The sequence below is a fragment of the Scyliorhinus canicula genome, chromosome 11 (assembly GCF_902713615.1).
Source record: "Scyliorhinus canicula chromosome 11, sScyCan1.1, whole genome shotgun sequence".
Lineage (NCBI taxonomy): Eukaryota > Metazoa > Chordata > Chondrichthyes > Carcharhiniformes > Scyliorhinidae > Scyliorhinus > Scyliorhinus canicula.
The window spans coordinates 109286707-109430885 of record NC_052156.1 but is presented as its reverse complement, the minus strand read 5'-3'; the positions used below and the strand labels follow the sequence as shown (position 1 = coordinate 109430885).

The window sequence follows — 144179 nt, the reverse complement described above, 5'->3', positions numbered from 1 at the left end:
CGGGCGGATTGGGAGCTGGTGGTAAGCAGACTTCAGATCCACCGTTGAGAAAATGCGGTACTGGGCGATCTGATTCACCATGTCTGCAATCCTGGGGAGGGGGTACGCATCGAGGAGCGTGAACCGATTAATGGTTTGGCTATAGTCCACTACCATTCGGAATATTTCCCCGGTCTTGACGACCACCACCTGAGCTCTCCAGGGGCTGTTACTGGCCTCTATGATCCCCTCACGTAGGAGCCTATGGACCTCGGTTCTGATAAACACCCTGTCCTGCAGGCTGTACCACCTGCTGCGAGTGGCTACGGGTTTGCAGTCCGGAGTGAGATTAGCAAAGAGTGGAGGGGGGGTTGATTTTTAGCGTCGCTAGACTGCAGATAGTGAGTGGGGGTAGGGGCCCGCCGAAGCTGAGTGTGAGGCTTTTGAGGTTGCACTGGAAGTCGAGTCCCAGTAAGAGTGGGGCGCAGAGTTTGGGGAGTACATATAGCCGGAAGTTCGAGTAGCTGGCGCCTTAAATCATTAGGGTCGCGACGGTGCACCCTTGGAGGTGAACAGAGCGTGAGCCCGAAGCGAGGGAGATAGTTTGCATCTTACCAGATCTGGGTGTACAAAGCTCTCGGTGCTCCTGGAGTCGAAGAGGCACGGTGTACTGTACACGTTGATTTTAACGGTCATCATTGAGTTGCGGAGGTGTTTCGGGCGCGACTGGTCCAACGTGATTGCGCTGAGTTGCGGGTAGTCGGCGGCTCGATCAGCTGTGCTGGAGTGGCCCCGTGATGACTGTCCGCTGAGGTCGTAGTCTTCGAGGTGAGTTTCAGAGGTTGAAGAGGATGGATACCAAGATGGCCGCCCCTGTGGATCGCACGTGGTGGGCGGCGAGGAAGATGGCGCCCAAGATGGCGGCCCCCATGAGTCGCACGTGGCCGGCCGCGTGGAGGAGGGTTGCCAAGATGGCGGCCCCCATGAGTCGCACGTGTCGGGTGGGGGTGGAGTCGCATACAGGTTGCAGCATTTCGGGGCCTGCAGGCCTGCAAGTTTGGGAAGCGAGTGCTCTGGGCTGCGGGAGAGTTTGGAGAGGGGGATTTCTTCATCAGGCAGACCCGGGCATTGTGTCCTTTGCGACCGCAGCTGTTGCAGGTAGCGTTGCGGGCCGGGCAGTGCTGCCGTGGGTGTTGGGACTGCCCACAAAAATGGCACACTGGGGCTGCGTAGTGGGTGGGTGGCCACGCGGCGCAAGCCTGGGGCAGTCGCTGGTCGGGGGCCCAGGATGGGGTCGCTTGGTCCGCGGGGAACAAGGTGAGGCTGCGGAATGAGACCTCCATAGTTGTAGCTAACTCTACAGTGTCCTCCAAGTTCTGGGCCCCTTTTTCAAGCAACCGCTGGCGCACATAGTTTGACCTGAGCCCTGCCACGTACACATCTCGGACAGCGAGCTCCATATGCTGGGCGGCTGATACAGCTTGATAATTGCAGTCCCGAGCTAAGGCTTTTAAATTGCGCAGGAATTCATCCAGCAACTCCGCAGGGCGCTGGCGGCGGGTCGTAAAAATGTGGCACGCGTAGACCTCGTTGATGGGCCTCACGTACATTCGATCGAGCATGGACAGGGCCTTTGTATACGAGGAAGTACTATTAAGTTGAGTAGAGATACGGTGGCTCACCCTTACGTGTAGGCTGAGTTTCTGCCCCTCCGTAGTTTCTGAAGTGCTTGATTCAGCCAGGTAGGCCTTGAAACATCTGAGCCAGTGTAGAAAGATTTCTTTCACCTCTGCAGCCTGCGGGTCGAGTACTAGTTGGTCAGGTCTAAGAGCTGATTCCATAGTCATTTTCTTCAAGTTTCCAAAGACTATTAAATTGATGAAACCATCAATTCACAAGACACGTGATTGGAAGTGAACAGTGGTTTTAATAGTCTTACAACTGAGCCTGCCTGCAACGAGATGAACTGGCAGCAGGCTCACGACTGCAGATCTTTATACTTCCGGTTAGTGGGAGGAGCCATGGGCGGAGCCAAGTGTTGAGCCCAGTACAAACTCCTCATCTCCCTCTATGGGCAGAGCCGTGCAACGGCTCGTATACAGAGCCCACAAGGACACAATACATATGATACAACACAGTGTGAATTACTAGGTTTATAACTCACCACACATCCTGCTGGCTTTCTCCCCCGGCCCTACACAGTTCCCACCGCCTTTCCCGTGGACACAAGCCCAAATTCCATCTGGAGTTTCTGGCCGGGATTCTCTCTTCCGGGGACTGAGTCCCCACACCGATGGGAAAACCGGCGCCAAAGACTCCAGCGTCAACGGGCCCCCAAGGTGAGCAATTCTCACCTGTCTCGGGGGCTAGGTGGACGCCAGAGGTGTTGGCGCCGCTCCAGCCGGTGCCGAAGGGACTGCGCAAGTTTGCGCATGCATGGAACGGCCGTCGTGATCACGCACATGTGCGGAACCGCCCGCGTGATTCCCCCGCACCGCGTGGTCCCCCGCACCCCCCCCCCCCCCCCCCCCGAGGACCGCCCACGCCAGGACCGCCCACGCCAACTTACCTGCCAGGTCCCACGGTGTGGGACCATACGTAACCCATGCCGGCTGGACTGGCCAAAAATGGACGGCCGCTCGGCCCATCGGGGCTTGGAGAATCAGCAGAGGGGCCTCTGCCAACGGCCCGCCACTGGCGTGGCAGGAATCCCGCCCCCACCCGAAAAATAAAATGGCGCTGGAGAATATGCCCCCCCCCCCCCCCACCCCCGGGATTCTTCGACCCGGCGGGGGTTCAGAGAATCCCGCCCTCTGCCTCTCCCTCAACAGAGCCTCCTCAGGCACTTCCAAGTACCTCCAGTCAACCCTCAGAATGGCCTCCACCAACCTCAACTTCTCAGCCCGCTCCACACTCTCCTTGTGTTCCCGGATTGAGATAAATAACCCCCTTACCCACGCCTTTAGTACCTCCCACAACATGGAGGCTGAAACCTACCCCTCATCTTAGTTTGCTCCACATAGTTCAGGTAGGAAGTCAATCCAGGACTACACCCAGTGGACATGAGAGAAGTATGATAGTTCCTTCGCACTTGGCCTCTCAAATCGACACAGATCTGACATCTTCAGGGCCCTGGGAGATGACTGGTCCAGCCTTGTGTCCAGCGATGCATTAAAATGCCCCCCCTCCCCTTAATCATCCGATGCTTGCTCTGGTCCGGATTTATTATCAAACCCCGCCTCTAAAACTCCACTTCATCTCAATCTGGGGCATACACATTCACCAGCACCACAGGCGCCCCCTGTACCCTCCCACTCACCATCACAAATCAACCCCATGGATCTGTCACCATGGTCCCCACCTCAAAAGCCACCCTCTTATTGATCAACACTGCCACCCTTACCACGTCTCCATATCCAACTACAAATCGAATACCTGCGCCACCCAGCCCTTCCTCAACCTCGTCTGGTCCCCCACCTTCAAAGACATCTCCTGAAGAAACACCACTTCCGCCTTCAAACTCCAATTATTTATTTTTTTCCAATTAAGGGGCAATTTAGTGTAGTCAATCCATCTACCCTGCACATCTTTGGGTTCTGGGGGTGAGACCCACACTGACACAGGGAGAGTGTGCAAACTCCACACGGACAGTGACCCAGGGCCGGGACCGAACTGTGCCACCGTGCCACCTTCAGACTCCTTGGCTGTACAGAAATGCGAGACCTCTTAATCAGCCGATTCCGAATGTTCCACATAATCAACCGGGTCGGGGGAGCTTGCTCCCGATCAGCCATAGCCCCTCATTAGCCAACTTCCCCAGGTCCACACCTCACTCGCATTCTGGATCTCTCCAAGATGTCCGCACCATCTCCCCTTAACCAACTGTGCCACACCAATTCCGCCCACATCAGCATTCCCCTTCCCAAACCTCCACCACCCCATAAACAAAGAAACAAAAAGCCAGCCCACCGACTCCCCGCCCACTCCCCTCCAATGCACCGTCCATGGACCGTCCTCCTACTGCACTCCCCTTAACTAGCCTACCTGCTAGCATGGTAGATCCCACTCGAGGCAACCGCCTACCCTTCCTCCCTACCACCCCAATTCCCCAAAAACAGTTGAACTGGCTTATCCAATCCACACCCACACGTAGTAAATACAACATACACACCCAAATTCCCTGTACTGGCATCTCCAAAGTTCAGTCTCCTCACAAGCCTTCCAGTCCATGGTCTCAGAAAATTATTCGCCTCCTCCGTTGCATCAAAATAAAACTCTTAATTCTGGCGTGACCCCCCAGATGAGCAAGATACTGCAGCCCGAAATTCAGTCCTTTCTTGCAGAGGGCTGCTTTGACCCTGCTGAACCCAGACCGTCGCTTGGCCAACTCCTCACCCAAGTCCCGGTAGGTACACACCACGTTTCCTTCCCAGCTACATTCTCTTATCTCCTTCTCCTTCCGCAGAATCTTCTCTTTGTCCAGAAAATGATGCAACTGCACCACCATCGCCCTCGGCTGCTCCCCTGCCTTCGGCCTCCTCCTCAATGCCCTGTGCCCGCGATCCACCTCGGGGGGACGGTCAGAGATCCCCACCCCCGCCAGATTCTCAAACATATTCACCAAAGACTTTGTGGCCTTCGTTCCTTCAATCCTTTCAGGCAGCCCCACAAATCAGAGATACTGCCTCCTGGAAAGATTCTCCAGTCCTTCACCTTCTCACTCAGCCACTGCTGGCCATCTGTCACGAGCACCATCTCTGCCTCCAACGAGACCAACCGATCCTCATAATCCACCATCGACTACACCTCCACCTTCTGGAGTGATGAACTCTGCGCCTCCAGCCTTTGCTACACTCTCTCACTGGCCGCTCTGATCGGCTCCACCACCTTAGCCAGGTCCTCCAAGGTCTCTTGCCTCTGCTGTTGGAACTTGGCTTCAGAAACTCCACCAATTCCTCAGTCGACCACTGGGCAGGTGGCGCCGCCCCAGAGCTCTCCGCCATCTTTCCCTCTGACTCACTTCCGCAGTCCTCCCAGCCTGCTGCTGTTTGCTCATTACCCCTTTGTTTCGATAAGCCCCACCGGACGAGAATTCCGATCTCTCACTGTTCATGCACTTTGCACTGGCAAACATCCCCTATATTGGGTGAAAAGGACCAAACAATTCAACCTCGTGCGGGTGCCACCAAATGTGCAACCAATTATTGGCTGCCACAGGAAGTCTAGTTACTCTGTTCAATATGCCAGCTGAGAAGCACGTCTGGCAATGCAGAACTTTATCAGTACTGCACTGAGCATGAGCACAAACTAGTGTGTGATCTCAAGCAGAAAATGCTGGATAAACATGTCGGGCAGCATCTGCGGGAGAGAAACAGCTGGGGGGGGTGAGATCTTAGGGTGTCGATAGCGCACCCCTCCACCACGTGTTTCCCGGCAGCGTGGGGTGGAATCAACGGGAAATTCTATTGACAGCAGCAGGACCAGAACATCCCACCGCCTACTAATAGTGAGGCATCTCCCAAACGGAAAACAGACCAAGGGGAGGCCAGAGAATCGCGCCCAACATTTCGAGACCATTCTGCAGAACATCTGGGCTGCGCTTTGCATCCAAAACCATCTGACTCTGGGATGACAGTGCTACCAGATGACCCGAGGCTAAATTATTTTGACATTTCTTTTCATTGAAAAACAATTGTCCAGGGGAGAACCCCAATATCCCATAGTAAAACCTCCCATGTTGTCCTCCTGCAAACAGCAAAATGTTCAAGTTAATCTACTCTGTGTTCTGTCAACCGACTGACTATTGCAGTTAGATCAGTCACGCAAAGTGAATTTAGGCTCCGGATTATGAGGAAGTAAGAATGCTGAGGGAGATGACCGGAGGTGGTTATATCCCAGAAAGAAAGCATAGCTCCGAGCGATAGATTGAGGCTTTAGGGATTTGGAGGACTTCATAAGTGGCAGGGAAGGAAAAACCAAGCCGCAAGATTAGGGGTGGAGGGGATTGACCGATCACAGCAGCGAGAAGAGGCCTGTGGCCCACAGAAGGACAATTGTAGGCTTCCTTCAGGAGCTGCGGGAAATCATTCCCACTCCTCTTGGTCCACAAAGGCTGCAGCATAAAATCTCCTGGAGATGGCAGCTCCTGACTTTATTTCGCTGCCTGTTTCCTGAGCACTGGGAATCTAGAGCTGTTAAGTGCATACTGCAAATTTGATTTAAATGGTATGATGAAGTTGCCCCCTCTCCAAGACAGGATACACACACACAGTCCACTGTTTTGTATAAAATGGTGGAAGGCAGGTATTTGGCAGGTTAGTAATGTGTTCCCTGAGTTTTTCATTTCTAACCATACCGCCCTGTCCCTCTCAACCTCATGGTCCCTGTTTCAATCACAACACTGGGAGCACGTATCCAGTCTCAGAACGTTCTGAATGAAATCACTTCTGATTTCCTTTCCTCTGTACCCTGTCCTAAATCTCTTACTCCATCCACAAGCCTTAAGCATTCACTCTTCCATCCTCAACACACAGTAGCAGCAGTATGCACCATCTACAAGACGCACTGCAGCAACTCACCAAGGCTTCTTCAACAGCGTCTTCCAAACACATGACCTCGAACACCTAGAAGGACAATGGCAGAAGCTGAATGGGAACAACACCTCCATGCCACACATCAACCTGACTTGTAACTATGGGATATAAGTTCCTCAGAGTGGCAATCAATGTTGGACTGACACTCAATACCCACTCAACTGCGCCAAATTCCATCCATGCCTGTCTCGCCTGACCTTCCTGGCTCAGGCCAGATGGGATTCAGGCAGCGCCGCGCGTCCCCGAGATCCCCTGTCGGAGTGGAGGAGGACATGACCCCTTTTAGGCCACTAGCTGTGTAAGTTTAAATGTCCTATTGGAATAACAGGGAGGAGAAGGCAAATGTCTAAGGTAAGTGGATGATATTTGGGAAGTTGGTGGGGGGGGTTCGGATATGAGGGGTAGCTGGGGGTTTGGACATTGCGTGGGGTGGAGGCCAGATATGAAGGTGTGGAGGAAGCAGAAATCGGAGGAATGGATGGAGGGGTCGGACATCAGCATGGGGGTGGGTTGGATATTAGGGGATCTTGGGAGATCGGACATCAGGGGGTCGGTCCTCAGTGGGGACAGATGGTGGGGTCGTACATCGATCGTACACCGGAAGACAGACATTGGAGGGGACTGGATACGGGAAGGTGGTGGTGTCAGGCAAAGGGGAGTGGACACGAGGGTGTGGGGTGGGTTGGACATTGGGAAATGTTTGGGGAGGTCGGACATCGCGGGGGAGGGGGGGCGATCGGGTTGGGCCAGTGATGGGGTGGGGTGGTCAAGTCAGGTCGCGAGGGATCTAGTCAGGTTGAGATGTGGTCAGGTCCTGGGTGGGTGGGGGGTGGAATCTAACCAGGATGGTCAGAGAATGCTGTCCAACAAGCTGGTGGGGGGCCAGTGGTGGGGATATCGTAGGGTATTGCTTAGTTAGGGGAGGAATGAGGAGGTCCCCTGTTGGGTCAAGAGTGTGGGGCATCCTGTGCAGGAATCTATCTGACTATTTAAAATTATTACACTGAAGTTAGAAGTGGTTTTATTTCTTCTAACTCTTTCAAAGTACCTATTAGCATAACACTGGCAAAACCATCCAAAGTTTGCAATTTAAATCAGTTTGCCAGATGGTTCCCAGTACAGCGCAACTGTCCAGAGGTAGTTAGCGCTTTTGGACAATTGGCGGGTAAACCCCTACCTGGGAACTTCCCTGGGGTATTCCTAGGCGCATCTTTGGTGTACCCCCAAATCTGACACTGGGGAGCCAGGAAGTTAAGGGCCTATATCACCATTCCTTCACTATTGCGGAGTCAAACTCCCGGGTATCCATTCCGAACAGCACTCTGGGTGTACCAAACCATAAGAATTACCATTCAAGAAATCCACTCACCACCACCTTCTCAGTTCCTATTAGAGATGGGCGATAAATGCTCGCCCAGCCAGTGGTGCCAATAGCCCATGAAAGAATAAAAGAATAATTAATTTTAGGATTAAAGTCAGGAAAAATATAGTGACCTTGGAGAGAGCACAGGAAAGAATCACCAGAATGACACCAAGGCATTCAAAAGATACCATTGCAATGCTTTATGCTTATACAGTTTTGACTTGTTCTCTTGGCCTCCTGGATTTCCTCATAGAAGGTTAAGTCAAAGATTGACAAAGAACTTGGATGACAATTTAGCTATCAACTCAATGCGTCACAAAGCGGTTGGCTTAATGCTTGACAATGTGTCGCATATGACGTTTGGTCTTTCACATTTTCCACTATTTGAAGGACTCGGTTGTATACCTTAGTCATATCTTTCAGATAAATCTCTACTTGAGTATGGTGCAGCGAGTTCCATTATGAGTTGCCCCTTTCCGGGGGCGGCACGTGGCACAGTGGTTAGCTTTGCTGCCTACAGCGCTGAGGACCCGGGTTTGAATCCCAGTCCAGGGTTACTGTCCATGTGGAGTTTGCACATTCTCCCCCTGTCTGCGTGTGTTTCACCCCCACAACCCAAAGATGTTCAGGGTAAGTGGATTAGCCACGCTAAATTGCCCCTTAATTGGAAAAAGAATAATTGGTGACTCTCAATTTGTTTTTATATGAGTTACCCGTTTCACACACTGTTTGTTAGCTGTTTATTGCTTTCCTACCAGGCTTCCAAAGGTTAAACAGAATATGACTACTTTATATTAAAGTGTTGCAATAAGGTACAATACTTGAGATGTATTCAACTATTGCTTCTGATGATCAAGAGCTGGGTAAAACCTTTAATGAGAGATTTGGGTCACACATTTGTCTCTTTTGTTTTGAACATTTTCTGCAGATTCTGCTTCTATGAAAAAATGTCACCAAGGTCTCGGAATACTTGCCAATTCCACCTCACATGTGAATAAACTTAATTAGTGCTTCGAATTGCTGCTCACTAATGGTAGCTTGTCGTAACTTGACAGCTATGAGGCTCTGCTGAGGTACTATATAAGTACTTTGGGCGCCAGGTGGGAGAATTGCAGGAGGGCCGGGCAACTCACGACACGCCGCCCTGGCACCCCCCGCGATTCTCCCACCCCCCCGCCCGGAGAAACGCCGCTCGCCGTTCTTCACAGCGACCGGCGATTCTCCAGCCCGGATGGGCCGACCGGTCCGACGTTCCCGACCGGTTCACACCGTCGGCAACCACACCTGGTCGCTGCCGTCGTGAACATGGCGCCAAAGCTTTGTTTGTGGCTTGTGGGGGGCGGAGAGGGCAGTGAGCACCACGGCCGTGCTCGGGAGGGGACTGGCCCGCGATCGGTGCCCACCGATCGTCGGGCTGGAGTCTAAAAGGGACGCACTCTTTCCCCTCCGCCGCCCCGCAAATCAAGCCGCCATGTCTTGCAGGGCAGCGGAGGGGAAGACGGCAACCGCACATGCGGCCTTCCTGATGCCGCGCGGGAGCAGGGAATTCCACCCTTTGCATCTGCCCATTAACATCCTGGGGTCACCATTGACCAGAAACTGAACTGGACTATCCATATGGCGACTGGAGCAGGTCAGCGGCTAGGAATCCTGCAGAAAGTAATTCACCTCCTGACTCCACAAAACCTGTCCATCATCTACAAGGCACAACTCAGGAATGCGATGCAATACTCTCCCCTTGTCTGGATGAGTGAAGCTCGACGCTATACTGGACAAAGCAGCCTGTTTGATAGCCACCACATCCACAAACATCCATTCCCTCCATCACCAAACAACAGTGGCAGCCGTATGTACCATCTAAAGATGCACTGCAGGAATTCATCAAGGTTCCTTAGACAGCACCTTCCAAACCCACGATCGCTACCATCTTGAAGGACAAGGGCAGCAGATACCTGGGAACCCCACCACCTGGAGGTTCCTGTCCAAGTCACTCACTCTCCTGACTTGGAAATATAATATTGTTCGGTCACCGTCACTGGGTCAAAATCCTGGAACTCCCTCCCTAACAGCACAATGGATGTACCTACACAACACGGACTGCAGCGGTTCAAGAAGGGAGCTCACGCGGGCCGCACGGTGGCGCAGTGGTTATCACTGCGGCCTCGCGGCGCCGAGGTCACAGGTTAAATCCCAGCTCTGGGTCACTGTCCGTGTGGAGTTTGCACATTCTCCCTGTGTTTGCATGGGTTTTGCCCCCACAACCCAAAAGATGTGCAGGGTAGGTGGATTACCCCTTAATTGAAAAAATAAATGAATTGGGTACTCTAAACTTATTTTTTTTAAAAAGAAGGCAGCTCACCACCACCTTCTCAAGGATGGGTAATAAATGCTGGACTAGCCAGCAACGCCTAGGGGCGGGATTCTCTGAACCGAAATAGCGCTCGCGCGGGGGTGGAGAATGGGGCCTCCACGGTTGACGTGGGGCCATTTGAGGGCCATTGAAAAAGGCCCCTGAGCTGATTCTCCGCCGAGTTCCCGGCAGCATGGTTCACTCATGGTTCCACCCGGAGGGAGCTCGGAGGGGCGGCTGCGGACCCAGACTTGCTAGCCCCTTCAAAATGGAGGATCGCTCTGGACTTTCCCATGAAAGTCCAGACTGATTCGCGCTTGTTTTCTTGCGGGCGTGGGGAACCCCATTATCAGAGAATTACACCCCGTAATTATAAGGAACAAAAGTATTTTTTAAGTATATAAAGAGTAAAAGGGTATCAGGATGGATGAGGCCGATTAAGGATCAAAACTGTGATTTATGCATGGCTGTACAGGGTGTTGTTGAGGTATTAAATAAATACTTTACATCTGTCTTTACTAAGATGGAAGCAAAATCCATTGTGAAAGAGAAGGTAGCAGAGATACTGCATGAAGTACAAATTGATTTTAAAAACTGGAGGTATTAGAAAAGTTGGCTTTACTTAAAGTTGATAAGTCATTGACATCAAGTGAGTTGCATTCAAGAATGCTGAGGTAAATAAGGTTGGAAATTGCAAAGGCTCTGTCTACTCGTCCATTCGTCCCTTGACAGGGAGTGATGCCTGAGGACTGGAGAATTGGAGAATCCATCGTTCAAAGCGGTGTGTGAAAATAACCTAATAATGCAGCCCAGTCTGTTTAACCTCGGTGGTGTGAAAACATTGAGAGACAATAATCTAGGACAAAGTTAGCAATCACCTGGACATGAAACAGAATCCCTACAGGGCAGAAGGAGGCCATTCTGCCCATCGAGTCTACACCAGCCCCTGGAAAGAGCACCCTACCTACCCCCATACCTCCACCCCTTCCCCATAACCCAATAACCCCACCTAACCTTTTTTGGGGGGACAAGGGGTAATTTTAGACACAAAGGGGCAAATTAGCATGGTTAATCCAGCTAACCGGCACATCTTTGGAAACCAGAGCCCCAGAGGAAACCCACACAGACAGGGGGGGAAAGTGCAAACTCCACACAGACAGTTGCCTGAGGCTGTTATTAAACCCGGGTCCCTGGAGCTGTGAGGCAGCAGTGCTAACCACTGTGGCACCGTGCCGCCACAGATGCGGATTGATTAGGGAAATGCCATACATATTACTGAACTTGGTTGAGCTTATCGATGAAGCGACAAATATGCTGGTAGAATGGGTCGACACATGGCAGATGAAATTTAATACAGAGAGTTGTGAAGATTTTTGTTGCTTATAATTGGGTTTTCTTGTTATTCACTCAAGGGATGTGGTGTTGCTGGCGTGGCCAGGATTTCTTGCCCAACCCGAATTGCCCTTGAGAAGGTGGTGGTCCACTGCCTTGTTTTTCTTTGAAAAATATTTTATTAAGGCATTTGTATTATAAATTTTAACAAAATAAGCAACCACACACCCAACCCCCCCCCCCCCCCCCCCCCCCCCCCCCAACTGCTGACAGCTTACTTTTTCCCGAAGAAGTCAATAAATGGCTGCCACCTCCGGGCAAACCCAAGCATTGATCCCCTCAGGGCCAACATGATCTTCTCAAGCCTGAGAAACCCAGCCATGTCACTAACCCACACCCCCGACCTCAGGGGCTCCGAGTCCCTTCATGTCACCAAATCTGTCTCCGGGCTAGCAGTGAGGCAAAGGCCGATTAACATTGAATTTACAGTGCAGAAGGAGGCCATTCAGCCCATCAAGTCTGTACCAGCTCCTGGAAAGAGCACCCCACCCATGGTCAACACATCTGCCCTATGCCCATAACCCAATAACACCACCCAACACTAAGGGGAATTTTGGACACTAAGGAAAAGTTATCATGGCCAATCCACCTAACCTGCACGTCTTTGGACTGTGGGAGGAAACCGGAGCACCCGGAGGAAACCCACGCACACACGGGGAGGACGTGCAGACTCCGCATAGACAGTGACCCAAGCCAGAATCGAACCTGGGACCCTGGAGCTGTGAAGCAATTGCGCTATCCACAATGCTACTGTGCTGCCCCTGTCGAGCCACTGCAGTTTATGTAGTGTAGGGAGAACGAGTAGAGACAATGTCAGAGAAAATAATACAATTCTAAAGGAGGTGCAGGAACAGAGAGATCTGGGGGTATAAGTGCACAAATTGCTGAGAGTGGCAAGGCCAATTATGAATGTGTTGAAAAAAGGGATTTATAAATAGAGCATGAAGCTGGAATTTCATAGAGTCAGGAAGACTCCGCAGACTTATAAATATGGCAGGCAGGGCCCAGATGTGGAATTCTTTTTTTAAAACTTAGAGTGCCCAATTAATTTCTTCCAATTAAGGGGCAATTTAACGTGGCCAATCCACCTACTCTGCACATCTTTTGGGTTGTGGGAGCGAAACCCACGCAAACACGGGAGAATGTGCAAACTCCACACGGACAGTGACCTAGAGTCAGGATCGAACCTGGGACCTCGGCGCCCTGAGGCAGATGTGCTAACCATTGCGCCACCGTGCTGCTCCCTAGATGTGGTATTCTGCCCCCATTCCCAACAGATCCAAATTTTGCCCAATGGGGGAAGCGAGCCGGGGATGATTTACATTATAGAGAAACCTAAACTCAACAGGGTCATTTGAGCTCAGTGCTAGGTTTAAACATAAATCATTTTGGCTCTTACATGTGCCTTAATCCATAGAGTGGAAGTCACTAATTAATGGTGCAGATGGAAACAGTCTTGTACGTTTGATGAGGTCTGTATAATTGTCACAATCCAAAGCTTTTTAAATTTCCTGCTCTTTAAACATAAAACAAAATGCTGCAGCAGCAGTAAGAATTAAATAAAACCGCCTGCTGGATTTACAGGTTTATTATGTAAACAAAGGTCACATCCGGTCATATAGTTTCAGGAGAGCTTTGTTAACATTTTCCCAAGGACTATCATTATATCATGATGGAAGCTTGGCTGAGTTTCAAAAGCAACAATTACAGGTTGATTGTTATCTTAAAGCGTCAATTAAATGATGTGGGCCTTAAATAAAAAGTTTGTTTTTACAAGGGATTGACTGTATTAAATTTAAAAGTTTGATTGGATTTTATGAATGGGAGTTTTTTGCGCTATCAAATGTGGAGGAGTGAGAGTTTTATTAGATTAGTAGAAGTTTTTATTACAACTCTACATGGCTCCTGAGGTTTATACATGATGCATACTGGACGAACGGCAATGCCCATCTGGGGAGCTCCATTGCCGGGATTCCCCTTATCTGTAGCTGGGGGTTCCCCTTGTGTGTGGGGTGGGGGGCTTCCCTGTGACCGTTCCTCTTTTCTGACCAGAGATCTGGGCTTCCTTTAGAAAAGGCATCCTGATCTTGGGATTCCCAGTGTTGCTGGCTTTTTCCAGCCCCAACCGTGATGGCGTCGTGGACTGCCCCTGCAGATTTGTTCTGCATAATGTGCCACACAAAATGGCGAGAGGCAAGCTGCAAGCCGGTTTTCTCACCTCAGCTGGCAATAAGCAGAAAACTCTGACCAAAACATGCACTGAATTACTTCATTTTGAATTGTAAACCTCCTATAAGCATGTAGCACTTCATCCCTGCACTGTGAGACATATCCGGAAGAATTTGCAGCCGAGATACACTTTGTGTCAGGCTCCGGCTCTAATAATAACTCATACATTTATTGTTATCAGCTGGGCAGGTGGGGAAAGACTGGTGGCGGATCTGGTATTGCATGGGAAACCCAGATGTAAATTCAGCAAGCTTGCCAGTGGCGTTCCATTGCTGCCACCACATCATTATTCTACCTTGCAGTTTTGAAGCAAGGTCACTTCTTATGTGTATGAAATACATGCAGTATGTTTGTGTGTGTGTGTTGCCATCCTGTGATTTTCTTCAATCCCATATGGTGAAACATTTGGGCTTTTTGCTTTTGCCTCGGTTTTTGGCTGAAAGTGTTGATTGACATATGCATTATAGAAACCTCCATTTCGCTCTGCATAGAGATCTCTTGACCCAGCAGAATTATAATAATAATCTTCATTGTCACAAGTAGGCTTACATTAACACTGCAATGAAGTCACAGTGAAAAGCCCCTAGTCCCCACGCTCCAGCGCCTGTTCGGGTACACAGAGGGAGAATTCAGAGTGTCCAATTCACCGAACAGCACGCCTACAAGGACTGAGCATACTGTACTTGCTCAGAATGGAGACAGCCATTCCCAAACTGCCCTACTTGATTTTTCTTTCCGCTAATGTCAGTGGAATCCACTCCATTAACTGTCTGACTGGATTTTCAACCTGTAAGATTGGTGTTGAGACTAATCTTCACCCCCTCCAATATTTATGCTCCGTGTTTACAAGAGTAACCCCTATGGGAACAAACTAATCAATCTCCCAGTGGGGCTCGTGGAATACGTGCTGCCCCGTTGAGGGGCCTGAGGCCCAACAGCAGGGCTCGTTGATTCGCTGAGATCAAAGCCAGCCCAAGAGGAAGCTGGCATCTCAGGATGGTCCCAACTGGGACTTGGAGCGTTGCTTAGTTGCTACTCAGCAACTACTTTGGACTTAACTTTTCAGGGGCCCTCATTGACTACAATACACATACAGGGGAATGTGGATCAAGGATGGTAACAATCAGAATGGGAGGGAAATCCCCTCACACCCACGTGGGGTCTGAGTGATATGTGACACAGATGACCAGCAGGGCGACCACATCAAGTGATTTCTACTTACATTATTATGTAGTGCGAAGGCAGCAAGCTTTGGGAATGAGTTCCTGAAGTTTAAGTGCAGAGCGGACGGTAAGAGTTGACCAGGATGTCTGGGGCTCGTGGTTGGGCTGTGAATTTGGAGCAAGGCGAGGTTAAGAGATGGCAGAGGGAAGGTTCGGCCCAGAGTCCCGGGATCCACACTGCTACTGCTGAGCCGATGTTAATAAGATACAGACCTTGCAACTCCCTGCACTTAGCTTTCCCATAAACAAGCATTTCAGGGTCTATGATGCTCAAAGTTACCAGGATCAAAAGCAGCATCAATAGTCTACTGATAGTTTACCTACTGAACATCAATCCTTTGGGTGTGATGGCCTGAGGCTGTGAGACACAGTATTCTGTTTATATTCCCCATCGGCAGTGTTACATGGAGTTTACGGCACAGAAACAGGCCATTTACCCTCCCCATCTATGGTGGTGTTTATGTTACGCATGTTAGGCAAGCCTCCCCCGCCTCTTCCTGATCACACTATCAGGGTAACCCTCAGCTTCTTTTTTCCTTGTGTGTTTATCAACTTTCTTGAATGTATCAATGGAGGCGGTGGCATAATGGTATTGTCACTGGAGTAGTAAACTAAAGACTTAGAGGAATGCTCTGGGGATGCAGGTTCAAATCCCGCCACTGCAGATGGTGAAATTTGAATTCAATAAAAACCTGGTAATAAAGGTCTAATGATGACCTTGAAAGCACTGTTCATAGAATTTATAGTGCAGAAGGAGGCCATTCGGCCCATCGAGTCTGCACCGGCTCTTGGAAAGAGTACCCTACCCAAGGTCCACACCTCCATCCTATCCCCATAACCCAGTAACCCCACCCAACCCTAAGGGCAATTTTGGACACTAAGGGCAATTTACCATGGCCAATCCATCTAACCTGCACACCTTTGGACTATGGAAGGAAACCGGAGCACAGGAGGAAACCCACGCACACACGGGGAGGATGTGCAGACTCCGCACAGGCAGTGACCCAAGCCAGAATCCATCTGGTTCACTAACGCCCCTTTAGATAAGAAAAGCTGCCATCGTTACCTGGTCTGGCCTACGTGTGACTCCAGATCCGCAGGAACGTGGTTGACTATTAACTGCTCCCTCAAGGGGCAATTAGGGATGGACAATAAATTCTGGCACAGCCTGTGATGCCTAAATCCTATGAATGAATAAAAACAATAATCTGCGTTTGAAGAACACTGCCCGAGCTAATATTTAACACCTCAACCAACAACACTAAAACAGATTATCTGCTCATTATCACATCATTGTTTGTGGGATTTACAGTGCACTGACTGGCTGCCATGTTTCCAGCATTACAACAGTGACTGAACTTCAAAAAGTACTTCGCATTGGCTGTAAAGTATTTTAGAAAGTCCTGAGAATGCTATAGAAATTAAAGTCTTGTTTTAAGCTTCCTTGCGTTTAGGGATCTTCCAAGTCTGCAGGATTTGGGAGAGTTTGGCAACTCTTTTCCAGCATTTTATTCAACAGACTCAGACATGTTGGCAACTTGCGATGAATGAAAATTAACGGCAGCATCATCACGGATATTCCATAGTTCTCCTAAGGATAGAATTTTACAGACCTGCCCCCCCCCCCCCCCCCGCCCCCCAACTCCACCCCCCGCCCCACCCCACTCCCCTCCATGCCCCACCCCACCCCACTCCCCTCCACGCCCCACCCCACCCCACTCCCCTCCACGCCCCACCCCACTCCCCTCCACGCCCCACCCCACTCCCCTCCACGCCCCACCCCACTCCCCTCCACGGGCAGCTCCCGCACAAGTCAATGAGCTTTTGTACGGCTCGTCACATGTTCTAGATGCGTCCCCCACCACGACAGGGCCGTAAAAGTTTGCCCGAAAGTTCCATCGTGTAGAGCGATGAAGCCTATAAAATCCAAAGGGCTGAATTCGAAAAAATGCTTGAGATTGAGAAGCTCAGGAAAAATGCCAAAGAAATACATTACAAATGTCTGATTCTTGCACAATTGACAATGCACCTACAGTGAACAAGCAAGACACATTAATCTCGGTGCATAAACGCTAGCACTGGCCCTCAAAGGATTTTGAAACAAGTTACATCATGTAGGCCAACAGAAGTGAATTTGTTTCTTCAATGAGACACTCTCCAACGGAATGACAACAGAACGAGTGGAAAAATGACCTTCTCTGTCCACTGCCAAGTCTACAAAAGGAAAATTGTCTATTCCTCTTGTTAAATTCCATAATGGTATTGAGGTCAGTGCCTCAAAGTAATTATAATGCAATTGAGATTACTTAATGAGTCAACAAAGCCGTAGCGAGGAACCAGCAGATTCCGAGGGTGCTTGCAATGAAACATAGCAGACGGGATTCTTCACCCAGCGACACCGGAATCACGAAGCGCGATCGGGTGGAAAATTGCACCGAAAGTTGAGGCTGGCACCAGGCGCCCAAAGGAATGGCATGCTCCGGTGCTTCGACAGCAGCGTGAATGCATTCTACGCCGCACATACAGTAAATACCATTCTCATGTCATTAACGGGCCCATCCCGGTATTCACCAGGCCTCCCCGGTGCTTCGTCTCCGCCAGGAGGAATTACCGACGGCGAAGTTCATCAAAGTGTAGTCACTGTTGTAATGTAGGAAACACGGCTGCCACTTTTGTGCACAGCAGGTTTTTTAAAAATTCATTTCCAGGATGTCGGCATTGCTAGTCAGGCCAGTATTTATTGCCCATCCCTAGTTGCCCTTCAGAACAAAGAACAAACAGAACAAAGAACAATACAGCTCAAGAACATGCCCTTTGCCCCTCCAAGCCTGTACCGGTCATGATATCAACCTTTGCCAAAAACCCTCAGCACTTCCTTGTGCCGTATCCCTCCATACCCATCCTAAACGATAGGATTAGAAGGTGAGTTGCCCTCTTGAACCTCTGCAATCCTCCAGGTGTAAGTACACCCACTGTTAGGGAGGGAGTTCCAGGATTTCGCCCCAGCGACAGTGAAGGAAAGGTGATATATTTCCAAGTTGGGGTGGTGGGTGACTTGGAGGAGAACCTCCAGGTGGTGGGGTTCCCAGGTATCTGCTGCTCTTCTAGTTTGTACTGGTTGTGGGTTTGGAAGAAGCAGTGCTTCCTGTAGATGGTACACACGGCTGCCACGGTTTGTTGGTGGTGGAAGGTTTGAATGTTTGTGGAAGGAGTAGCAATCAAGCGGGCAGCTTTGTCCTGGATGGTGTCAAGCTTCTTGAGTGTTGTTGGAGCTGCAGGCAAGTGGAGAGTATTCCATTACACTCATGACTTGTGTCTTGTAGATTATGGACAGACTTTGAGGAGTCAGAAAGTGAGTTACTTGCCGCAGGATTTCTAGCCTTTGACCTGCCCTGGTAGCCACAGTATTAATATGGCTAGTCCAGTTCAGTTTCTGATTAATGGTAACCCACAGGATGTTGATTATGGGAGATTCAGCGATGGCCATTCAATTTCAAAGGGCGATGGTTAGGTCCTCTCTTGTAGGAGATGGTCATTGCCTGGCACTTGTGTGATGCAAATATAACTTGCCACTTGCCAGCCCAAACCTGGATATTCCCACAACCAGCAATGTGATAAAGACCACATAATCTGTTTATGCCATGTTGATTGTGGGGGGAATGTTAACCTGGAAATTAGGGGGAACTCCCCTGCCAATTTTGAAAAGTGCCGTGGGATCTTTTACATCCACCCGAGAAGCCACATGGAGCCATGGTTTCATGGCTCAGTTCTAAGATGGCATCTCTGACAGTGAAGCACTGGAATGTCAACCTTGATTCATGTGCTCGAGTCATGTGCTGGAGTGGGACTTCAGGTCAAACATAATTTGGCAAACATGAATTGGAACAGGCTACTTGAAGGCAAATTAGTGTCAGAGGAATGGATGACAGAAAAGGGGGAGGTAGAGAGGGTTCAGAACAAAATGTCACCGCAAAGAAAATGGCTGTGTCTTCCAAATCTAGACCATCATCCCCCACCAGCAATCCTCACTCCTACATCCCAGACATCATGGAAATTACAAAGAAGGTTTAGGCAGAAAGGGAAAGTTTAAGAGCTCAATGCTGCAGAAAGCCCACCAAAGTATAGGAAATATAGGGGTGACATTAAAAAAGAAACTAGGGGGCAGCACGGTGGCGCAGTGGTTAGCATTGCTGCCTCACGGCGCTGAGGTCCCAGGTTCGATCCCGGCTCTGGGTCACTGTCCGTGTGTAGTTTGCATATTCTCCCCGGGTTTGCGTGGTTTTCACCCCCACAACCCAAAGATGTGCAGGGTAGGTGGATTGGCCACGCTAAAATGCCCCCCAATTGGAAAAAATGAATTGGGTACTCTAAATTAAAAAAAAATAGAAATTAGGAAAGCAAAGAGGGTCATGGGAAAAAATCAAAGTAAAATCAAGGAAAAAGAGTTATGTTATAAACATATAAAGTGCATGGGGACATAATTAAGAAAAGTGTAAGACCAATTAGAGCCCAAAAAGGTAACTGGTGCATGGAGACGGAAAGCACAGACATAGTTTTTAATGAATACTCAGCAGCTGTACTTTCAAAGGAGTGAGATGATGCAGACACTGTAATTAAGGAAAAAGGACATGTAATATTATGGGTCAAACATAATCAGAGAGGAAATATGAAGGAATTTAAATATCTTTCAAAGTTGATAAATCTTCAGGACGAGGAAAATAGTACCCCAGGCTCCAGGGCAGAAATAACAGAGGCCCTGATCCTCATTATCTAAATCTCTCTGACTACGGCCACATGCCAGAGGATTGAAGGACTGCTAATTCGGCACTGTTGCTTAAAAAGGGGAAAAGAGATAGGTTGAGTAAGTACCGGCCAGTCAGCTTCACCTCAGTAGGGGTGGCACGTTGGTTAGCACTGCTGACCAAGGGCGCCGAGGTCCCAGGTTCGATCACAGCCCCAGGTCACTGTCTGTGTAGAGTTTCCACATTCTCCCCGTGTTTGTGTGGGTCTCACCCCCACAACCCAAAGATGTACAGGTTAGGTGGATTGGCCACACTACATTGCCCCTTAATTGGAAATAAATAATTAGGTACTCTAAAGTTCTAAAACAAAAGCTTCACCTCAGTAACAGGCAAATTATTGGAAAGCGATCTGAGGGACAGAACATTTCAACACGTGGAAAGAGACCGATTCATCAAAGATATTCTGCATGGATTTGTCAAGGAGAGTTCGTGCTTGATCAACTTTGTGGAATTTTTTAAGGAGGTAACCAGGAGGGTTAACGAGAGTATTGTGTTTGATGTCACCTATGGTGAATTTTAGAAAATGTACATTTCAAGAAATTTGACAAAGTTCCCCATGGTAGGTTGATCAGAAAAGTAAAAGCCCAAAAAGATCCAAGGCAGAGTAGAAGATTGGATTCAAAGTTGGCTCAAAAGGCAGGAAGCTGGAGACGTTGAGTGTATTTATGACTGATAGGCTTCTTCCAGCATAAGACCACAGGTTCTTCATTTTTAATGGTATATGTCAATGATTTAGTCATAAACATAGGGGGATGCGATTAAAAAGTTTGTAAATATTGGTCATGCATTTGATGATGAGGAGAAAAAAATCTGGAGAATTTTCTGAAGACATCAATGATAAAGTCAGGTACCAGAAAAGAAGCAAATGTAATTCAATTTGGAGCAGGATGAGATAATGCATTCAGGGTGCTAACAAGGAAAGGGAATTCATGACAAATCATAGGGTATGGAACAGTGTATGTGAAAACTGGGACCTTGGAATGAATAACCACAGAACGTTGAAGGTAGCGGGGCAGATAAATAAGACGGTTAAGAACACTGGCCAGATATTTATTTTGATCAGTGACACATACAATATAAGGTCAGGGAGGTGGGCAGTTGTGCTGGAACTTAATAAAACACTAGTTACGCTACAACTAGAATACTATGGTCAGTTCTGATCATCACATTACAGGAAGCATTTCATCAGACTCGAGAGAACACAGGAGATTTACAAAGATTGTCATTAAGAATGGGCCATTTATCCAGGAAAAAAGATTATATAGGCTGCAGTTGGTACTTTTTGGAACAGAGGAGGCTGAGGAAAAAATTAATTGAGGTATATGAAATTATGAGGGGTCGAAATAGAGTCGATAAGAAGGATGTATTTCCCTTTATGGAGAAGTCAGTCACCAGAAGACAGAGATTTATAAAATTCCTACACTGCAGAAGGAGGCCATTCAGCCCATCGAGTCTGCACCAATCCACTCCACCCTATACCTCTAACCCCGTAACCTAACCTGCAAATCCTTGAAGACTAAAGTGCAATATCATGGTCAATCCACCTAACCTGCACACCTTTGGACTGTGGGAGGAAATCAGAGGCTCCTGGTGTTATGAGGCAGTATTGCTCATCACTGTGCCATCGTGCCACCCCTAATAGTAATTTGCAGAAGAATTAGATTGGAGTGTAATTTTATTATAATAATATATCTTAGGCTTATTTACTGTTAAATAAATGTTATGTTAAATAAGAGATTGAGTAAACTCCTTGTGGGTATATTTATTCAACTGAAGGCCGTGACACCAATTGTGCATTGGTATAAATCTTGAAGGCAACAGACCTGTGCTTCTTTTGGGTAATCAAATAAAACAAAGCAACAAATTGAGGGATAAATGAAAAGGCAGCCCCTTGAAACGATATGGCATCAAAGTAGACAGAATCTCAAAGGAAATTTAAAACATCAAAATACAATGAAGGGAGGGTGGCATGTGGCGCAGTGGTTAGCACTAGGACTGCGGCGCTGAGGACCCAGGTTCGATCCCGGCCCTGGGTCACTGTCCGTGTGGAGTTTGCACATTCTCCCCATGCCTGCGTGGGTTTCACCCCCACAACCCAAAGATATGCAGGTTAGGTGGATTGGCCAAGCTAAATTGCCCCTTAATTGGAAAAAAAATAATAATTGGGTACTCTAAATTTATTTTGAAAAATAAAATAAAATGAAGGGGTTGGTAAAACACCCCAGTACCCGCTGTTCCCACAGGGCATAGAAGGCCTTATCACTACTGTGGTGCAATAAAATTTCCCACAGTTTTACTAAATGCAAACAGTTGGGTTTTAGTGCAGGCTCTTAACCATAATTAGGGTTCTGATCCAGACCCAATACGAAAGCACAAAGGTAATCTTCTGGTATACCCAGACCTTGTCATGGTAACTTTGTCTGGAGATTTCTTTAATTAATTTAATTACTCCCAGTGTTCCATGGGATTGTCATTATTGCATGTTGTTCCTGGTTGTATTTAGGACTTTGTCAGAGATGCAATAGGATAATATGAGGGTTGAGGAGCTGGACTGCTGCCTCACGGTGCTGAGGTCCCGGGTTCGATCCCAGTCCCAGCTCACTGTGTGTGTGGAGTTTTGTATTTAAATTTAGAGTACCCAATTCATTTGTTCCAATTAAGGGGCAATTCAGCATGGCCAATCCACCTATCTTGCACATCTTTAGGTTGGGGCAAAACCCACACAAACACGGGGAGAATGTGCAAACTCCACACAGACAGTGACCCAGAGTCAGGATCGAACCTGGTACCTCGGCACCGTGAGGCAGCAGGGCTAATCCACTGCGCCACCTTGCTGCCATCTGTGTGGAGTTTACACATTCTCCCCGTGTCTCTGTGGGTCTCACCCCCACAACCCAAAGATGTTGACTCCATGGTTCTGAACAAAGTCTTGTCACCTCAGCTGGTTGCCATATACTTTCTATGGGACACTGAATGCAAAGTTGTTGTTCGAACTATAAACCTGGGAATTCTGCACCTGCATGCTTATCATGCACATCACAGAATCCCTACAGTGCAAAAGGAGGCAATTTGGATTATCGAGTCTGCACCGACCTCTGAAAGAGCATCCTACACAGGCCCATTCCCCGCCCTATCCCCACAATCCCACTTAGGGACAATTTGGCATGGTCAATCGACTTAACCTGCACATCTTTGGAATGTGGGAGGAAACTGGAGCACACAGAGGAAACCCACGCAGACACAGGAAGAATGTGCAAACTCCACACAGCAAATCAGCTGAAGTCGGAATCTATCCCAGGTCTCTAGCGCTGAGGCAGCAGTGCTAACCACTGTGCCACCGTGCCTCCCCCAACATTGGTCATCTTCTCTTGTTTTAAAAGTAGTTTTCTGGGCAGCACGGTGGCGCAGTGGGTTAGCCCTGCTGCCTCACGGCGCCGAGGTCCCAGGTTCGATCCCGGCTCTGGGTCACTGCCGTGTGGAGTTTGCACATTCTCCCCGTGTTTGCGTGGGTTTCGCCCCCACAATCCAAAGATGTGCAGGGTAGGTGGATTGAAAACGCTAAATTGTCCCTTAATTGGAAAAAATAAATTGGGTACTCTAAATTTATAATTTAAAAAAATAAATAAATAAAAAGTGGTTTTCTAAAAGAGTGGAACGAGAAAGAGTAAGTAAATTGGTATACACTCGTCTACCAAACATGAGCTCTGCTGGTCATAGAATAGTTATGCTTAAAGTTATTACTCTCGGACCTCCAGTGATGGTAATGTGCTGAGGAGTCGCATATCAGGTGGCTCTCCCCCAGAATACAATCAAATAGGTACTTTTAGACATGTTGAGCCTGAAAATTCGGACTTATTTCGCCCACAAGTAAAAAAGGGAGAGAATGGGTACAACATGCCAGCGAATGGGAGCTCGAGAAGCCGCTCAGTAGGCAGCAGCGGAGGAAAAGACCAAGAGCAGCGGGTCAGTGAGTCGGCGGACCTACGAGGCAAGGGGTTCCCGACCACCCCGGAGAGAGGGAGACAGATGACACGAACAATTGTCTCCCCTCATCGCACCCCCGTAACCCCACCCACCTGGAGATAGAAGGAAGGTGTTTCTGGCTGTGGTAGTCACCACTGTTGTATATATCACATATGAGATGTAATACGGTAAGGCTCCTGTACGACAGGTACGGGAGTAGATCCCTGCCTGCTGGCTCCGCCAGTAGGCAGAGTATAAATGTGTGGGCTCACCGAGCTGCAGCCATTTCGGCAGCAGCTGCAGGAGGCTACAGATCTCTGTTTAATAAAGCCTCGATTACACTCTACTCTCGTCTCGTCGTAATTGATAGTGCATCAATTTATTACGCAGAGATTTTACAACGATTATCCTCTGCATCAAGCCTGATCGCCTGCAGCTGCACCCTCAAACAAACAGTCCCAAGTCGGCACATTGGCTAGCTTGCTTTGAAGCCTACATTGGATCTGCGACAGAACCACCCTCAGAGGCACAGAAACTCCAGGTCCTGTACACGCGGCTGAGCTCCGATATCTTTCCCCTCATCCGGGACGCGCCTACCTATGCTGAGGCCATGGCGCTACTGAAGGAGAACTACACTCAGCAGACCACCAAACTCTACGCCAGGCGCCTCCTGTCCACACGACATCAACTCCCCGGTGAGTCTGTGGAAGATTTCTGGCGTGCCCTGCATACCCTGGCAAGGGTCTGCGATTGCCAGGCCGTTTCGGCCGTTGAACATTCTGAACTCCTAATCAGGGACACTTTTGTTACGGGCAGAGGGTCGGCGTACATCTGCCAGCGCCTCTTAGAAGGGGCTACCCTCAACCTCACGGTGACCAAGAAACCTGCGATCTCACTAAAGGTCGCCTCCCGTAATGTACAAGCGTACGCCCGCGACCGCATGGCACCCCCCTCCTGGACATCGTGGACCCCACCAGCAACCGCCCCATCGTTCACCCCACCAGCGACAGCCCCCAGCCAACCCCAGACCTACGCTGCATGGCAGTCAGCCAACCCCAGGGGACCCAAGTGCTACTTCTGCGGACAGACAAAGCACCCCTGGCAGCGCTGCCCGGAGCGGAGTGCACTCTGCAAGGCCTGCGGGAAGAAAGAACATTTTGCTGCTGTGTGCCAGGCCCGCTCGATCGCCGCTGTAACCAGGCCCATTGTTCCTGCAACCCTGACGTGTGACCCATGGGCGCTGCCATTTTCGCCCCCGCAACCCACGTGCGGCCCGTGGACACTGGCATCTTCCTCGCCTCAGAGCACATGTGGCCCGTGGGCTCCCCCATCTTGGTTGCCTCAGGACACGTACGGCCCGTGGGCATCGCCATCTTCACCCCATCAGGCCTCGTGCGGCCCGTGGACGCCGCCATCTTCCCCGCCTCAGGACACCTGCTCGTCAGGCACCTCATCAGGCTGCTCATCGCCTGCAACCGCCATCAACCAGCCAGGGGCCTTCCAACGCCAGCTACAGCATGCCTCCATCACGATCGACCAGTCCCGGCTGCACAACCTCGCAACCGCGTCAATGACGGTAAAGGTCGATGGGCACAAGACATCATGCCTTCTTAACTCCGGGAGCACAGAGTGCTTCATCCACCCCGATACGTTAAGGCGCTGCTCCCTCGCGGTACATCCCATCGCACACCGAATCTCCCTGGCCTCCGGATCCCACTCCGTGGCGATCCGGGAGTATTGCACCGCCACCCTTACCCTCCAGGGCGTAGAGTTCAGCGATTTCCAGCTCTACGTGCTCCCCAACCTCTGCGCTGCCTTGCTACTCGGCCTGGACTTCCAGTGCAACCTCCAAAGTCTCACTCTGAAATTAGGCGGATCCCTACCACCCCTTACTGTATGCGGTCTCACGACCCTTAAGGTCGACCCGCCTTCTCTGTTTTCAAACCTGGCCCCGGATTGCAATCCCGTCGCCACCAGGAGCAGATGGTACAGTGCACAGCACAGGACCTTCATCAGATCTGAGGATCAGCGGCTTCTGCGGAAAGGCAACATCGAGGCCAGCAACAGCCCCTGGAGAGCCCAAGTGGTAATTGTGAAAACTGGGGAGAAAAACAGGACGGTCGTTGACTACAGTTGACTACATCGGTACACACAGCTCGACGCGTACACCCCACGCATACCTGATATGGTCAATCAGATTGCACAGTACTGGGTCTTCTCGACAGTGGACCTGAAATCTGCCTACCACCAGCTCCCCATTCGCAAGGCAGACCGCCCTTACAATGCTTTTGAAGCGGACGGCCGCCTTTGCCATTTCCTTAGGGTTCCCTTCGGCGTCACTAATGGGGTCTTGGCCTTCCAATGGGTGATGGACCGAATGGTTGACCGTATGGACTGCGGGCCACCTTCCCATACCTGGATAACGTCACCAACGACCAGCAGGACCATGACGCTAACCTTTCGAAATTCCTCCACACCCCCAAACTCCTCAACCTAACATATAGAACATAGAACATAGAACAGTACAGCACAGAACAGGCCCTTCTGCCCTCAATGTTGTGCCGAGCCATGATCACCCTACTCAAACCCACGTATCCACCCTATACCCGTAACCCAACAACCCCCCCCCTTAACCTTACTTTTTATTTTAGGACACTACGGGCAATTTAGCATGGCCAATCCACCTAACCCGCACATCTTTGGACTGTGGGAGGAAACCGGAGCACCCGGAGGAAACCCACGCACACAGGGGGAGGACGTGCAGACTCCACACAGACAGTGACCCAGCCGGGAATCGAACCTGGGACCCTGGAGCTGTGAAGCATTTATGCTAACCACCATGCTACGCTGCTGCCCCAAGGCCCCATATAACAAGGAGAAGTGCGTGTTCAGCACCAACAGGTTAGCCATCCTAGGCTATGTGGTGCAAAATGGAGTTCTTGCACCTGACCCCGATCACATGCGCCCCCTCATGGAGCTCCCCCTCCCCCAATGCCCCAAGGCCCTCAAACGATGCCTGGGGTTCTTCTCATACTACGCCCAGTGGGTCACTAACTGTGCGGACAAGGCCCGCCCACTCATTCACTTCACCGCTTTCCCCCGACAGTCTTCAACCGAATCAAGGCCGACATCGCCAAAGCCGTGATGCATGGAGTCAACGAGACGCTCCCCTTCCAAGTCGAGAACGATGCATCAGACATCTCTCTGGCTGCCACCCTCAACCAGGCAGGCAGGCCCGTGGCATTCTTTTCACGCACCCTCCATGCCTCTGAAATTCGGCACTCCTCTGTCGAGAAGGAGGCCCAAGCCATCGTAGAAGCTGTGCAGCATTGGAGGCATTACCTGGCTGGCTGGAGATTCACTCTCCTCACTGGCAATGGTCGATTGCCTTCATGTTCAACAACACACAGCGAGGCAAGATCAAAATTGATAAAATCTCGAGGTGGAGGATCGAGCTCTCCACCTACAGTTACGAAATTTTGTATCGTCCCGGTAAGCTCAACGAGCCCCCCAATGCCCTATCTCAAGGTACGTGTGCCAGCGCACAAGTGGACCGCCTCTGGACGCTCTCTGTCATCCAGGGGTCACCCAGTTCTTTCACTGCTGGCATACAGAGCAACCCCGCTGTGCACTGGGTTGTCTCCAGTGCAGATGCTCATGAATCGCACTCTGTGAACCATGGTTCCAGCCATCCATGTTCCAAACCTTGACCACCTCACCGTCATACAAAAGATGCAGCAGTCTCGGGCCCAACAGAAATTAGCATACGACGCTCATGCCACTGATCTCCCTGAGCTGGTCCCAACTGATCGTGTTCGTGTACAATTGCCTGACAGCGGCTGGTCCGCCACAGCTGTGGTGGGCAAGCAAGTGGCCCCGAGATCGTTCCTCATCCTCATGGCGGATGGCTCCTTGGTACGACGCAACAGGCGGGCGCTGCGCTGAGTTCCACGCCCGCCACCCAACCGTGATGTCCCGCCTCACACACTGCTTCCTCCGGACGTGCCCTACCCCGAGGCCACCGATCTGCCAGCAATCCAGCCCCTGCGGCCACCGCATTGGCGGCAGTCCCACCTATCCAAGTGCAGGCGGCCCCTGATCCACCCTTGAGGAGGTCAACCAGAATTTGAACCTATATCTGCACTAGCGACACCTTCCTATGTATATAAGTCCATTTTAGCACATTCTGTATATAGTCGCGCACATATACACATCCACACGCACACGCACCTTAATATTTATTATCTGAACACAAACAAAATATAAAAAAAGGGGGGGGTGATGTCATAATAATGTATGTATATAATGGAGTGCAGACAGGCAGTGATTGACACGCAGGATGACCGGTGAGCACACAGAACAGAGCAGCCAATCACCAGACAGGACACTACCACTATAAAGCCAGAGGGCACCAGGTTTCCCGCTCTCTCGGGATCCACCCTCTGAGACAGTCAGAGTTTTTGAGCATAGCCAGTGCAAACACCATGTGGTAGTTAGTAAGTCTGCTCAGACTAGCATCAGGTCTCCAGTCAAGTCAGCATAGTGTCAACCCACAGTTGAACATGCAAAATGTTCTTTCTTCCCGCTAGTTTTTTGGTCACCGCGAGGTCAAGCGTGGCCCCTTCTAAGAGGCGCTGGAGAATGTAGTCAGACCCTATGCCCGTAACGAATGCGTCTCTCATCAGCAGGTTTGAGTGTTCCGTGGCCGAAACGGCCTGGCAATCACAGTCTCTCACTAGGGCGAGCAGGGCACGCCAGAAATCTTCCACAGACTCACCGGGAAGTTGGCGCCGCATTGATAGGAAATGCCTGGCGTAGATTATGTTGGTCCGCTGAGCGTAGTTTTCCTTCAGTAGCGCCATGGCTTCTACGTAGGTCGGCGCGTCCTGGACGAGGAGAAAAATGTTGGAGCTCAGCCGCGTGTACAGAATCTGGAGCTTCTGTGCTTCTGGGATTGAGTCTGGCGCAGACCCGATGTATGCTTCAAAGCAAGCTAGCCAATGTGCAAAGTCCTTTTTGCCGTTGTCTGCTTGAGGATGCAGCTGCAGGCGATCAGGCTTGATGCGGAGGTCCATCTCTGAAAAATCTCTGTATAATAAATTGATGCACTATCAATTACAACGAGACGTGAGTAGAATGTAATTGAGGTTTTATTACACAGAGATGGGTGGCCTCCTACAGCAGCTGACGAAATGGCTGCTGTATGGGGAGCACACATATTTATACTCTGCCTACTGGGCGGAGCCAGCAGGCAGGGATGTATCACCGTACCTGTAGTACAGGGGCCTTACCGTAAAACCCATATATATATATATATATATATACAGTATATACATCAGTGGTGACTACCACACACTATATTCCCTACCTGCATTAGACCTTCCAAAATGCATCACCTCACATTTGGCCAGATTAAACTCCATCTGCCATTTCTCCGCCCAAGTCTCCAAACGATCTACATCCTGCTGTATCCTCTGACAGTCCTCATCGCTATCCGCAATTCCACCAATCTTTGTGTCGTCTGCAAACTTACTAATCAGTCCAGTTACATTTTTCTACAAATCATTTATATATACTACGAACAGGAAAGGTCCCAGCACTGATCCCTGCGGAACACCACTAGTCACAGCCCTCCAATCAGAAAAGCACCCTTCCATTGCTACTCTCTGCCTTCTATGACCTAGCCAGTTTTGTATCCACCTTGCCAGCTCACCCCTGATCCCGTGTGACTTCACCTTTTCAAAGGCCTTACTGAAGTCCATATAGACAACATCCAGTGCCCTACCTGCATCAATCATCTTTGTGACCTCGTCGAAAAACGCTATCAAGTTAGTGAGACACGACCTCCCCTTCACAAAACCGTGCTGCCTCTCGCTAATATGTCCATTTGCTTCCAAATGGGAGTAGATCCTGTCTCGAAGAATTTTCTCCAGTAATTTCCCTACCACTGACATAAGGCTCACTGGCCTGTAGTTCCCTCCAGTGCAGTATAGAGGGAATGCTGCAATGTCGCAGATCTCCCTTTGGGATGAGAAAATAAATCACAGTGGTACTGTGGTTACTACAGCTGTCTCACAGCGCCAGGGACTCGGGTTCAATTCTGGCCTTGGGTCACTGTCTGTGTGGAGTTTGCATGTTTGCGTGGGTTTCCTCTGGGCACTCCGGTTTCCTCCCACAGTCCAAAGATGTGCAGTTTAGGTGGATTGGCCATGCTAAATTGCCCCTGAGTGTTCACAAAATATGTGCAGGTTAGGTTAGGAGGTTATTGAGATAGGGCAGGGAAGTGATCTTGGGTGGAATACTCTTTCTGAGAGCCAGTGCAGACTTGATGGGCCAAATGTCCTCCTTGTGCACTGTAGTAATTCTATGGTTCTATAATGTGCCGTTTTCCCATTGCAGGCGGATGTCAAAGATCTTTTTGCACTATTTGTTCAGTCGATCTGAGAGGATATCCATGGTGTCCTGTCCAAGACTTAACCCTTAATCAATGCCACAGAGACAGATTATCTGGTCATTATCACAATGCTCTTTGTGGGATCTTGCTGTGTACAAATTGCCTGTCACGTTTCCTACAGCATAGCAGTGGCTACACTCCAAATGTACTTCATTGACTGTAAAGCACTTTGGGTATCTGGTGGTTGGGAAAGGGGCTACATAAATGCAAATCTTTCCCTTCCTGTTTCCGAGCTGGGTTCTGGGTTCACAGATAAGAGAGAGCTACCCTTAGAGACACAGCAGCATGTTCAAGCAGATTAATTATTATGAGACTATTGCTGTTAAATAATGAATCCCCAGACTGTTATAGACTGAGCACTTCAAGATTTATCTGACCAGTGCTGATCTGAGAGTCTAATGAGATAGAATGAAAAGGAGCTGATGGTAAGCAGACAGATGAATCAGCTACATTCACTAAGAGCTATAAATAACCCAGAGCAGGTCCTGGTCAAATGCTTTATTCTATTGAAACACAGCGAAGCCATTTAGCCCATAATTACATTACTCCCATGTATGGTAGAAATGTTCTTCACGTGGTCGCCTCTTAAGACATCCTAATGTTTTCTGGCTCAGCTGAGGATCACTTAGTGCCACAGCTGATGCACACACAACTTCTCATATTCATGCCTGATTCTGTAAACTGTAGAGCCAAGGTTTTCTTTATCACTTTTTCCTTCCTTTACCCCCCTTCTCTCCTAAAGGTATTAGACTCCACGGTGCAGATCAACAGTTGACTACTGGGTCTTCGACATTCTAATCTTTACACACAGTTTTTACAGAGAGGTATTCCCAGATTATATTGCCAACCCATGCTCCTCTACCAACCACTCATGGCCCCTCATACCCGATATGCCAATGCAGGCACCTCTGCCCAGGCCCTGTGGCCCCTCAAACTTCCTAAGCCCCTACATCACCATGTTGGTGGCAACTCATGCCAATCCATGCACCCCGCAGGCCCACCACACTTTTCCCTTGCCCACTCCATGCCAACTCACCGAATATGTTCTGACAGTTATTTGGCAGCTTGACAGTTTGGGCAGTTCTTTGACAGCTTTGGCAATTCCGATGCATTTCCGTACTTTTTATGCACCTGTATATTTTTAACAATCCCGAAGAATGTGTTACCAATCCCAAAAGGTGTCCTGGGTCCACATCCAAAAGGGATAGGGAATACCCTATACTGTCCCAGTACCGTATACTATCCCAATATTCCAAGGAGTATCCAAACAAATCTACCAAGTTCAGACCAGCTCTTACCCAGTCCAACCTGTACAGGTCAGGTTTCACACTTCTGGTCTTCCATAATCCCACTTCGCTGGAGGTGGCTTGTGAGTTAAAATGCCATCTGACTCCCTAAACTGAGTATGTACGAACCCCAGCCTGACTCCAACCCGCCATCAAGAAAATAGGAAATGCTGTGTTCAGAGGCGCGACTAAGGATATCCAGGCTTATCTGCCCTATTCACCTGGACAGAGAGGCTCTCCATCGTGGTGATAACCTGGGCCTGAACCTCTAGCGGACAATGGAAAAAGTGTTGTCTTAGCGCATCAATTGGCCTTGGACAATGTTGAACTCCACTTTTGCACATATTATAGTGTTATGAAAAGACAGAGCTATCTCGGAGATGGAAGCTGCGAGGGACAATAAAGAGTTGAGAGGTTTCCGCAGCTTGACTTCGTGTAAATTGGGACTAGCTTAGTGGATAAAAACTGGCGGCATGGACAAGTTGGGCCAAAGGGCCTGTTTCCATGCTGTAAACCTCTGTGACTCTATGACGTATTCCTTCATTTCTCACAGGTCAGAACGCACAGCAAAACGACAAAAGCTGATGAGAGATGTTGAGTACCAGTGGTCAGTGTCACAAGAGAGAAGTTTCTACAAACTTAAAGAATAGTATTCAAGTGAACAAGTCTGTCAAACTATAACAGAGTTTTTTCAATCTATAAAAGGTAAGAGAGGCAAAAATAGACATTGGACCACTGGAAAATGTGGCTGGAGAAGTAATAATAGGAAACAAAGAAATTGCAGAGGAACTGAATAGTTACTTTGCATCAGTCTTCACCGTGGAAGACACAAGTGGGATGCCAGAGCTCCAGGAGAATCAGGGGGCAGAGGTGAGAGCAATGACCATCACTAAGAAGAAGGTTCCGGGAAACTGAAAGGTCTGAAGGTGGAAAAATCACCTGGACCGGATGGACTACACCCCAGGGTTCTAAAAGAAATAGCTGAGGAGATTGAGGAGGCATTGGTGGTGATCTTTCAGGAATCACTGGAGGCAGGTAGGGTCCCGGAGGACTGGAAAGTGGCTAATGTAACACCGCTGTTTAAGAAGGGAGGGAGGCAGATGAAGGGAAATTATAGGCCTGTTAACTTGACTTTGGTCAGTGGTAAGATTTTAGAGTTCATTATTAAAGATGAGATCGCGGAGTACTTGGAAGTGCATGATAAATAGGACTGGGTCAGCAAGGTTTTGTCAAGTGGCGGTCATGTCTGACAAATCTGATAGAGTTCTTTGAGGAAGTAACAAGGAAGTTAGACAAATGAGAACCAGTGGACGTGATTTATTTAGATTTCCAGAAGGCCTTTGACAAGGTACCACATTGGAGGCTGTTAAATAAATTAAGAGCCAATGGTGTTAAGGGCAAGACCCTGGCATGGATAGAGGATTGGCTGACTGGCAGAAGTCAGAGAGTGGGGATAAAGGGGTATTTTTCAGGATGGCAGCCGGTGACTAGTGGTGTGCCTCATGGGTCGGTGCTGTGGCCACAACTTTTCACAATATATATTAATGATCTGGAAGAAGAAACTGAAGACATTGTTGCTAAATTTGCAGATGATACAAAGATCTATAGAGAGACGGGTAGTATTGAGGAAGTAGACGGGCTGCAGGAGGACTTGGACAGGCTAGGAGAGTGGGCAAAGAAGTGGCAGATGGAATACAATGTGGAAAAGTTTGAGGTTATGCACTTTGGAAGGAGAATGGAGGTGTAGACTATTTTCTAAATGAGAAGATGCTTAGAAAATCAGAAGCACAAAGGGAGTCCTTATTCACGATTCTCTTAAGATTAACGTGCAGGTTCAGTCGGCAGTTGGGAAGGCAAATGCAATGTTTGCATTCCTGTCGAGAGGGCTGGAATACAAGACCAGGGATGCACTTCTGAGGCTATATAAGGCTCTGGTCAGACCCCATTTGGAGTATTGTGAGCAGTTTTGGGCCCCGTATCTAAGGAAGGAGGTGCTGGCCTTGGAAAGGGTCCAGAGGAGGTTCACAAGAATAATCCCTGGAATGAAGAACTTGTTGTATGAGGAAAGGCTGAGGACTCTGGGTCTGTACTCGTTGGAGTTTAGAAAGATGAGAGGGGATCTTATTGAAACTTACAGGATACTGCGAGGCCTGGATAGAGTGGATGTGGAGAGGATGTTTCCATTTGTAGCAACAACTAGAACCAGAGGACAGCATCTCAGACTAAAGGAACGATCCTTTAAAACAGAGATGAGGAGGAATTTCTTCAGCCAGAGGGTGGTGAATCTGTGCAACTCTGCCGCAGAAGGTTGGGAAATCCTTCCTCGCAATACCTCGGACTTGTAAGTACCTAAACCGTCCCTTCTGCGCCAACCCGTACTTCTCTACCAGCTCTTCAAACTCGCAAATTGTCCTCCCAGGAACAGATCCATCACTGCCCTAATTCCCTCTCCTCCCACCTCCAAAACCTTACATCCAGCCTCTCCAGCTCAAACCGATGATTCCCCCAATCGGCATCGCCCCCAACCCGGCTCCCAGTTTAAAGTGTTGTCTAAACTGCTTCCAGATCTTCAAAGTGCCACCACCACCAGGCTCACTTAATACTTGCCGGGGCCATCGGGAGTGGCTCCTTTGCCAGTGCCCTCAACCCCAACCCCCTACATGAGCCCTCCTCCATTTTAACCCACCGGGACTTCAACCCCCCCCCCCCCCCTTCCACCCTCCCCCTCCCCCCACCCCCACTCTTACCTACTTACCTAGGTTCAATTTATACCCTGTGAACGACCTAAATCTTTGGAGCAGCCCCATTATACTCAGCTCGGAGATGTACAGTAACAAATGTCCGCTTACAAGGAAACATTGTGTTCCACCCCCTCCACAATCCCGATCCCCTTAGAGCGATGGCCAACGGCTCCATAGCCAATCCAAACAGCAGAATAGAATATAGAAAACAGCAAACATAGAATACCCTACCTAGTATCCCGGTACAGAGCAAAATACCCTACTCATATTATTTTCGCCATCGGCTCCCTATACAGCAGCCATACCCACGCCACAGACCTCAGCCCAATCCCAAATCTTTCCAAGTCTTGGATGGCCCCCAGCACCCTCTTCGCAAACCCTACATCATCTCAGTTGGGGCCATATATGTTCACCAGCGTCGCCAACCTCCCCTCCAACGCCCGTCACGATCACGAACCTGCCCCCTAGTCCGCCGCCACCTTCTCCATCTGAAACCTCACCCTCTTGCCCAGCAATACCGCTACCCCCCGAGCCCCGCTATCGAACCCAGAACGGAAAATGTGACCCACCCAGCCTTTCCTGAGCCTCACCTGATCCTTCACCCTCAGGTGGATCTCCTGAAGCATCACCTAATCGGCCTTTAGGCTCTTTAAATACACAAACACCCTTGACCTCTTCATCAGTCCCCGCAATCCCCCCGTCCCTCCTATCCGCCATCATCATAACTCCGGCCCTGCCCACTTTGCCTGACCTGCCACCTCCATTTGTTGCCGTCGAATCCCTCTCTCGTCCCAGAATCCCCCCATCCACTTCCTCTTGAAAACATCTCTCCTGAGGGCAGCACGTGGCACAGTGGTTAGCACTGCAGCCTACGGCACTGAGGACCCGGGTTCGAATACCAGCCCTGGGTCACTGTCCGTGTGGAGTTTGCACATTCTCCCCATATCTACATGGTTTTCAACCCCACAACCCAAAGATGTGCAGGTTCGGTGGATTTGGCCATACTAAATTGCCCCTTAATTGGAGAAAAAAAATAATTGGGTACTCTAAATTTTTTTAAAAACCATCTCTCCCAGTATCGATCCCATCCCCTCTCTTCACACGTCCAAGGCCCATCAAAACCTGTTTAATCGAGTTCCAATGGCCGTGACCCCATCCCCCACCACACACACTCGCCAATCTTTGCCTGCTAGTGTGGAGGCCCGTGCCCCCCCTCCTCCCAATCCCCTCCCCCATGCCCAGTCTAGAGAAACAAAAGACAAACAACCCTAACCTGTGCAAAAAAAAACTATGCCCCAGAAAATCGATGCAACCTCAAAGTTCACTAACCTCCTCCCCTACACCACAGGGTACTCTGCCCTTCCCCACCAACCAACCCAAAAAACAAACTCCTAACCATTCCTCTCCTTCATGCAAAACAAATAAACACCCTTAAACAGCAAACAAGAAATGAAACCAAAAGAGAAAATGTTTGAAAATCTCAGGCCTGGCACCATCTGTGGAGAGAGAAAATAGCTACTTTTTCAAGTACAGGTGGCCCTTTGTCAAAGCTCCATTGTTTCAACAAGAAATGAAAGTATATTACACAGCCCTTCCCTCTGCCCAAAGCCAGACCCCAGTCGAATCTCTCATTTTAACCCGTTCTTCAGCCTTTATGAACGTCTCAAAGCCGAAGTCATTCAAGTTATAGGTCACCCTCAGCATCGCTGGGTAGACCACGCCAAATCTCACGCCTTTAATGTAGTGTGCCGCCTTGACCCGGCCGAAGGCCGCCCGCCTTCTTGCCAGCTCCACGGTTAAATCCTGGTATATATGAATACCAACCTCTTCCCACCTCCCCTCATGCCTTTGTTTCACCCAAAGGGTCAGTTTGCAGGATTGAAGGAGCTGGGACCGAAATATGGGCTGGAGTAGGGGGAAATACTTAGATACATGCAGGTTCGGGACTTTGCTGGGAAGGAGATACAGAGCTTCCCGGTGGAGCTGACCTCCACATTGTTGGACGAGGTGCTGACGATGGGGAGACTGGAGAAGTGGGTAGTGCCGGCAGTTTACGGGGCTATTTTGGGAAAGGTGAAGGCACCGCTGGAAGGGATCAAAGTAAAGTGGGAGGAAGAGTTGGGAGAGGGTATGGAGGAGGGGTTCTGGTGAGAGGTGCCCCGGAGAGTGAATGCCTCCACCTCGTGCGTGAGGTTGGGGCTGATGCAGCTGAACGTGGTATATAGAGTGCACCTTACAAGGGCTAGAATGAGCTGGCTCTTTGAGGGGGTAGAAGATGTCTGTGAACATTGCGGGGGGGGGGGGGGGGGGGGGATCCCGCAAACCACGTTCATATGTTTTTTCATAGAAAATTTCATAGAATTTACAGTGCAGAAGGAAGCCATTCGGCCCATCGAGTCTGCACCGGCTCTTGGAAAGAGCACCCTATCCAAACCCACACCTCCACCCTATCCCCATAATCCAGTAACCCCACCCAACACTAAGGGCAATTTTGGACACTAAGGGCAATTTATAGATAGATAGATAGAATAGAACAGTACAGCACAGAACAGGCCCTTCGGCCCTCGATGTTGTGCCGAGCAATGATCACCCTACTTAAACCCACGTAACCCGTATACCCGTAACCCAACAATCCCCCCATTAACCTTACACTACGGGCAATTTAGCAAGGCCAATCCACCTAACCTGCACATCTTTGGACTGTGGGAGGAAACCGGAGCACCCGGAGGAAACCCACGCACACACGGGGAGGATGTGCAGACTCCGCACAGACAGTGACCCAAACCGGGATATCGAACCTGGGACCATGGAGCTGTGAAGCAATATTGCTAACCACTATGCTACCGTGCTGCCCTTTTGGTCCTGTCCAAAGCTGGAGGATTACTGGAAGGAGGTTTTTTCGAGTAATCTCTAAAGTGTTGCATATAAAACTGGACCCGGGCCCTCGGGAGGCCATATTCGGAGTATCGACAAGCCAGGAAACGGATGCGGAGGCAGATGTTGTAGCCTTCGCCTCGTTGATCGCCCGAAGGCAGATGCTGTTGAGATGGAGATCAACCTCTCCACCCTGTCCCCTAGCAGGGTGGGGGATCTGCTGGAATTCTTAACTCTTGAGAAGGTTAAGTTTGAACGGGGGGGGGGGGGGGGGGGGGGGGAAGAGGATGGAGGGGTTCTACAATTCATGGACTTATTCATTATGCACTTTCAAGAATTGGATTACATCGAACATTGCAGAGGGAGGGGGGCGGATTGGGGGACTGTCTGTGTTAATGGTAATTATGGGCATTTCCTGATTCCTTGTGTTTTGTCTATGTTAACATGCAGGCTGTTGTTTGGGGGTTGGTGGGAGGATGGGATTGTTGTTGTTGATAAGGGGATTGACATTGTATTCATTACCATTTATTGGTGGGTGTAAATTCGCAAGAAATGTGAAAAAGAATAAAAATACTTTTTTTTTTAAAGAAGTTTGAGGGGTGACCTAAAAGTAGTTTTTAAAATTATGAAAGGGTTTGCCAGGATAGACAGATATTGTGGAGAAGTGAAAAAACTGGAAATCGTGAATACAAGACCATCATTAATCAATCCAATAAGCAATTCAGGAAAAACCTCTTTACCCAGAGGGTGGTAGCATGTAGATTTTTCAAAAACATGGAATGGTTGAGGCAAATTGTATAAATGCATTTAAGGGAAAATGAGATAAGTACACGAGAGAGAAAGGAATAGGATAGGATTTTCTTAGGAGCATAAACAGCAACATGAGAACTGTTTTGTCAAAAGGCTGATTACGATGTTGTGCATTCTAATTATTTGATATGAAGTCAAGAAATTCGACAAACAAAAGTCACATTTTATAACTTGCAGAAATTTATTGCATGTTGACACAACACAGGGGCCTACTGACAGCTACAAGGCCTAAACCAGTAAGAATTCTGAATCCATAAAAACTCTCATTACAAAGTTAGTCAATAAATGTTGTTAGCCACTGCGTTGAGCTAAGGTCTGTTGAAGCTGGACTGTACGTCGCCTCCTCACGTCGATACCGGTGCACATTGTGTCATGAGCTGCCAGATGTGAGCCTGAAAGTAACTGAGAGCAACATTACTGTACAATTGCTTGGTAGGACAGAGCTTGCATGTTGCTGAAATGAGGGGCATGTTGCCAAAGCTTTTTACCCGGTCCTCATCCGAACAACCGGAAAAATGCCCAATTTCAAACGTGCGGTACAAATTGTTGAGAAGGTCTGAAATTTGGCATTCTCGCGATTGTCCTGATGAGTGCAAGATGAAAAGCTTCGACAACGTGTCTCTTCTTTTAGCAACATTACTGCGTGTATACATGGCTCATTCATGAACAGATTCCTAACTCCAAAGATGGGCCTCTTTGAATTAGGGAGTAGAGAAATTGATCCAAATATTTGATAGTTAAAGGCAAGTCCAGAATTAGGGGCCACAATGTTAAAATTAGAGTAATAGGCCATTCAGGGGTGATGTCAAGAACCACGTCTCCACACAAAAGATAGTTCAAAGCTGGAACTGTTGCCCCCAAAATTCTGTTGCGGAGGAGGATGAACTGAAAATCTCCAAGCTGAGATCAATGCATTTTTGTGAGGGAAGGTGTAAAAACAGAGTTAAGAAAAAGACAATTAGTAGAAGGACAGGCTCAAGGTGTCGAATAACCTACTCCTGTTTCAAAGTTTTCCCTGCATGGGAATGATAATTTCAGAATATTATTTTAAATTGCAGAAGTTAGACAAGGTGGACACAGGTCCAAACTGGTATAAAGCAAATGTAGGTCGAAAGTCAAGAAATGCTTCCAACAGAATTCTCGCATAAACAACGGAGGCAAAACGCCTGAGGTCACTTTAACAGCTGGTTGAATGCTACAGTCAGGGGATGTAGGAGCATTCTGGTCAACAAAGTAAGCTGAATGGCCTTGCCTCATCTGAAATTAAACAGGAAAATGGGATGGTTTCCTTAACCAATTAATCCCCCAAATGAAGGCTCAGTATTTGGAAAAATTCTCATTCGTGGACTGAATGTCCATAAAATAATGCTGCACTCAGTAAGTTACCAGACCAACAGTACCCTCAAGTATAAAGCTAAAAAAATCTGACTGCCCTCTTCGAGGGCTGCTGGGTGAATGTGAGGAACAGTCATAAACCTGGCGTTCATGAATAAACAGTATTAAAATAGAGACATTAGTTTTGAAGTGTCTTCCATTTTAGTTAAACTTTGGCTGTGATCTACCGGCCCTGTCGCACCCGACTCGGGACTTAATTTGAGATTTAATGGCGTGGGTACATCTCGCGAGGCGTCGCGATCTGGATCGCACCCATTGAGGTCGGGATCTAGATCGGCAACATAAAGTGTGCAGTCAGGCTCACTTGAGAATGCTCTCGCCGGAGTTACCCAAGGTGCGGGATCTAACCCCCGTGCCTCGGAGATACTGAGCGAGCGCCGTTTAGCACTAGTCTCCATGAACGTGGACCAGGTGTACAGGCACTTTGGAGGGTCTCCCAGGCACTCAGGGGGCCCTGGGTGGTTGGGCTCTGGGCTGCACGATAGCACAGTGGTTAGCATTGCTGCTTCACAGTGCCAGGGACCCAGGTTCGATTCCCGGCTTGGGTCACTGTCTGTGCGGAGTCTGCATGTTCTCCCCGTGCCTGAGTGAGTTTCCTCCGGGTGCTCCAGTTTCCTCCCACAAGTCCCGAACGACGTGCTTGTTAGGTGAATTGGACATTCTGAATTCTCCCTCTGTGTACCCGAACAGGCACCAGAGTGTGGCGATTAGGGGATTTTCACAGTAACTTCATTGCAGTGTTAATGAAAGCCTACTTGTGGCATTAATAAAGATTATTATTTGGATGGTACGCTGGCACCTCCTGGTGCTGACACCTGGGCATTCATGTGCCCAGATATCACTGTCATTCTGGCAGTGCCAAGGTGCCCAGGTGGCATCTTGCCTGTGCCAGGGACCAGGCCTGGGGTGCCCTGCCCTTTAGAGGTGGGTTGCAGGGGAGCTCAAGGACCTCTCGTTGGTAAGTTGGGCGCAGCTAAACGTGCTCGTCAAAGGGCTCTGTTTCATTTCCGTTAAATCGTGCCCTTTGTCAAAAAGTATTTTGATACCAGTGACATTACGTGTAAAATATCAAAGTCAGATACCAATAAAACCTTGTACAACAAGAAATCTTTCGCCGTTACTCTTCCAGAGAATTTTGCACACAAGTATGTTGTCTACTTTCAAAAATGCATTCACATCCACTACAATAATTCGGGCCTGGGTAGCATACTTCAGGCGGTGGCAGGTCTGGAGTGTTCAGGCTGGCTGCATGTGGAGTTACAGTTTCAATTCCCAAGTACGAGTACTTCTTGAAAGACGACATCGACACAAATATCATGAACAATTCAAGCTGCGAAGAGGCTTATTGTTCAAGGAACAAAACACACACACAAAAAAAAGACCGAATGAACAGGAGGAGAATATAAAAAAATCGTGTCTTCATGCAATTCTGCAATTGTGTTATTATCCACATGCTACATTTAAAATGCTAACAATCAGAGATCGATTGCGACATTCGAAAACAAAAAAAAACTTCTGCCCAATAGCTGGACATCCACCTTATGTCTGCTGGTGCACCATTGATTTCAATGTGCATGACAAGGTTTTCACCAACTCACCAAAATACAATACTATTTTCTGATATGAAAAAGTACTAAAGCATTACAATGACTAAAACTCCATCATCCTAAACTGAAAACCTTGATAAGGAGATCACGAACACATACAAGCGTAAACGTCAGCTGCTAGTATCATACATTCCTATTGTGAAACTGACTGAGCCAGTAGGAGTTAAAATATGCCATCATCTTTTGAAACATGGAGCAACTCATCAAAACTGGAAATAAATGTGATACACATCTTTTTGCTCAAATGTTTAAGAAAAAAGAAATTGTTAATCTACTATAAAATGACTCAAATTACACCTCCAATAAATCTAGTGGACCATGAAATGCTCAGAATTCACTTTTTCGCAAAGTAGAACCAGTCAAAAAGTACATTGTTGTTCATAGAGAGGAACCAGGTTTACCGGGGCAGCACGGAAGCACAAGTGGTTAGCACTGTGGCTTCACAGAGCCAGGGTCCCAGGTTCGATTTGCCGCTGGGACACTGTGTGGAGTCTGCATGTTCTCCCCGTGTCTGCATGGGTTTCCTCCGGGTGCTCCGGTTTCCTCCCACAGTCAAAAGACGTGCAGGTTAGGTGGACTGGCAATGCTAAATTGCCCTTAGTATCCAAAAAGGTCAGGAGAGGTTCTTGGGTTACGGGGATAGGGTGGAAGTGAGGGCTTAAGTGGGTCGGTGCAGACTCGATGGGCTGAATGGCCTCCTTCTGCATTGTATGTTCTAATGCTATGTTAAGCTTAGTTTTAGGATACACAGGGTTTTTTTTTAAATTTAGAGTATCCAATTCTTTTTTTTCAACTAAGGGGCAATTTAGCGTGACCAATTTACCTACCCTGCACATCTTTTTTCTTGGGTTTTTTCTTGGGTTGTGGGGGTGAGACCCACACAGACACGGGGAGAATGTGCAAACTCCACAAAGACAGTGACCCGGGGCCAGGATCGAACCTTGGTCCTCAGCACCGAGAGACAGCTGTGTTAACAACTGTGCCACCATGCCGCCTTAGGATACACAGGTGAAGGGCATTGTTTAATTAGATATTTTGAGAACATATGAATAGGGGACTCCACTACACTTGATGGGTGGGTGCATCGTTTGTCCCTGGAACACCATTTCAACTGAATTGGTAAAATTCCTTTCAAAGTTCCATTTTTGTTTCAGTGCCTCATCAGGGGCTGTCACGCTCCTTAATAATTTATTTTACTGATTACTGTTTTTTTCTAAAAGAGCATACAATTGGGGGATAGCTGGGACACCGGGTATGTGTCTGTGAGGAGAGCTGTGAGACTAAACAAAGTGAAAAAACTCTCTATAAAGAAAAACTCTGTGCCTTGGCTTCGACTTCAAGGATTCTTGGGCTAGGATTCTACGAACGCCAGGAACTTTCATATTACTAGAATGGGCATCAGAATAAAGAGGATTCGTAGATCGATAGTAACATGGCGTAAATTAACTGGGCTACAATGACAGAAAGATCAATCAATTTGAATTTGCCCTTTTATCTTCCGTCCATTTAATCCTCAGAAATGTGTCCCTTTTCATTATCAGCTGGGAGAATAATTAAGGCAGCTAGTAGTCAAATACATACCTGAGGTTAGCCAAATATGAAATCAGGTGAAATCATGTCAGCTGTTCGTGGTAAATGAACAGGCCAGCTAGCTGAAATATTCTCATGCTGCAGTATTAGCCTGCTGCAACATTTGGCTTAAACACACACTGTGCTCACAGTACACGTAACACTGTTAATTGCCCCTTTTTCAAACAAGAAAACATACAACAATAAAGATCAGCAAACAGAAATGCTGGTATGCACCTTAATACGTTTGGGATCCTAAGTAAAGCACTGAAGTCCCTTGGTCCCATCGAGGGAGTTTGCAGTTGCTTTGCTAACAGGCACCGACAAGAGCAATAGGGTTGAAGACAGGAATGAGCTGGGTTTTCCTGCACCCTTTTCAAATATCTTACAAAGTTGAAAGATGACCCTGTTTAACAAGGTGGATCAGCAAAACCCTACAGGATATGCAATTCTCCGACTAGAGTTCTACAGACCTAGTCTAAAGCCTTTTAAGGAACATACAGAGAGTTTGGACAGGGTTTGCTAGAGGGTTTCGTAGACAACACACCCACGGGTACCCTTCTAACATTTACTATCTGTGGTAACACTATTAGATCCACACAGCTGAGTTTGCAATATGCACAGGCAGATCTTTCACTTAAACTTCTCGGTTACAATTGATTGCAATGCATTTTGAATTTAAATGTAGAGGCTCTCATTCTTTCTCTTTTGATGGGTGTCTCCCACTCTGACAGACAAGGTCCTAGCTGCGTCATAAACCTCCTTCTGACCATTCATCAATTCTGGTTCTGTGATGAGCATTTAGGAAGCAGGCTTTCATAGGATGGGATTAACCGTTGCCTTGGAAATGAAGCATTCTGCTCTCTCCAAAGGCCTGATTCCAGCTCACACAATAAGGTCAAACAGTATCAAAGTGGGGCATAGGAAAGCTCCTGCCTCGGCATTAAAAATACAACACTCATTGCCAACACCTGGGATTGAAACTGATACCTATCTGAATTAGTAAGAAGTCTTACAACACCAGGTTAAAGTCACCTGATGAAGGAGCTGCGCTCTGAAAGCTAGTGATTCAAAACAAACCTGTTGGACTTTTAACCTGGTGTTGTATGACTTCTTACGGTGCCTACCCCAGTCCAACGCTGGCATCTCCACATCATGGCTGTCTGAATTAGTAATCCCTTCCATTTGCAATCCAAATTGAAGATCCCCTTGATTTTTTGACACAATGTTGACCCTACCAAGCGCAGTTGTCTGGGTGGATTCCAACGGGATACCACTTTTCACTGAGTTCATCCCTTTTGTATTATATGGCAAGTGAACTCAGTCATTTGGATCGCCTTATTCCTTTCACTAATGTACAAAACTGTTCACAAATTTAAGCAAGTTCAAAACTTGTTTCTTAAAATCGAGACTTCCTCAGAAAGGTATCCATACAGAAGTATCTGTCACACCCAGCTTGGATGGCTCACTGGAAAAACAGCCAAAGAGTTGGTTGTCAAAAGTATCGCGCAGAAACCCATGAAGATGAGCCCAAATTAATTCTACCAGCTGGAACAAATGCTCCCGGGAGTTCTATTATTTCCCCAGGATTTGACACGAATTTGCTTCAAATAATACTGTCATCTGTCACTAAAATGTTGTCACAAGAAAATTCAATACTGAAGGAGTAATGTATTGCGAACTGCTTTGAACCTGAGTTAGAAAAAACATTTTAAAAACATCAACACCAGACATCCCTCTTCCATGGCATTCCAGCCACAAGCCTCTTTTAACCTAAGCTACCGAAGCAGAAAAAAACAAAGGCGAGACTCCCACAGGAACAAAACAGGAAAACCAATGGGTTTGCCATATAAATCGATGGCAGGATATGAAACAAGTGGCTACATCCTTGGCCTGAAATGCGATTTGCTGACAATGGACGGCATATTATTACTAGTTGTAAGGAGTAATTTTGCACAAGTCACTCCCAATGTGTGTGGCTCTGGTTTACAAGACTGTGGGGGAGCACAGTCTCCACGTCAGGAGGAAAGCCTTGCCTATCCTGCGCATGAGACAGGTGCAACAAATATCTTTTGTTTAAAGTTTCAAGCCTGAGGATATATAACCAAATAGAAACCTTCTGCCATGTCTAGTCTATAAAGTAAATGATTGCATTCAACTGCTGTCAGTTATGTGTCAGTCGTTACTCCAATTGGATTTTCATCCACTTGTATGCTTTCAAACAGAATCCTCGCAGTGTGGAAAACAGCCAGATCGCCCAGTTGGTTCTTTTGTCGACTGCAGATTTTTGGATAGGAGGGAAATGGGAATCAGAACGAAAAGATGGAACAAAGAGAAAAGACAAACACAAAAGGTGAACGCCTATTCTGTAACTGCAAAGTTAAGGCAATAAACGATTGAGATTGACTTGTTTATGCCGGTTCAAAATAAACCACAAAACAAAGTACAACGCTAATTCCTTTACACTGATGCTTGCGAATAGAATCCTATAAATGAACTAAAGTGAGCAAAAGAACTCAGAAGATCTGGCCTGGATCCAATATAACTGAGAAGGCAAATCCCATTCCGATGGCGATCTTTTTACCAATTGCTTCCACGTTCATTCAGGAATCTTTCAACAGCAACTGAAGACAATATTTACAGGCAACCTTTGATAAACCTAGGCTTCCGGCAGTCTACGTGTTCATTAACTATGGGTGTGCCGACTAAATGGTATAAATTGACACAGTCCCTCAATTCTATCAGTCACTCTACACTCTTCAACATGATATTCCATGCACAGTGCAGGTCAAGTGTTGGAAGTACAAGTCAGTAAGGATCAGGGCCACTCCATCACTTGTTCCAGTAAATGCATTCATAGTTTATGGTAATGAAGAGAGAATATTTCAGTTTCGTTCTCAGTCACCATTTCTCTCCGATGGTATTGTTCAATACCAAAATGAAATGTCTTGTATGTGCAAGTTGATAGATTATTCCCCAAGGGATAAACCAGAAACCTCTAGGTTATACATCTCCATTCTTCTGCAACGAGGGTTACTTCACATCCTCTTCACATTTGCCGATCTGCATCTTTAATATGCCACTTTTATGCAAGAGCCAGAGTTGTAGAAACTCCTCCGGCATTGCATGGTAGCCTGAATAAGGCATCACATTGTCATAGTAGTGGTGGCTAATTATCCTCCCTTGCAGGTCCATTGAAAAGGGCCAAAATCCATAAAGGGTCACATCTTCACAGAGGCCCAAGGCAACACTGACTAGGAATAGGCCTGTGGACAGGCGTTTGGCATGGATTCCCTTGCTCTTCCAGAACTTCTCCACATTGCGCAGGAAATCCGGATTTGCAAAGAGTATGGTTTGGTTGGCACTGAAGTCAGACAGTGTGTAGTATGTGCGGAAAGAAGGATCTGTCCCCGTCTTCATGGAAAAGGCAGGCATGTAAATGTAGCTGCGACCATACACCTTCATACTTTCCACAAAGGATTTCCTGGACCACAAGAGGTTCTGAAATCTGAAAGATAATGATAGAAATATTGAATTTTCATTCCTAGTGATTAACTGATGAAGAACATCTATGAAAGTATTAATTTGACAGGTAACAATGAATTGCACCAAGCATTTAACTCTCTGTAAGACATGTATTCATATCATTCTGAGTTATCATCTATTGTAATCAATGAGGTGTCCCGAAGTGGAGTCAGAAATAATTTATTTCCTACTCGCGCTAGGAAATGCAATCGCAAAGTAACAGTCCAAGGCCCAGTCAGGACCATCCTGAGATGCCAGCTCCTTTATTCTCGGGGAATTAATTATTCTTTTAATGATAATTTATTGGAGGTGTGTATCTCGGGCAATTAATGAACCTACCCTTCAGTGGGGAAGCTTGTACTCCACAAGCTCCACGGGGAGATCAATAGGGTCATCCCCGTGGGTCTCGTGGGGGTTGTGACACCACCTTTACCGTTGCTAGATATTTTATGAGTTTATTGAAAGGTTCAGACAGATTGATGTGGTGGACTATTGAATCCTGCAATTCCCTCCCCACACCTCCCTGCCCTTCAAACTCGCTTTTCTCCTTTAAGACATTTCTTAAAACCTCCCTCTTTGGCCAAGCTTTAGGTCAGCTGACCTGATATCTCCTCATGTGATTTACTATTTGTTTTGTTTTATAACGCGTTGATGAAGCACCTTGGTATGTTTTATTCCATTATAGGCACTGCTTAAGGCACGGCAGCACGGTAGCACTGTGGATAGCACAATTGCTTCACAGCGCCAGGGTCCCAGGTTCGAATCCGGCTTGGGTCACTGTCTGTGCGGAGTCTGCACATCCTCCCCGTGTGTGCGTGGGTTTCCTCCGGGTGCTCCGGTTTCCTCCCACAGTTCAAAGATGTGCAGGTTAGGTGGATTGGCCATGATAAATTGCCCTTAGTGTTCAAAATTGCCCTTAGTGTTGGGTGGGGTTACTAGGTTATGGGGATAGGGTGGAGGTGTTGACCTTGGGTAGGGTGCTCTTTTCAAGAGCCGGTGCAGACTCGATGGGCCGAATGGCCTCCTTCTGCACTGTAAATTCTATGATCTATGATTAACATAAGTTACAATCGTTGAAATAAAGAAATGGCACAGATAGTGTCAGTCTTCACAGCAGAAAACACACATCTCCCAGAAATAGTGGAGAACAAAGGATCTAAGAGGGTAAAGGACTCCAAAGTAATTAATATCAGCAAAGAAAAATTACTGAAGAAATTAATGTGACTAAAATCCGATAAATTCCCAGGACCTGATAGCCTACACAAGGGTCTGAAAAGAGCTTGTTGCAGATATAGTGGATGCGCTTGTTCTAATCTTCCAAAATTCCACAGATTCTGGACTAATCCTAGCAGATTAAAAGTAGAAAATGTGACGCCGCTATTCAAAAAAGGCAGGAGAGAGGAAACACAGGCCAGTTAGTCGATGCTGGAATCCATTATTAAGGAGGTGGTAATGGGGCACTAAGAAAATCATAATGTAATTTGGCAGCGTCAGGATGGTATTTGGTAAGGGCAGCACGGTGACGGAGTGGTTAGCACTGCTGCATCACGCAGCGAAGGTCCCAGGTTCGATCCTGGCCCTGGGTTACTGTCCGTGTGGAGTTTGCACATTCTCCCTGTGTTTGCGTGGGTTCCGCCCCCCCCCCCCCCCCCCCACCCAAAGATGTGCAGGGTAGGTGGTTGGCCATGCTAAATTGCCCCTTAATTGCAAAAAAATATTTGGGTACTCTAAATTTATAGAAAGAATTTGGAAAAGGAAATCATATTTGATAGATCTACCAGATTGTTTTAGGATGTAGCTAGCATGTAAGAATAAGGGGGAACCAATGGGCGCGGTGTATTTGGATTTTCAAAAGGTATTGGATAACATAGCACATGAAAAGTTGATACACAAATTAAGGATTTACAGGATTGGGGATAATATATTTGTATCGATATGGATCGGTAAGAAACAGGAAACAGTGTAAGAATAAATGGATCATTGTCAGGTTGGTATGCTTTTACTAGTTGGGTGGCACAAGGATCAGTCCTGGGGTCTCAGTGATTTACAATCTATATTAATGACTTAGATGAAGAAAACAAATGTAATGATCTCCAAGTTTGTTGAAGATACAGAACTAGGTGGGAAAATAAGCTATGAAGCTATAGCCATATTAAGTTAGTGGGTAAAAAGGTAACAGATAGAATATGATGTTAATCACAAAGGTAGGAAGAATAAAAAAAGGAATATTTTCTGAAAGCTGAGGAACTATTAAGTATTGATGCTCCTTCTGAACATGAAACACAGGAAGTTAACATAGGTACATGAAGGAAAATAGATTTTGACCTTTGCTACAAGATGATTGAATACAATGTGCCGCCCATTTATATATCAGAAACACAAATCATCCTTCCCTATTGTCCTGTTACTCATCTTGATGCGTGAAAAATTGGGAAGGCTATAAATCAGACTTTCTGACTGCTGCACTTGGCGGCTTCAATTCTTCTCCCTCACCATGAGCTTCTATTACAAAGCTGTAGCTTCACCTCGTATCAAACCGACAAAAAGGTGTAACATGAAGGTTCTCAAAGGCAAAATATTCCAAACCCCAGAAATATCATCCTTCACCTGTTCTCTGTATTACAAGTGCACCCCTGCCCCCTCCCCAAAACAGATACATTTGAATTTCTCAGCACTGATGCACTGAAACAATTTTGTCTTCATGGCTAGAGTGACTGTACTTCAAAGGTTTTTTTTTCCTTTTTTTAAAATGAAATTTAGAGAACCCAATTCATTTTTTCCAATCAAGGGGCAATTTAGCGTGGCCAATCCACCTACCCTGCACATCTTTTGGGTTGTGGGGGCGAAAACCACGCAGACAATGTGCAAACTCCACATGGACAGTGACCCAGAGCCGGGATCAAACCTGGGACCTCGGCGCCGTGAGGCAACAGGGCTAACCCACTGCACCACTGTGCTGCCCTACTGTACTTCAAATTTGGATGAATTGGTTGTAATATGTTTGGAACTCCCTGAGGACAGATATTATTGTGATGTGTGAATACAAGTTGTTTCTTACCAGTGGCTTTCAGTACATTCGTGTGTATTTATAGTCCGGAATAAGCAGATTAATTTAGATATTAATTAAAAGGCTCTTTATCCCAGCAGGAGATTTTGTTTATTTAAAACCAGCACTGAAATTTAGAAAGTCAGGATTTTGGTGTACGCTATGATGTGAGTAGATTGCAGCAATTCAGTGTCTGCTGGTCATTTGAGGGTCGGTTTGAAACAAAAAACAAATAATCAGCCTATTATAAATACTACTGAGAGGTGCGTTGTCAAGGAACCAATGTCAGGCTGCCTCCCGTTCCTGGGGAGTGATACAAGGTTCATGACAGATGATGAAGGGAAGAAATATTCAGGATAGATCAGACCCTTCTCTTGTTTCCCTTCAAACAAGAACTTTCCTCACAATCGAATCAATGAGCATTGGTTTGGATGGGCTGCGGTCACTAACAAGAGCGATGAGCAATTGGCGGCAGGTCAAGCATTATTAATGGGCTTCATTTCATTTCCCCGTCACCCCTCCACCCTTCCCCCCCCAGCCCAGAAAAAAGGTTTCAATTCAATCAAGACAAAAGAAAGCTGTTTCGGAAATTTAGAGACTTCAATAGCACTTGTGTATTTTCATGATGGATAGCTCAGATACTGAGTCAGTGACATGGAATATCCCTCTCCAGACTTTCATTGTCTGATCAAAATGTTAATTAGCATTGAAGGAACATTGCAATTGGCAAGCCACTGAAATGCACACAAAATCATGAGGTGCAGGGCCATGAATAGCTGCCTGTGTGAACTGCTGGAGATTACAGACTATAAGGGTGAGCGGAGAAGTGGTGTTCATGCCTTTACTGTTATCCTGCTCTGTCCGGGTGAACTTTGTAAATGTATCATTTCCTGTGTGAGGGCTGGAAGTAGCGCCCACGGGCCCGATTGTACGGCCTCGCCGCGTCCGGCTCGGGATTGCGACCAGGTCGTTAAACTCGTGACATGCCTCTCACGGGAATGGCGATGCTCAGGACACAGGATCTAAGATCTCGTGAGGCATCGCAATGTGGATCTCGCCCTCACTGGGCCGGATCCAGCTTTGTGTATAGACATGAGCAGTCAGACTCACTTAAATATGTCTGCATAAGGACAGCACGGCGGCGCAGTGGGTTAGCCCTCTTGCCTCACAGCGCCGAGGTCCCAGGTTCGATCCCAGCTCTGGGTCACTGTCCGTGTGGAGTTTGCACGTTCTCCCCGTGTTTGCGTGGGTTTCGCCCCCATAACCCAAAGGTGTGCAGGGTAGGTGGATTGAACATGCTAAATTGCCCCTTAATTGGAAAACATTGATTGGGTACTCTAAATTTATAAAAAAGATATATGTCTGCATGGAGTCTCCCAAGGCCTGGGATCAAATGCCTGTGCCTAGGAGACCTCGTCACGGCACCATTTAGCAGTGGTTCATACAAACATGGACGAGGCATAGTACTTGGGGGGTCTCCCAGGCCTCGGAGGCCCCTGGGTGGTCGGGCTCTGGGCAGTGTGATACCCTGGCACGCCCGCTGTCTCCTGGGCACCTGCCACTGCCAGGCTGGCAGGAACACTCCCAGGAAGCCAGGCGTGCAGTGCCAAGGTGCCATATGCGGGCAGGTTGTCTGTGCAGGGATCGGGCCTGGAAGTGCCCTGCCCTTATGTGGTGGGGTGCGGTGGGCATGAGGACCTCCTAACAAGTAGGTTGGGGCATTGGGAGGGGGTCGGTCCGGAGGCTATGGTAGGGGGTTGAGAGATAAATGCCGCCCTGATTTCTTCCTGTACTGACGAGCTGAGGTCATCAATGAAAGATGGGGGGCGCATTCCTTGCTGAGGCCAGAAAAAAGTCTTGTTTGATAGCGAGGTCGTTTTCGGCACTGCACGCTCTGCCAGAAAGGATATCCCATGGTCTCCATGCCACAGCTGGCGGTCCCACCTGCTGATTTGTATGGACTACAGTCCATATGGTCCAGCAGTTCCCCAACGACAAAGGGGAGCTGCACATATAAGCTCCCTCCAAGCACAATCCACTCAGCTCGTACCATGGAGACCAGCTCTACGTTTTGGGAACGTTGACCTGGCCAGGTTTTGGTACGCTGAGAGGACAGTGAGACGGGCACCCTGTTCCCCCGAAGGGGTGGGAGGACCAGCCACGGGATCGGCAATGCCACCTGGGAGGCAGTGGCAGCGGCTGTTAGTTCTGGCAGCATCACGAGGAGGACTGCTATCCAATGTCGTAAGAAGACAACGGCCTGCAGCGGGCAGCGAGGGTTAAGTGAAAACTGGCTCCCGTCCCGCCCGCTCGGCTCCCCCCTTAAACACTGCCACCCCCAAACACCCAAACAAGTCAGAGCTGGCACCTCACACCACACCCCCGGCACAGTACCGTGCCTGTGCCCCAGTACACCCAGGTACCTGACGGCACAACGCCTCCATGTCCAGTTGCGGTGCCCACACATACCACCTGCCACAGACCTCCCAATGTATCACGATGCCCCCTCTCTGTCCCCACAGGAGAGGTTTCCCATAACAGGAGGGAAAGGCCCGGACGGGTGGAGGGGTCCCAAACATCGGAGTCCTCCCCCCCTATGAGGAACGGGTCCTGGAGAGGGCCGAGGAGAGTGCGGTCACTGACAGCGAGGTTGGCCCGTGCCGCAGAGGTAAGGAGCCACTGCCCCTTCACCCAGATGCTCTGCCTCAAGTGAGTTGTTTGTGTCAAACAGAATGATCCTTCCCTCTCACTGACCACATGTTCATTCTGTCACAGGATCTCCATCAGATGGTGCCAGCTATCGGGGGTGATCCCCCCCCCCCCCCCAACCCTGGGGTGATCTCTCCCCCCCCCCTCCTCCCATTGCCATCCAAGAGAACATCCTCCTCCTCCAGCACGTCGCCCCGCTGCTGTGCCAGGTTGTGAAGAAGATGGCTCTTCCGATCTCCTCAGCAGCCATTGCGCTAGGTTCCCGTTTTAAAATAGAAGTGCTAAATGGTGCCCACGTGACTGCTTGCTGGTTAGCCTGTTAGATCACGGAAGGCCGTTTGATTGGGCTTCCATCTTGCTAATGAAATGGAGATTGCTCGATTGGCCTGACTTGGCTTCACACGGCATCAATGGGAGTTGGCCGGTTCGATCACAAACCGCTTGGCCAGCCCGGTTCCCAATTTGGGCCCCTCCACGATCTTGCCAGACGCAATGCGACCACTAAATCACGCCCATTGTGTGTTAGCTGGCTGCTGTACGTCCTGCCTTCATAGTGTACATTATTGGCTGTACAATTCGCTTATTGTTTGGAATTGGTTACAAAAGGCCTGGTGACTCATATTAACGACAGGGTGCTCTTAACTGTTGCAGGGCTCGTTTCAGATCTCTGTATCGATCAAGTGTTAAAGGACAGACCAGTGGAATTGCTGTGCTTTTCCGTCTCCTTCTTAGCACAGATATTGGCATCAGCGTTAACCCACATAAGGTCAGCCAAAATACTGAACAACTTGATACAGCACAGTGCAGGGAGGGGAATCCGGCAAACTAGATTCTGCTTTCACTCTGACATTCTTTTTGAGACACCACAAGAACGCTGTACCTTACCGTTTCTCGATGATGCTTGGGTTGGCAGTCACGAGATGTGTCCTGTACCCAGCGTCCTTGGTGTACTCATTAGATAGAGGAGGAAGGTTACACCTGCAAAGAGAGAAGAAACAGGTTACGGACGTCTTTTTTATAATCTAGAACTGTGCATTCTTCTATTCTCCACACCCATAACAAAGATAGAATTCATCCTTGTTTCATTAGAAAGGCACATTTTGGCCAGGGTCTCTTTCTCAGGTCTGGACATACTGCTGTGCCTTAACAGAGAGGCCTGAGGTTCGTTAGAATTTGGCCCCTTGAGTCGGGGCACATGCAGCTGCAGCTGTTGGTCGTGCCCCTGTCAGAGATGCTGGGTCAACTGCCTCACTGGCAGTCACCTTCAGCTAATTTGAAGGGGTGGGGAGGGGATACGTTCCTGTTCCTCCTGGCTTCACAAGAGAATAGTTGAGAAGAAAACAACTCAGCTTTTGTTGGCAGGTGCGGGACCCCTGAAGAATCCTGAGGAGTTTAGGCTCAATGTCTGTCCTGCTCATTGTTGACTAATTTCAGAATGGGATACCTCACAGACACCTCATTCACACTTTTACACGTTTCAAAGTGGGGGAACAATCCACGTTCAGATTGGAAATAGGCTGATCCAGTTTAAATTGGTTAGCTTTACATCTGCTTTACACCATGAAAAGACATGCCAGTCTCTACATAAAGAACATGGCGTCCCTACAGAGCAGAGGAGGCCATTCGGCCCATCAAGTCAATATCGAAACACCAAATCAGCAACCCCCCCCCCATAACCCCACCTAACCTGCGCATCTTTGGACACTAAAGGGCCATTTAGCATGGCCAATCCGCCTAACCTGCATAGTACAAACTCCACTCAGGCAATCACCCAAGGCCAGAATTGAACCTGGGTCTCTTGCGCTGTGATACAGTAGTGCCACCATGCCATCCTAACCCCAGCTACCCTAAAGGGTCTGAGTCTGATCAACAAAGGCACCATAATAAGTCTAATATATTAAGTCTTCTGTATAACACTGAGAGTGTCACATATGTAATACCACTCCGATCACACACAAACAAAAACTACTGTCTGGTGAATTAACACTGATGAAAATTGAAATTGAAATTGAAAATCGCTTATTGTCACGGGTAGGCTTCAATGAAGTTACTGTGAAAAGCCCCTACTGACACCACTGCAGTTAAATACGATACTTCAATTTGCCTTACAACAATGTGCATTTATATAATTCTGCGATCGCTTGGACAGCACAGTGGCACAGTGGTTAGCACTGCTGCCTCACAGCATCAGGGACCTGGATTCATTTCAGGCCTTGGACTACTGTCTGCGTCTGCGTGGGTTTCCTTCTGGTGCTCCGGTTTTCTCCCACAGTCCAAAAATGTGCAGGTTAGGTGGATGCTAAATTGCCCCTAAGTGTCCACAGATTAGGTGTCGTTACGGGGATAGGGCTGGGGATGGGCCTGGGTAGGGTGCACTTTCAGAGAGGTCGGTGCAGATTCAATGGGCTGAATGGCTTCTATGAACATCTACGAATTCCCTTAACATAACAAGTGCCAAGTGATTCCATGGAGACGCAGGGTCAAAGTTGGAGATACTAAGAGGGTTATTTTTCAAAACTGGTACCTATCAACATAATGTTAGAAATAAATTATCAGGAAGCTACCAGTAAGTCTAGAGGTTGTTAATATTGATTTGGATTTATTCACATGCCTGGAAAGGCTGAATTGTTGTCCTCAGGTTAGACAGCTCCTCTAACCATCTCTTTGTCACTATAAATAGCACCACTGCAGACTTTATCTTCATTTTTGTGATCTACCTTAGCAGTATCATTATCCCAGAGGTCTTCTGAACCATGCACAGTGTTTGTCAGGTAACTCTTCTTAAAGTCCTGCATCATCAGAGGTGGATCAATGGCATCCCAGGCTTCTGTGAACCATTGGGCAATGAGAAAAACATCTGCTGCGGGATTCTCCGTCGTCGGGATCTTCCACTTCGCCGGCAACGCACTCATGCTTGTGGATTTCCTGACGGCTTGGGGGTGGCCACAATGGGAAACCCTGTTAGCCAGCTGCCGGGACAGAGGATCCTGTCGCCGGCGGACGCGCGCCACACCAGAAAATGGGTCTGGAGGGACGGAGAAGCCATGCTAGTTTTTTTGATTACCTCTCGGTAAACGTGTGTACTCCAGAATAGTGCCACTCATTCCACTTTTGCCGTATCTGCTGTGTAAATGGTTGGCCGAGACTGGCATCTGCCACTTGCAATTGACCTATCATGTCCGAGGGAATTACAACAAGATCTGTTCTATTATCAGCAGTAGGGTAGGTGGCTCTATAGCTCAGGGCTTAAAGCACTGGGCTTGTAAACTGGGTGTTGTGAGTTCTAATCTCAATGGGGCTTCTGCAAATTGGAATGTAGTATTTTATTGTAAGGAGAATAGAACATAAAAGTAGTCGGCTCTTTCGGGGACGGGGCGGTGGTGTAGAGGTGATGCCACAGTGTTTGGAGGCCCAAACTCTCTGGGGAATGAGTTCTCTTCCCAGCATGGCAGTTGGAGGGATTTGATTTTAATTAGTAGATCTGGAATATGAAGCTAGTCTCAATAATATTGACTTTAATAAGGCATCAGGAGTCCAAAAGTAAGTGAACAACATTAGTTTTACAATTGTGTACATGAGTATCAGTAGAACGTCACCAGGTACTCTCTCCTGTCAGTCGGTTCCAGATTGGTTGATCTTTTATACAAGTACTGTTAAGCTACCCTGCCCTTAGCAGGGGAGCTTGTATTCCTCAAGGAGCACAGGGAAAACAATCAGCCCAACACCATATGTCCCATGCTGATTATTACAGTGACCATGAAGGTATCAGTGATTGTTAGAAAAGTCCATCTGGTTCACCAACACCCTTTGAGGAAGAGAATCTGGCATCTTATCCTACCTGACTCCAGACCCACAGCAATGTGATTGACTCTTAACTGCCCTCTTAAATGGCTGAGCAAGCCACTCGATATAAGGGCAACTAAGGTTGGAGAACCTTCAGTTCCAGCGATGAAAAACCTGCACCATTGACTCGGAAAAGTGTAGGTACTTATAAACAAAAATTCCCAATGAAGGTGCAATTCAGCATGGCTAATCCATCTACCCTGCACGTCTCCTGTGTTGCGGGGGTGAGACCCAGGAAGCCACGGGGAGAATCTGTAAACTCCACATGGACAGTGGCTCGGGGCCCGGATTGAACCCGGGTCCTCAGTGCCGTGAGGCAGCAGTGCTAACCACTGCGTCACTGTATCGCCCTGGGAAAACGTAAATACAATATAAATGTAACTATATAAAGGAAGACAAAGGTTAGTTTTAGTTTAATTAATTTTTTAAGTTTAATGCAGTTTGAATCATTTTGAATCTTTTTTCACTGCACACTGAGGGGGGTTTGGTAGTGGACGGTGGGGGTTCTTAACGGCACACCAGTGTGCTGCGGCACTGCGACTGGGTACTACTGTTCTTAGCATTGTCGTTTGAGCTGTGGGGACTGATCCTTTCTTCTACATCCAGGAGCGTCAGCCTATCCGCCTTGGTACTTCCTTTCAGCTACCCCAAAATTGAAGGTCTGCCTCATTAACATCGAATTCGCGCTCTGTTACCATGGTTTTTGGCAATTTCCATCACCTTATGTTTGACGGCTGCCATGTAAAAAAATGTGATGAATGTTGAAGCTGTTATGTATTATATTTTATATTTGTGGCAGTAATGTTATTAAAAGCCTGGGTTAAGGTATATATTTGTTGCAGTAATATTATTAAAGAACCTAGTTCAAGGTGTCCAGACTGTGTGTCTGCTGAAGCTGTAATTAAGAAGTCATAAAAGGTGAGGGCATGTTTGATTCTAACTATTTACCTGTTCACATCTGGATATTGTTGTGATTGCTGGAGATTCCCTAGAGAGTTGATCATTTATGTGGGGTTGTATTTAGTCCCAATTAAGCAAGTCATGTGAAATGTAATTGGGATAGGATAGATGTAATTAATGGGAGGAGCCAGGTCTGTCTGTAGTTTTGCAGTTTGCCAAAGGATTTGAATCTGACAGACAGAAGGATTTTAAGTTGAACAGTTTTGCCAAATGCTGTTAGGTTGAGCAGAATTGTACTGAATCTGCTCTTGGAAGGAACTCTCGCCAAAGGTCTTCATAGCTGAGCAAGTAACCTTGTTTTGTTAACTTTATTTGGGTGGCACAGTGGAACAGAGGTTATCACTGCTGCCTCACAGCACCGGGGATCCGGGTCCAATTTCAGCCTTGGGTCACTCTCTGTATGGAGCTTATATACTCTCCTCATGTCTGCATGGGTTTCCTCCCGGTGCTCCAGTTTCTTCCCACAGTCTAAAGATGTATGGGTTAGATGGATTGGCCATGCCAAATTGCGCCTTAGTGTCCAGGAATGTGCGGTTTAGGTTATGGGGTTATGGGGTATAGCGGGGTATATGGGTGATTGGACATGGATAGAGTGCACGTTGAAGGGTCGGTGTAAACTTGTTGGAGCGAATGGCCTCCTTCTGCACTGTAGTGATTAAATGCTTTGTGTGGTATTGAACTGTATCGGCTTGTTTAGTTGGCATTTGGAGGAGGTACAGATAGTGGCCGGAATTCTCCAACCCCGCACAGGGTCGAAGAATCGCCGAGGGGCCCGAGAATCGTGCCACACCACCCCATCGCCGATTCTCCAGCGCCGATTCTCGGGCACCCGCAGGATCGCCGCCGCGCCGCTCGGGGGCCATTGAAAGCGCCCCCCACCCCCATCGATGCTCCGGGCCGCGACAGGCCGAGTGCCTGCTGAGTTCGGCTGAGTCCCGCCGGCATGGGTTACGTATGGTCTCACCCGGCGGGACCTCGCAGTTCTGTCTGCGGGTGCCGTCCTGGTGGGGGGACCGACCCGGGGGCCTCCACGGTGGCCTGGCCCGTGATCGGAACCTACCGATCTGCGGGCAGGCGAGTTCCGTGCGGGGCCTATATTCCTCCGCGCCGATCCCCTGTAGGGCTCGCCATATTGCCCCGGGGCCGGCGCGGAAACGGGAACTCACGCACATGCACCAACTCACGCCGGCCATGGCATGCATGGGCGGACTTGTGCCGACCGTGGCGCGCATGCGGGGACTCGCGGCGAGCCGGCTTTTGGGTGCCGGAGCTGCGGACACCACTCCGGCGCCGTACTAGCCCCCTAAGAAGGGGTGGATACCTGCCAGTGAAGGCCCGTTGACGTCGGAGTGGCTTGCGCTGTTTTTAATGCCGGCGTCAGAACTTGGCCGCAGGATTAGAGAATCCCAGCCTGTACGTTTAAGTGTTTAACTGTTTACATTAAATTTGTGAAGTTATTTTCTTTTATGTTAATTAATGTGGTCAATTCTGTGTTTAAATTAAAGTTTGTTTTAACATAAAAGATACCTATTGGTCAGAGTAGTCACTCCTGAGGTGAAGTGTCCTTTCCTCACAGTTTTATACATTTTTAAAAATAGTTTGGTGTTCTTGTTCAGCATCCTAACAAATGTTGGGGTCTGGTCCGATATCCTAATTCTGCCACGTTACCGATTAATATGAAGAATCCGTCTTGTGTGTATCACATGCTACATTCAATCGCTCATTAAGCTGACCATCAGCAAACTAGGGTGGCACGGACCCTTTCAACAATGCCACTAATTTTACAGATTCGTATTTCAATTTAGCATAATTTATTTTGCTTTGTTGCCATATTTGATTGCATAGCAGGCAAAACAAGGAACTATTTAAAGTATTTATTTCTGGTTTGGGCGTGGCGATAATCAGCTGCTTCACCGGAGAGCCGTCCTGCCAGAATTTATTTTTTAAAAAACAAAGCAAAGGGAAAGCAAAAGGCAAAGAGGAAAGGGAAAATTTGACTGAACAATAATTATGCAAAGTAAGCAGTGCTGTTTTACATTTCTGACTGGTACTTTTCATAGATGTAAAAGCTTTTGATGCTAATTTGTGATTGCACCCTCTAGATTAATTGGTTTTACTCACCACTTTTGTCAATAAAGGATCATTTTGACTTTCAAAGGTCACCCCTTAGCCTCCGCTGTGCTAAGTAAAACAATTCTAGCCTATCCAATCTCTCCTCATAGCTGCAATTCTTAAATTCTTGTAAATCTTCTCTACACCACCTCCTTGATCTTAATAAAAATGGTGACCAGAACTGTGCACAAAACTCCAGCTGTGGCTTAATCAGTGTTTTACACAGTTCCATCACGACATCCCGGCTTTTGTTTTCAGTACCTCACCCATTAAAGGAAAAATATTCCTTACGCTTTCTTGACCAACTTTCCTGTCCTGCCACCTTTAAGGACCTGTGGACATGCACTCCAAGGTCTCTCACATCCTCAATGCCTCTTAATCGAATCATATTTAATAATCCACCAATTGTTCCAAATATTTCTTGCAACAATGAGTTTAGATTTCAGAATAAAAATCGGTACTAATGAATCAAATGTACATCTGTAATCTGTACTTAAATCTCTTTTACGCGTCCACATTTTGAAATGTATGGGTTACAGTTCAGGTGTTACACTTACGTGCAAATTTCAATTGCATGCAGCTTCGACCGCTTCATCATTAGCAGTTCTGGAATGTTTTCCTCATCTTCACTCGAGGATTTGTACTGGATAAGGCCTGCATGGTGTCACTTAGATACACACTGGTCTGTTTTAGTCTGTCTGCTTACTAATAAACGGAAAGTCAAGATCTATATTGTTGGATGAGTGAACAGAATCTAAACCCAAGCGTTGGTTTGCTAGTACTTCTTCTGTGTCATGTCTGTCTAGACAAAGCTGTGGCTTGAATCAGTTTAATTTCCATAAAGTTTAATACGTCAGAATGACTTTTCGACACGTTGTCTTATCTTAGGCTATGGTGAAGCTTGTTGCTGATCCAGATCACAGGAGGCTAGGACTCCTGCCTTTTCATTTCAGTCTCTGAGCTTGTGGCGATCGGATGTAAAAGTCGAGATATGCTTTCGTTTGTGTTTTTAGAAGGGTAGAATTGTCGAGCAGGCTGGCAGAGTGGAGAGCTCACACCCAATGTGTTGAATGCCCGATCTACAGTGTTAGTCTTGATGTCTCCTGCAAGCAATGACTTTGTCATGTCACATTCTTAGAAACCATAGAAAGGTTGCATCAGAGAGGAAGGCCATTCGGCCCATCTTGTCCATGCCAACCTGAACACACCCAGGTACCCAGTCTAATCCCACCTTCCTGCACCAGGTCTGTAGCCCTGTAGCTTACAGCACTTACGGTACAGATCCGGGTACTTTTTAAACAAGTTTAAGGGTCTCTGCCGCCACCACCAACTCGGCAGAGAATTCCAGACTCCCACTACCTTCTGCGTGAAAAAGTTCTTCCTCATGTCCCCTCTACACCTTCTGCCCCTTATCTTGAATGTATGTCTCCTGGTTCTAGAATTCTCCCCAAGGGAAGCAATTTTATCCTGTCCACTCTATCTCTTCCCCTAATAATTTTGTCCACCTCAATCAAGTCACCCATCAGCCTTCTCTGTTCAAAGAAAAATAACCCCAACCTATCCTCACGGTAGCATGGTGGTTAGCATCAATGCTTCACAGCTCCAGGGTCCCAGGTTCGATTCCCGGCTGGGTCACTGTCTGTGTGGAGTCTGCACGTCCTCCCCGTGTGTGCGTGGGTTTCCTCCGGGTGCTCTGGTTTCCTCCCACAGTCCAAAGATGTGCGGGTTAGGTGGATTGGCCATACTAAATTGCCCGTAGTGTAAAGGTTAATGGGGGGGATTGTTGGGTTAGGGGTATGTGAGTTTAAGTGGGGTGATCATTGCTCGGCACAACATCGAGGGCCAAAGGGCCTGTACTGTTCTATGTTCTATCCAATCTCTCTCATAGCTACACTTTTCTAGCCCTGGCAACATTCTTGTAAGCCTCCTCTGCACTCCTCCAGAGCTGTTACGTCATTCCTGTAATGTGGTGACCAGAACTGCACACAATACTCCAGTTGTGGCCTCATCAGTGTCTTATCCAATTCCAACATTCTCTCCTTGCATGTCGCTACGATCAAAAAACGTCACTAAAAAGCAGATCAGACTGCTTTTTGTAGAAGCTTGCTGTGCACCAACTAGATGACATATCTCCTGTATTACAATAGTGACTCCATTTCAAAAAATACCTCAGATAATGAGAAGTTTTTTATAAATTGAAGTTCTTCCTTATTTTTGACATGTGTGCAGCCTTTTACACACAGTCACAAAGAGCCTGTTCACTCTGCCAGGTTTCACAAGTGCTCGTGCTGTTTCATTCGACTTTCTTTGAGGATGTACACTGGCTGTGACCATTGAATACTTGTTTGTGGTTTGCCAAATGTTGATGTACTCACTCTAGCTGCTTCAGTATTGTTCAATCAACTGATTATACAGAGTCACTAAGACGCAGATGGAAGCCATCAAGTGCAGACTATTTCTCTGTGGAGCAATCCCATTCTTCGATTCTATTCCTGTCTCCCTCCAAGTTTATTTTCTCTAAGTGAAAATCCAATTTCTTTTGAAACCATTTATCATCTCTGTTTCCACCACCCTCCTAAGTGGAGAGTTATTGGTCATTACCACAGAGAGTTCCCCTTTCAATTCCCAACTTCTGCCTTCAGTCATCTAATTCTTCTACAAATACCAATGAACTAATATTAACCTGGCTGCATTGAATGGCTTGCTTGCCTTCCACCTCCCATTCTGCCGGTATATCTTGATTTAATTTTTTTTTACTTCTCCCAGAGAATGCACAAGAGAAAATTTGTTTGCCTGATTCCTCTCGTACCTGTTCCATCATTTCTCCATTTTATCAACCTTACTGTGATCAGCATTCTGATGAATGTCCTTTCCTTGATCCCTCTAATCTTCAAATGCGCCATCCTTCCCTCGGATCTCTGCACTTTCCCATTCACACCAACCACACATCTTTTATGCTTGTTTTCCAAGAACCTCAATGGTGTTGAATTCATTTCTGGGATGTGAGCTTCTCTGGCACTGCCAGCATTTATCGCCCATCCCTTGTTACTCAGCGAGCTTCTTAAACAGGTGGAAGTGTATTTCAAGCGCTGTTTGGGAAGGAGTTCCTGTATTTGGCTCAGTGACTATGAAGGAACAGATCAATTTCTCAGTCGGGGTACTGTGTGCTTTGAAGGCGAACTTGCAGGTGATGGTATTCCCATGTGTCTACTGCCCTTGTTCTTCTCCCAATTCCAATTCCCTTCCCACACCTAGTGGGTGCACTAATGTAGATTTTTGACTGTTTCCATAGCTAGTAATTCCCGGAACAAGTTGCCAGTCTGTCACCAGGGGCTTATAGCTTGAGGGGGCGTCACTCTGATCCGGAGTCTCTCCCACTCTTACCGCCAGCCATTGGCGTGTTGGATGGATTTTTCAGGTTGGTATTCAACCTATTTGGCTGTATTATGAACGCAACTTCCTTGACCATCAAGGTCTGGGGTGAGACTCAAACCCAGAGATTCTGGCTCAGAGATAAGATCCCTACTCATTGCACTTCCCCCTTATTTTCCTAAATGATAGACATTACGGGTTGGATTCTCCGCAGCCTGATGGCGTGATCACAGCCGGCGCCGAGGCGGAGAATCCAGTTTTACAACGTAATCGGACCCGGTGCCTGGCTATTCTCCAGGCACCGAAAATCGGCGTCGCCGCGGAGTACGCCATGTGGCCGGGGGCCCATTGCCAGAGGCCCACCCAGCAATCCTCCACTCCCGACCAGCTGAGTTCCTGACGGCGTGGAACTAACCACCTATTAGTCGGGATGCTGGCCTAGCGGTTGCGGACTCAGTCCGCAGCCGCCCTGGTTGGGGACGGGTGAATCGGAGACCTGGGGGGGCCTTATAGGTGGCCGCAGATTAGATGTGCGGGGTTAGATGCTCGGGTGCGCAGCTGATCGATGGGTTTATTTTTTTTGACTGGCTCCGCGGTCTGAGTCCGCTATGGAGCACAGCACGGCCGCTGGAGGTCGCCGCCGTGCACATGTGCAGCCAGCAGCCTGGACATGCGGGGGCCCGTATCTGCAGCAAAAGCTGCTAGATTTACTCCGGGTCCCTGGTAGCCCCCTGCAGGGCTTAGAATCCAGTTAACTTTTTTCTCGGAATTTCAGAAGTAAAACTCCACTGTTTTTACGCCGGTGTGGGGACATAATCCCATTTTGGGAGAATCCAGCCCGACATGTTTGGAGGGTGCTGTCAGAACAGTTTTGGCAAGCTGCTGCAGTGCGCCTTGCAGGTGGTACACTCTGCAGCCAGTCTGTATCTGTTTAAGAGAGCATGTTTAAGGTGCTTCTTTGTCCTGGGTAGCATCAAGCTTCTTGATTGCTGCACTCATCCAGGCAAGTGGAGAGTTTTCCATCACACTTCTGTCTTGTGCCTTGTAGATAATGGACACGCTTTGAGATTCAGGAGGTGAGTTACTCGCTGTAGAATCCCCAGGCTCTGACCGCGCTTTTGGTCACAGTATTAAGAAGCTCAAACAGCAGCAATAGCAAATAAGCTGCCTGTTTTAAAATGTTCCCAATTTTCTTTCCCATTGCCTGGCCAATTTCACCCCCTCTGTTTTCAATGACCGTCACTCCCTCTTACAATCGTCAGGCTTCAAAACGCAAATCCCAATCCCTTACTTTCTGCCCTTTACATTCTTCAACAACATTGGAGATTTGGACTTTCTCAATTAATATTAAAAATGTTTTAATCAGTTAGCTGGCCACAAGTTAGAGAAGGAAACACATGCAGTTTCTTTTGCTTCAACCTGGGGCAGATACAGGGAGCGGGTAGAATATGTCAGCGATTTTCTCTAGAGCTAATGAAAAGAAGAGAAAATTTACTACAGTAAACCACCTTCTCGCGATATGGTGCATTACAGTGGTTTTCAGACACTATTAGTAAATTAGATATCCTGCTGCATTTCACATAATTGTTCATTTAAAATACTTGCTAACCTAACTGTAATTAAGGTTCAGCCATTAATGGTTTCTTTCCCATGGTCCCATCATGCCTTGCCAAAGTTGCAGCAGACTGAAAGACAGCCCATCTTGAAGACACAGGGCCTATGTTTCAATGCTCTAAATGTAAAATGATGTACAAATGTTTTTATTTACAAAAGGCCTTGATGTAATAAATTACGAAGCAAAAGAGTCGTACTATAGGCTTGAATACAGAATGGGCGGGAACTATCAGCCTCAATGTGCCCGACTCAGAACACAAGATCTAACGAGGGGCGCAATCTATCGACCTCGTTGTGCCCGACTCAGGACGTGAGTCCGGTAAATCTCCCAAGCGGCCTCTCACGATCTGGAACCCGCTCACTGAGTCGGGACCCAGATTTGCATTTCAAGTGAGCAGTAAGTCTCACTTAAATATGTCTACGCCGGATCTACTCAGCACCTGGGATCTAACGACCTCGCCTCGGAGAACCCAAGTGGGCTCCGTTTAGCGCTGTTTTCCACAAACGTGGACCAGCGTACTGGCACTTGGGGGGGTCTCCCGGCCCTTATGTGATGGGGGGGGGGGGGTTCGATGATCCCCTTACTGATGAGTTGGGGTGTTGAGGGGGTGCGGGGGCCACGGTGGGAGGTTTAGAGATCTCTTCCTGCACTGGCGAGTGGATCTAAGTGCGGCCTCAGCCAAGTGTTCCTTGGCGAGGCCCAGAATTGAAGCCAAGTCCCGTTTAATAGCAGAGTCGTTCTCAGTGCTGTCAGCACCTGGAAACACCTGGCTAAATGCACTCGACACGGGATTCTGTTTCATTTCCGTTAAAACACACCCGCTGGGCGGGATTCTCCCAACGGGAGACTAAGTGCCGACGCCAGAATGAAAACCGGAGTGTTTCACTCCGGTGTCGGAGGCCGCTCCTCGCCCCCTATTCTCCCACCCCCGGGGGGCTAGGTGCTACAAGCAACCACCAGGAGCTGTGAAAGGCAGCTGATGGCTTTGGTGTTCTGAAAGAATCGAATCAAATGGATGGAAAGGTATTGGGTGCAATTCTCCCCCCCACCCCCGACGCCGGGTGGGAGAATCGCGAGTCCCGCCACACCGCCCCGGCACCCGTACGCGATTCTCCCAGCCCCCCCCCCAAACCAACGCGCCGAGATTTACGGCTGGCCGCTCGGAGAATCGCCGCTCGCCGTTTGTAACGGGCGAGCGACGATTCTCCGGCCCGGATGGGCCGAGCGGCCTGCCCAATACGACGTGTTAACGCCGGCGCCGACCACACCCGGGTCGGCCTCTCTGAAAGATGCACTCCTTTCCTCTGCTGCCCCGCGAGATCACTCCGACATTTCTTGCGGGGCGCCCGCGGGAAGGACGGAAACCGCGCATGCGCGGGTTGGCGCCGGCCAATCTGCGCATGCACGGGTGACGTCATTTATGCGCGCCGGGCCTTGGCGCCGCGTAAAAGCGGCGCCGCGTAAATTACACCCAATATCTTTCCATCCATTTGATTCGATTCTTTCAGAACACCAAAGCCATCATCCCCCTTTCACAGCTCCTGGTGGTTTCTTGTAGCAGTCCAGGGGCATCCCAATAAGAACAAGAACAAAGAAAATTACAGCACAGGGACAGGCCCTACGGCCCTCCCAGCCTGCGCCGATCCAGATCCTTTATCTAAACCTGTCCCCTATTATCCAGGGTCTACTTCCCTCTGTACCCCGCCCTTCATTATTTCCCTTCATTCCGCATCATAATGTTGATCTCCATATTTTATAATTTCTTTGACAGGAGTACATAAAAAGCTCTCAGCATTGTAAAATTCTTATGACACCCAAAGGGTTAAGTACTGCTTAGACTTCCCTGTCACTTTTTAAGTAGACTGGAGATTGTGAAGAAAAACTGCATTGATATAGTGCTTTTCCTCACCACTAGACATCTCAAAGTGTCTTTGCAACGAATAAAGTATTTATGAAGTGTTCTCACTGTCACAATGTAGAAAACACAGCAACCAATTGAATTTAAATTCCATTGTTGCTATGGTGGGATTTCAATCCATGTGTCCAAAGCATATGTATGGGCATCCCAATTACTAGCCCAGTGACATTACCACGATTCTACCATCTCTCTTGGCAGTCAATTAGTGCACAGCAAGCTCCCACAAGCAGCAATTTGATAATGACCAGTTAATTTGCTTTCTGATCTTGAGCAATGACTCCCTGTTTTTCTTTCAAATAGTGTCATGAGACTCTTTGCGTTTGCCTGAGAGGTCAGATGGGTGCTTCGGTTTAACATCATACGGTGACACCCTGACATGCTCTCAGTACTGCACAGGAGTCTCAGTCTTACTTGAAGCTGGGACCTTGTGACTTTGAAGTGAAAGTGTTCTCTTTTGAGCCACAACTATCAGAGAATTAATTAATGGCATCTGACTCAATTAATTAGCGCATTCAAATTAAATGTAGCACAAAGCACAGTTACAATAGGGAACTGAGTTATGCCCAAATCAGAGATTTAAACAGCAAGCCATCTAGGACAAAGCAGCGCCCTGGCAAGGTCTCCGAGACACAGCTATTAGGTCCCGGGTGCTGGGAGAATCCTGAAAACACATATTTAAATTAGCCTAATGAATCATTTAAATAAGCTGATCTAGATCACACTCAGTGAGGGTGAAGTCCAGTCATGATACGTCGCGAGACTCCATTAAAACTGACGAGACATTTTGAGCGTTGCAAATCCCGCCAGAGGCCTCTTGCGAGATTCAACGGCTTCATCCCAACACCAAGTCAGGCTCAACGAGGCCATTAAATCATGCCTCCTGTTCCCTCACTGTCTAGGTCAAATCCTGAAGTCCCTCCCTAACAGCATGGTAGCACAGTGGTTAGAACAGTTGCTTCACAGATCCAGGGTCCCAGTTTCGATTCCCGGCTTGGGTCACTGTCTGTGCAGAGTCTGCACGTTCTCCCCATCTCAGCCTGGGTTTCCTCCATGTGCTCCGGTTTCCTCCCACAGTCCAAAGATGTGCAGGTTAGGTGAATTGGCCATGATAAATTGCTGTTAGTGTCCAAAAAGGTTAGGTGGAATTACGGAGTTATGGGGATAGGGTGGAGACGTGGGCTTAAGTAGGGTGCTCTTTCCAAGAGCCGGCGCAGATTCGATGGGCCAAATGGCCTCCTTAGCACTGTAAATTCTATGATTCTATGAGCACTGTGAGTGTACCTACACCACATGGACTGTAGCAGTTCAAGGTGGCTCACCACCACCTTCTCAAGGGCAATTAGGTATTGGCAATCAATGCTGGCCTAGCCACATCCCAAAAATGAATAAATTAAAACAAAACCTCATTTAAACAGAGAAATTACAGGAGATTTCATGGAAGTCAGTTCTGGCAGAGTTTCAGGCTTTCATAGTTGAAGCACTAATTCAAAAAAAAGTTACTCCATCCTTAAAAGTTACAAAGCCAATGCGCAGAGTGGACAGGGCAAGCACTTAATCCATCTCATTGCTTCTCCAAAAAGCATTTAAAATTCAAACTGAATCCAATTTATGGGGCTGGATTCCTCCGCCCCGACTGCTGCAAGAACGCCAAGGGTGAGCCTCGGACAATGGAGAAGGCCATTGACCTCAGGCGGGATTCTCCGGTCGTCGGGCGGACGCGACCGCGATCAGGCACTCAGAAAGTTTGAATGAGGAACCTCGCCTGGGAGCCTGTCAGCAACCCCACCCCTGTTTTCTTGTCATGTTCCCCACTTGGTGAGCCCTCCATCTGCTGCTGGGTTAACACCAGCTGTGGAGACGCAAGGCCCTGATTTGGACATTAATTATCCACCTGGAACCCTCAATTGGCAGTGGGATGCGAAGGCCATCCACAGCCCTTCCCACCAAGGACTTAAATCAGGGTGGAGGCAAGAAGGAGGCAGGGTCCCTACCCATCACCCTCCAGCTTGATTAAATGCTGCTTTCCCACCAAACCCATCACGGGGAGCATTAAGTATCTCCCGTTACGTGTGTCCATTTAAATGGCTGATTGTTCAAATTGGTGACAGTCTGTTTCTGACAATCTTGAAATTCTGTGTTAAATTTAATCTGCTTTTGCCCAAAAAGGTCAGAAAAACATAGAAAATAGGAGCAGATTTAGGTCTTTCGGCCCCCCGAGTATGTTCTGCCATTCAGCAAGATCTGTTTGTGTTGAGTTTCACATTGCCATCGACCCCTGATAACTTTTGATTCCCTTGCCTAACAAGAATCTCTCTGCCTCCACCTTAAAAATATTCAGTGACCCCGCCTCCACCGCCTTCTAGGGCAGAGAGTTCCAAAGTTGCACAACCCTCTGAGAGAGAGGAATTTTAAAGCAGTGTCCCCTAGTCCTGGACTCATGCACAAGAGGAAACATCCTTTCCACATCTACCTTGTCAAAATCATTACGGATTCTTTATCCATCACCCCTTCACTCTTCTAAACTCTAGTGGAAACCAAGCGCAGTCTGTCTAACCTTTCCTCAGAAGACAATCCGCTCATTCCAGTATCAATCTCGTAAACTTTCTCTGAACTGCTGCCAATGCACTTACCTCCTTCCTTGAATAAGGAGACCAGAACTGCACACAGTATTTGAGATGTGGCCTCACCAATGCCCTGTATAACTGGAGCATAACATCCTCACTTGTATTCCTCGTGTAATAAAGGACAGCATTCCATTAGCCTTCTTGATTACACGTTGTACCTGCATACTAATGTTTTGATTCATGCACGAGAACCCCTAGATTTCTCTGCACCTCGGAATTCTGCAGTCCTTCTCGATTTAAGCAATACTCTGCTTTTTTATTCTTCCTGCCAAAGTGAACAATTTCACACTTTCCCACATTGTACTCCATCTGCCAGAATTTTGCCCACTCACTCTATCTATTTCCGTCTGCAAATTCCTTACATCGTCTTCACAACATACTTTACTACCTATCTTTATATCATCTGCAAATTTAGCTACCATGCCTTGTTCCCCTCATCTAAGTCATAGATGTAATTTGTAAATAGCTGAGGCCCCAGCACAGACCCCCACGGGATTCCCACTCGTCATATCCTGCCAACTAGAAAAAGACCCAGTTATGGGTCGCCGGAGCGTTTTACGACGGCGTCATCTGGCCCCTAGGATCAGCGATCCTGCGCCGCACAGGGCGGCCAGCATAGCACAGGAGTGCCTCATGCAGCTCCAGTTGCCAATACGGGCGCCAGCACGGCCGACGCGAGTTCGCGCGTGTGCACCACGGCCGTTACGAGTTTGCGCACCATGGCCAGTGCGTGTTTGCACATGCGCATGGGCTACCTTCTCCGCGCCGGCCCCCGGGCAACATGGCAGACCCGTACAGGGGCCCACTGCGGAGGAACATAGGCCCTCCCCGGGATTAGCCCGCCGGCCGATCGATAGGGCCTGATTGTGGGGCTGGCCAACGTGGAGGGCGCCCCCAGAGTCGGATCCCCCTTCCCCCACAGCATGAATGACAAGGTCCCGCCACACACGAACGGGACGACGGGACTCGGCTGAACTCGGTGGGCATTCGGCCCTTCGAGGGCGGAGAATCGTCGAGGGGGGGGCCGCATGAGCGGCATCCGACCGGCTCCGCGCCAACGATATTGCCGCCGATTCTAAAGTCGCTGGAGAATCGGCAGACCGTCATTGGACCGGCGCGGGGTCGGAGAATCCCGCCCAAGGTGTTAAATGATCATTAGGAACTGTATCAGCCATTATTTGAAAAAATACAAGTAGCATTTGGATAGAAATTCACTTTCTTGCTGAATAAGCAGCAACGGTGTTAATGAAATAAGGAGGGGTGGGGAGGTGGAATGAGACAAGAGAACAATGGCATTAGTGGTTTCCCTGCTTCATTCTGTAATCAAGTTGACTTTCAGACCTTTACTTTATGAGAGCTATTGACTCATCTGAGAAAGTGAAAATCTTTGGAATATCATCTCAAAACTAGTTATTTTACTCACTTTTGATAGAGTCAAGACTCTTTTGATTAAGAGTGCTACTACCCAATTTCCACAGTGCTGCTCAGGTCAAGGTTTCTGAACAACGTATATTTATTTAGTACCTTTAATGAAAGTATACCACATCTACTGGTTCACCTTTATCCACCCAATTGGTTACATCCTCAAAAACGTGAAGACATTTTTCAACAGGATTTCCCTTTTGTAGAACAATGCTGATTTGTTCTTTGCTTTTCTAAGTGCCTTGATAACAGAATCCAGCACCTTCCCGATGACTGGTCCCATAGTCAATATTCATCCTGGCTGCTGGTTTATTTTCACTGACGTCATTGCTGAGAATCTAGTTTCACAGAAGTAGGTTGCACTAATTGGGGCCAACACGGTCAGTGCTGCAGAAGAACAGCACTGCATTAAACTGCAACATAGCCAACATGATCCTACTTCACATGTTGTTCACATATCTGCGCTAACCAGTAGGCTCGTTGAATAGCAATCAGGAGCAGTCTTTATCTGACTTCATTTTGTCCTTAAAACAGATGTGGGAGGCTCATATACTGCTGTTCGATGGCTAACTGTGTGCAGCCAAGAACTGTTCTAGTGGTATCATATCGACTTAGTGCACTTAGCCACTGATTCAGCAGAAGAGGACTACATGTCACTATATATCTACAGCCAGTGTAGGCACCCAGTACAACAGGATGTATTCCCAAGAATTATCTTGATTAGATTGAAAGAATAGATTGGGTTTCATTTTTTAAACTGAAGTTATGTAAAAATGACGTCTAACCTATATATGTACACACAATGATCTATAAAAGCAAACTAATTCAATATTGCTTGTATAGATTCCCCATTAAGTCAGCAACCCCGAATACATGTATTGCTTTACCTAGCACTTTTGCCACCTTTGCCCCCCTACATATATTTTCTTAGTACTCAACTGTGTTTAATGGACACACCTCAATGCTATACAAACTCAGAGAATGCTCCTAGTGTTCATTCCTCAGGAGGTAATGCAAGAGATCAACCAAAAGAGAAAGAAACTAAAACTCGGGTTCTTTAATCAGGTAAAAGATCGAGCAGTTTGACAAAAAAAACATCATACACCAGAAGCCAGACTTCAGGGAAAGTGAGAACTAAAATCCATCGACAAGGAAAAGATGGTGCATTTCTTCAGCCTGGTCCCTGTTTTGAGTTTTCTTTTGCAAAGTTAAATCCTGAGACAATGCTGACATTACATTAAAACACAGAGAAATCAGTGCAACAATGTGATCAAAGATTGCTGAACACAGAGATGGAAGTGTGTGGAATTGGTATGGGGCAACTTGTTTCAATGTCAGATAGAGTAGAAGATGCACATTTCCCTTCTGAAGAAAGTGGCTGGAACAGGTCTGTGTTAAAATCAAGTTTTAAAAGGATACAACTATGGAATTCAATCCGGATAAGTGTGAGGTGATGCACTTGGGCAAGGCAACCAAGGCAAGGGAATACATGGTTAACGGTCGGACCCTGGGAAGTACCAAGGATCAGAAGGACCTTGGTGGTGCATGTAAACCAGTCCCTTAAGGTAGCAGGGCAGATGGATACAGTGATCAGGAAGGCATGTGGTATACTTGCCTTCATTAGTCGAGGCATAGAGTTTCAGAGCAGAGAGATTATGCTGGAACTGTATAAAATGTTGGTTAGGCCACAGCTAGAGTGTGCAGTTCTGGAATCCACATTATAAGAGGGATGTGATAGCTCTGGAAAGGGTGCAGAGGAGATTCAGCAGGATGTTGCCTGGGCTGGAGAGTTTTAATTATGACATGATATGACGTGGGCAGCACGGTAGCACAAGTGGATAGCACTGTGGCTTCACAGCGCCAGGGTCCCAGGTTCGATTCCCTGCTGGGTCACTCCCTGTGAGGAGTCTGCACATTCTCCCCGTGTCTGCGTGGGTTTCCTCCGGGTGCTCCGGTTTCCTCCCACAGTCCAAAGATGTGCAGGTTAGGTGGATTGGCCATGCTAAATTGCCCTCAGTGTCCAAAAAGGTTAGGAGGGGTTATTGGGTTCCAGAGATAGGGTGGAAGTGAGGTTTTAAGTGGGTCAGTGCAGACTCGATGGGCCGAATGGCCTCCTTCGGCAATGTATGTTCTATATAATATTGGATAGACAGGATATTCCTCGGAGCATAGGAGACTGAAGGGGGACATGATTGAGATGTATAAAATTATGAGGGGCATAGATAAAGTAGACAGGAAGAAACCTTTCCCCTTGGTGGAGGGACCAATGACCAGGGGGCATAGATTTAAGGTAAGGGACAGGAGGTTTAGAGGTGATGTGAAGAAAACTTTTTTTACCCAGAGGGTGGTGGGAGTCTGCAACTCACTGCCTGAAAGGGTGGAGGAAGCAGAGATCTTGATAACATTTAAGAGGTATTCAGATGTGCACTTGCAACCCCAAGGTATAGAAGGCTATGGGCCAAATCCTGGGAAATGGGATTAGAATGGTTCGGTGGTTGTTTTTGACTGGTGCAGACTCAATGGGCTGAAGGGCCTTTTCTATGCTGTATGACTCTATGGGTGCAATCCTAAAGTCACACTGCTCCTGAAAAGCAGCATTGAAAGGCAGGAGACCCACTCCCAGGATCTACCCGGCTCGCAAAGCCACACCAGATTCAACTCAATCTCGCAAGGCGTTGCAATGTGAATCCCGGCCACAGTGGGTGGGATCACTTTTTAGCAAATCTGTATATTAGAGAGAGGCAGTAAGCCTGATTCTAATATGCAGAATCCCGAGGTATCTGAGGCTTTGGAACTACCCCTTTGCCTTGGAGAGATCGGGCAAGAGCCGTTCAGCATTGGTCCCCACAAACGGGAACCAAATGGAACGGCACTCATGGCGGTCTCCCAGATGCATGCCTTTTGGGCAGGACGGTGCCCTGGCACTGCTGGAGCCACCTGGGTATCCTGGAAGTGCCACCAGAGTGCCAGTCTAGCACTGCCAAGGTGCCCAAGTGGCATTGTCAGCTGGCATGGGCACTGCCATAGTGCCGGGTTGGCACTGCCAAGGTGACAAGCTGGCATTTTTTGCACGCACACAATCGGGCCGGGGTTGCCCGCCGAGGGTGTTTGGGGGATGCAGGGAGGGGGGACCCTCCCACCTTCCCATATTGCGTTCGGGCTGGGGTGGGGATTGTTTTTGGGGCCTCGGAGATCAGGACACTATTTAAAATAGCGTCCCTATCTCTCGCTACAAAGTGGAGTTCCGGCGAGCATAGCTCCCTACTGTACAAAACAGGGCTATGGGTGGCCTTGGCTACGCATTCCCCGGGCGGGATTCTCTCACCCCGGGGCCGGACTGGACAATCGCAGAACAGAGAATCGACGCCACTGGCGCCGGCGCAGCGCGGGCCAGGGGCTGCTCTACAGGAACCCCCCCGCGATTCTCCGCCCAGGGTGGGCCAAACGGCCATACCAAAAAACCCGAGTCCCGCCGGCATCGTTCTAACCTGGTCTTACCCGGCAGGACCACGGTGTAGAAGGGGTGGCAGTGGGGGGTGGAGGGGGGGTGGGTAGGGGTGGTTTGACCCTGAGGGGGGCCCTCCGTTGTGTGCTGGCCCGCGATCGGGGCCCACCGTGCGTCGGGGCCGGTGCGGAGAAGGGAGACACCGCGCATGCGCGGAAAACGTTCCGGTCCCACTGCGCATTCGCGCATTGGCGCCGGTGCCACTGCAAATGTGCGGACCCCGTGACACCCATCTGACACCGGGATCGGCAGCTGGAGCGGGGTGGGTCGCTCCGGTGCCATGCCAGAATTGCTGATCCTGAGGCCATGTTGATGTCGTCGGGAAACAACAGCGTCAACACTTAGCCTCAGGATCAGAGAACCCCCCCCCTTTGTCTTGTTATGCTCTTGGCGTAGCATAAGCGGCTTCCTTGATGTGCACTCTGACAAAGGAATGTTCAGACGTGGAGATAACTTCAACACGTTTATTGAACTATTTACAATTCTCCTACTCAGGTTCGCTACTACTGTTAATCCTTCTATAGCTACTCAGACTGACGAACCAGTCTGCTACAATCCACGTGGTGGGTGTGATATTGAATCAACCCTGTGTCTGTACTCACTGAGTGTCTCCACTGGAAAGAGGAAGATCATATGTGCTGTGTCCTTTATATATGGGTTAGTGTAATGCCCCCCTGTGGTAGTGTCACCTCTGTGTGTATCCTGAATGCCCATTAGTCGTGTCCTATCTTACTGACCTATTGGTTGAGTATCTGTGTGTCATGTCTCTGGTGCTGCCTCTAGTGTCTATCTAGTCTATGTGTACTTACATTAACCCCTTGTGTATCTACAGTGATGCACATCATCACACCATTCAGGCCCCTTATTCAACGTGAGTCGAAACGCATGGCTAAACATGCTCGCTATGGGACTTTCTTCCCATTGGGAGAATCGTGCCCAGTGACTCTATAATGAATCTAACCCTTACCTAGTTTTTAAATCAGTGCTGGATGGACTTTTACAATAAACTATAGGAAAAAATGCACAGAGCATGCGAGGTGCGGGGGAGTAGGGAAAGCTTTGTGTTTGAATGTTTATTCTGACCCCCCCCTCGGAAACCATAAAGTAAAATAACCAAATTTACCAAAGGAACAAATTATCACCAAGCAAAGCTGAAGCAGCAGCAGTAAAATTGTCCAATTCACAGTCTCTGCTCGAACCCAGGGCTAGAATCTCCGTCCCGGGACGCCCAGCCAGTGTTCCCCGATGAGGCGGAGAATCGGGCACTGGGGAAAAATCGGGATCGGCGCCGGCCGCCCACATCGAGGAGATATCAGTTGCACTAAGTGCATTCCAGTCACTCAAGTGTGTGACTTCACTGCACTTACCTCTCTTCGGCGTGAGTAATGTTTACAAACCTTGGGGTTTCACCACCTAGGCCACTGGAACGTGAAGGGAGATGAATGAATCAAACTGGCAGATGGTTTTTAGAAGCTGTCAATCACAGACCACTACTTGAACATAATGAATGGGTTGCAGACAGCAAATCTGTGAGGACCATACGTAGGCACAGCTGCTCACTTTTGAGGAACGGACACATGTATCTGCAAGGTAAGTAGTACAGCTAAAATGCTTCTCACAGCCCCTGTCTGGACTGCACTCTAGCTTCCATATAGGGATATTTTTTTCTGGGGGGTTGGGGGGGAATCATTGAGGGGGAGTCTGTGTGTTGGGTGGGGTCTGTGTGTGTGTGGGGGGGGGGGTCTGTTGCACGGGGTTTCCTTTTGGGGTTCCCTGTGGGGAGATCCCCCTCTTACAGGGATCCATGTGGGGGGTCCCCATTACAGGGGTCTGTGGGTGGGGGGTCGGGTCACCCCCGTACTTGGGGTGGGGAGGGGCACCCAGGCAGTCCGGGAGTGGGAGGCTGCCATGCGGTGCGAGATGCGGCTGCTCTTTGATATGGGCCGGAGGGGGAGGGTCTTGGCTGATTTGTGGTCCGTGGGGGGGGGGGCACCGGCCATGAGACTCCGCTACTGGGCTGCCCGCTTAAGATGGCAGCGCGATATCAGGATTCCTGGGAATCGCCTCATATTCCACGCCATGCATAAATTTGCATGGCAAGGAATACAGAATTGCAACCTGTGTCACGACCACAAATCAATCGTAAAACTACTGCAATTCATCTCCGGTGGACCCATCTCCCAAATGATGAATCCCGCCCTGTCTTTGCCACATTTTATGACTTGAGGTGTCTCAAAGTGCTTTGCAATCAATGAAGAATGTTTGAAGTGTGATTACTGTTCCAATGTAGGAAGCACGGCCAATTTGCGCACAGAAATCTCCCAACACAGCCATGGGATAATGACCAGGGGTGGGATTCTCCCGTACCCGGCGGGGCGGGGGGTCCTGGCGGGACAGAGTGGCGTGAACCACTCCTCCGGCATCGGGCTGCCCCAAAGGTGCGGAGGAGTGGCTAGGCCCGCCTCTGAGTGGTTGGCGCTCCGGGGATAGGGGCCTGGCGCTACACCAACCGGCGCCGAAGGGCCTCCACCAGCCGGCGCGAGTAGGCGCATGCACGAGAGTGCCAGCGTGTGCTGGCGTCATCCCCGCTCATGCACACAGGGCTTCACTTCCGCATCGGCCATCGCGGAGGACCACAACGGCCGATGTGGAAGGAATAGAGTGCCCCCATGGCACAGGCTCACCTGCGGATCGGTGGGTCCCGACCTCGGGCCAGGCCACCGTGGGGGCACCTCCCGGGGCAAGATCCCCCCGCGATCCGCCAGGAACCCTGGAGCCCGCCCGCACCGCCAGGTCCCGCCGGTAAGGGACCTACTCTGATTTACGCCGCCGGGACCGGCGATAGGCGGGCGGGACTTCAGACCATTGCGGGCCAGAGAATTCAGGCGGCCCCGGCGCCCATTGAATCATGCCAGACCCCGCCATTCTCCGAGGCGGGCGGCGTGACTCAGCCACGCAGATTTTGGGGAGGCAGGAGAACTGGGAGATCGGTGGGGGCAGGATTCACGCCGACCCCCGGCGATTCTCTCACCTGGCGGGGGGACGGAGACTCCCATCCCAGAAGTCTAACTTTTGTAATATTGTTCTAGGGCGAAATATTGGCCATGGCATTCATTCTTCCTAGTGTGGTTGCAGAGGTTAGGTTTGTACCCACTAGAGTTTAGAGGAGTAAGAGGCAACTTGATCAGAACATTTAAGATCATGAGGGGTATTGACAGGGTGGATGTAGAGAGGATGTTTCATCTTGTTGGGAGAATCTAGAATTAGGAGTCACTGTTTAGAAATAAGAGGTCGCTCATTTACGACTGAGGTGACACAAATCGTTTTCTCTCAGAGGGTCGTGAATCTCTGGAACGCTCTACCTCAAAAGGCAGTTGAAGTGGAGTCTTTGAATATTTTAAGGCAGAGCTAGATAGATTCTTGATTAACAAGGGGGTGAAAGGTTATCGGGGTGAAAGGTTATCAGGGGTAGGCAGGAATGTGGGGTTGAGGTTACAATCATATCAACCATCATCTTACTGAATGGCGGAGCAGGCTCGAGGGGCCGAGTGGCCTCCTCCTGTTCCTAATTTAAATTTTTGTAGTTATGGGAAGGGTTTAAACTAAATTGGCAGGGAGCAGGCACCAGCACAAAGAAGCAAAAAAGAGGAATACGATGCCTAAAGGAGTGAGAGCGTTCGATAGTACTAGAGAAGGAAGTAGTACCATATTACAGAGGGGCAGAATGAGAAGAAGGAGGCCTTGTGGCGCAGTGGGTAGTGTTCCTGTCTCTGAGCCAGAAGCTCTGGGTTCGGGTCCCACCCCAAGACTTGATGGTCAAGGAAGGTGTGTTCATAATGCGGTCAAACACACCAATGGCGGTGGTAAGGCTGTACTTTAATGCACAAAATATGGTGAATAAGGTTGGTGAGCTCCAAACGCAAATATTTGTCTGGGAATATGACGTATTGGCAATAAGGGACATGTGGTTTAAGCAGGATGAGGACTGGGCGCTCAAATTCAGAGATACAAGATAGAAAAGATAGAGAAGGAATGAAACAAGGTGGTGTGGCAATACTAGTTAGGGAAGACATCTTCCTCCATGTACCATGCTCTCAGAGGACATTGGCGACCATGACTTCCGCTGAATTGGTCCACGACTACTCTTGGCAAAGCTCTGTAATACACTGCCGACCAGGAAACACTCCCGCACTTACGTGTTGGAAGAATTTCCAGGTTGTTAATCGAGCTGTTGGCCACATTATGAATTCAGATTAAATGGCCATCAAGTCCTGCAGAGGTACTTGAACCCAGAAAACATCGTTGTGTTGAAAAGAAGGGGGCCGGGATTCTCCCTTTTGGGGACTAAGTCCCCACGCCCGCCGGAAAACGGGCGAGAATCACTCCGGACTTTTTCCTCGAACGTCCGGGGTGATTCTCCGTTTTCCAGGGGTTAGCTGAGCCCCGGCATGCGTCCTGCAGCTCTGACTGCCGGCGGGGCCCTGCTGTACAGACCACGCGGCCGCACATGGATCCGCGCATGCGCGCAGTGGCCCACCTCAGCACGGGCACCGCCGACATGGTGGAGCAGCACAGCGAGCCCGTACGGAGTAAGGTAGGGCCCCTCAGATCACGATGGCCCGCCGATCGGTAGCCCCCGATCGCGGCCTTGGCCACCGCTGAGGCCTCCCCCACTGGAGTCAGATATACCCCGCCCACAACCAGGACCGCCACCGCAGCCATGGTTCCCAGCTCCTGCCGGGTGGTACGAGATGTAAACCACGCCGGTGGGAGTTCGGCCGGTCGACCGTGAAGAATCGCCACGGGGGCCTGTTCCAATGTCGCCCAATCGGCAATGCGTCGACCGCGCGCGCGCGACTTGCGGGACCGCGGAGAATCGCGGATGCGCCGTTGCGTGAGACTTCAGCGTGAACAGCTATTCTCCCCCCCCCCCCCCCCCCCCCCCCACCACGCCGGGTGCGATTTTGGCGCAGTGGGTTGGAGAAACCCGCCGGGAGATCCCTGAGAGGAGAAAAGATAGAATGCATTTAGCTAGATTTGAGAAGCAAGAAGGTTTTGATCATGCTCCTTGGGTATTCTATAGGCCTCCAAATGATGAGAGAGAGATAGCGGAAGAAATCTGCAGGGAAGTCACAGACATTTGCAAGAGCTAGAGTGCGGTGATGTTCGAGGATTTCAATCACCTAACTTTCACGTGGGATAATGTTAGCGTGTGGGAGGCACAGCTGTACAGTGGTTAGCACTGTTGCTTCACAGAGCCAGGAGCCCAGGTTTGATTCCCAGCTCGGGTCACTGTCTGTGTGGAGCCTGCACGTTCTCCCCGTGTCTGCATGAGTTTCCTCCGGGTGTTCCGGTTTCCTCCCACAAGTCCCGAAAGACGTGCTGTTAGGTAAATTGGACATTCTGAATTCTCCCCCTGTCTACCCGAACAGGCGCTGGGATGTGGCTACTGGGAACTCTTCACAGAAACGTTGTTGCAGTGTTAACGTAAGCCTACTTGTGATAGTAAAGATAAATTTTTTTTAAAAAATTTTTTTTTAAAATAATTTTTATTAAAATTTTCACATTTTCACAAAAAAGAAAACAGTAACAGAAAATTCTAAGAACAAAAAGAACAACCCCCCCCCCCCCTCCCCCCTGTATACAAAAGAGAAATAAAAAATAAATAAAGGCCTGTCGTTGGCAAAGATTCAACCCAAAACAAAAAACCCTGGATCCTACCACCCTCGATACCGTCCTTGCTACACCCTTCCAAAATTCCCCCAGCGCTGGGCATGCCCAGAACATGTGGACATGGTTTGCTGGGCCCCCAGAGCACCTAATACACCTGTCCTCGGTCCCAAACAACCGGCTCATCCTTGCCCCGGTCATATGGGCCCTATGCAGCACCTTAAACTGTATGAGGCTAAGCCTCGCACAAGAAGAGGAAGAGTTCACCCTTTCCAGGGCATCCGCCCACGTCCCCTCCTCAATCTCCTTACCCAGCTCCTCCTCCCATTTACCTTTCAGCTCCTCCACCAAGGCCTCATCTACCTCCTGCATCACTTGGTACGCTTCCGAGATCCTCCCCTCTCCAACCCACACCCCCGAGAGCACCCTGTCCTGAACCCCACACGGCGGCAGCAGAGGGAACCCCGCCACCTGCCGCCTGACAAACGCCCTTACTTGCATGTACCTAAAGATGTTCCCCGGTGGGAGCCCAAACTTCCCTTCCAGCTCACCCAGGCTCGCAAACTTCCCGTCTACAAACAGGTCCCTCAACCTCCTAACACCTGTCCTCTGCCAACTCAGGAACCCGCCAACACACCTACCCTCTGTGCCGCCTCCATTGCCCCCAAATCTTGAGGGTAGCTGCCACCACCGGGCTCGTGGTATACCTCGTTGGAGGGAGCGGCAGCGGCACCATTACCAGCGCTTCCAGGCTCGTACCCACACAGGATGCCATCTCCATCCTCTTCTATGCTGCCCCCTCCCCGTCCATTACCCACTTACGCACCATCGCTGCGTTGGCAGCCCAATAATACCCACAGAGGTTGGGCAACGCCAGCCCCCCCCCCCCCCCAACATCCCTGCCATGCTCCAAGAACACCCGTCTCACCCTTGGAGTCCCGTGTGCCCACACAAACCCCGTAATGCTCCTGTTAACCCGCCTAAAAAAGGCCTTCGGGATAAGGATGGGGAGGCACTGGAACAGGAACAGAAACCTCGGGAGCACCGTCATCTTGACTGACTGCACCCTGCCCGCCAACGACAGCGGCAGCATGTCCCACCTCTTAAACTCCTCCTCCATTTGCTCCACCAGCCTTGTGAGGTTAAGCTTATCCAAGGCCCCCCCAGCTCCTGGCCACCTGAACCCCCAAGTACCTGAAGCTCCTCTCCTTTTCAGTGGGAGCCTCCCAATCCCCCCCTCCTGGTCCCCCGGGTGTACCACAAATAGCTCGCTTTTCCCAAAGTTAAGCTTATACCCTGAGAAATCCCTAAATTCCCGGAGAATCCCCATCACCACCGGCATTCCCTCCACCGGGTCCGCCACATACAAAAAAAGGTCATCCGCATAGAGCGACACTCGGTGCTCCTCCCCACCCCGGACCAGCCCCCTCCAATCCCCCGACTCCCTCAGCATCATAGCCAGGAGTTCAATTGCCAGCGCAAAAAGTAGGGGGGCAGGGGAAACCCCTGCTTCGTCCCTCGATATAATCGAAAATACTCCGACCTCCTCTTATTCGTGGCCACACTCGCCATCGGGGCCTCATACAACAGCCTCATCCAAGTGACAAACCCCTCCCCAAACCTGAACCTTTCCAGCACCTCTCACAAGTACCCCCACTCGACCCTATCAAAGGCCTTCTCTGCATCTAGCGCCACCACTATCTTCGCCTCCCCTTCTACCGCCGGCATCATTATAACGTTTAAGAGCCTCCGTATATTAGTGTTCAGCTGCTTCCCCTTCACAAACCCCGTTTGATCCTCGTGGATAACCTGCGGCACACAGTCCTCTATCCTCGTGGCTAAAATCTTTGCCAACAACTTGGCGTCCACATTCAAGAGTGAGATCGGCCTGTATGACCCACACTGCAGGGGATCCTTGTCTCGCTTAAGAATCAAGGAGATCAGCGCCTGAGACATCGTCGGGGGCAAAGCCCCCCCCCCCCCCCCCCCCCTTGCCTCGTTGAAGGTCCTAACCAACAGTGGGCCCAACAGGTCTGCATACATCTTGTAAAATTCAACCGGGAACCCATCCGGCCCCCGGCGCCTTCCCCGACTGCATGCTCCCTATCCCTTTGACCAGCTCCTCAAGCCCAACTGGCGCCCCCAGACCCTCCACCCGTCCCTCCTCCACCCTCGGAAATCTCAGCCAGTCCAAAAAGCGCCCCATCCCCCCCTCCTCCGCCGGAGGTTCGGACCGATATAATCTCTCATAAAAGTCCCTGAAGACCCCATTAATGTCTACCCCCCTCCGCACCACATTTCCTCCCCGATCCTTAACACCACCAATCTCCCTGGCCGCATCCCGCTTACGGAGCTGGTGTGCCAGCATCCTGCTCGCCTTCTCCCCATATTCATACACCGCTCCCTGTGCCTTCCTCCACTGAGCTTCCACCTTTCTGGTGGTCAACAAGTCGAACTCAGCCTGGAGGCTGCGCCGCTCCCTCAGCAATCCCTCCTCCGGGGCCTCCGCGTATCTCCTGCCCACCCTCACCATCTCCCCTACCAATCTCTCCCTCTCTCTCCGCTCCCTTCTCCCCCTGTGGGCTCAAATGGAGATCAACTCCCCTCGAACCACCGCCTTCAGCGCCTCCCAGACCGTCCCCACTCGGACCTCCCCATTGTCATTGACCTCTAGATACCTCTCGATACATCCTCGAACCCGCCCCTTCACCACCTCGTCCGCCAGCAGCTCCACCTCCAAGCGCCCCAACGGGCGCTGGTCCCTCTCCTCCCCCAGCTCGAGGTCCACCCAATGGGGGGCATGGTCCAAAATGGCTATCGCCGAGTACTCAGCGTCTACTACCCTCGCAATCAGCGCCCTACACAAAATGAAAAGAATCGATCCAGTAGTAGGCCTTATGCACATGAGAGAAGTATGAAAATTCCCTGGCCCTCGGCCTCGCGAACCTCTATGGATCCACCCCTCCCATCTGGTCCATAAACCCCCTCAGCACCTTAGCCGCTGCAGGCCTCCTACCCGTCCTGGAACTGGATCGATCAAGTGGCGGATCCAGCACCGTGTTGAAATCCCCCCCCCCCCCCCCCATTATCAGGCTCCAAATCTGGAATCCGGCCAAACATGCGCCGCATGAAACCCGCATCGTCCCAGTTCAGGGCGTATACATTGCCCAGCACCACCCGCTCCCCCTTGCAGCTTGCCACTCACCATCGCGTACCTCCCGCTGCTGTCTTCCACCACACTCGATGCCTCAAACGACACCCTCTTCCCCACCAGGATCGCCACCCCCCCCCCCCGGTTTTTTGCATCCAGCCCCGAATGAAACACTTGGTCCACCCACCCCTTCCTCAACCTAACCTGATCCGCCACCTTCAGGTGCGTCTCCTGAAGCATGGCCACATCCGCCTTCAGCCCCCTCAGGTGCGCGAACATGCGGGACCGTTTAACCGGCCCATTCAGTCCCCTCACATTCCAGTTGATCAGCCGGATCGGAGGGCCACCTGCCCCCCTCCCCCGTCGACTAGCCATCACCCTTCCGTAATCCGCCACGTACCTGCGCCCCCGGCTCAACCCGTTCCCCACAGCGACAGACCCCCATCCTGATCCCCTCTGCACACTCCAGCTCCTTCTTGGCCATTCCAGCAGCAACCCGGTATTCTCCCCCTCCCCCCCCCCCCCCCAAAAGCTAGGGCCCCCCCTAGCTGCGTAACTCCAGTCATTGTACTTCCGTAAGTCAGCCGACTCCTGCTGACCCCGGCTGCTCCCGCCACCCCAATTACCCTCCCCAGTGTCACACACCCATTCCCACATTGCCGACCCCGCCCCATGCTTCTCCAGCGCGGGAGAAAAGCCCGCGCCCCCATTCCAAGCCCCGCCCCCCCAACCCAAAACGCAGGAAGACAGGCACATGACCCAACAGGGCCGCGAACCCCACCCAAACCCGCAACCAGTGAAATAATAAAAATCCCAACATGATATGATAAAACACCCAAGTAAACAGATAACAGACCCGAAAAGCAGAAAAGAAAAAACAGAACAGCAAAAAAAACATCGTCCAATAGAACCAAAAAAAGCAAAAGGATATCAAGGAGGACAAAGCCTCCGGGCTATGTACACCGTTCCCCAGCCCCCAGTCTTCAGTTCAAGTCCAGCTTCTCTGCCTGGACAAAAGTCCAGGCCTCCTCTGGGCAGTCAAAATAAAGTTGGCAGTCTTTATAAGTGACCCACAGGCGTGCCGGCTGCAACAGGCCAAACTTGACCCCCTTCTTGTGGAGCACTGCCTTCGCCCGGTTAAACCCAGCCCTTCTCTTCGCCACCTCTGCACTCCCGTCCTGGTATATCCTGATCTCCGTATTCTCCCACTTACTACTCTTCGCCCAACGAAGCACACACTCACGGTCGACCAAGCGTTGAAAGCGGACCAGCACCGCCCTGGGCGGCTCGTTCGGCCTCAGCATCCGCAGCAGCACCCGATGGGCACCCTCCAGCTCCAGGGGTCCTCGGAACGACCCTGCACCCATCAGCGAGTTCAGCATCAGGACCACGTAGGCCCCCAAATCCGAACCTTCCAGCCCCCTCCGGGAGGCCCAAAATCCGCAGATTCTTCCGGCGGGAGCGATTCTCCATCTCCTCCATCCTTGCCAACCATTTCTTGTGAAGCGCTTCGTGCGACTCCACCTTCACCGCCAGGCCCAGGAGTTCGTCCTCGTTCTCCGAAGCCTTCTGCTGAAGCTCCCGAACCTCCACAGCCTGAGCCATCTGAGTCGCCCCGAGCAGGTCCAGCGATGCCCTCAACGGCTCCAGGATCTCAGCCTTTAGTTCCTGGAAGGAGCGCAGCAGCAGCTCCTGCTGCTCCCTCGTCCACTGCTGCCACGCTGCCGGTTCCCCGTCCGCCGCCATCTTGTCCTTTCTGCTTCGCACCTTCTTCTGCTGCAAAGTTGATTTTCTGGTCGCTCCACTTCTAGTCCAGCCCATCCACCGGCCGCCAAGCACAGAGGCTGCATTCCCACCCAGGGAAAAGTCAAAACAGCGCCGTTGCGGGCCCTTAAAAGAGCCCGAAAGTCCAAAAATAGCAGGAGCCACCGAACGTGCGGCTTAGCACTGCATCGCCGCAACCGGAAGTCCTAATTTTTTTTAATTAAAGGGCAAGGATGAGGAAGACTCAGAAATACTCAGCATGTCTGACAGCATTTGTGGAACAGCATCAGCTCTGAAGAAGAATCATCCTCAACTTGAATCACTGACTCTGTTTCTCTCTCCACAGGTGCTACCAGACTTGCTGAGTATTTCCAGCATTTTCTGTTTTTATTCAGGAAGGGGGACTTGCTGGGTCTGGTGTTGGGGAATGGGGTGAGCCAAGCAGACCAAGCGGCTGTGGGGGCACAATTAGATAAGAGTGATCATCGTATTATAAAGTTTAGATTAGTAATGGAAAAGAGCAAGGACAATCGAAAACAGAAAGGTAGGGGAGCCAAAAAGGTAGGGCAGCACGGTAGCATTGTGGATAGCACAACTGCTTCACAGCTCCAGGGTCCCAGGTTCGATTCCGGCTTGCGTCACTGCCTGTGCGGAGTCTGCAAATCCTCCCCGTGTCTGCGTGGGTTTCCTCCGGGTGCTCCGGTTTCCTCCCACAGTCCAAAGATGTGCAGGTTAGGTGGATTGGCCTTGATAAATTGCCCTTAGTGTCAAAAATTGCTCTCAGTGTTGGGTGGGGTTACTGGGTTAAAGGGATAGGGTGGTGGTGTTGACCTTGGGTAGGGTGCTCTTTCCAAGAGCCGGTGCAGACTCGATGGGCCGAATGGCCTCCTTCTGCACTGTAAATTCTATGAAAAAATAGGGGTCCTTGGATGAGAAGAGAGATAGAACATAGAATATACAGTGCAGGAGGCCATTCGGCCCATCGAGTCTGCATCGACCCACTTAAGCCCTCACTTCCACCCTATCCCCATAACCCAATAACTCCTCCAAACTTTTTGGACACTAAGGGCAATTTAGCATGGCCAATCCACCTAACCTGCACATCTTTAGACTGTGTGAGGAGGAAACCCACGAAGATACGGGGAGAACGTGGAAACTCCACACAGACAGTGACCCAGCGAGGAATCGAACCTGGGACCCTCGAGCTGTGAAGCCACAGTGCTATCCACTGTGCTACAGTGCTGCCCTCAGAGACAATGATAAAACAAAATGAGGGGTATAATGTATGCCAGGGGAATTCCTCTAGCCAGAACCATGTCAAATGCAACAAGTTGACAGGGGAAGTAAGAAGAAAATAAGAGGAGCAGCATGGTGGTGCAGTGGCTAGCACTACTGTCTCACATTGCTGATGATCTGGGTTCGATCCTGGCCCAGGATCAGACTCCCCGGGCGGGGGGGGGGGGTTGTCCTCCACGATGGACAGGCCCGCGATCGGGAATCCCGACCCCTGTGTCTGGAACAGGTGAAATTCACCTTGAGGGGGACGAGTGAGGCATTCCACAAGACATGGGATTCTCCGAAAATGGGGCTATGTCCCCAAGCCCGTCACAAAGCGGATGTGAATCACTCCAGACTTTTGGAAATTCACCTTGTTGGATATTCTAAAAATTCTCCCTCAGTGTACCTGGACAGGCGGCAGAATGTGGCGACTAGGGGATTTTCACAGCAACTTCATTACAATGTTCCTGTAAACCTACTTGCGATACTAATAAAGATTATTATTGTTAAAAAATTATCTTAAGGACCAGAAAACAACATGTTGTGATAAATGGCTGTTTTCCAGACTGGTGAATCGTGGTGTTCCCCAAGGGTCAACACAAAGACTGTTTCTTTTTTTTGCAACATTTATAAATGATTTGAATATTTCAGTACAGAGTAAACATTTACCAATTATACGAACCTTGGAGCAACTGAAACAGTGGGGATGATATCAATTAACTAAATCAGAACATAGGTAGACCAAAATGGTCAGACAAGTGGCAGGTAGAGTTTAATACAAAGAAGTGTGAGGTGATTAATTTTTGCAGAAAAGATAGGAGGAGGCAGTAAAGACTTATTGGCATGGTTCTAAAGAGTGTGCCAGGGCAGAGGGACCTGGAGCTCGCATGCATCCATCTTTAAAGATGGGGAAATATTCAGAGAGTGGTTCGTAAAGAATCTGGGATCTTGAGCTTCATAAATCAAGGTACTGAGTACCAAAGCAGGGAATTTATTCTGAATGTTTATAAAGCTCTAATTAGGTCACAGCTGGTCCAATTCTGGTCACTACACTTAAGGTAGGATGTGAGGGTCTTTGAGAGGGTGCGGAGGACATTTGCCAGAATGGTTTCAGAGATGGGGAATTTTAGTTATAAAAGGTTTGGCTGGAGAAGCTGGAGATGCTCGATTTGGAGCAAAGAAGATTGATAGAGGTGGACAGAGAAAAGCAGTCCCCATTAGCTAATAGTGCAAGGACTGGGAGACACAGATTTAAAGTGTTAAGCAAGAGATACAGAGGATAATGTGAGAAAGAACTCTTTCACACAGTGAGTGGTGATAATAGGGATAGTGAAAGCGAAACCAATTGATGGTTCGGAAAGGAAATTGGATGGACACTTGAAGAAAGTAAACTTGCAGGGCTACAGGGATGGAACAAGGACACGGGGCTAATTAGTCTGCCAGCATTGTCTCGATGGGACAAATGGCCAACTTCTATGATGTCGTGACTCTTCTTCGAATGGGATGTGGCAGTCTACATCCACCTGAGAGAGTAGACAAGGCCTTTGTTTAATATTACTTCTGAAAGAGAGCAGGTCCAACGCTGCTCAGCGCCACATTCGGGAGCCAAGCCGTACAATTTTGTGCTGAAGTCTCTGGACTGAGATGTTAACCAATTTACCTTTCAAAATTCCTCATAATTTCAAATGCCAGTGGGGTGGCACAGTGGTTAGCACTGCTGCCTGACAGCTCCAGCGAGTCGGATTCAATTCCAGCCTCAGGTGACTGTCTGTGTGGAGTTTGCACTTTTACCCCGTGTCTGCGTGGGTTTCCTCCGGGTGCCCCGGTTTCCTCCCACAGTCCAAAGACGTGCAGGTTAGGTGGACTGACTATGCTAAATTGCCCCTTAGTGTCCAAAAGGTTGGGTTGGAGGCGTGGGCTTATAAATAGGGTGCTCTTTCCAATGGCCGTTGCTGACTCGATGGGCTGAATGGCCTCCTCCTGCACTGTGGGAATTCTATGATTCTATGATTTGAACCCACAACGCTCAGACTCATAAGCGACAATGTGACCCACTGAGCCATGGCTTCAGTCGTGAGTCATTCCCTCCTTCCTGGAGAGAGGCAAGAGCTGGAACGGGGGACAAGAAAATCAAAATGAAAATAAACTTGCAATCAAAATCTCAGCATGCACAGCAGAACATCTAACCAGTGCAAGGAAAACACCGGCGGCTCTTCGAACTGGTTCACCAACCAGTTTGTTTGTTGCACAAGCTGCAAATTAGTGTCATCTCTGTTTTAATAAGAGACATTGTGAGAACTAATTTTTACACAGTCAAAATAAAAATAAAACTGAGGCTGGGATTTTCTCGCCCTTCCCACCAGCAGGATCTTCAAGTTCCAATGAAGGCAACTTTGCCCGTCAGCGGGGGAGCTTGTACTCCACAAGGCTCAGGGGGAGATTAATCAGGTCATGCCCTTAGGTTTTCTGTGGGGTTATATCAGGATAATAACGACTGCTCCCATGTTGTTGGCGTTCTGGTTCTACTCTTCCAAAGAAATCTTGTTTATAGAACAATAGAACATTTCAGCGCAGTACAGGCCCTTCAGCCCTCGATTTTACACCAACCTGTGAAACCAATCTAAAGCCGATCTACACTATTCCATTATCATCCATATGCCTATCCAATGACCATTTAAACGCCCTTAATGTTGGCGAGTCCACTACTGTTGCAGGCAGGGCATTCCACGCCCTTACTACTCTCTGAGTAAAGAACCTACCTCTGACATCTGTCCTATATCTATCTCCCCTCAATTTAAAGCTATATCCCCTCATGCTGGACATCACCATCCGAGGAAAAAGGCTCTCACTGTCCACCCTATCTGATCCTCTGATCATCTTGTATGCCTCAATTAAGTCACCTCTTAACCTTCTTCTCTCTAATGAAAACAGCCTCAAGTCCCTCAGCCTTTCCTCATAAGATCTTCCCTCCATACCGGGCAACATCCTGGTAAATCTCTGCACCCTTTCCAATGCTTCCACATCCTTCCTATAATGCGGCGACCAGAACTGCACGCAATACTCCAAATGCGGCCGCACCAGAATTTTGTACAGCTGCAACATGACCTCATGGCTCCGAAACTCAATTCCTCCACCAATAAAAGCTAACACACCGTACGCCATCTTAACAACCCTCTCAACCTGGGTGGCAACTTTCAGGGATCTATGTACATGGACACCGAGATCTCTCTGCTCATCCACACTACCAAGAATCTTACCATTAGCCCAGTACTCTGTATTCCTGTTACTCCTTCCAAAATGAATCACCTCACACCTTTCTGCATTAAACTCCATTTGCCACTTCTCAGCCCAGCTCTGCAGCTTATCTATGTCCCTCTGTAAGCTGCAACATCCTTCCGCACTGTCCACAACTCCACCGACTTTAATGTCATCCTCAAGTTTACTCACCAATCCTTCTACGCCCTCCTCCAGGTCATTTATAAAAATAACAAACAGCAGTGGCCCCAAAACAGATCCTTGTGGTACACCACTAGTAACTGAAGTCCAGGCTGAACATTTCCCATCAACCACCACCCTCTGTCTTCTTACAGCGAGCCAATTTCTGATCCAAACTGCTAAATCACCCTCAATCCCATGTCTCTGTATTTTCTGCAATACCGTGGGGAACCTTATCAAACGCTTTACTGAAATCCATATACACCACATCAACTGCTTTACCCTCATCCACCTGTTTGGTCACCTTCTCAAAGAACTCAATAAGGTTTGTGAGGCACAACCTACCCTTCACAAAACCGTGTTGACTATCCCTAATCAAATTATTCCTTTCTAGATGATTATAAATCCTATCTCTTATAATCCTTTCCAAGACTTTGCCCACAACAGAAATAAGGCTCACTGGACTATAGTTACCGGGGTTGTCTCTGCTCCCCTTCTTGAACAAGGGGACAATATTTTCTATCCTCCAGTCTTCTGGCACTATCCCTGTAGATAATGACAACATAAAGATCAAAGCCAAAGGCTCAGCAATCTCCTCCCAAGCTTCCCAGAGAATCCTAGGATAAATCCCATCCGGCCCAGGGGACTTATCTATTTTCACACTTTCCAGAATTGCTAACACCTCCTCCTTATGAACCTCAATCCCATCTAGTCTAGTAGCCTGTATCTCAGTATTCTCCTCGACAACATTGTCTTTTTCCTGTGTGAATACTGACGAAAAATATTCGTTTAGCGCCTTTCCTACCTCCTCGGACTCCACGCACAACTTCCCACTACTGTCCTTGACTGGCCCTACTCTTACCCTAGTCATTCTTTTATTCCTGACATACCTATAGAAAGTTTTAGGGTTTTCCTTGATCATACCTGCCAAGGACTTCTCATGTCCCCTCCTGGCTCTTCTTAGCTCTCTCTTTAGGTCCTTCCTTGCTAACTTGTAACTCTCAAGCGCCCTAACTGAACCTTTACGTCTCATCTTTACATAAGCCTCCTTCTTCCTCTTGACAAGTGATTCAACTTCTTTAGTAAACCACGGTTCCCTCGCTCGACCACTTCCTCCCTGCCTGGCAGGTACATACTTATCAAGGACACGCAGTAGTTGTTCCTTGTGCCCATCCCCTGCAGTTTCCGTCCCCATCCTATGCATCCTGAGTCTTGCCTAATCGCATCATAATTGCCTTTCCCCCAGCTATAACTCTTGTCCTGTGGTATATACCTATCCCTTTCCATCACTAAAGTAAATGTAACCGAATTGTGGTCACTATTACCAAAGTGCTCACCTACCTCCAAATCTAACACCTGGCCTTGTTCATTACCCAGTACCAAATCCAATGTCGCCTCGCCTCTTGTTGGCCTATCTACATACTGTGTCAGGAAACCCTCCTGCACACATTGGACAAAAACTGACCCATCTAAAGTACTCAAACTACGGCGTTTCCAGTCAATATTTGGGTCCATCTTTTATTTCTGTACTTGTCCTACTTCCATTATTCTTCGGCTTGCACCATCACCCCGTTTATTAATCTCTCCTGCCTTCCACCCTGTCACAGATCTTCCCTTTTTGCTTTTCCCTCCCCTCCACCTCCTTTCTCTGCCTCCATATTTGCTCAAGACCTGGTATGTGTCTCATCTTTGTCAGTTACAATAAAACATCATTGAGGTGAAGTGTTAACTTTGGGGAAAACATGCTCCCCCACTGCGCTTTTTGAATAAAATCGGAGGTCATCCCCACACCCTCCCACCCAACCCGGAGCTGTTCCCTATATTTTGGTGGGTGAGTAAGACCCGTCAGCCAGTCTGCCCATCCTTATGCCTATTGAAGTCCTTAGGTTTCCAGCAAAGGGCCTCTTCAGGGCCTCTTTCCATCTCCGTCGCTATTATATGGTGGGTAGGGGGGAAAACAGAAGAAAAGTGGGAAAGTAAAGGGGATTGCCTCCTTTGGGGGTCCCCTGTGTCCATCAGGAGCCCCCGGCCACCTCACCGAGAGGTAACCCCTCCTTTTGGTCTTCATCCCCTGGCACCTAATACCTCACTCCCAACCTCGTTTCCCTTCGGGTCACCGAACTCTCCCTGATCAAAGACCCTAGTCCAATATCCATGTTGCGGGATTCTCCATCGGCGGGATCCTCCACTTCGCTGGCAGCGTACCCAAGCACGCAAGGGGTAGCCACAGCAAGGGGTAGCCACAATGAGACACCCCATTGGCCCATTGGCTGGCTGAGGGAATGGAGATTCCTGCTGCCGGCTTGGGGGGTGGGGGGGTGGGGGGGAGGCTGCCGGTAAACAGGGCTGGCGGGATGGAGAATCCTCACATGATCTTCAGGAAACTCGCTTGTAGTCCCATCTGTGGCCACCACTACGTTCTCATACCACTGAGACTACCTAGCTGCCAGCCAAGCAGACACCTTGGCCTGAGTGATGGAAGTCCCATTCTCAGCTTGCTAAGGCTGCCCCCGGTGTTTAATCATTGCGGAGTCGCTGGCCTTAAAGTTGCCGAGCTGCTGAGTATTTCTGACATTATTTCTGATTTCCAGCATTTGCAGTATGGTATAGGCTTTGCTGGGTTTCAGTAATTCTCTGTGCCAATTATATAATTCTCCCCAACACCTTTGCATAGATTCATTTTTCTTCTTTATTCTTTCATGGGATCTGGGCGTCACTGGCAAGGCCAGCATTTGCTGCCCATCCCTAATTGCCCCTTGAATTGAGTGGTTTGCTGGGTCATTTCAGAGGGCAGTTAAGAGTCAGCCACACTGTTGTGGATCTGGAGTCACATGTAGGCCAGACCAGGTAAAGATGGCAGATTTCCCCCCCTAAAGGACGAGGTGAGTTTTTACAACAATCGATGATAGCTTTACATGCCAGAATTCTCCCGCCGTTGGGATTCTCTGTTGCCACTGCCAGGGATCGCCGCCTGTGGGATTCCCGGGGGCGTGGGGTGGCTTCAATGAGAAATCCCGCCGCCAGCAAACATCGCGCTGCCGAGAAACACGAGACTGGGGGGACCAGAGAATCCAGCCCATGGTCTCCACCACTGAGACTCGGCTTAAATATTCCAGATTTATTAACTGAATTCAAATTTTCCCGGCTGTTGTGGTGGCATTTGAACCCATATCCCCAGAACATTAGCCTGAACCTCTGGATCACTATTTCAGTGGCGTAACCATCTCCACTGTGACTGTAGTTCGGGAGAACCCATTTCAACAGTTCAGACAAGCGATTTATTCAACTGATCCATCAAGTCTATTAAAAAGGTGCGCAGAAGGAAACAAAGGCAGGCGGACCTGGAGTTGAAAGTCACGAGCAGGAATTCTTTCTTAACTGCAGACAATCATTAAAAAGCTCTCTTACCGCATGACAAAATCCACCTTGTCGATTTGCCTGCCACAATCACTCTCCTTCAAAATTCCGCCATTTCCCACCACCGAGCACTTTTTCAGTGGGAACTGGAATGGTGTATCCTGGCAACAAAGAGAACTGCTTTCAATTACTGGATTCATCCTGCCCCCCGCCCTTTAGATCTTTAGTTTCCTCTGGCCTTTAAAGCCTGGTAGCTTTAAATAGAATTTCGAAAAAAAACACTTCATTTCCAAATGCTCACTTTGCTTTAAGATCCTTCAAAGGTTTTAGCATCATTACAATCTTTCATGCTTTATATAAGATTTACAATTGCTTAAACGCTATACCGGGTATATGTTTCATGCACTATATCTTGTTTAAAATGCTTCATGCACTATTCTAGGTTTAAATTCCCTCAACTTTCTTTTGTTTAAGGTCCATTTTACACAATGAAAATAATTGTGCTCTTTCGGCAATATTAAAACATGCCCAGGAACATTTTGTTTTACAAACTGGAACAGCTTTCATCTCTGTAAATGTATACAGTTTACATATCTACTTTAGTTCCTGGTTTATTTAGTTTTCTAAGAACATTTTGACTGAGTTTCGGGCTGAAGTCAAAACATCGACTGTTAACCTTTGGAAACATGGAGAAGATTTCATTGTTGACAGCGAGCGAGTAGAGGAACTCTCCATCAAACCTGAGGCTCTTTCCCAAGGGAGTGTTCAACTTTGTTACAGCAAACAGTCGCTGGGCATCGCAACACTGCTCGAGGAGCCTCCTACAATGAAACAGGAACCGTTTTAAATGGAAAACAGGTATCATACATGGAAACGTGACAGTAAATTTCACAAATCTGTGCTCCTGGTATGGGACAGATAATTTAAAAGAAAACCCAAGAGTATTTTACAAACATATCAATAATAGAAAGGCAATCGATGGAAGGGTTGGGCTGGTTAGGGATCAAAAAGGAAATATTCTTGAGGAGGCTGCAACACTAATTGTGTATTCTGCACCTGTCTTCACTTGAGGAGAGGGTGCTGTCAATGTAGAAGTAAAGGAGGGAGGGAGCAGCTATAATGGATTTTTTTTTTTTTTAAACGACAGATGAGGATAAATAAAAAGTAAATTACTCCGGATGCTGGGATCTGAAACAAAAACAGAAAATGCTGGACAATCTCAGCAGGTCTGACAGCATCTGTGGAGAGAGAAGGGAGCTGACGTTTCAAGTCTGGATGTCTCTTTGTCAAAGCTGACAACGGGTAAATTTGACAAAGCTTTGATAAAATTTGGCAACGCTTGACAGCTTTGACAAAGGATAAATAAAAATATGGCTTGTTATAATGTTTTTTGTTGATATTTTCTCTCATGATTGTTTGAGAGCCCAGATTCTCATAAAAGGATTACATTACTTTGTTGATGTAACTGGAGAGCGAACTGATAGCTTTATATATTAAGCTGGTTTTCCTGTGATCACTTTTGCCAATGATGCAATACTAATTTGCACATGATAAAGAGATGTGAAATGCTAATAGCTTCCTAATACTTTAAAAGTCTGGCTGATTGACACTTTTATAAGGTTGTAGCAACAGCTCTTGTTTGAGAAAATTATGAATGGGTATTTTTGTAAGCAATTACACACACATGCCATTGTCTACATACAGAGATAAAAATTTCCTTACAGCCCCCGATAGATACAGACATGAAGCTTTTGACAGTTCAAACATCGACAAAAGAGCTGAATGCCAGAGCTGAGGTGGGAGTCCAGTCTAGGCAAAATTTGACCGAGTATGGCATCAGGGAGCCCTACCATCTCTGAATATCCCACAATCAACATCCTGGGGGTTACCTTGATCAGAAACTGAACTGGACTAATAATACTGTAGCTACCAGAGCAGGTTAGGAATTCTATGGCAAGTAACCCATCTCCTGATCCCTCAAAGTCTGTCCGCCATCTACAAGGCAAAATTTAGGAATGTAATAGAATACTGTCCACTTGCTTGGATGAGTGCAGTTCCAATAAACTCAAGGAGCTCAACACCATCCAGGACAAAGCAACCCACTTGATTGCTACCCTTTCCACAAACATTCAATCCCTCCTCCACCGATGAACAGTGGCAGCCGTGCGTACCATCTACAAGATGCACTGCAGTAATTCGCCAAGGTTCCTTCGGCAACACCTTCCAAACCCATGACCACTACCATCTAGAAGAGCAAGTGCAGCAGATACCTGGGAACCCCATCACCTGGAGGTTCCCTTCCAAGTCACTCACCACCCCGGCTTGGAAATATATCGCCGTTCCTTCACTATCACTGAGTCAAAATCCTGGAACTCCCTCCCTAACAGCAATGTGGATGTGCCTACACCTTAAGGACTTACGCTCTCCATTTTCTTCCTCATGCATTTCTTGATGTTGGCTGTCATAAGATGCGAGCCAAATCCGCAAAGTAATTTCTGAGCGCACAGCCATGGTCTACAAATTGTGTTTCTGGTGCCTTGTTGGGAGGAGCCGGACGGAAAATAAAACCCTTTCTTGAGGATATCAGGTCACAGTGCATAATAAAATTACGAGAAAATCTGGTGTTCGGCATTCCCTGTACGCCTGGCTGTCCTTCCATTGGATCCAACAGTTTTACAGGAAAAACACATCATGGTGTATATGGGCAGTGAACTTTTTGACTGTTTATTCCTTCGACATATGTCTTCCTATTTGTACACATCAAAACTATGGTCATTTCTATTTCATTTTAAAGGTTACACTCAAAGCCTTTTGCCCATCCAAACAGCTAATACAATTTGCTAAGTAAGGGGTGGTCTGTAAACTATTGCCACTACACCTGGCTTGGTCCAGTCTAAAAATGATAAATTCTCATTGGCTGGTCTACCTTATCCACTGCACATACTCAGTTTGGTTTGCGCACAATTCATCCTTGGATAAATATCCTAATGCACTCGGGGTTTCAGCTCATTGACATTTATCTTTTTAGGTTCTGACTTTTACACTGGAGGCCTATAAATGTCTATAAAGAATGACTGTCTATGAAAAGCATCACTTCATCAACAGTTGGTATCAATAGAAGGTTCTGTTTAAACATTCAAGACCTATTATTAAAAGTCTCTTCTGAACCAGAACACTGGCACAACATGTCCCATGTAACTTCAGTTTTCCTGACCGCTTTGCGAGTCTGCGATGCAACGGAGTGCATGCTGCAGGTGTATCCATTTGGAATGCACCACAAAATACTCACTGATATTCTGTTTGGTATCTTTATCCGGCTTGGAGCTTTGCAGATCTGTTTTGTAAAATAGTCCCAATTAAAACTTTTTTTTTGCTGAATTTTGTTGAATGCCAAATCTATTGATAAATTTCTGCCATCAAAACTTCACAGTGGGGCTGGAACACGGTGAGGTTTTCCATTATTTCTTGGCCATGGAAGGGAGCAGGAATAGGGGAGTGATGTGGCTTAGACTGAAAGAAAGATAATCAGCTCACCCGTTCTTTTATATATTTTTCTGTTTTTACAAATAACGCAACAACCCCTCAAAACGGGCGCAGTCCAGCAGAATGCTTCTTCATACATCAATGAAGAAAAATACAGAACACCAACACAGTAAGTTCAGCTTAATCATTAAACTTGGTTCCTGAGCAGCACGGTGGCGCAGTGGGTTAGGCCTGCTGCCTCACGGCGCCGAGGTCCCAGGCTCGATCCCAGCTCTGGGTCACTGGGACGCCTGGCAGCACGAGCCTGGGTGCCAGCCTGGCACTGCCAAGCTGCCACCAGCAGTGCCAGGGCACCACCCAGCCAAAGGACATGCAACTGGGGGCCTCCGATCCCCTTGGAGAGCCCTACGAGTGCCGTTCCCCTTGTGGAGACCAGTTTGAACAGTCCTCGCCTGAGATCTCTGAGGCAAAATGGTTGAATCCCAAAGCCTGAGGTACCTCGAGAATCTGCACATTCGAGTAAGACTAGCTGTCCTGCTCTAATATGCAGATTTGCTAAAAGTGATCCTGCCTGTTGTGGGCGGGATTCACATCACAATGTCTGAGATTACGTTGAATCTCACAAGGCGTTGCGAACCGGGTAGATCCTGGGAGCGGCGTCTCCCGACCAGTAACGGTCATGCTGTGCCACGGCAAGCTGCTTTTCCAGCACAGCGTGGCTGTTGGATCGCGCCCATTAGTTCTCTTTTTTAAAAATAAATTTTGGAGTACCCAATTCTTTTATTTTCCAATTAAGGGGAAATTTAGCGTGGCCGATCTACCAACCCTGCACATCTTTGGGTTTGTTGGGATGAGACCCACGCAAACACGGAGAGTATGCGCAAACTCCACATGGACATTAACTTGGGGCCGAGATCGAATCCAGGTCCTCGGTGCCGTGAGGCAGCAGTGCTAACCACTGTGCCACCGTGCCGCCCTCGCCCATCAGTTTTCAGGGGGTATTTTACATTTTCTTTTATACATTTAGATACTTAAGGTGATTCCCTTCACCTTAAGTGCGATATCTAACTGCTCCTTGAGAACATATTTTGGCCTCAACTACTTCCTGTGGTAATGCATTTCACAGGCCGACCACTCTCTGGGTGAAGAAATTTCTCCTCTTCTCTATCCTAAATGGTCCAGCCCATATCCTCAGACTGTGACCCCTGGTTCTGGACACACCCAGCATTGGGAACATTGTTCCTGTATCTACTCTTTTCAGTCCTGTTAGAATTTGTGCAGTTTCTGTGAGATAGCCCTCATTCTTCTAAACTCCAATGAATATAATCCTAACCGATTCAATCTCTCCTCATACATCAGTCCCCGAAGAAGACGATAAACGGCTGCCATCTCTAGATGAACCCTAACGTTGATCGTCAATGGGCGAACTTGATTTTTTCAAGCCTGAGAAACCCAGCCATGTCACTAACCCAAATCCTCGATTTCGGGAGCTCCAAGTCCCTCCACGCCAATAAGATCCGTCTCCGGCTGCCAGGGAGGCAAAGGCCAAAACGTCAGCCTCTCTCGCCCCCTAGACTCCCGGGTTTTCCAACACTCCAAAAAACACCACCTCTGGGCTCAGCGCCACCCTTGTTTTTAGTACTGTGGACATGACATCCACAAATCCCTGCCAGAATCCCCTAATCTACAGACATGCCCAAAACTTGTGGACATGATTCGTGGGCTCTCCCGCACACCCCCACACATGTCCTCTCCAGCTCTCCAAAAAACCTGCTCATCTGGGTCATGTGTGCCCGGTGGACATCCTTAAGTTGTATAAGGCTGAGCCTGGCACACGACGAGGATGTGTTGACTCTACTCAGAGCATCCTCCTACAGACCTGCCTCTAGTTCCTTACCCAACTCATTTTCCCACTTGTGCTTTACCTCCCCTATCTGGGCTCCCTCCCACTCCATGAGCTCTTTATAAATTTCTCAGACCTTCCTGTCCCCCATTCCCGTTTTCGAAACTACCTTATCCTGTATCCCCTGTGGCGGTAGAAGCGGGAAAGGTCGAGACCTGCCTCCGTGCGAAGTCTGTCACCTGCAGGTAACGAAACCCACTCCCTCCTGGCAATTCAAACTCCTCCAAGTCCTCCATACATGGAAAGCTGCCATCAACAAACCGGTCCCTCAAGCGCTCCATCCCAGCTCTCTGCCCCCGCCGTAACCCCCATCCAGCCTCAAACAGGTGGTTCCCACAAATTGGGGCCCACACCGATGCTCCCTACACTCCCATATGCTCCCGCCACTGTCCCCATACCCTCAGAGCTGCCACCACCACCGGGCGTGTGCAATACTGAGCCGGCGAGAACGGCAGAGGTACCGTTATCAGTGCCTCCTCGATAGACATAGTTATTACTGCTCTAACCTACTCAACCGAGCTAAACAGAGACACACTAGAATAGAGGCCGTCAGGGTCAAGGGTACTCACATCACTCTTATACATTGAACAAAGCAAACTACTCCTATCTGTAGACACCCCAGTGGCACCGCTTAGGCCCTGCCATCAACAAGATTCCACCCACTTCCCCCTCATCACAGCAACTCTAACAACAGAATGATATGCCTACCGTACATTCCATGAGCCAAGTAATCAAGTAACCACTGTCACTAACCAAGCAGCCTATAAAATATAAAAGACCAATCCAAGAAAGACACATATCCTTGAATTAAGTCACCCACCCAGGCATGCATCAGTACATATTCCCCCACCTCCTACACCAGAGATGCCAAGGAAGAAACAAAAGAAGAACGCAGTCTTTTCCGGGGTACATGGTCTGTCTCTACTGACATAGGAGACAAGCAAGGATTCCTTAATCTCAAAATAACAAAAGTACAAAAGCAAAACATGGCACCAATAGTAGTTCCGAGACACACAACGCTATCAAACGTCACTCAGGTTAGATCGGGGGTCTCAGCAGGGAACATGCGGCCAAACCGCATCTAACCCCGCTTTCTGCACTCCGCTCGCTGGAACTCCTCAGTGTAGCAAGAGATCGGGGCACCATTTTTAAATGGAGTCCCGATCTCTGGAGCCCCCGACGTGACACCCAGACCCCTCCCCAAGCCCCAACTCACTATGAGGGGTACCTGCCCCAGCCCCCGCACCCCCTCCCAACACCTGGCCCAATCGGCGCTACACACAATATGCCAGATTGGCAGTGTGAAGCTGGTATCCAGGAAGTGCCCCAGCCAACCGACAGTGCCAGGGTGCCCGGGTGGCACCAACAGTGCCAGGGTACCACCCTGCCCAAAGGGAATGCACCTAGGGGGCCTCCAATCCCCTGGGAGATCCCCACGAGTGCCGTTCCATCTGGTCCCCATTGGTGGAGACCAGCACTGAATGGTGCTCGCGTGAGGTCTCCGAGGCAAAGGGAGCAGGGTCTCCCTGCTTCTACCGCACTGCTTTCCGGGCGCAGCGTGGCCAATGGATCACACACCTTATCCAAAAATAAACAGAATGGTACGAAAAATGTATTCCCTCTGCGTAAAAATACGGATTACAGCACATAAATAAAACAGGTAATTACTGCATAACCTTCAAATCATACAACCATCACAGCATGAATTTTATAGTATAACAGGTGGCAAACGCCCTGTGCTTATATACCATACACCCTTGTCCACAACTTCATTCACAATGGCAAACGTCATCTCGACCCCAACAGCATCGCTGAAGCGTAGGCCCGTTCAACAGCGAAACCACCACCGCAAACTGGGCCCCACCCCTGCCATCTCCACCTGCCTCAAACAACCAAGGAGTTTCTTGCCTTCACTCAGCTCCCCATAGCCAAAATGTAACCATAATCCTCCAGGAACACAGCACAGATCACACATATCAGGATCAAATAATTGTAGGTTGTGCTTCAGGATAAAAAAAAGATCTCGAGTGGTCGCGCCAGAGCTTGTAAAAACGCAGCCACTCCTGTGCTTACATCACGTGACCCGCTCCCCCACCCCACCCCAGTTCACCAGTTCTAGTTAGCCCGGCGCCCAGTGCAGTTGTTATAGTTTCTGTATCAGGCAGTAAACGATTATGTCGGGCAGAGTTAGGATGCAAATTTGGTTTCGCCAAATTTGGTTTAGCACTCGGCCTTCTTGAGAAGGTGGCTCAGGCACTGGCAATGCTTGTTTTGGTGTTATCTTGATGCCAGATACATACAGGCCAGTCCAAGAATGGACACAAGTTTCCTCCCCTAAAGGGCACTAGTGAATCAATGGGATTTTTATCAACAACTGACACAAACACCTCATTTAAACTGGAACTCAAGTTTTCAAATTGCTGTGGTAAGATCTGAGCTAATTTTCTCTGGATTGATAGCTCAGTAATATAACACGACAATGCTCTACCCAGGTTTGTATTCTGGCCTAATCATACTACATTATTTTAACACAATATTTACAAGCAAGTACACTGACTGACTATACAATTGTAAGTACTCACACTGTTCTACTTCCTTTTGGGCTCAGTCAACCCACATTCAAATACATGTCAACGGAACTCACTTGCTACTAGTCTGCAGAGATGCATTTTCCTGTCAAAAGAGAAGATACACAAACACCTTCAAACTACCTGGGACCTTTCCGGTTCCATAGCTGCCATGCATCACACCTTCTGGCTGCAATTCTCCTGAATGAATTCTAAGTAGTGCTGCCAGTGGAAAAATCGGCTGAACCTGACAGTATAATTGAGGCTCCATTCAATGTATTCAAATGAGCCAACTCTTCCCCCACAGGAATCACGTTGGCCCCAACTCCCCAGGCGTGTGATGCGCTGGAGTCGGGAAACAGCTGTTTGTCTCTGACAACCACTTAAATCCTCCCCGCGACACTGACTATCATTTCAGCCGAGAAGATCAGCACCACGCTGCCTGGAGCGATTGTTTGATGCAGTGGACTAGAGGGGGTGGGGCACCCTATTCCCCTTGACTAGTATGAGACCACCAGCAAATGCAATAACTTGTGCCTGGAATCCGGTGGCAAAGGCCGTGAGTGCCAACAGGCTGACCAGGAGGATTGGCATCCAATGCTGGAAGAAGATGAATGACCTCCTTCGAGCTGCAAGGGTGAGTAGCCACCTTTCTGCCCCTGGCAACACTCCGATCTCAAACCATTGGCATCTCACCCTTAATCCCCTCCATGCCGCCTCACAGGCCTGCAACACCCCTACTCCTCCTGAGCCTGACGGCTAAACAACCATCACCATCACTGGAACTCCTCAGTGTAGCAAGAGATCGGGGCACCATTTTTAAATGGAGTCCCGATCTCTGGAGCCCCCAATGTGACACCCAGACCCCTCCCCAAGCCCCAACTCACTATGAGGGGTACCTGCCCCAGCCCCCGTACCCCCTCCCAACACCTGGCCCAATCGGCGCTACACAAAATATGCCAGATTGGCAGTGTGAAGCTGGTATCCTGGAAGTGCCCCAGGCAACCGACAGTGCCAGGGTGCCCGGGTGGCACCAACAGTGCCAGGGTACCACCGTGCCCGAAGGGCATGCACCAAGGGGGCCTCCAATCCCCTGGGAGATCCCCACGAGTGCCGTTCCATCTGGTCCCCATTGGTGGAGACCAGCACTGAATGGTGCTCGCGTGAGGTCTCCGAGGCAAAGGGAGCAGGGTCTCCCTGCTTCTACCGCACTGCTTTCCGGGCGCAGTGTGGCCAATGGATCACACACCTTATCCAAAAATAAACAGAATGGTACGAAAAATGTATTCCCTCTGCGTAAAAATACGGATTACAGCACATAAATAAAACAGGTAATTACTGCATAACCTTCAAATCATACAACCATCACAGCATGAATTTTATAGTATATAACAGGTGGCAAACGCCCTGTGCTTCTATACCATACACCCTTGTCAGGATTAAAGGCAATAACATGAAATCGGGAGTATAATTACAAGGGAATAAAGTTCAGGATTAATGATTAACTACAGTTTAATATCACCATCCATGGGCCTGAAAAGGTCAAAGCCACGACAGGAGCTTCAAGCAACAACCTGGATCCATCCAGAGTTTCCGTGAAGTCCTTGTACCGCCGCCATATTGTTGCCCTGAAGCCCCAGTAAAGAAACATCTGGCTGGTGGTGAAGATGCATCATGTCCAGCTGCCTCCAACCCGTCTCGATGAACACCAATACAAGACAACGTAAGGCCCGTGGTCAGAGTTTTCGACCGACCCCAGGCCTCAAAGACTGGAAACAATATGCTCCATCGAACTCAAAACGGCCAATCTTCAAATTGAGATTGTGAAAGCATTGCAGCCAGTTCTCAAATTCGGCTGGGAATTCAGCCACAGCTTCACTTGAGCGACAAGGCACACGAGCACTCTTTCCCCAGCTCCAACTCACCGAATCAATCAGGATATTCGACAGGCCATGCACCAGAGTTTTAAAAGACTGCAGGCGAGGCTCCCACTGAGCAAACTGCCCTATCGATTGACAGGATTCTCTTCTCCATTTCAGCCATTCTCTTTAGGATATCTTGCAGTTTATCAATGTGAGCACCAATAATCTGTGCCGGGGAGGCGAGACCTTCGTCCACAACTTCATTCACAATGGCAACCATCATCTCGACCCCAACAGCATCGCTGAAGCGTAGGCCCGTTCAACAGCGAAACCACCACCGCAAACTGGGCCCCACCCCTGCCATCTCCACCTGCCTCAATCAACCAAGGAGTTTCTTGCCTTCACTCAGCTCCCCATAGCCAAAATGTAACCATAATCCTCCAGGAACACAGCACAGATCACACATATCAGGATCAAATAATTGTAGGTTGTACTTCAGGATAAAAAAAAGATTACGAGTGGTTGCGCCAGAGCTTGTAAAAACGCAGCCACTCCTGTGCTTACATCACGTGACCCGCTCCCCAACCCCACCCCAGTTCACCAGTTCTAGTTAGCCCAGCGCCCATTGCAGTTGTCATAGTTTCTGTATCAGGCAGTAAACGATTATGTCGGGCAGAGTTAGGATGCAAATTTGGTTTCGCAGTGCGACTAGCACTCGGCCTTCTTGAGAAGGTGGCTCAGGCACTGGCAATGCTTGTTTTGGTGTTATCTTGATGCCAGATACATACAGGCCAGTCCAAGAATGGACACAAGTTTCCTCCCCTAAAGGGCACTAGTGAATCAATGGGATTTTTATCAACAACTGACACAAACACCTCATTTAAACTGGAATTCAAGTTTTCAAATTGCTGTGGTAAGATCTGAGCTAATTTTCTCTGGATTGATAGCTCAGTAATATAACACGACGATGCTCTACCCAGGTTTGTATTCTGGCCTAATCATACTACTTTATTTTAACACAATATTTACAAGCAAGTACACTGACTGACTATACAATTGTAAGTACTCACACTGTTCTACTTCCTTTTGGGCTCAGTCAACCCACATTCAAATACATGTCAACGGAACTCACTTGCTACTAGTCTGCAGAGATGCATTTTCCTGTCAAAAGAGAAGATACACAAACACCTTCAAACTACTTGGGACCTTTCCGGTTCCATAGCTGCCATGCATCACACCTTCTGGCTGCAATTCTCCTGAATGAATTCTAAGTAGTGCTGCCAGTGGAAAAATCGGCTGAACCTGACAGTATAATTGAGGCTCCATTCAATGTATTCAAATGAGCCAACTCTTCCCCCACAGGAATCACGTTGGCCCCAACTCCCCAGGCGTGTGATGCGCTGGAGTCGGGAAACAGCTGTTTGTCTCTGACAACCACTTAAATCCTCCCCGCGACACTGACTATCATTTCAGCCGAGAAGATCAGCACCACGCTGCCTGGAGCAATTGTTTGATGCAGTGGACTAGAGGGGGGTGGGGCACCCTATTCCCCTTGACTAGTAGGAGACCACCAGCAAATGCAATAACTTGTGCCTGGAATCCGGTGGCAAAGGCCGTGAGTGCCAACAGGCTGACCAGGAGGACTGGCATCCAATGCTGGAAGAAGATGAATGACCTCCTTCGAGCTGCAAGGGTGAGTAGCCACCTTTCTGCCCCTGGCAACACTCCGATCTCAAACCATTGGCATCTCACCCTTAATCCCCTCCATGCCGCCTCACAGGCCTGCAACACCCCTACTCCTCCTGAGCCTGACGGCTAACCAACCATCACCATCGCTGGAACTCCTCAGTGTAGCAAGAGATCGGGGCACCATTTTTAAATGGAGTCCCGATCTCTGGAGCCTCCAATGTGACACCCAGACCCCTCCCCAAGCCCCAACTCACTATGAGGGATACGCGCCCCAGCCCCCGCACCCCCTCCCAACACCTGGCCCAATCGGCGCTACACAAAATATGCCAGATTGGCAGTGTGAAGCTGGTATCCTGGAAGTGCCCCAGCCAACCGACAGTGCCAGGGTGCCCGGGTGGCACCAACAGTGCCAGGGTACCACCCTGCCCGAAGGGCATGCACCTAGGGGGCCTCCAATCCCCTGGGAGATCCCCACGAGTGCCGTTCCATCTGGTCCCCATTGGTGGAGACCAGCACTGAATGGTGCTCGCGTGAGGTCTCCGAGGCAAAGGGAGCAGGGTCTCCCTGCTTCTACCGCACTGCTTTCCGGGCACAGCGTGGCCAATGGATCACACACCTTATCCAAAAATAAACAGAATGGTACGAAAAATGTATTCCCTCTGCGTAAAAATACGGATTACAGCACATAAATAAAACAGGTAATTACTGCATAACCTTCAAATCATACAACCATCACAGCATGAATTTTATAGTATATAACAGGTGGCAAACGCCCTGTGCTTCTATACCATACACCCTTGTCAGGATTAAAGGCAATAACATGAAATCGGGAGTATAATTACAAGGGAATAAAGTTCAGGATTAATGATTAACTACAGTTTAATATCACCATCCATGGGCCTGAAAAGGTCAAAGCCACGACAGGAGCTTCAAGCAACAACCTGGATCCATCCAGAGTTTCCGTGAAGTCCTTGTACCGCCGCCATATTGTTGCCCTGAAGCCCCAGTAAAGAAACATCTGGCTGGTGGTGAAGATGCATCATGTCCAGCTGCCTCCAACCCTTCTCGATGAACACCAATACAAGACAACGTAAGGCCCGTGGTCAGAGTTTTCGACCGACCCCAGGCCTCAAAGACTGGAAACAATATGCTCCATCGAACTCAAAACGGCCAATCTTCAAATTGAGATTGTGAAAGCATTGCAGCCAGTTCTCAAATTCGGCTGGGAATTCAGCCACAGCTTCACTTGAGCGACAAGGCACATGAGCACTCTTTCCCCAGCTCCAACTCACCGAATCAATCAGGATATTCGACAGGCCATGCACCAGAGTTTTAAAAGACTGCAGGCGAGGCTCCCACTGAGCAAACTGCCCTATCGATTGACAGGATTCTCTTCTCCATTTCAGCCATTCTCTTTAGGATATCTTGCAGTTTATCAATGTGAGCACCAATAATCTGTGCCGGGAAGGCGAGACCTTCGTCCACAACTTCATTCACAATGGCAACCATCATCTCGACCCCAACAGCATCGCTGAAGCGTAGGCCCGTTCAACAGCGAAACCACCACCGCAAACTGGGCCCCACCCCTGCCATCTCCACCTGCCTCAATCAACCAAGGAGTTTCTTGCCTTCACTCAGCTCCCCATAGCCAAAATGTAACCATAATCCTCCAGGAACACAGCACAGATCACACATATCAGGATCAAATAATTGTAGGTTGTACTTCAGGATAAAAAAAAGATTACGAGTGGTTGCGCCAGAGCTTGTAAAAACGCAGCCACTCCTGTGCTTACATCACGTGACCCGCTCCCCAACCCCACCCCAGTTCACCAGTTCTAGTTAGCCCAGCGCCCATTGCAGTTGTCATAGTTTCTGTATCAGGCAGTAAACGATTATGTCGGGCAGAGTTAGGATGCAAATTTGGTTTCGCAGTGCGACTAGCACTCGGCCTTCTTGAGAAGGTGGCTCAGGCACTGGCAATGCTTGTTTTGGTGTTATCTTGATGCCAGATACATACAGGCCAGTCCAAGAATGGACACAAGTTTCCTCCCCTAAAGGGCACTAGTGAATCAATGGGATTTTTATCAACAACTGACACAAACACCTCATTTAAACTGGAATTCAAGTTTTCAAATTGCTGTGGTAAGATCTGAGCTAATTTACTCTGGATTGATAGCTCAGTAATATAACACGACAATGCTCTACCCAGGTTTGTATTCTGGCCTAATCATACTACTTTATTTTAACACAATATTTACAAGCAAGTACACTGACTGACTATACAATTGTAAGTACTCACACTGTTCTACTTCCTTTTGGGCTCAGTCAACCCACATTCAAATACATGTCAACGGAACTCACTTGCTACTAGTCTGCAGAGATGCATTTTCCTGTCAAAAGAGAAGATACACAAACACCTTCAAACTACTTGGGACCTTTCCGGTTCCATAGCTGCCATGCATCACACCTTCTGGCTGCAATTCTCCTGAATGAATTCTAAGTAGTGCTGCCAGTGGAAAAATCGGCTGAACCTGACAGTATAATTGAGGCTCCATTCAATGTATTCAAATGAGCCAACTCTTCCCCCACAGGAATCACGTTGGCCCCAACTCCCCAGGCGTGTGATGCGCTGGAGTCGGGAAACAGCTGTTTGTCTCTGACAACCACTTAAATCCTCCCCGCGACACTGACTATCATTTCAGCCGAGAAGATCAGCACCACGCTGCCTGGAGCAATTGTTTGATGCAGTGGACTAGAGGGGGGTGGGGCACCCTATTCCCCTTGACTAGCATGAGACCACCAGCAAATGCAATAAATCGTGCCTGGAATCCGGTGGCAAAGGCCGTGAGTGCCAACAGGCTGACCAGGAGGACTGGCATCCAATGCTGGAAGAAGATGAATGACCTCCTTCGAGCTGCAAGGGTGAGTAGCCACCTTTCTGCCCCTGGCAACACTCCGATCTCAAACCATTGGCATCTCACCCTTAATCCCCTCCATGCCGCCTCACAGGCCTGCAACACCCCTACTCCTCCTGAGCCTGACAGCTAACCAACCATCACCATTCCCGCTGCCCAGAGCAGCCCTGAATAGCTGCTGCTCACAACGACCTCGCACACGCGGTCACGGACACTGGCCCATGCCACCTCGTAGCCGTCCATGGGCTCCCGGCCGCCTGATCCCTCCCTTCACTTTGTCAGTAATGGTGTTCCTCATTTGCTGCTGAGAGTGGACACGCCTCTGAGGCTTCATGGCTACTGGATCCGAAAGTGCTGTCGCAAGGCACAAGCCCACCCCTCACCATGCCTGGCCCGCGACCCTCAGGCCTGACCTCTGACTGGTTCTTCCCCCCTGCTCCTTACTTGCAGATTGAGGCAGCTAAGACAGATGAATGATCAATGGTTGATGGGCTTTGGAAAGGAGGCACATAACTAGCAGGACTGTGGGGTAGCGCTAGTGCTTTCAGAGGCGAGGTGGGATGCACCATGGATGCTCAGGTTTGGACATCATGACACCATATCTCTGTCAAGTAGCCACACTCCATACAGCAGGGCAGCCAGACCTTTAACGGTGACCATCCACCCCTCCCAACAACCCCCACCACTCCCATGCCATTACCTTGACTGTCCAGTACTGTCACCATGAATAACATGGAGCCAGCTAGCCCTTTGGGATGGAAAGCTTCAAGCTCCCCCCCCCCCCCCCCCCCCCGCCCCCCCCGCCCTTATCAAGAACCCAGATCCCCCCCCCATGGCAGCAGCATCAAGGTGGATTTATCTCGGCGCTGTGGCCCTCATGAAGAGATTTTCAGAAACTCTGATAGGGGGTCCTCGTTGAGGGACCCTTGAGACTTATTACCTGAGCTGCGGTAGATGCTTGTGTGGCAGAGATGTGACAACTGTCCAGGCATGCGGTTACAGTGGACCCACTGCCAAAGGATTGATGCCATATAAAGATATCTGTTATTTTAGGAAGCTAGGCAGAGTTTTTAAAAAACAGAGGGGGAAAAAAGCGGTAATGTAAAGCTTATCAGTTTTGGCATAGGCTTTACAGGCAAGAAAAGAAAGAAGATTGGAATTACATCTGCTATCCAGGCAGGTTCAGAGACTTGTGAAAAAAACAGACTTAAAAACTGCAGGTAAGAACACCTGCCCTCTCTACAGCACTCTTCAGAACAAAGAGACAGCCTCTTTTTAAAAAAAACTGCAGTCAGAAAGAGCACCTGCTCAGACGAAGAGGCACTAAATAGTTAATGGACTGTGGCAAGTTATAAAAAGAAACAAAACAAATCCCTCCTTTGAAATCGTATGGACCCGTCAATCAAGAGGCTTGTTAAAGGTAATGGACTTGGAAATTGAATGTAAACTATGCTGTTCAAAGCTTTTAGTCTTCTCAGCAAGCCCAGGCAATTGAAAAATTTAAGGAGGAATGAAATTGGATGTGAAAAAGATACGTCAAAGGTATCCAACACATCAAAGGGAAGACCTTTATCTTCATCTGACAGATCTTTGATATTCTCAGGCTGGGAGAGTTTAAAGGTTCACAAGGCTACAGAGAGAAGTTTTGCCACGTGACCCCATCCCAGGAAAAACCCCCGACCTGAGTCCTCCAGGCCAAGCCCCCCCCCGCCCCCAAACCCCACCTTCCTTGAAGGAACATCCTCAGCACCCTGGAGATGTGTGTAGAGAGGGTACTCACCTCATCCCCGTGCTCCCTCGCAGATCTCACGACGCCCGGTCCCGGCTTTCAAGGACCAGTACTGATTTGTGGAACTTCCAGCTTTGGGAAGTATCCCAGGAGGCCAGAGCATTCTGCTTCAAACCCGCTAATTACATTCAAATCATAGAATTATAGAATTTTCAGTGCAGAAGGAGGCCACTCGGCCCATCGAGTCTGCACTGGCTCTTGGAAAGAGCACCCTACCCGAGGTCAACACCTCCACCCTATCCCCATAACCCAGTAACCCCACCCAACACTAAGGGTAATTTTGGACACTAAGGGCAATTTAGCATGGCCAATCCACCTAACCTGCACATCTTTGGACTGTGGGAGGAAACCGGAACACCTGGAGGAAACCCACGCACACACGGGGAGGATGTGCAGACTCCACACAGACATTGACCCAAGCCGGAATCGAACCTGGGTCCCTGGAGCTGTGAAGCGATTGTGCTATCCACAATGCTACCGTGCTGCCCAAATGAATGGTAATTAGCTTGGATCAGGTTCTTGCCCTCTCTAGGTGGGAACCTGATCTCGCCAATTTGGCTCTTATGCCCGATTCAACAGGGCATCAGGAATCCCACCTGTGGCTTGATCCCCCGGCGAATCGCACTCTCTGTCTGGCGAATGTCCCATTGGGGTTTCATCAATTCGTAGCAAAATAGAGGCTTTGCCATATTTGAGGATTCATTCTCTCCGAATTGACACTGTAAATTGCAATAATTTGTTCATCTCATTTAACCATTATACCCTTGAGGAACAGACCCAGACGACAATGAAGAGGGGCCTCATTATTGGCCATGCTCCTTCTGTTTTCTGCGATTATTGCCGAGGTGACTAGATTTGGCTGTAGGGTGAGGTGTATGAGAGCATGCAGTTTGGTCATAATTCCCCAGCTTTCAAACAATTTGTCAGGCTTTGCATCAGATGTTTTCTGGTTCACCATTACAGCCGCTCCCAAAACTGCTTCTCAAGTCCTCTGTAATCCAGACACCATCTTCACTCCCCAATATCTAGTTCGACAATATATTTTTTTTTTATAAATTTAGATTACCCAATTCATTTTTTCCAATTAAGGGGCAATTTAGCGTAGCCAATCCACCTAGTCTGCACATCTTTGGGCTGTGGGGGCGAAACCCACTGCAAACACGGGGAGAATGTGCAAACTCCATACGGACAGTGACCCAGAGCCAGGATTGAACCTGGGACCTCAGCGCCGTGAGGCTGCAGGGCTAACCCACTGCGCCACCGTGCTGCCCCAGTTCGACAATATATGACCCAGGGATAGTAACACAGAGCCATTGCAATGTAGTCTCACTCATCACTCATCACATATTCTTCTATTAATTATCTGCCTTCCCTTTATAGATTCGCTGTTCCTCAATCTCAATTAGATGCAGGAATCAGCCAACTGTAATTAGAAAGGGTGCACTTTATACTGAAAAATCAATAACGCAAAACTCAGGAAAATATTGAACAAACTCGCACGTGCCAACCCATTTTAACAGCACATGGACTGAAAGGCTCACTAGGCAGGTAATATCCATAGAATTCCATAAGTGCAGAAGGAGGCCATTCTGCCCATCGAATCTGCACCGACCCTCTGAAAGAGCACCCCATTTGGCCCACTCATAACCCCACTTAACCTTTGGACCCTTGAAATACAGTTTTCCCACTGAGGACCATCAATTCTTGCACTGTATGAGTAGAGCTGTTCCAAAGGTAAGTGATACTGCATTGGGACCAGGAAGATAGGTTGTTCTGCTGTTGTGACATGGTTGCCAGAGTGTGCATTTGTGTGTGTAAAAATCAGCATTCTGACCAAAGGCGCAACCCCTTTGACATGGAAACCTCTAGCAAGTGAACGACTTTGTATGGACAAATGCCTTTCCTGATTTACTTAGCCGACAATGGGTTTTCACCTGAACCCCTATTAACCCTCCGCAGGGATGATGATAAATGCTGACTCAGCCAGTGACGCCTGCATCCTGTAAATTAATTTTAAAAAAGGGAAAGAGTGAAACTGTGTTTGCTGGGTTCAGCTTTATAACGTGTTTCTCAGTGAATAAATGCTTGTAAAGATGGCTCAAGCTCTGTCCTTCACTGCCATTAAGGTTTCCTAGAATATAAAGTGGTAGCAGAGGATGTCTGCCTAAAGGCATGTTGGAAACTAAGGGTGGGGTTTTCCAGCCATTTCCCGCCAGTTGGATCTTCCGGTTCCGTCAACAGTGACCATTCCCTGGAACAACCTGCACGGGACATACAGTGTGAGGATGATTGGTTTCCCCTGCTCTTTGAGGAGTACGGGTTCCCCCGCTAGGGGGCGGGTAGCTTCTTCGTACTTGTATAAATGGTCGGCCAGTCTGGAACCGACCAACAAGAGAGAGTATCTGATGAGGTTCTATCAGTACTTGTGTATCTAACTGTTGTAAAATAAATGTTGTTTACTTTTGCTTACTTTGCACTCCCCAAGCCTTATGAAACCATGGCCGAGCCACACAAAACGTTGTACGCTTCAAGGGGGCCAGAAGATCCTGCTGCCGACCAATGGAGAGCTGCCTCCGCAAAACATGCAGTGGCGGCTGGGAGAGGTGGGGGCGAAAATGTCAACCTAGGAAAACATTTTCAGACAGAGAACTAGAACTCTAGTGACCACTGTGGGAAATGGCAGACAGCGCGTTAAGTTGTTGGGGTGGAAGTAGTCTCCAATCTTTTCTGATTCAGAACAATAAAACGAGTGGAAGAATTAAGTGGATACCTGGACAGGGGTCCTTTCCAACCTGCCACTTCCTACAAGGAATAAAATCATAATAGGTATCTTGTCAGATCAATGTCAATTGGATAGTAATGAAGGTTTAGACTTTCTATTACAGCTCTTGGCTAAGATCCTCATGAAAGATCCATCAGTTCGGTGCTGACAAAGGCACAGGTTTTGATAAATTTTGGAAAACAGTTGGCCATTCTATGGATGAATATATTCTGAACTTTAAAGTTTATACAAAATATTGACAAGGGCGACACGGTGGCACATTGGTTAGCACTGCTGCCTACGGCGCTGAGAACCCAAGTTCAATCCTGGCCCCAGGTCACTGTCCGTGTGGAGTTTGCACATCCTCCCTCTGTCTCCGTGGGTTTCACCCCCCCCCCACCCAAAGATGTGCTGGTTAGGTGGATTGGCCACGCTAAATTGCCCCTTAATTGGAAAAAAAAATAATTGGGTACTCTAAATTCAAAAATAATTAAAATATTGACAGGTTTTTTTTAGATAAATTTAGAGTATCCAATTGTTTTTCCAATTAAGGGGTAATTTAGACTGGCCAATTCACCTAGCCTTTTTGGGTTGTGGGGTGAGGCCCACACAGACACAGGGAGAATGTGCAAACTCCACAGACAGTGACATGGGGCCAGGATCGAACCCAGGTCCTCAGCGCCGTGAGGCAGCAGTGCTAAAATATTGACAAAATTTAATCTGAGGATTCCTGGAACGCTCTGAATGTTTTAATTGCTGGGTTCTGCGGGGCTCATCTGAGCAGGTTATTGTTCAGTTCTTGGAAAACGCTCAGAAGTCAGCTGCTTTAAAAAAAAACGCACGGGGGGGTAAAAGTCATATTTTTCATGGAACAAATTAGGTGTTCTGTCGTGACACAAAGAGCCGAGGACTTAAATGATTGCCAGAATTTGAAATGGTGCTGATGCCAGGTGCAGGTGCCGATGTCATGGAGAGATTGCACGGAGATGCAGAATGAGGATCAAAGCATCTTTCGCTGATCTTGCTATTACAGTGGGACATAAAATTGGAACAGCAATCACAGACCAATGAACCCCAAAATGTCCCAGGACCAGTTGATAAGGTGTGATTGGAAGTCTCATTATGCAATGAACTGCCTAAAGTAAAGAGACAGGGTGCTCAAAATGACAAAAAGAGAATTCTGAGGAAGGGGATGAAGATAATGATGAATCCAAACAAATTATACTGACCACAAGGAGCTTTAAGGCTGGATTCTCCATCAGTGGGATCCTCCCTTTCGTCAGCAGGGCACTCACGCCCGCGGAGTTTTCAGACGGTGTGGGGGTGCCCACAATGGGAAACCCCATTGGGCAGCTGCCAGGGCGGAGAATCCCGCTGCCGGTGGGGGCTGGCCACGCCAGAAAATGGGCGCGGCAGGAAGGAGAATCCTGCCCCGTTTTTGTTATGTATTAGTTGCAGACTCCTTTAACCATGAAATACTGGATAAAACTTGTACTTCAACAGTATATGGTGTTAGATGTATTAGATGCTGTGGTATGAAGAGCCAAGAGTTCAGCTCCTTTTTCACCAACACACCTTTAATGGTTCAAACTCACTCTGCACAGAACTCTACAGATCACCAGCTCCAGAGGCCACCTGAAGCCCCTTTACATATCAGTTTCAATCATTGAACACTTAACATAAATGAGACAACTAATTGCAATGTCTCTTAACCCATTACTTAACAGTCGCCCCTTCCTTGGAGAGAAAAAAACAATTAGGTGAAAACAAAATTTCAAGAAACTAAAATTTCAAGAAACTAAAACACACACCTGATTCCCACCTTTTTTTTGAGTAGAAGAAAAACAACATTCACAGAAACAGGCACCCTTCATTCACAATATCCAAAAGTTTCTGTGAACTAGCCCCTCTTTTCGTAAAACAGTCTGAAAGTTGATAGCTACTGTCAACCCATTTAATTTTTGTTATTTCCCCTCTGTCCAACATCCGTAACCTCTTTTCATTGACACTTTTTGTAGAGTGCACATTTTCCCACAGGGATTTATTGTCAATGTGACAGTCAATAGGTATAATCCCCACATCCCAAAATTTCTGTCAATATCTGACTTATATAAAAGGTCATATCCACCGCTTCCACTAAGCTTAACGTCTCAGCAGCAAAAGTGCTTTTGACCACTCTCCTTATTTTCTTTGTTTCCCACACAAGAGGGCAACATTTACCATTGTTCCCCGAAAAGAAAATTATAAAACCTCCTGCTCTTGAAACTCCATCACATAAATTTGCATAGGACGCATCACTATAAACTATGAGTTTCAAATCACCTAAAACCGGGAACTTCAAAACACACTCCTGCATTTTTAGTTTGGCCAACACTTTATTCGCTCTTATTATGTCTTCCACTTTGGGATCATTCATTTTTGTACTCAACTCTAAGACATCAAAACTCACGTCCGGTCTAGTCTGTCTACCTAACCAGTTCAGTTGCCCAATTAAACTTCGCAGTTGCTCTTTTTCTATCTTCGAAACTATTGCGTCTTTTTGTGAAACCCGGCCACGACTAATTGCTATTGAAATGAAATGAAAGTTGCTTATTGTCACAAGTAGGCTTCAAATGAAGTTACTGTGAAAAGCCCCTAGTCGCCACATTCCGGCGCCTGTTCGGGGAGGCTGTTACGGGAATCGAACCGTGCTGCTGGCCTGCTTGGTCTGCTTGGACTGATGCTTTCCAAGTAAGATTGCTGACATAAAGCTGCCCCTAACTGAGTCTGTCCGATTTCCAAACCAATATATTTAAATGCACCGGAAGCCTGACTTCCAACCCTGAATTCTTTCCTCAAACCAGAGATTACAATAGCTTCAAAATCACTAGTCCCACCCCACAAAAAATCATCGACATGCATCATGAAGATGCCAGCAAGATTTCCTTTATAGTGCCAGTAAAACATTGCAGGATCTGCTTTCAACTGGCAACAGCCTAACTTTAACAAGGCTGACCTTACCGAAAAGTACCACACTCTAGATGCATAGTTTAAACCATATACACATTTGTTCAACTTCCACAGTACCCCTTCTGTGTTAGCTGCTTCTTTAGGAGGACGGAGAAAAATGTCTCTCTGGAGCTGATGCCCCTGCAAAAAGGCAGCTTTTATATCTATAGATTTGCATTCCCATGCCTTTGTGGCTAATAGAGCCAAGAAGATCTTTAAAATAACCTTTCCTGCTGTAGGTGAATCTACCCTTAAGTCCTGATCGTCTAAGTTTTCTTCAAATCCCCTTGCCACAAGCCTGGCCTTTGCCTTATAAGTTCCATCTGGAATAACCTTTTCTGTACAAATCCATCTATGGGATAGAGCTTTTTGTCCTCTATCCGGTACTTCCGTGTATACCCCAAATTCACTCCAACTATGCAATTCTTGCTGTTTAGCATCTTTGATAACTTTTTCATCTAATTTATTTGAAGCTACCAAAATCTCACGTGCATGTGGGCTTCTACTTCTATTAGTATTCGTAGTCTTACTCCTGTTCCGAGATCTTGATAAACTACGTCCCCTCTCCTGCCTGGTATCTCGTTCTGTACTGCTAGATCTTTCTCTTCTGTAGCGGGATGTCCTTTCAATAGTTCTCGACCTTTTCCTGCGAACGTGTTCACTATCCGATGCACTATCTGAACTGGCACTGCGTTTCTGTGCCCTCCATTTTTGAACTTGGTTTTCCCAATCCATTGTCTTAACTTCCTCCCCTGAATGCTGTACATTCAGCCAATGTTTATACTTTCCAGTGGCCTTCCCTGCTCTACTAATAACAGTTGCATCCTTTCATTGACTAGACCCTTCAGGCAAGTATGTCACTTTTGTACCAACCTTTGGCAGTTGCCTTTTCGGAAAAATGGCCTGATCTAATTTATCAGAAGTGTCATGTTCCTCTACAGAAACCCTGTCTATATCAGTTAACTGGTCCTCATAGTTCTGTAACACATGTGTACCAGATGACTCTGGTTCCTCGTCATGACCGTCTGCTCTGTCTAAATTTGAAAATTTGCAATCGGTACCCATTATCCTTGATGAATGTACCCTACAGTTTGATTAACATGTTGCAAAATAAACATTTTGCCATCTATGCCTATGATCTTCCCTGGGCCTTTCCATTCATTAGAATTGTCTCTCTTATAGTATACCATGTCTCCTTGCTGAAAAACGGCATCTGGTGGCCGTACATTACGTCTTAAAGCTCTGCGAATTCTTTCTGAGACTTCAGCTTCCAAAAAATATTTTCTACTGCTATGTAACGCGTTTAAATGTTCAGCAAAACCTGAAGCTAATTGTAGTCCCTTCCCAAGCTGGAGGCTGGTCATCCAAAATGGAGGGAATTTTAGGATTTCTACCAAACACTAATTGATAAGGACTATAGCCCCCCAACCATCTGCAATGAATTCTTTGCATGTACCGCCCATGCTAAAGCTGAATTTAGCGTGCAGTTTGGTCGATCTCCCAAAATCTTCCGAAGCATGTCATCGATAACAGCATGATTTCTTTCGCAGACACCATTACTGAATAGACTTTCTGCAGCCGTGTTCAGAACTTTGATATTCATGTTTTCACACATATCCCTAAACACATCATTAGCAAATTCTCCCCCATTGTCCGTAAAGAATTTTGCTGGCGGACCCATTCCTGTCCCGATCCATTTGTCCACAATTTGATCCAGAATTATCCTCTTTTCTTTACTTCGTACAATCGTTGACTGACTAAATCTGGTTGCTAAATCTACAAAATAAATATATTATTTACTTTATCCCAGATCTTAAGGTCCATGGCCACAATGTCATTAAAATCCCTGGCCACAGGTAGGGTTACTATCAGTCGCGCTAGTGTCCATCTGTACTTCCTGCAAACTTCACAGTGATCATTAACCTGTTCTATCAGTTTAGTATAGTTGTCATCCCTTACCCCTGCATCCTTTAATACATTTTTCAGCCTCCGAGGAGACGGATGTGCAAATTGCCTATGCAGTTTTACTACAACAAGCTTTTTACCAGCTAAAGTCCCATTATCAACTGCCATTAACACATCCTTAACCACTCTACTTGAAATATTATTTGTCAGTAATGGAATACAATAGTGTCCCGACTGTGTAAATTGTAAGTCCACCATCTTTCCAAAAACTGTTGCCTTATCCTGTTCCATATCCAGTTTCATGTGCGCTTTCTTCATCGACGGTCTGCTCAGAAGCAAAGGTATCTCACTTGATACAACATCCGTGCTAATGAAATGGTTCACTCCAGCAATATTGCAAGGGATCACCACTCTTTTCAGTGACTTCAGAGTATTATCATCCCCAAACCTGAAACTTGTGGAACTTTTAAATTCCTTAACCTTGTTACGATTTTCAGCATCCAAGGAGGCCAGATAACATTTTAACCAGTCAATCCCACACACAGTAGATGTGCAGCCACTGTCCAATACAGCACAGTTAAAGGATTCTGCAACCAACACCCTCATTACCGACGTAAAACACCTTGTTAATAGGACAATGCCTTAGATAGATAGAACAGTACAGCACAGAACAGGCCCTTCGGCCCTCGATGTTGTGCCGAGCAATGATCACCCTACTTAAACCCACATACCCGTAACCCAACAATCCCCCCATTAACCTTACACTACGGGCAATTTAGCATGGCCAATCCACCTAACCCGCACATCTTTGGACTGTGGGAGGAAACCGGAGCACCCGGAGGAAACCCACGCACACACGGGGAGGACGTGCAGACTCCACACAGACAGCGACCCAGCCGGGAATCGAACCTGGGACCCTGGAGCTGTGAAGCATTGATGCTAACCACCATGCTACCGTGAGGCCTTCTTTCTGGTCACTATCTTTTTCCTCTTCTGACTCTTCCATGTCATGTGTCGCTTCAAATACTCTATCATAACGAGTTGGACAGTTGAAAGCATAATGGTATTGGGTGTCACATCGAAAACATCGATTTATCATGTCCCATGCATTTCTGGGGTTCATCCTCCTATTGTAGGTTCTAACTGGGTTTCTGTCTTCATAATTTCCTTTTCTCGGTCTTCTTTTATAGTCTTGAGGCCTGTTCGTAGCCATACGATTTCGCCATCCTGTTAGTAGTGTATCTTCCATATTCTGCCATATTGTAGGCTGACCTATTTGGGTCATCAGAGCCATTGGAATCGAATGTTTCCCCAGAAATCTTTTTTAAAGCTGTTGTCACCTGTTCGAATAAGGTATCGTTATCCGTAAACTGAACTCCTGTCAAAACCAGGAGCCTATCCATGTTGCTCACTCTAGCACAGTCAAGTAATTTAAAGGCCAACGCAGACTGTGGAAATTCCAGCCTGTGCTTCTGCAGCCTTTTATATAGTCCGCCAAATTCCATTTTATAGTCTTCCATAGATAAATCCTCCATTTTCCAGAACTTATCAAAATCCAACCATGCTTCATATGCACTTAACAAGTCATCTTTCTTATAAATATTGTCCATATAATGTAATAAAGTCACCAGACCTTCTTCTGAGTCTAACTCTTCCAACTCCAGCTCAGAAAGCACTTTGTTTCGGATTTTACTGCCATATGGTAAAGAAAGAGCCAATGCCATACCTTGTTTTCTCTTTCCTAAAGCAGCCACCTTAGTCCACATGACAACTGCACTTCTCCATTGGTCGTATGATTCCCTTTCAGAAAATAGGGGAGGATAATCATATTCAGCCATGTTTCCCTTTTTTTTCACTCCTTGGTTTGATCTGGAAAAATTGTGGGCGCGATTCTCCGCACTCCCGACGGTGCGGAGAATAGCGTGGCTCGTAAAATTTTATGGCCACGCTGTTCCAACGCCCTCCCGCTATTCTCCCCCCCCCACGCCCAACTCCCGACACGAATCGCTGCCGCCGTTTTTTACGGCCGGCAGCGATTCACAGCTGATGGATGGGCCGAGTTCCCAGCCCTTTACAGCTGTTTTTACGAACGGCAAACACACCTGGTCTGGCCGTTCGTAAAAACGGCCGTAAACTCTCGCTTTTTATAACCATGGCACCGATTGGCACGGCAGTACCACGGCCGTGCCAAGGGTGCCATGGGCCCGCGATCGGTGGCCACCGATCGCGGGCAGCGGGCCCGATGCCCGCGCACTATTTGTCCTTCCGCCGCCCCGCAGTATCCATTCGCGGGGCGGCTGAGGGGCATCCCGGCCCGCGCATGCGCGGGTTTCGCGCAAATACGCGATGACGTCATCCGTGTATGTGCGGGTTGGAGTCTTCCAATCCGCGCATGCGCGGCTGACGTCATATGACGCGTCAGCCGGCGCTAACTCTGGCAAGCGGGCTTAACGAAATTCGTTAAGCCCGTGATGCCGGAGTTTACGGCGTCGGGCTGCTAGCCCCGACCGGGGACCAGAATCGGTTCCCAGTCGGGAAGGGGGGGGCTGGCGTCAAACCCGCCCGGATTTGACACCAGCCTTACGATTTCTCCCGGTTTGGGAGAATCGCGCCCTGTATCTTTCAAGCCTTCACATTTACACAGCAACCATCCTCTGCTACCAATTGTTAGATGTATTAGATGCTGTGGTATGAAGAGGCAAGAGTTCAGCTCCTTTTTCACCAAGGCACCTTTAATGGTTCCAAACTCACTCTGCACAGAACTCTAAAGATCACCAGATCCAGAGGCCACCTGAAGCCCCTTTACATATCAGTGTCAATCATTGAACACTTAACATAAATGAGACAATCATTGAACACTTAACATAAATGAGACAACTAACTGCAATGTCTCTTAACCCATTACTTAACATATGGGACAGATTTGATAAAATTGTACCTTGATTCACTAACTAGTGAGGATCAATGCAAGCTTAAGGAGCATAAATGACACACTAGATTTGGCAATGACAACAAATTGAAGTCACTAAAGAGAGTTGTAATTCTATGTAAAAGAGCTGGAGTAAGCTGTTTCATCAGCACTGGTGTAGCTTCCAGTAAGATACCTATGCTGGTGAGCAAACCTTCTTTGAAAAAAGAACAAATGAAACTTGACATCAAGCATGACAAAGCAATTATTTTTGGAAAGACAGCTGATTTGCAGTTCACCCTGTCACTACAGGAGTTCCTCAAGGTAGTGGCCGAGAATCTAACCACCAATGCCCTTTCCTTCAATGTAAGATCCGAGTGGGCATATTCGCTGATGATTGCATAGTTCAATATCATTCACAGTCATGAAATAAGAAGCAGTCCATATCTACTTGCAGCAAGACCTGGACAACATTTGTGCTTGGGCTGATTAGTGGTAAATAACATTAGCGCCACACATGTACCAGGCAATGACCATCTCTAATAAGAAAGAATCTAACCATTTCTCCTTGTCTGTCAATTGCATTACCATAGCTGAATCCTCAACCATTAATAGCCTATGGATTACCATTAACCAGAAATTGAACTGCATAAATATAAGTACTATAGCTGCCAGAGCAAGCCAGGTTTTGGGAATTCTGCAGAACGTAAAGAAGGACACACCAAAGCCTGTCCACCATCTACAAAGCACAAGGTTGTTTTTAAATTTTGAGTACCCAATTAAATTTTTCCAATTAAGGGGCAATTTAGCGTGGCCAATCCACCTACCCTGCACATCTTTGGGTTGTGGGGGTGAAACCCATGCAAACACGGGGAGAATGTGCAAACTCGGGGCAGCAGGGTGGCGCATTGGGTTAGCTCTGCAGCCTCACGGCGCCGAGGTCCCAGGTTCGATCCAGGCTCTGGGTCACTGTCCGTGTGGAGTTTGCACGTTCTTCCCATGTTTGCATGGCTTTTGCTCCCACAACCCAAAGATGTGCAGGCTAGGTGGATTGGCCATGCTAAATTGCCTCTTTATTGGAAAAAAATAATTGGGTACACTAAATGTATAACAATAAAGAGAATATGCAAACTCCACACGGACAGTGAATGACCCAGAGCCGGGATCAAACTGCGACCTCAGCGTTGTGAGGCAACAGTGCTAACCATGCACCACCGTGCTGCCCCACAAAGCACAAGTTAGAAGTGTGTAGTGTGCATGTTCTCCTTGTGTGTCCGTGTTTCCTCCGGGTGCTCTGGTTTCCTCCCACAAAGATGTGCCGGTTAGGTAGATTGGCCATGATTAATGTGCGGGGTTACAGGGATAGAGCCAGAGAGTGGGCCTAGGTAGGGTGCTCTTTTGAAGGGTTGGTACGGACTCAATGGGCCAAATGACCTCCTTCTGCACTGTAGGGATTCTTTGGATTCTTCTATGAACTAGCTTGGCTATGCGCAACTCTAAAACACTCAAGAAGCTTGACTCAATCCATCAACAACGCACAATGGGAGCAGTGTGTACCTCAGGCAAGCTGCACTACGGCGACTTGCCAAACAATAGCAACTCACCTCCTGACTCCACAAAGCCTGTCCACCATCTACAAGGCACAAGTCAGATGCACACTCCAATTGCTTGGATATGAATAGCTTTGACTAAATAAAGAAGCATTCACTCCATCAAGGTCAAAGCAGCCCACATGATTGGCAGTCCATCCAGTAACTTAAGCATTTACTCCCTCCACCAGCAGATACAGTGGCTACAATATACACCATGTACAAGACTCACCCAGACAGTTCGCCAAGTCTCCTTCTGCAACACCTTACAAACCTGAAATCTTTACCACCTAGAAGAGCAAGGTGCCAGACCCATGGGAACCACTATCATCTGCAAGCTCCCCCCAAGCACTCACCACCCTAACTTGGAATGATATCAATGTTTCTTCACTGTTGCTGGGTCGAAACCCATCCTTAAGAGCATCCTGCATGTATTTGCACCACATGTACTGCAGCGATTTAAGAAACCAACCTTCTTAGGGCGGGACAGTGGCGCAGTGGTTAGCACTGCTGCTTCACGGCGCTGAAGACCCAGGTTCGATCCCGGCCCCGGGTCACTGTCCGTGTGGAGTTTGCACATTCTCCCCGTGTTTGCGTGGGTCTCACTCCCACAACCCAAAGATGTGCAGGGTGGGTGGATTGGCCACGCTAAACTGCCCCTTAATTGGAAAAAAAAAAGAATTTGGTGCTCTAAATTTATGGAAAAAAAGAAACCAACCTTCTTAAAGGACAATAATGATGGCCTTGACAGCACCATTCACATTCCAATAATGAATTAAAAAACAAGACTTGTGAAATAGAGACATAGAGTTTTTACAGCGCAGGAAGAGTCCCTTTGGCCCATCATGTCTGTGCTGGCCATCAAGCACCTATCAATTCTAATCCCATTTTCCAACACTTAGTCCAGAGCCTGGTATGCTACGCCTTATCAAGTGCTATCTAAGTCCTTCTTAAATGTTGTGAGGATTCCCGCCTCTACCACCTTTTCAGGCAGTGAGTTCCAGATTCCCGCCACCCTCTGGGTGAATAATCTTTTCCTCAGATCTCCTCTAAATCTCCTGCCCTTTACTTTAAATCTATGCCCCCTGGTTATTGACCCCTCAACTAAGGGGAAATATTTTCATATATATATCCCTCAATCAGGTCCCGCTCTCTCTCTCCCCCCTCCCTTCCCCACCCCCCCCCCCCCCTCAGCCTTTTCTGCTCAAAGGAAAATAATCCCAGCCTATCCAGTCTCTCTGCATAACTGAAACACTCCAGCTGAGGCAGTATCCTGATAACTCTCCTCTATATGCTCTGTAGTGCAATCATATCTTTCCTATAGTGTGGTGACCAGAACTGCACACAGTATTCTAGCTGTGGCCTATCGAGGTTATATACAGCTTCATCATAACCTCCCGGCTCTTATATTCTATGCCTCAGCTACTAAAGGCAAGTATCCCATATGCCTTCTTAACCACCATATCTACCTGTTCTGCTGCTTTCAGGGATCTGTGGACATGCACCCCAAGGTCCTCTGTACTTCCTAGCATCTTAGCGTTCATTGTCTATTCCCTTGCCGTGTTAGTCCCCTCAAAATGCATCACCCTCACACGTTTCAGGGTTAAATCTGTAAAGATAATCAGAGGATGCCGTTTCATCCTGTTGTCAGCCTTGCCTTCACACATGCGTTTAACAAAGTTAGTCATCGTAGATCTAATGGTAATGTAGGCCAGGCGACCAGATTTAATCTTTCGACAAGAACAGGGAGTGAGGACCAAAGGGTGATTGTATACACAGAGAAATGGAGAGACACTGGGGACATCAGCAACGTTTCTGTCTGAGAATGGAGGAGAATTGACCAATGATGAGTTCAGAGATGTGTGAAAACATGAACAACATGGTCTTGAATACCACAGCTGAGCATCCTTTCAACAGGAATCCTCATGACCGTGAAATGTGAGTGGCTGCCAATAAGCTTGAGCATGAACTAATGAGAGACAAAGCAAAGGGAGTTAGGTGGTTGGGGACAGTTTGGAGTTTATTCGGAAGTACCAGATAAGGCTCAACCAGCTTTTTCACATGGATGGATTTCTACTGAAGAAGTCCTTGCAGACAGGGCTTACAAGGCAAAAATGAAGCTAGTTGCCAGAGGTTTTGTAGTGAGACTGGGTGATACAGGTGTTACAGTGGATGCTTCTAGCTGCAAAAGCAATAATTTTAGGTCCTTTGGCTCTATGCTCATGGGAATGTGGATTAATCAACGTTTCTGTGGGGCAATACCTTTTAGATAAAGTATTTCTGAACTCCCCCCTCCAACCCCCATTCCCCCAAGAGGAACAGATGCAGAAAGAAAACTATAGAAAGAAAAGATGCACATCTCTTGCCTGAATGATCCTTCCAGGGTGCAGTGTTTTTCAGAGACGAGCTGTGAAAAGATGCTGAAAAGAGACTAAAAGCTGACTAAAAGCTGATTCTACAATGTTTTGCTGGAATCGTAAAGGAAAATGTTCAGGCACCATCATGATGCATGTCGAGGTTTCTTGCAGGGTAGTATTGTGTCATTTGAGAAATGGGCTCCTCATAAGGTTACGGTAAAATTTAAAATTGCTTTTTATTATATCGGTTTAGATATTAAGCAGAATAGGTCTTAAACTTTGAAGCTTTCCACAGCAAATGACTCGTGAGGCAGACAAAGTACATGCTTATGTCTGCTTCCATGGCGAGATATGTCTGGAAGTGGTAGCCAGAGGCTTGAGGAGCATTATGCCACATTACACACATCTGACCAGGAATCTCTCCCGCTCATATCACCATTCATACATTTATTGGAAGGGTTTACAGGCTGATAATCAACTTGTTCGGCCGCGTTTTATGGCCATCAAATCGTGGAGTGGGACGTGAAGCCACAGCTTCTGGCACAGAGGCAGGGATGTTAGTTACTGCGTCACAAGACCCGAAAAGTATGTCTGAACTAGCTTAAAATTAAAAATCTTTCTTCGGGAAGTGTTACTCCCATCCCAAATGATCATTCTAGGCCATCACAGAAAGATAAGATTATATCTAAAAAAGCGAGAGAGCAATTGCGAAGCTTGATTGGTCAATCGAACTGTTTGGGCTCTCAGACTAGAAGAGATTTGATGTGTAGAGTGGAACACCCGAAAGTAGAGAATATTTTTTTTTTTTTAAATTTAGAGTACCCAATTCATTTTTCCAATTAAGGGGCAATTTTTGCGTGGCCAATTCACCTAACCTGCACATCTTTGGGTTGTGGGGGCGAAACCCACGCAGACATGGGGAGAATGTGCAAACTCCACACAGACAGTGACCCAGGGCCGGGATTCGAACCCGGGTCCTCAGCGCCGTAGGCAGCAATGCTAACCACTGTGCCACCGTGCTGCCCGAGAATATTTTAAAGGCAAATAAAACATGAATGAAATGATATCTGCAATAATTTGCGCCTAAGTTTCTATCGTTAGGTGACCCAACAAGCGTGAAACTTATCACTTTTAGTGATGCTAATCTTCCTGATGGGTACGCGAGTGAAGGTGCTTCTATATTTCATATGGGCGAAAATGGGAAATAGTGTCCTTTAGCTTGAAAGCTAATACAATAGAAAGGGTTATTAAAATTACTCTGGCTGCTGAAACACTGGTCCCTGTGGCGGCCATGGATATGGGATTCTATTTGCCAAACATGTTAAATAAGATTCAGTACAATCGATGCACTGAACAAAGTATGCCCATCTAATATTGTGTAGATAATTGTTCCTTGTGGGATAATGTAGACTACATTAAAAGTGTGGATGAAAAACAGTTATGGATTGACCTCGCTGGCTTGAAACAAATGCTAGAAAGAAAATAATAAAAATAAAATGAGCAGATGCATGTCATCAGCTGTTGAACAGTTTTGCAAAAATAAATGCATGTACAAGGAAATTGTTAGTGGTCCGAGAGGAGGGGTGTTTCACAATGTAATGCTTTGTACAGAATATGGAGGCTTCTGATTTGTTTGTTTTGAAATTTTGGTTTCACACATAAACTCTCATTTTTATTTAAAGAAAGAGAAATAAAATTGTTAATTGTATATTAAGTTGTATTTAACTGTGCAAGTGGCAGTGTTAGGCATGTAATTGTCTCTCTAATTTGTGGTAAAACAGAATTTCAAGAATGGGGGGATGGTAATATATAGAACTCTGTCTAAAGACACATCCATGTGATTTGGTTATCATGAGGACATAGGCCCAGGTCGAAACCCATTGAAGCCCAGGTGCAAGTTTTCGCACCTTGACCAAAAGAGGTAATACTGGACACAGACTCTCACACTCAGTCAGCGAAACCCAGGAGAGAGGGAAAGAGAAAGAGAGATGTTATGAGAAACAGAGCGGAAAAAGCTGTTGTTGTGTTAGACCAAGCAGAATGCTGGTGAGAATAGATTTCCCTGTGAGAAGACATTGGACTTTTCGAGGTTGGCTTGCTGCTGAAGGTGAATTTGATTGGCCCCAGGAGATTTTCAAAGGGAAACTAGAAGACTCGCTGCAACTTGGCAGAGAGAAAGGAGCAGGCTGAAATGCTGGGAGGAGTTGGGGACTTTATCTACAAGGCTTCACATCTTTTGCGAATGTGGTTTACTATATAAACATGGTGTGGAACTTTCATCTCTGTTAATCAGACAATGGAGAAAGTACATTTTTTGTAGATTAGTGTATTGGTTGCCTACTAAATGATATTTAGTCTGTGTTGATATTAGTATGTTTATTACAGTAAAAGTCTTAATACATGAAATCTTGTCCTGTAACGTTTTCTGTTGGTCACTGAAAAGTTCATGGGTGGGATTCTCCGATGCCAGAATCGCAAAACACAATTAGGCAGAGAATGGGTATCGACACCGTAATTGTAGCCAGCACCGGTTTCATGCCAAATCGCAATTCTCCGGTGCCTCAACAGTGACGTCAATGCGTTCCAGAACACGTATACGGTAAACGCCTTTAGCATATCATTAATGGTCCTGACCTGGTATTCTCCGGGACCTCTGCGATTCTCCTCCTCCACTGGGGCAAATTCCCAACAGCGAGGTTCACGGGGGGGGGGGGGGGGGGGGGGGGGGGGCTTCTGCCAGGGTTGGGGAATCGGAGTGGATTTGCACAGAACACCATTGCCGCAGCCTGCAAGGCAGCAATTCAGCTTCGCACGGCGCTGACTGTCCATGTGAACTTAGGCCACAGGTCATATAGGTGTCCCCCAGGCCACCCGCCTAGGCGTCCTCTGGTCCAGCCGACCCACCAGCGGGATTTATGCATTCCAGCGCAACCAGTGCCACCTTGTTGGCTGGGATGGTGTGTGTGGGGAGTGAAGTGTGTATATGCAGCTGCAGCTTGTCAGCCTCCCGGGTGTCATCACAGACCAATCGAATCCCACACTGTTTCCCATGGGAATCGAATGTGTTCCACGTGTCACTGGTCATGGTCCCTCAGTGGTCGTTAAATCAGTCCAGATGCAGTGCCACTGTTGCTCTCGTGGAAGTCCATAAATCCAGCGCAGTGGCTGCGGACTGCCGCCACAGTCGGGGAGGGGGGGGAGGAGGGGGGGTGAAGTCGTTCCGCTGGCCAGGGCGGGGCTTCGGCGGGGGCTGTGGGGACTGGTGGGGGGTGTTCCGGGGGTTGCGAGGGGGTGTTACACAGAGGGGCACTATCTGGCAGGCTGGGCCCACGCTTGGCCGGGGCCATGATGTACGGCGTGACCGCTGCCGGCCGTCGCCATGCGCATGCGCTGCCAGGGACCCGACAATTCTCCATCCGTATCTGCAGGTAACGTGGCGCGGCTGCTAGCCCCCCACCCCCACCAGGCGGAGCATCGGTGCGGGGGCAGCGCCGACGGTTTGGTTGTAAGACGAGACACCAGCCTCAAAATGAGTGAATCCAGCCCTTTGTCTCAGGAACGGAGAATCCAGCCGCATACCTCTTTCTAACAATTATCAGTCTTGACAGGGATTGTAACAGGAGGCACTAACTGGGAATGACCTGTACCTCTTTTAAAGAGGAACAGATTGAAAAAGTGGTTTCTCAGGTGAGGAGTCTGTCAAGCAATGATTCTAAAAGTGTGTGAAGAATGGTTTCACCGCCTCGCTTTCTGGAGTATAACATGGCGAATATTTACATAAACTCCAGCATTGCGAGAGGATGTAAAGAGGAAATATTCTACTTTGGGTACAATGAATAAAGGCCGAGATATGCTTTAGAACACCAAGCTAGCGTGAAAACCTTGATCTCGACCTGTGTGACGAAACAGTGGGGAAACAATTGTAATAGTTGGATCTTAAGTTAGAAGAAAATTACTGGCAAAACAATCTCTCTATCGGTAAGGCTAGGACAACCTTTCGCAAGAGACTGGAAGATGGTTTATGACTCAGTTTGTACAAATTCCAGGAAGAGAAGAAAACATCTTAGAATTGATTATGAGTAACAGGGACAATGATGAAATCTTCATCGCAAAAGGTAGTTGTCTCTCCAAGTATAAATTATCACAACATGATCCCTGTCTTGTTATGCTCTTGGCGTAGCATAAGAGGCTTCCTTGATGTGCACTCGGACAAAGGAAGGTTCAGACGTGGAGATAACTTCAACACGTTTATTGAACTATTTACAATTCTCCTACTCGGGTTCGCCACTACTGTTAATCCTTCTATAGCTACTCAGAGTGACAAACCAGTCTGCTACAATCCACGTGGTGGGTGTGATATTGAATCAACCCTGTGTCTGTACTCACTGAGTGTCTCCACTGGAAAGAGGAAGATCATGTGTGCTGTGTCCTTTAGTCCTTTATATATGGGTTGGTGTAATGCCCCCCTGTGGTAGTGTCATCTCTGTGTGTATCGTGAATGCCCATTGGTCGTGTCCTATCTTACTGACCTATTGGTTGAGCGTCTGTGTGTCATGTCTCTGGTGCTCCCTCTAGTGTCTAGCCAGTCTATGTGCACTTACATTAACCCCTTGTGTATCTACAGTGATGCATATCACCACAATCCCATTTGAGATTACAATGATTGATGAATTTATTAAAATCAAATGAAAATACCAAATAATAAAGAACCAACTTTATGTGCTTGAGAGATCTGATCAGCATGGGCTGGGGATGGGGGATGAGGGGGTGGGGGGCGTGAATTATGATATAACTGGAGGACTGAAGGAACTATGGAGTTCCTTCAGGGAGGTTCAACGGAAAAGTTTCAAACACTGGATTTGGGCAGGTTTTGAGGGGCTTTTCGTGACAGCCGCATTGGCAAAATCGCAGCCCGTATTCAAAGGCATGTTGTGCCAAACATGAGCCTCTCCATGGGGCAGCAGTGGTTAGCACTACTATCTCACGGCGCCAAGGACCCGGGCTCGATCCGGACCCCGGATCACTATCCGTGTGGAGTTTGCACATTGTTCCCATGTCTGCGTGGGCCTCACCCCCACAACCCAAAGATGTGCAGGGTAGGTGGATTGGCCACACTAAATTGCCCCTTAATTGGAAAAAAAGAATTGGGTACTTAAAATTTAAAAGAAAAATGAGCCGCCACGAGATTCTCCACATTACTGGCTTTCTCGCCGTCTGATTTGTCCAACGCACGCCTCCGCTGCTTGCCGCTAACAAGGGGGAGCTGCTTTTAAACAGTCCCTCACCACTCACTCCCAGTCAACACACAAGCATGGCAGCGCACGGACCTGTTCCTTGTTTTTGGTGGCCTCACAAGGTTTCCCGACGCTGTGGATAAGAGGCGGGCAAACCTGTTCTGAGGGGGTCCGAGGGCTAGCAGCGGGGTCAGCAATGTCGCCTTGGCAGCGGCTGTCAGTTCGGACAGCATGACAAGGAGGATCGCTGTACATTAGCGGAAGAAGGCAAATGACCTCCATCGAACGACAAGGCTAAGTCACCGCCTCTCTCCTGGCACCAGCTCCGCCTGTCGTCCCTCAAATTTCTAAACACCCCGCCCTCCCCACTCCCACAATTCACTGGCTAACACCTCTCACCCTTCCCACATCCGACCTTCGTGCTTGTTCCTCAGAATCCACTGGCAGCCACGAGCACAACCCCTCATGTCCAGGTCAGTGCCCACACATGCCAGCTGCTATAGACCCCCCCGACCCATCAAGAGTACGGCTTATAATGCCCTCTCTTTGTCCCTGCAGAAGATAGCGCATAATAAATGGGAAAGAGCCAAGACAGGGAGCATAGTGCAAGAGATCGGAGTCCTCACCACCAATGAGGTACAGGCCCTGGAAATCACGGAGTTGCCCGAAAAGCGAGCGGTCACTGACAGTGAAGTTGGCCTGCAATAGCCTTCAGCTGTGAAGCTAAAGGCTGCTCAGTCAATGTAAGTAAAATTGAATTTCAGGATAGAAGCTGTAGCAGGGCTCTCCCCTGTTATGGGTCTACACAATATTTAAAAATGGCTTGAAGGCCTCAGAAACACAAAGCCCCTCACCCCTCATCTCCCCTGACCTTGAACACTTCAGCCCCCTGGCCAAATCAAACTGCCCTAAGGAGGAGCGGGGGAGGGGCTGCCCCCTCCTGAGCACAGGGGCAGGACCTCCAGTGCCCTTGAGCTGCATGTCGGAAAATGGAAATGGCTAATCACCTCCTCGCTCCTGTGTTTGAAAAGGAGTATTAAACGATGCCCGCGTGACTTCCCGCTGGGGAGCTGGGTAATTCCCGGGAGGCGCGGCATTTGAAATCAATGCAAATGAGAGTTAATGATATTCACCATTTTGGGGCGTGATCCGGAACTCGCCATCGGGAGTGGTCAGGTGAATCGCAAAATGGTTCATGCCCGGCCTTCTCCCGCTATTCACTCGCTGCGCCCGTATACATGCCGGGCACAACGCGGGTGCTAAATCGTACCCCACGTTCACTGCTGGGTAGTTGTGGGTTCACACCCCACTCCAGAGACCTGCGCACACAATCTAGGCCAACACTCCAATATAGACACCGAGAAAATGGCGCACTGTCAGAGGTGTGAGCGTCAGACAGTAGATGGAGGCTGTCTGCTCTCTCGGCTGATTGTAAAAGACCCCATGGCATTATTGAAAAGAAAAGCAGGTGAATTCTCCTGATCAGCAAATATCCCTCAAGCAATATACAATCACATTTTTGATTCTGGGAGCCTGCTTTGAGCAGATTGGGTGCCAGATCTCTCTCCAATTCAACAGTGGCCACATCTCAAAAGTATTTCCTCGGCTTGTAAAGTGCTTTCCAATGTCCCAAGATTATAAAAGACACAATAATGCAAGTCTTTTTTTTCTAACATTTCAATTTAAAATGTTGCAGGAAAAATGCTTGGCCTATTTATTAAACCATGCATTGTTGTATAAATGGCTGCCTCAACGCTGGGTGACAACTGCTGACCACCATCAATGCTGCACTGCGACCCATCAAGGCTGCTGTGTGGGGGGGCTTGGGGATTGCGTGTGGACCCTTACCATCAATGTTATTTTGTGCGAAAAGGAGAATGTTCACCATTCTCTGCTGCTCGAATCTAGATGGTGTGCACCTCACCGGTTGAGTCTGCTGGTTCTATGAAGGTTCAATTTTCAACGGCTGTCACATCTGGCTGATTTCCCCGGATTAGAGGTGACTGAGAGGTTACAGCTTTTTGTTATCTCTCTTCTGATGCCGCACTGATGCTGGCTAACTGCTACAATATTACACTGGATTAAAGTTCAATTGCTTCTTTATATCTTACTCTGCCATTGTTATCTTCTTATCATGAGTGGGATCAATGCACAGAATAGTTGTTCCCGACTAGCTCAGATTTCCTCCAGGTGACTGGTGGAACCTCTGGGGACATGCGGTTAAAAGGTTAGGTTCACTCTTACTTATCCAGGATTCCTCTAGATCCTGCATTGTTACCTATGGGGACTCTCTTGCCAACCCCCCAAATGTCCCCTCCCCCAATCTCTCATCCCCATGATGCAGTTTGGTGACATCATCTGAAAATGCAAATGCTGTTTTCACATGTACACTGACAATATCCACCTTTATCTCAGCACTGCCACTCTCCCCCTCCACTGCCACTCTCCACCCCTCCACTGCCACTCTCCACCCCTCCACTGCCACTCTCCACCCCTCCACTGCCACTCTCCACCCCTCCACTGCCACTCTCCCCCCAACACTGCCACTCTCCACCCCTCCACTGCCACTCTCCACCCCTCCACTGCCACTCTCCACCCCTCCACTGCCACTCTCCACCCCTCCACAACCACTCTCCCGCTCCACTGCCAATCTCCACCCCTCCACTGCCACTCTCCACCCCTCCACTGCCACTTTCCCCCTCCACTGCCACTCTCCACCCCTCCACTGCCACTTTCCCCCTCCACTGCCAATCTCAACCCCTCCACTGCCACTTTCCCCCTCCACTGCCAATCTCCACCCCTCCACTGCCACTTTCCCCCTCCACTGCTCTCTCCACCCCTCCACTGCCACTCTCCACCCCTCCACTGACACTTTCCCCCTCCACTGCTCTCTCCACCCCTCCACTGCCTCTCTCCACATCTCCACTGCCACTCTCCCCCTTCCACAGCCACTCTCCCCCTCCATTGCCACTCACCCCCCTCCACTGTCACTCACCCCCTCCACTGCCACTCTCCCCTTCCACTGCCACTCTCCCCCTCCATTGCCACTCACCCCCCTCCACTGTCACTCACCCCCTCCACTGCTACTCTCCCCCTTCCACTGCCACTCTCCCCCTCCATTGCCACTCACCCCCCTCCACTGTCACTCACCCCCTCCACTGCCACTCTCCCCCTTCCACTGCCACTCTCCCCCTCCATTGCCACTCTCCCCCTCCATTGCCACTCTCCACATCTCCACTGCCACTCTCCCCCTCCACTGCCACTCTCCCCCCTCCACTGCCACTCACCCCCCTCCACTACCACTCTCCCCCCAACACTGCCACTCTCCACCCCCTCCATTGCTACTCTCCCCCAACACTGCCACTCTCCATACCCCCACTGCCACTCTCCACCCCACCACTGCCCCTCTCCACCCCTCCACTGCTACTCCCCACTCCTCCACTGCCAGTCTCACCCGCCACTGCCACTCTGCCCCCTCCACTGCCACTGTCCACCCCACCACTGCAACTCTCCCACTCCACTGCCACTCTCCACCCCTCCACTGCCACTCTCCACCCCACCACTGCCACTCTCCCCCTCCACTGCCACTCTCCACCCCTCCACTGCCACTCTCCACATCTCCACTGTCACTCTCCACCCCACCACTGCCACTCTCCCCCTCCACTGCCACTCTCCACCCCTCCACTGCCACTCTCCACCTCTCCACTGCCACTCTCCACATCTCCACTGCCACTCTCCACCCCATCACTGCCACTCTCCACCCCTTAACTGCCACTCTCCACCCCACCACTGCCACTCTCCCCCTCCACTGCCACTCTCCACCTCCACTGCCACTCTCCCCCCCCCACTGCCACTCTCCCCCTTCCACTGCCAGTCTCCACCCCCCACTGCCACTCTCCACTCCTCTACTGCCACTCTCCACCACACCACTGCCACTCTCCCCCTTCCACTGCCACTCTCCATCCCTCCACTGCCACTCTCCCCCCTCCATTGCCACTTTCCCCCTTCACTGCTACTCTTCCCCCTCTACTGCCACTTTCCCCCTCCACTGCCACTCTCCACCCCCCACTGCCACTCTCCCCCTCCACTGCCACTTTCCCCCTCCACTGCCACTCTCCACCCCCCACTGCCACTTTCCCCCTCCACTGCCACTTTCCCCCTCCACTGCCACTCTCCCCCCTCCATTGCCACTTTCCCCCTCCACTGCCACTCTCCACCCCCCACTGCCACTCTCCCCCTCCACTGCCACTTTCACCCTCCACTGCTACTCTCCCCCAACACTGCCACTCTCCACCCCTCCACTGCCACTCACCCCCCTCCACTGCCACTCTCCCCCCCACCACTGCCACTCTCCCCCTCCATTGCCCGTCTCTTCCACTCCACTGCCACTTTCCCCCCTCCACTGCTACTCTCCAACCCCCACTGACACTCTCCCCTCACCACTGCCACTCTTCCCCTCCACTGCCGCTCTCCACCCCTCCACTGCCACTCTCCACCCCACCACTGCAACTCTCCCCCTTCACTGCCACACCCCACCCCTCCACTGCACTCTCCCCCCCCTCCATTGCCACTCTCCCCACTCCACTGCCACTCTCCACCCCCACTGCCACTCTCAATCCCACCACTGCCGATCTCCACCACGCCACTGCCACTCTCCCCCTCCACTACCACTCTCCCCCTCCACTACCACTCTCCCCCTCCACTGCCACTCTCCCCCCTCCACTGCCACTCCCCACATCGCCACTGCCACTCTCCCCCTCCACTGCCATTCTCCTAGCCCCACCACTGCTACTCATGGTATCCCTCTACTGCCTCTCATCCCCCTACTGCCACTCTCATCCCCTCTCTCGCCCCTCTCAACCACTTCACTGCCACTCTCAGCCTCTGCATTGACACTGTCATCTCATCCATCGCCTCTCTCAACCACTTCACTGCCACTCTCAGCCTCTGCATTGACACTGTCATCTCATCCATCGCCTCTCTCAACCTTTTCACTGCCACTCTCACACATCCATCGTCTCTCTCAACCTCTCCATTGGCACACTCAACCCTCCGCAGCTAATCTGCACCCCTCCACTGCCGCTCTCCCCCCTCAACTGCTACTCTCCCCCCAACTCTGCCACTCTACCCTCTCCACTGTCACTCTGCACCCCTCCACTGCCGCTCTCCCCTGCACTGCCACTCCCCACCCCTCCACTGCCAATCTCTTCCCCCACCACTGCCATTCTCCCCCCCCACTGACATTCTCCCCCCAACTGACATTCTCCCCACCCCCTGATACTCTCCCCCCAACTCTGCCACTCTCCCCCTCCACTGTCACTCTGCACCCCTCCACTGCCACTCTCCCCCCTCCACTGTCACTCTGCACCCCTCCACTGCCACTCTCCCCCCTTCACTGTCACTCTCCACCTCACCACTGCAACTCTCCCCCCCCCCCCCACTGCTACTCTCCCCGCACTGACATTCTCCCCCCCACTGACATTCTCCCCCACCCATTACTACACTCCCCCCAACACTGCCACTCTCCCCCCCCCACTGACATTCTCCCCCCCCACTGACATTCTCCCCCACCCATTGCTACACTCCCCCCAACACTGCCACTCTCCCCTCCACTGCCACTCTCCCCCCACTGACATTCTCCCCCACCCACTGCTACTCTCCCCCCAACACTGCCACTCTCCCCTCCACTGCCACTCTCCCCCCACTGACATTCTCCCCCACCCACCGCTACTCTCCCCCAACACTGCCACTCTCCCCTCCACTGCCACTCTCCTCCCCGCTGACATCCCCCCCCCCCACTGCTACTCTCCCCCAAACACTGCCACTCTCCCCCTCCACTGCCACTCTCCCCCTCACCACTGCGACTCTCCACACCTCCACTGCCACTCTCACCCCTCCACTGCCACTCTCCCTCTCCACTGCCACTCTCCCCCTCACCACTGCGACTCTCCCCCTCCACTGCCATTCTTTCACCCCCACCACTCCTACTCTCTACCCTCCACTGCCTCTCAGCCTCCCCGACTGCCACTCCCAACCCCTCCATCGCCACTCTCAACCCCTCCACTACCACTCTCAACCCCTCTACTGTTGTCAGGCTGCTTATCTAGTGGAATGGGCACTAACTTCCTCCAACTAAATATTGGGACAGATTGAAGGCATTGGGTGGGATTCTCTGTTCTGCCTACCCTGTTTTCCGACACGGTGCGCCTCTGCAGGCAGCAGGATCCTCCGTTCCGGCAACTGGCCAATGGGGTACCCCATTGTGGCCACCCCATGCCGTCGGGAAACCCGCGGGCATGGGCACGCTGCCGGCGAAGCGGAGGATCCCGCCAATGGAGAATCCGGCAGAGGGTCTTCAGACTCACCACAAACTCTGTTTCCCAGCCACCAACTCCACCCTTCTCCCTGGCCGATACCTGAGCCAGATCATTCTCAAGCTTGACGTTCTAAACGACCCTGAGCTGAACTTCCAAATCCAAATCATTTCCATCACCAAGATTGCCTACTGTCACCTCCATACACTGCATGTGTCTATCAATGCCTCAGCACATCTACTACTGGGATGCTCATCCATGTTTGTGTTTAGTTTTATTCAATCTATATCTAAAATTACTCATATACCATATCCGTAAATGTGATTTTCTCAAGGGAATGTACCAGTCTGCATTTTAATGAGTCAATGCTAGCTGTTTCTACCCTCTCCTCAGGAAACATGGTCCAAAGATTGACCTCTAGGCTAGGCCAACATTTGTTGCTCATCCCTAATTGTCATTGAGTGCTGCCTTCTTGAGCCACTGCAGTCCATGTGGTGGCAGAATACCCATAGTGATATTTTGAGCTCATGTAAAACATTGCTGCCCATATCTTATCCATCAGCAAATTGCTTTCAGTTCTCATCCCTCTTGTATTGAGACCCAGTCCAGCAGTGCCTTGATTTGAAAATTATCATCTATGTTTACAAACCCTCCATTTCCTCGCCCTGCCATTCCTCATTAATCCCTTCCAGATCTACATCCCCCGAGATCTCTGCACTCCTCTAATTCTGGCCTCCTGTGTGATGAGCCATCAATTGCACGAGAGACGAATTGCTTTACAAAAGTTAGGCTTTAATAAACTAGAACTTAGCCCTGCGGTTGTCTACAATAAAATGGACAACCGCCGGGCGTTTGACTATTTATACCTCGGCAAGGAGGCGTGGTTAACTCAGCCTCTCGACCAATCGGTCGAGAGGCACATGACCGACCAGGGCCAATGGTAAGCCGGTGTTCTGCCCCAATGGCAGACAGCTATGCAAATCATATCAACACATTGTGTGTACCTGATCTTAATCACTCCACGGTTAGCAGCCGTGCCTTCAGCTGCCGATACCATGAGCTCTCTAATTCCTGCTCTAAACCTCTCCATCTCTCTCTCCCTCCACCTTTTAAGACACCCCTTAAAATTAACCAATTTGACCAACGCATTGGTTACCTGTCCTCATATCTTCTTTAGTGACTTGGTGTTTCTACCCATTATCTTTCAGTCTCAGTGCTTCCAGCGTGGATAATCCTGTTAATCAAGTAAATTGGCAATCATCAATGGCTGCAACGGTGGGCTGGGTGCCCAGAACAACCTCTTCTCAGCTAAGCCAAGCCGATTGGTGGAGTGACACAAAACGTCCCAGCAGATTATGGTGCATCACAGCTCATGGCAGAACTCACTTACTCTATGATACTTTGTAAACGCATCGGCATTACGCAATGGCACCCTAATGAGTTGTTACTTTGGTGTGTGTTTCCAGTGTGTTTTCAGTGAGAGAGAGGTCAATCTTTGGACCATGTTACCTGAGGAGAGGGTAGAAACAGCTAGCATTGAATCATTAAAATGCAGACTGGGTACATTCCCTTGAGAAAATCTCATTTACGGATAGGGTATATGAGTAATTTTAGATATAGCATGGGTTAAGTGTAACATGCTTGGGAGGAACAGGTGACTTTGGAATGAGAGTCGTAAAGCTTGCAACACAAGAGGTTTTCCACCTCATGGCTGGGCTTGCTGTAGACTAATTGATGGAGATTGATTGCTATAATCAGTCAACAACTTCATTGTCATTGTTTAAACATTCACTGCCTCCATCACCGACACACAGTGGCAGCAGTGTGCACCATCTACAAGATGCACTGCAGCAACTCACCAAGGCTCCTTACGCTTCTAAACGCATGACCGTTACTATCAAGAAGGATCAGAGCAGCAGGCGCATGGGAACACCACCACCTGGAGGCTCCCCACCAAGTCCCTCACCATCCTGGAAATATATCACTGTCGCTGGCCCAAAACCCTGGAACTCCCTCCCTAACAGCACTGTGGGTATGCCTACACTACGTGGACAGCAGTGATTCAAGACGGCAGCTCGCTACCCCGTTCTGAAGGGAAAATAGGGATGGACAATAAATGTTAGTCCAGCCAGCGTCACCCACATCCTGGGAAAGAATATTTTCTGAAACAAAATCATGCGACTACCGGTCAAGTCAAACTTGATCTTTTTCTGCCTTGTAATTCCGACGTTCTAAGTTGTTACTCCTGCATTTTGGATCACTCTCGGTTGCACAGGAGGAGAAATGCTTATTGATTCAAGCATTACTTTCAAAATTCTGAACAAACAATTTGTCCAAACCAAAATGTCCACACATGCAGGTGATGTCTGGAAGCTGCATTCAACTTTCCCATTGGAGATACTTGGGGACCTTCAGAATTAAGCCAACGCCTGGGCATGAAGGCCTCACAGGATAGATTAGAAATGTTGGGGATTATTGAGGAGCGAAGGATTAAGATGGCACGGGTGAGACTCGGGTGGTAGGTTGACCAGATAATTTCTAATTAGAATGGAGTTGCAAGGGCAGCACGGTGGCACAGTGGTTAGCACTGCTGCCTCACGGCGCTGAGGTCCCAGGTTCGATCCCCGCTCTGGGTCACTGCCCGTGTGGAGTTTGCACATTCTCCCCATATTTGCGTGAGTTTCACCCCCACAACCCAAAGATATGCAGAGTAGATGGATTGATCACACTAAATTGCCCCTTAATTGGAAAAATGAATTGGGTATTCTAAATTTATTTTTAAAAAGAATGGGGTTGCAAGTATGTGGTTTGAGGTGACTATGAACCCTGTGTCTGGAACAATTGGATCTATTTTGCAACATATCTTACAGAACATACAGGAGGCCATCGGGCCCATCGAGTCTGCACCGACCCACTTAAGCCCTTGTGCAGGTTTGAATTTTTAAAAAACACGGATTCCTTTCCTGGGATGTCACAAGACAGCCACAAAAGAAACTCTTTGCATTTGTGCCAAGGTTGTTCTGGTTGATCGTTACTGTGGTTGATTGGTTCTGTGTCTGCTTTGTGCATGACACAGATACCCCATCCATCTTTACCATGTTCTCAATGTGTACAGAGTCTTCTCGCCAGAGAGTTGAGCAGAAGGTCTAGGCCGACATACTGGTGCAATACTGAGGATGCACTGCTCTGCCAGAGGTGCCATCTTTCAGCAAGATGTGCAACCCAACATCTGCTTACTCTCTGAGGTGCATAAGATCCCAAGACACAATTCAGCGAGGCACCGGGGAATTCTCCCTAGTGTTCTGGCCAATATTTATCCTTCAACCATGCTCCAAACAGATTAAATAAAAACATCAAAATCTGGAACACTCAGCAAACCTGTTTTTATTTCAGGTTTCCAGCATCCGAGGTATTTTGCTTTTATCTACAACAGATTGGATTGGATTAGGATTGGATTTTGTTTATTGTCACGTGTACCGAGGTACAGTGAAAAATATTTTTCTCCGAGCAGCTCAACAGATCATTAAGTACATGAAAATAAACGAAAATAAAAGAAAATACATAATAGGGAAACACAGGGTACACAATGTAACTACATAACACCGGCATGGGGTGAAGCATACAGGGGTGTAGTATTAATGACGTCAGTCCATAAGAGGGTTGTTTAGGAGTCCGGTAACAGCGGGGAAGAAGCTGTTTTTGAGTCTGCTCGTGCGTGTTCTCAGACTCTATCTCCTGCCTGATGGAAGAGTGAGTAAGCCGGGTGGGAGAGGTCTTCGATTATGCTACCCGCTTTCCCCAGGCAGCGGGAGGTGTAGATGGAGTCAATGGATGGGAGGCAGGTTCGTGTGATGGACTCTCTGAAGTTTCTTGCGGTCTTGGGCCGAGCAGTTGCCATACCAGGCTGTGATACAGCCAGATAGGATGCTTTCAATCGTGCATCTGTAAAAGATGCTGAGAGTTAATGTGGACATGCCAAATTTCCTTACTTTCCTGAGGAAGTATCGGCGCTGTTGTGTTTTCTTGGTAGTAGCGTCGACGTGGGTGGACTAGGACAGATTTTTTGGAGATGTCTACCCCAAGGCATTTGAAGCTGGGAACCATCTCCACCTCATCCCCGTTGATGCTGACAGGGGTGTGTACAGTACTTTGACCTGGTCATTATCCCATTGCTGATTGTGGGGCCCTTCTGTGTGCTCACCAGTAGTTGCCATTCCTACTGTAGAATACCGGCGATACTTCAAAAGTACTCGATTGACTGCAAAACACTCTGTAGTGTCCTGAGGCTGTGAGAGGTGCTACTTCATCGCAATGTTTTGCTTTTTAAGAGCTACAGAAAAGACAGATTCCCGCAGCTTCTGCTTCATATTGTAATGTAGCCCCAGCACAAAAACTGTTGTGCATTCAAACCTACATGGACTCACTACTCTCCTAACTGAGGGGGTGACAGGGGCTTGGGGGGGGGGGGGGGGGGAGGAGGAGGTGGCAGGGCCACAACTAACAGTAAGGTCCAATCAGCAGTATAACTTGGGACTACCCTCTAAGTACTGAATGAGTCTCGGCCACATACATGTAGCTTCTTCACTCTGTGTGCTCAATGCTGTCAGCAGGGATTTTGTGAGGGGCCCAGTAATAGCAGATACACGTAAGGGAGATTCCTCCCTTACAGATAATATGAATTAGGTGAAAATTTACCACACACATATATATTTAGCAGGTCATTTAAATGCACAATCTCTAATTTACCAAGATAAAAAGTTCAATTATCATATATTTCCCGACCTTTTAATTAGTGACCTTCGAGGTGGTTTTGACATAAAGGAGTAGGGTGGTCGGTTAAATGTTCGGCAGGCGGGGGGTGGGGGGTGAGGTACAGTCACAAAAAGAAACTAAAATCAATCCTTCTCAGCAGCCCCTGAGACTCGCTATGGTGGGCTCTCAGTAAGATTAAAACCTCTTTGGAATACATTGTGAGTTGTCAGCTGGTCTTTGCCTCTCAAGCAGCCTGAATTCTGGCGCGTGCAGGAATAACCCAGGTTTACAGGCGATGCACAACATGTGTGGAGATGTGGGGGCTCTTTACTGGAAACTGGTTGCTTTGTCAATACAGATCTAGCCTGTGTGTTTTATATATTATATGTATATATGTGCATACGTATGTGTGTGCATATTTTATACACACTATTTGTTTGTGAGTGTATTATATGATGGGGTCTGTTTTATAATTTTGTATGTGTGTTATATATTTGTATGTGTACCATGTGTTTGTATGTGTCATGTATATGTGTGTGTTACATATATAGATATGTGTGTTACATATATGCATGCATGTTTTATATATGTATATGTGGAGTTATATTTTTACATATATGTTTGTGTGTGAGAGATAATTAATTTTTTTTGAATTTAATGCAGGCTATGAACATTGATATTGTATTTAATGCAGGCTATGACCATTGATATTGTATTTAATGCAGGCTATGACCATTGATATTGTATTTAATGCAGGCTATGACCATTTATATTGTATTTAATGCAGGCTATGACCATTTATATTGTATTTAATGCAGGCTATGACCATTTATATTGTATTTAATGCAGGCTATGAACATTTATATTGTATCTTGCAGGCTGTGAGCTGCTCTGATTGCCTCCCAGTCTCATTTTACACTGCTACACAACACCTCCCCCCCCCCCCCCCCACCCTCTCATCCATCCCTGTCCTTACCTGAATGCGGCGATGGCTGTCTGGTTCCTCTTCCACTTCGCCTGCTGCAGGATCTCGTTGACGATCTCCTTCTCGTCGGGGATCCTGTAGACTGGGTACACGTACAACCAGCAGAGCACAAAGACACAGAGAGCCACCCCGACCGGCAGCCGGGAGCGGGGGCAGATACCCCTCCACAGCATGTCTGGTGGTGCCGGGGAGATGAGGAGGAGGATGGGGGGGTGGGGGGGGGGGGGGGGTCCACTTTCACATGGTCCTCCGGGTCCCCCCCATTAAAAGGATGGGGAGCCGCTCAGAAAGCTGGCAAGTGTGCTGGGGCTGGGGGGGCTTGTCGAGGAGAGAGCTCCCATCCTTGCCCCCCCTCCCCTCGGTGGCTGCCACAGCCAGTCGCCAATCCCGAGAAGAAAAAGCAGGAATTCCTTCCCCTTGTTTTAAAACTCGGTGTGCACCCGCCAGTAAGCGTGAGGAGAACGGCGGCAAAAAAAAAATGCACAAAGATAAATAAATATATAAATCAGAAATACGTAGCTCAGGTTAGCAGAGGGTCTGCCGCATGCAGAAAATAGGCTGGTGTGCTGCATCCGTGGAACGAGGCACAGAGAGAGAGAGAGAGGAGCTCTTGTGGATTGAGGGGGATGCAGTTCTCGCCCACTGCACAAAGCTCCCCTTGTGCAGGAACCACATCCACCGGTCTCTTGTCTGCTGTCAAATTCTTCCCACTCAGGCGATTCCTCACCTCCGCCGCGCCCCCCACACGCCCCTTCCACTCCCAACTTCATCACAAACCATACATTTGCCACTCATTAAACTGCATTTCAAAGCTTTGATTTCTACATTAGAAGGAATAAATGGAAGGCATCGAGAAGCCTTACTTCCTACCCAAACCCCTTCATGTTTTATTATTACAGGGAATTTGCATCCTGTGTTCTCTGTGAAGCATGTTTTTTTCAGATCGCCATGCCTTTATTAATCCACTCCGGATTAATGGACTGGAGAAATGACGTCTCCCTCCCTCCCCACCTATTTAAATATAGTGCGGAGTATTAAATATGTCCTCATAACAGAAAAGGTGTAGCCTGGCTCCCTCTCATTCAACCCTGTGGTGATATGCATCACTGTAAGGGGTTAATGTAAATACACTACAACTAAGTAACCACTAGAGGGAGCACCAGACATGACTAGCAGGCATACAGCCAATGGGTCATTACAACAGGACACAACCAATGGGTAATCAGGATACCCACAAGGCATTTCCACAAGGGGGCACTTCACACCCCATATAAAAGGACAGGGCACACATGATCTGCTTCTTTCCACAGACAGACATCTAGAGAATACACCAGGGTTGATCAGCAGCATCACACCCAGCACGTGGCTTAGAGCAGGCTGGTAAAGATAGACTGAGTTACTACAGTTAGATTAGCAGAGAGTGGAACTCATTTAAGAACTGTGTTAATAGTTCAATAAACACGTTGAACTCATTTCATAGTCTGGAGCTTCCTTTGTCAAAGCGTACATCAAGGAAGCAGCTTATGCTACACGAAGCAGCATAAGACAACAAACCCCAACCAACAATGTACCTTTCGACCCAATACTAGTAACAGCACCCTCTACTGTCTCCTCAGTCTCTACCCCTCCACTGCTGATTACTTATCTCAAGAACGTGGGGAGAATGAGGCACCGTTTTGTGCTCTGAGCAACATCAAAGGTATTTAGCACCAGTTCCCTTTGGCAACAATCTGCACATTTTGTACGCTACACTCAAAGCTAAATACTATGGATGCTGGAGATCTGAAATAAAAACAGAGGGCTGGATTCGCCGTCCCGCCGCACCACATTTCGAGATCACCCCACTGGCGGGATGCTCCCTTATGCCGGCCGCTTAAATGGGGTTTCCCATTGTGGGTCAGCCCCACGCTGTCGGAAAACACCGGGGCTGCCGGCAAAACGGAGCATCCCGCCGGCAAAGAATCCAGCCCAGAAAATGCAGGGCGGGGGGGAACTTAGCAGGTCTGGCGGCATCTGTGGGGGAGAAACAGAGTTAACGTTTCAAGTCAGTGTGACTCTTCTTCAGAGCTGAAACGAGGGAGTAATGTGATGGACTTGTTTAAGAGGAGGTGGAGTAGAGTTTTTTTTTAATTAGAGCACCCAATTCATTTTTTTTCCGATTAAGGGGCAATTTGTTAGGGGCTGTTTAGCACAGGGCTAAATCGCTGGCTTTGAAAGCAGACCAAGGCAGGCCAGCAGCACGGTTCAATTCCAGTACTAGCCTCCCCGAACAGGCGCGGAATGTGGCGACTAGGGGCTTTTCACAGTAACTTCATTTGAAGCCTACTTGTGACAATAAGCGATTTTTATTTCATTTCATTTACCATGTCCAATCCACCTAGCCTGCACATCTTTGTGTGTGGGGGCGAAACCCACACAAACACGGGGAGAATGTGCAAACGCTACATGGACAGTGACCTAGAGCTGGAATCGAACCTGGGACCTCGGTGCCGTGAGACTGCAGTGCTAACCACTGCACCACCGTGCTGCCCCAGTGGAGCAGAGTTGAAAGTCAGGGGGGGATTGCAACATAGGTGTGTGGAGCACACAAAGGAGGAAGTGTTTGTGGTAGTGTTTAGGTCTAAAGAATGTGTTGATAATGACTTAAAATAGGATAGCAGGATGTGTTAACAACAGAACAGGGGTCAGCTCTCTGTGGAAGCCTAAACTTAAGAATAAGTGACAGATGGCCCTGTGGGGGAAGGGGGTCAGCGTTGGGACAAAAACAAATGGATTTAAAATGGGGGTCAAGATGGAGGCGAGTTGCAGCCAACATTGGGGCTGGTTTAGCTCACTCGGCTAAATCGCTGGCTTTTAAAGCAGACCAAGCAGGCCAGCAGCACGGTTCAATTCCCGTACCAGCCTCCCCGGACAGGTGCCGGAATGTGGCGACTAGGGGCTTTTCACAGTAACTTCATTGAAGCCTACTCGTGACAATAAGCGATTTTCATTTCATTTTTCATTTCATTGCCATGATCAGGAAGTAGGTATTGGGGGAGGGGTCAGCATGGGAACGGTTGGAGGCAGCGCCATGCAAAAGCACCAGTTTGGGAGCGCTGGTAACGGCAGCTCTGCCGTTCTCACCGGCCCATTACTCCACAAGTCCTGTGGTGGTGGCAACACTGAAGATCCGGGGGCAGTGAAGGAGACACAAGAGGGTGGAGGGAGCATCGATCTGGATCCCAGTATGTAATAACCACAGGTTCCTGCCGGGTAGGATGGACGGCGGGTTCCAGAGCTGGCAGATGGCAGGTATTAGAAGGATGAGTGACCTGTTTATAGATGGGAACTTTCCCAGCCTGCAGACGCTGGAGGAAAAGTCTAAATTACCGCCAGGGAATGGCTTTAGGTATTTACAACTGCGGGCCTTCCTGAGGAAGCAGGTGGTGGCCTTCCCGCTGCTGCTGCCACAGGGGATGAAAGGCAGAGTAGTGTCCGGTACCTGGGTGGGGGAGGGGAAGGTGTCAGATATCTACCAGGAGCTGTTGGAGGCGGAGGAAACCCCTGTGGAGGAGCTTAAAGGCAAGTGGGAGGAGGAGTTAGGAGGGGAGTTAGAGCCTGGACTATGGGCGGAAGCCCTAAGCAGGGTCAATTTCTCCTCATCACGTGCTAGGCTCAGTCTCATACAATTTAAAGTGGTTCACCGGGCACACATGACCGCGGCGAGGATGACCACATTTTTCGGGGTAGAAGGCAGATGTGAGAGGTGTGCGGGGAGCCCAGCAAACCATGTCCATATGTTTTGGGCATGCCGAAGCTTGAGGGGTTCTGGCAGAGGTTTGCCAGGGCAATGTCCAAGGTGCAAGGAACACGGGTGGTGCCGAGGCCAGAGGTGGCGATCTTTGAAGTGTCGGAAGACCCGGGCGTTCAGGGAGTGAAAGAGGCCGACATTCTGGCCTTTGCCTCCCTGGTAGCCCGGAGACGGATCCTGTTAATGTGGAGGGACTCGAAGCCTCCGAGTGTAGAGATCTGGGTTAGTGACATGGCTGGGTTTCTCAGCCTTGAGAAAATAAAGTTTGCCTTAAGAGGATCAATCCCGGAGGTGGCAGTCGTTCGTCGACTTTCTTGGGGAAATTTAATTTAAAATGTCGGCAGTGGCAGTTTTCCAAGGGGGGGTGGGGTTAGCGTTGTGTTTGTTTGTTTTTTGTTATTTCCGGTGGTCTGTGAAGACAGAGCCGTTCGGGGAAGTATCTATTTTTGCAC

General features: G+C 48.6%; 1 protein-coding gene across 1 annotated transcript; it reads right to left on the bottom strand.

The window, feature by feature from the left end:
- Positions 1–45026: 45026 nt before the first annotated feature.
- Positions 45027–140922, bottom strand: st8sia1 (ST8 alpha-N-acetyl-neuraminide alpha-2,8-sialyltransferase 1). Its single transcript, XM_038811059.1, has 5 exons — positions 139929–140922; positions 92613–92757; positions 91988–92097; positions 52796–52888; positions 45027–46138 (listed from the first exon to the last, which is right to left on the bottom strand). Exons 1-5 carry the CDS (start codon positions 140108–140110, stop codon positions 45664–45666), a joined length of 1005 nt encoding a protein of 334 aa, XP_038666987.1. The 5' UTR covers positions 140111–140922; the 3' UTR covers positions 45027–45663.
- Positions 140923–144179: the final 3257 nt, after the last annotated feature.

What these genes read in the sequence shown, in the direction of transcription:
- st8sia1 (XM_038811059.1), bottom strand. Translation starts at nt 140,110, where the DNA reads ATGCTGTGGAGGGGTATCTGCCCCCGCTCCCGGCTGCCGGTCGGGGTG. An exon ending in AAGGTGGATTTTGTCATGCG is followed by an intron (nt 52,889 to 91,987) that starts GTAAGAGAGCTT and finishes CTCTCTTTGCAG; the next exon opens with GTGTAACCTTCCTCCTCTAT. An exon ending in CCAAGCATCATCGAGAAACG is followed by an intron (nt 46,139 to 52,795) that starts GTAAGGTACAGC and finishes ATTATCTTTCAG; the next exon opens with ATTTCAGAACCTCTTGTGGT.